The sequence below is a fragment of the Mytilus galloprovincialis genome, chromosome 1, assembly GCF_965363235.1.
Source record: "Mytilus galloprovincialis chromosome 1, xbMytGall1.hap1.1, whole genome shotgun sequence".
In the NCBI taxonomy this organism is placed as follows: Eukaryota; Metazoa; Mollusca; class Bivalvia; order Mytilida; family Mytilidae; genus Mytilus; species Mytilus galloprovincialis.
This window is the reverse complement of record NC_134838.1, coordinates 44,972,612-45,116,790: the sequence shown is the minus strand read 5'-3', so window position 1 is coordinate 45,116,790 and position 144,179 is coordinate 44,972,612. Positions and strand designations below refer to the sequence as shown.

At 31.7% G+C, this 144,179-nt stretch overlaps 4 protein-coding genes across 12 annotated transcripts; 2 read left to right on the top strand and 2 right to left on the bottom strand.

Annotated features, from left to right (window-relative positions):
- The first annotated feature begins 7,746 nt into the window (after nucleotides 1–7,746).
- LOC143075654 (succinate-semialdehyde dehydrogenase, mitochondrial-like) lies at nucleotides 7,747–35,635 on the top strand. Of its 2 annotated transcripts, none has more exons than XM_076251175.1 (12): nucleotides 7,747–7,895; nucleotides 17,118–17,289; nucleotides 18,024–18,145; nucleotides 19,031–19,114; nucleotides 21,188–21,358; nucleotides 22,246–22,362; nucleotides 23,168–23,311; nucleotides 29,418–29,561; nucleotides 30,101–30,259; nucleotides 30,822–30,985; nucleotides 31,866–31,924; nucleotides 34,931–35,635. In XM_076251175.1, exons 2-12 carry the CDS (start codon nucleotides 17,127–17,129, stop codon nucleotides 35,134–35,136), a joined length of 1,533 nt encoding a protein of 510 aa, XP_076107290.1. In that variant the 5' UTR covers nucleotides 7,747–7,895; nucleotides 17,118–17,126; the 3' UTR covers nucleotides 35,137–35,635. The 2 variants fall into 2 exon arrangements, with proteins under 2 accessions (XP_076107290.1, XP_076107282.1); XM_076251167.1 differs by lacking the exon at nucleotides 7,747–7,895 and adding an exon at nucleotides 10,154–10,303.
- Nucleotides 24,604–26,293, bottom strand: LOC143075667 (uncharacterized). The gene is made up of 2 exons (XM_076251188.1): nucleotides 25,375–26,293; nucleotides 24,604–25,135 (listed from the first exon to the last, which is right to left on the bottom strand). Exons 1-2 carry the CDS (start codon nucleotides 26,185–26,187, stop codon nucleotides 24,791–24,793), a joined length of 1,158 nt encoding a protein of 385 aa, XP_076107303.1. The 5' UTR covers nucleotides 26,188–26,293; the 3' UTR covers nucleotides 24,604–24,790.
- A 4,064-nt stretch (nucleotides 35,636–39,699) lies between the features above and the next one.
- On the bottom strand, nucleotides 39,700–41,915 carry LOC143075672 (uncharacterized). The gene is made up of 3 exons (XM_076251201.1): nucleotides 41,705–41,915; nucleotides 40,990–41,119; nucleotides 39,700–40,393 (listed from the first exon to the last, which is right to left on the bottom strand). Exons 1-3 carry the CDS (start codon nucleotides 41,732–41,734, stop codon nucleotides 39,780–39,782), a joined length of 774 nt encoding a protein of 257 aa, XP_076107316.1. The 5' UTR covers nucleotides 41,735–41,915; the 3' UTR covers nucleotides 39,700–39,779.
- A 10,683-nt stretch (nucleotides 41,916–52,598) lies between these two features.
- Nucleotides 52,599–127,657, top strand: LOC143075614 (uncharacterized). Of its 8 annotated transcripts, XM_076251099.1 has the most exons (12): nucleotides 52,600–52,816; nucleotides 58,460–58,631; nucleotides 60,793–60,807; nucleotides 94,782–94,946; nucleotides 107,914–107,986; nucleotides 111,525–111,920; nucleotides 112,813–112,833; nucleotides 117,737–117,831; nucleotides 121,501–121,584; nucleotides 121,983–122,189; nucleotides 124,042–124,396; nucleotides 124,808–127,657. In XM_076251099.1, exons 1-12 carry the CDS (start codon nucleotides 52,728–52,730, stop codon nucleotides 124,996–124,998), a joined length of 1,863 nt encoding a protein of 620 aa, XP_076107214.1. In that variant the 5' UTR covers nucleotides 52,600–52,727; the 3' UTR covers nucleotides 124,999–127,657. The 8 variants fall into 8 exon arrangements, with proteins under 8 accessions (XP_076107230.1, XP_076107214.1, XP_076107221.1 ...); XM_076251115.1 differs by lacking the exon at nucleotides 112,813–112,833 and having other exon boundaries at nucleotides 52,599–52,816; XM_076251106.1 differs by lacking the exon at nucleotides 60,793–60,807.
- Nucleotides 127,658–144,179: the final 16,522 nt, after the last annotated feature.

Here is a 144,179-nt window from a genome sequence, read left to right as displayed (position 1 = left end):
AAGGCATGAAGCAAGCTAAACAAACTTTTTCGCATAATCAAAGCATGTTAACTGAGTCCGGAGAGGTCCTTTTCGGGGACAACTTTTATAATGTCCTTGACAAGAAAAGCAAGAACAGGAAAAGAGCCAGGGAAATGGCAAAAGAAATGGGTCTTGAGACGAAGAGTAGGCGAGTAGACAAGACGCCCTTTCAGACCGGCCCTTCCGGTTACCAACAAAGTCAGACGGGTGGATCTGGTAGAGGCCGTACATTCAACTCGTCAAATGAACAGTCCAAATGGTTCCCAAAATCTGGATTTAAACCAGAGAAAAGAAAACCAGCTGGTCTCAAAAAGAGAAGTTACGTATCTTGTAAACAATTGTCAAACTTTTTCATTGGTAGACGATCAGGTGTCAAAAGTGAAAAACATAGCATTGAATGTCCACCAAATAGTAAAAGATCTGAATTTTGTAATGGTGAATCAATCAGATATACCCCTGGGGGTCGACTTCAATTTTTCGGGGAAAATTGGAGGAAAATAACCTCAGATCAGAAAATTCTAGAGAGCATAACACAGTACACAATAGAATTTCTAGAAATGCCCGTACAAGAAACGGTATATACCCCACTCTTTGCGAAAACAGAACGCACATGCATAGATGGGGAAATAATATACATGTTGAGAAAGGGGGCTATAGAAGAAGTGAAAACGTCCGATCCCGGTCAATTTCTCAGCCATATTTTCATCAGGCCGAAGAAAGACGGGAGTGTCAGGCCGATTCTCAACTTAAAGGCTTTAAACAAAAGTGTGAAATATCAACATTTCAAAATGGAAGGGTTCCAAACGGTAAAAAATCTCCTAAAAAGGGGGGACTGGGTGGTCAAGCTGGACTTAAAAGAAGCGTATACATGTCTACCGGTGTTAAAATCGCATCGAAAATATCTGCGCTTTCAACATGGTCAAAAGATGTACCAATATCGAACACTTCCGTTCGGCCTGGGGTCCGACCCAAGAATATTCACAAAAGTAATGAAACCCATTGTTGCACTAATGAGGCGCATAGGCATGCGAATAGTAATTTATTTGGACGACATTCTAATCCTAAACCAGTCAAAACATGGTTTAGTGAAGGACCAAAACACATTAGTGTGGACACTTCACTGTCTGGGTTGGATAATAAATTGGTCAAAATCTGTAACAGAACCGTCGCAAACTATAGAATTTTTAGGGATGATAATAGACTCCATGGAGATGAAAGTTTATCTCCCGGAGGCGAAATGCAAAGCAATAGTTCAAAAATGCAAACTTATGCTAGAATCCCTCCAAGTCTCTATTCACGATCTAGCAAGTCTGATAGGGACTCTGAACGCGACTGCAGAAGCAGTAATCCCGGCGTCCCTTTATGTCAGGGAACTACAAATGTTCAAAACAAAGAGTTTATTGAAAACGACACAATACCGGTCGCTTATAACACTAACGCCCGAATGCAAGAACGAGATGAAATGGTGGGCCTTGCACTTAGAAAAGTGGAACGGGAAATGCATAATATCCCCAAACCCAGATTTAATTATAGAAAGCGATGCTTCATCAAAACAGGGTTGGGGAGCAGTAGATGTGGCTCAAAACATCAGAATGGGAGGTCCTTGGGACGAAACAGAAAAGGCTTTGCATATAAATGCTCTAGAATTAAAAGCCGCAGAATTCGGTTTAAAGTCCTTAACAAAAGACAAAACCGACATTCATGTTCATTTAAAAATGGACAATGTGTCCGCTGTAGCGCATATTAACAGAATGGGAGGGACACGATCCCCAATTTTACTAAAAATAAGTCGCGAGATATTGGAATATTGCCTACAAAGGAGAATAACTCTAACAGCCGAATACATTCCGGGGGTTCTAAACGAAATTGCGGACTGGGAAAGTCGTCACACAGAAAGTTCAAACAATTGGACTCTGAACAGGGCAATATTTCAACAGATCAACAAAATAATGGGTCCGTTGAAATTAGATCTGTTCGCAGATCGCCTGAACGCACAATTGGACAATTATGTCAGCTGGAGACCAGATCCATTTGCGATCCAAACAGATGCGTTTCAAGTGAACTGGTCGAACAAGAACCCATATGCTTTTCCCCCGTTCTGCTTGATAGCTCGTTGCCTAGCGAAAGTGAACAAAGAACACTCGAATCTAGTTATCATAACTCCAGCTTGGCAGTCACAAGCGTTTTACCCAATGCTATTGGAAATGTCAATATCAGCACCAATACTGCTCCCTCCAATGAGGGATTTATTGACAAACCCACAGGGCGGGACGGTCCCACCCACTAATAGAAAACAAAACCTTAAAACTAGTGGCGTGGAAAGTTTCCGGACTGAGCGGAAAGCAATGAGACTTTCGGAAGACGCTTCCAAACTCTTACAACAGCTGCTGGCGACACTGGGATCGCTGGTGTTGTGAACGGGACCTGGATCCCTTTCAGGCCCCTGTGGAATCTATAGCAAACTTTATTGCATATTTGTTTAAGTCTGGCTACGAGTATAGCACGTTAAATCTTTACAAGTCAGCTATTTCGGCATTTCACAAAAATGTGTCTTCCGAAAAAATAGGCAAACATCAGTTGATTAAGCAGGCCATGGCGGGGGTTTTCATCGAACGCGCCCCTCTTCCAAGATACACAAAAACTTGGGACGTAGATATAGTCTTAAAATTTATAAGTTCTATGGGGTCGAATAAAAATTTGAGTTTGAAAGAATTGACATTGAAATTGACCATGCTTTTAGCTCTTACTTCAGCGAGTAGGTCGTCGGACATTCAGAAACTGGATATGGATTATATGAATGTTCGTACAAATGAAATTATTTTTACAATGGTAAAACTTACAAAGACTAGAAAGACTGGTTCACAACCATACCAAATAACATTTAGCTCCTTCCCGGAGAATGACAATCTTAATGTTGTTCAATGTATCTTAGACTACATTGATAAAACCGTGAGTCTTCGTCCTAATGAGTGTAATCAATTGATCATTAGTTTTATTAAACCTCACAAACCTGTCAAATCATGCACAATTGCGCATTGGTTAAAACGTATGCTAGAATCTGCAGGCATAGATACTGACATTTTCAAACCACATTCAACTCGGGGTGCGAGTACATCAAAAGCAAACAAGTTCGGAGTTTCAATAAAACAAATTATGAATATAGCAAACTGGCGATCTAGGGGAACGTTTGAAAAATTCTACCACAAACCACTAGAAACAGAAATTGAAGCAGGTAGCTTCCAATCAACTGTCCTTAAACTGTGATTATACAGAAACCCAAAAAGGAAAACTTAAAGCAGTGTAAAAAAAAAAAAAATCATAACAAATCAAAACAAACAAAAATCTATTTGTATATAGTGTAATATAGTGTATATACATAAATAATTAAACAACTTTGAACATACATTTTTAAACCTTACTTATGTTTGAGATATAAAAAATATTATAAGTGCACGAAGTGCACGCATTGCAATTAAGATTTTATGATCAAACTTAAGTAAGGTATGGGTCCCCACCCACCCGACCGCTTTGTTTGGGCGTGTGTATTTACGTATATTCATTAAGATTTATGTTTTGCAGTACATCTTTCAAAAAGGATTAACGGATGAAGACAAGAGAGATTGTTGTCAGTTAATATAAAAAAAAAAAAGAAGACGAAAAAGACGGTTTATAGAACTTTTATTTCGTGGGGACAGTTAGCATGCAGAGACAATTTTTGATTTCGTTATTATAATTTTGTGGAAAAGACCACATTTGTTATATACAACTGAAAGTAATAAAATGATTGATTAAGAAGTTCTTTTGAAATGGCATTTTAATTGATGGAAAAGGGTACTTTTGTCAATGAGATAACTCCATCGTTACTTTTGCATACTGAGGAAATTAGGCAATGTTTTAAAGCAACTCAAACACAAAAAAAAAAAAAAAAAAAAAAAAAAGAAAAAGAAAAAGAAAAATGATGAATTCAAATCTTTCCATATTCAGCCTCGTTAAGAAGGATGCATCATGGGAATTTTCCCATGAGGCATAGCTTTGAAGGGCTCTATATGGGGAATTCAGGAAGAATACATTTTTAAACCTTACTTAAGTTTGATCATAAAATCTTAATTTCATTGCGTGCACTTCGTGCACTTATAAAATTTTCAAATTATATGTCTCTGATGGAACGATTCAACCTTGTTTCTTTTGCAATTATTGGAAAAACATACATATTTCATTTAAGAATTGAATGCTCTTTTTTGTAAATTTATAGGGGTGTAAAAGCGTTGACCGAAGTACATTTTGTATGAAGCGCGGAAGCGCTTCATACTAAAAATGTGCGCACGGTCAACGCTTTTACAACCCTATAAAGTTACAAAAAAAGCATTCAATACTTATAATTACATTTCCCCTATAGGATCATGAAAACACACATTTTATCAAGTTTTTATTTCATTTACCTGTGCACTTTATTGTTGGACCTCGTGTCATCATGAATGAAAAGTTGTATTGTGTAATGCAATTGATTAAGGAATATCACGAGATTGCTAGTTAGCCAATCAGAATAACATATTATAATGAAACATACATCTAATGTAATTATGTGTTAATATTTTTTGTTTGCAACCTATAAATCATGCTTATGGTTGATATTTTAATTCATACTCATGCGATTTCGTTCACCATTTCAACAGGTAAATGCACATTTCATTGTGTTGTATATTTCTCCGCGAGCATTATATGAGGCCTTTTTAAAGGGGATTTGTCCCCAATATTTAAAACAAATTAATAACCTTAACTCATTAACTTGACAACAATTCAAAAAGTTTTTTTTTTTTAGATTGCAGTATAAAGACAATAATAGTGCATTGACTTTACATATCAACGATATAAGGATTCGGCCCGAAACGGGGAAATAGCTCGGCACAGCCTCGCATTTCCCCGTTTCTAAGCCTCGTACTTATATCGTTGATATGTCAAGTCAACATGGTCAATGCACTATTATTGTCTCTGCATCCATGCAATACTCATATATAGAGCACCTGCATTTACCTACGTTTACCACGAAATACATAGACTAGTATTACTCGCTCAACAGTCGAAACAAAGGTTTTTTTGCAAACGATGCATGGAATTGTTGCCAAAATTGATGCTGTTTTATAATTTGCAAAATACATTCAATTAAATTTAAAGAGCATATTTCAAGATTATTATTTATAAATCAAATAGATAAATATCTGTCGATCTTCTATAATTAAAGTTATTTTAGATTTGTATATTCCTAAATAGCATTTTATTTAGATATTGGGTGATGCTGGCATATTTATCGGTCATTCCTCAGCATTTTGATTGGTTTTAATTAATATGCATGTGACTCGTCTAAGTATATTTCAAAATATTTTAAAAAGAGACTGAAGTTTAATTGTGAATGATGGTCATTTGAAATGCTGAAGTCTCTGAGGCTAAAGTATTCTTGGCAAACATCTGTTCGTGATTATAAGATTCCAACATAACAAGGTTTTATAGCTTCTTGGTTGAGTTCTTTTGTTATCTTCTTGTACCAAAGAAAATAATAGTGTATAGTCATTCGTACAAACACTTTTTAGTGAGATTTATACAGTTTTATTATTCCATTTCCCTATAATAGTAAATGGAGTGGGAAGGATCAAGCTATTTTTAAAAAAAAGGTGTTGTCCACTCAGAAAAAAGGGAGAGGGGTCCAACCGCATTTCCCCATTCTTATGCATCAATTTTCAAAAATACGAGATGCCAACCCCCGGACTCTCTCACTGGATCTGCCATTGAGCGGGAAATGAGAACAGAAATATTCTTATCTATTCTTGAACGTGTTAAAATTATAAAACTATACATTATATAGACTTTGACTAGTACTTTATACATGTTATATATATTCTCTATATGATTTTGATTATTTTCAAAAATGTCCCAAGTTTATGGACGCCTGTTAAGGCCATACTGAGCATGTTGAGAGAACACAATTGTGTAATTATAATGCGAATGTTTATGAAGGCATATACGTAACTGTCGCTTTTTAGTTTACCTTATCAATTACCTTAGACATCGGACAAATCAAAATTATAAAAAATAAATAAAAACATCTTAAACTAATACACAAATTTCTAGCACGTGCGCGTTAGTAACTACATTGTCCGGAATTCCTTTATAAATTTGGAACATGTGCATGCACCTTATTCGTTTTTGTTCAAACAAGAAAATTTACACACAGCATGCATAAAACATACATATCGACATTTTGTTAATAAGTCATGATTATTTTCTTTTGTTTCTCTTTTCAAAATCAGATTATACGTAATAAACATATGCAAAGCAGCTTTACCTGTCTGTTGTTAAAGACTGTAAAATGACTAAGTTCATTCGGACCTCTAGGTGCCGTCTTCGGAATGCTGCGAGATTCTATTAAAATCCTTAGTTGCTATCCTCACAGTCAGTCTGTTTATTCATAATTATCTATTTTTTATGTAGCATTAATACCATTACAATGTGTATTCTTAAGCTTACACTTACATATCACAAATAGATAGTCTTAAAAAAATCTTTGTCCTATGTCTATTCATATGTATACATCTGTAGTCTATTTTTGATATAGAATTATCTATGTCATGTGGTGGCCGGTTAAGGCCATTTCGTGTTTTCGCGTTTTCGCCTTTCATATTCTATAGGGCGAAAACGCGAAATCGCGAAGTCGAAAACGAGAAAACGCGAAGTCCAAAAATGAAACGCGATTTCGCCTTTTCGACTTCGCGTTTTCGCGTTTTCGACCTATAGATTATGAAAGGCGAAAACGCGAAATGGCCTTAACTGGCCACCATAATGTCATGACCTTTGCTAAAGATCCTAAATTGATGCTGAAAACGGCGTTGAGGAAGATAGTGTACAAAGGACAATAACTCTACAACAAACATGTCATATGTATATTTCGCTTACCAAGACGAGTTCCATACTCAATTTGTTAGAATTAAGGCATTGGATACTTAGATTGAAACTAGCTAGGATTGAATATGCTTCTTTTCGGCATCGGTGTCTGCATGAGCAATAAATTAGTGAGCCAGGTTAAGTCAAAGAACGTCTCGGTCTTTTATCTAAAAAAACTCACCTGAAAGTGTTAAAAAATAATACAAGATTTAAGATGGCCTTGAGTTTTAGAATCTTTGAATCTCAGTTTAATTTACTTTACAGCATTTCTATACAATTGTATTTGTCTTTGTGCTATAATGGTTCTTTTTGTCGTAGGCCTTTTGGCGTGACTCGGTATTTATCGATCCTGCTGTCGAATATTTTACTTTGAGCGTTCTGTTGGTGCAGTTGGATCCTGAGGTACGATTCGGACACAAGAAGTATAACTTCGTTGTGCGCTAATCATGAATCGTGTATAGTGCACCATTAAAACGTGTGCTCATCCTAAATCGGTGTTATTTATTCAGTATTTAATTAATAATGTAACTTTTACTCTTATATCATAAACCACTACGTATATATGACTAATATTTGTCTGTGATAAGAAAAAAAATCTTATGTTAAGAGATATTCTAAGAATATTTATTTTCTTATCTAAATGCATATTGTTTTGTGTAAAAATAGGTTGAGTATCAAAATATTATAAGTATTCTGTTTATTACGTAACTTTATTTAGTTGCATTTTTAATTCTAACGACAAAACCAGATTTTTTTTTCTATTCCATAAAAATTATTCAGATGCTATCAAAGGGACCAGTTGATCTGTTACCTACAATACTACCTGTACGGAAAAATGTGTACTTGAATAAATCTAGTGTTTGAGGTAAAGATTGAAGGACATATAAATCTACACAGTCAAGTTTTTATCAGTTAACAGTACATGTATGTCCTAGTTTAAGGTAAGAAAGCATGTCTCCCATCGGTGTTTGCATTTAAACAAAATTAAGGTGTTTGTCAAATATGTATAACCATTGTCATATTTATGATCCAATTTTACAAAGTATTGTATGTAAAAGATGAGAAAAAAATTAGATGAATTAAGATGTGCATGATACTTTTATTTTATTTAGTACCATTGATGTTTCACGGATTTTTTTGTGGTAATAAGTGTGATATTTATTAATCGAGGTTTGATTATATATTACCTAAAGCGTCCTTTACTGGGTCTACAGTAACGGAATCAGGTCACATATTGTGGTCTGTACAGATAAATAATAAAATCTATTATATTTTTAAAAGCAATCACTTCAACCTATACTTTGCATATTTGTGTTACTATGTCGTACTAGTTTAAAGTGATCTTAACCTTGATAAAATGATTATGTCGTAACTTTCTCGTGTCTGATGTTAGTTGTCTTGAAATAGAAACTAACATAAAAACGGAGGAGTTTGTTGTTATTACCAATACAAGTGTATCCTAGCTTTTAATGAACAAAAACGGTTTGATGCACTTCGAAACATATATCATGTTTTATCCTCTTCTTGTTGTTATTACTAATACAAGTGTATTCTAGCTTTTAATGAACAAAAACGGTTTGATGCACTTCGAAACATATATCATGTTATCCTCTTCTTACACGTGTACATGGTGTATGTATTGTTCTTGCCATTGTTCTGGGCGATTGATGTTAAAAGAAGGGTTATACATGCTACATGTATTCTATAAGCATTACTCAAAGGGTCAGTAAGGAAATGTTGTAAAAGTTTGTAGAATTTATTTTTTGAATGCCTCACAGTAAAAAGTCGGTCTAGTTATTTGCCTAAATCTGCAAATTTGGAGACAGATTTGCAATTTAAAGGTTAGACTGTTTAATGATTTAAAGAAAACTTGGTATTTTTTTTGTATAATTAAAAATATTTAAACAAATATCATTTTTTTTGTTTTTAGAATCTTTTTTTTCAAATGGGCCATTTAAGGGAAGATAACTCTTTTAGTAAAAAAAAATTATACTGGACTGATAGGGAAATTTTTTCTTTTTACTTTTAGCAAGAAAACAAGTTCGGTGACACCATTTTTTCTTTTTATTTTCTTAAAATATATTACAAAAACTATCTATTCACAATTTATTTCAAAATTCTATCTCATAGAAATTTTTTTATGCACACAAATGTGTTTTTCCATGAACAATCTAACCAAATTTAGGCAATTTTCAACGACATATAGCTTGAAAAATAGCACGGTGACCCATACTTTTTATTATATTTTTGAAAAGAGCATAGTAAAATCTTCATTTTGGCCAAGTATAAGAAAATTCTGTCTCAAAAAATATTTACTTATGATCTACCTTAAAATTTTGCAAAAGCTTCAACAAAATAATTCCTTCCTAAACCAGCTTTGCTGTTGACGGCAATCTTAGTAGATATGAATGAAATATTGTATGTCAGTTCGTAAATTCTTACTGCGGGAAGGACATGCAAAACCCATTCGGTGATGCAACAACTGATAAATTCAGTCTAGGGAAAGTTTATTGTCAGCATCAGTTAAATTTTGATTTTGAAGTAGCTGCCGTAAATGTGATATGTGTCGAAACTTCTGTACTCTTGTTACTAGCAGTTCTAGGTTTGTCCTAGTGTTTGAAAATTAATATTGAATAGAAGTTGAGTCCATATCTAGTCTTATAGTTTTATACTGGCAAGTTGCACATTGCTTTAAAAAAAATTGTATAGCACATGTGATATTCAAGTCTTTGCTTTAGTTTTCCAAAAACGTTCCTCCAAGCTATGAGTTTTCTTTAAAACTAAGTTTATTTAAATGTGTCCTCATGATTATTATATTTTAAAAATGTTAATAAATAGACCCCTTTTATTAGTCCTTCCATGAGAAAACCGAATGAAATATTCAACACTAAGTAAAATAACTGAGACAAAGAGACATATGTAGTGTTATTTTCAGAGATATAATAATTCTTTAAATAGATTTATAGAACAATTTTGTTCTTAATATTCTTAATATACTCAAGAGTCATTAGAACTGAGGTAAGGAGACCAATAACCGATTTTAACATATCATTATTGTCGATTTTTTCTTTAATGTTTGTTTAGTCTCTGTACTTGCTATCTACAAAATTGTAAATTAATCAGCAAGCACAAATTAACCACACTTCGGAGACACGTCGTTTCCACAACCGAATTATTTTCTCTTATGTTTGAACAAGACAGATAACTCTGGACCAATTTTCGTTTTGATGAAAAAAGTTGCAACATTTTCAAGAGTAAACGATATATAAGATAATGCTTGACAGTTGAAGCATCATATGAAATCTAATCAGAAACACATTAGAGCTACTATTTTAATGACACTAATATGGTAATAATAACGCATTCCCTTCTTTTTGTACCGCTCCTGGTGAAACAGAAAATAGAAAATTATGCCCCCCAAGTTCCTATATATTGTAAGACTAAGGGAAAGCCTCATAAATTATACCTGTTAGTATATTAGATGATCGTATCCAACCTGATTGAGAAATTTTCAAATTAATTTAAAATGTTTTTAAAAAAAACTTTCGTTAAAATTATTCTTCAAATAATATGCATGAATAAAATAGACACAAATCACAAGTATTATTTCTTAATGTTGCAATCATTTAAAAGCATGCATCAAAGGGGTTTTCTTAGTGTAAACTTAGTGGTTCAGAAGAGATTTTACTGTATGCAATTAACTGACTCACTAAACTAGCCCCTGTGCATGCACCATGCATCCAGTCCTTTCATATGAGAAACATTTCTATTTAGCATGTTTAGCAATTATATCTTATCAAATATTATCATATACTTGTACTAAATAACATATGAATTTTACTATATGATAATGGCATTAAAATTTACGTAAATTCCATATTTTTCGAATTGGTGCTCAGCGGGCTGATATGAAAAGTTTATCACATGGTTCGATTGTTATCACATGCCTTTCCGTTATGTTATCGCATGGCATTCCGGTGATACTCGGCAAATTCCGGAAAATACACCTCAATGCTACGTTTTCAGTGAAAAACATTACAAAGTATTGTACAAAACAATTATTTGGATACTGGAAAGTATATTGTGTAAAATAATAAAAAAACAACAACAAAAAACACAAATTATTAGATAAAATTAATGACCTTTTTAAAAGTTTCAAACATAATTTAGAAAGTCATATACTTTAAAAAAAAAGTTGACTTTTCCAAAAAGTGTTCATTATGTATATTGCTGAATTATTTTTTTTGTCCATTTGTCAATATCAAAATGTTTTTCTTCTCTGTTGAGACAAATGCTACAAAGATTTCATATCGAATGTACTAAATTTGGGGTCCGACGTCCGTGAACTTTTCACTCTTTGAACTTCTTTTTGGGAACCACGTAAAAGGATCAATATATGAATCTGTTATTTTTCTCCATTGTTGAAGCATATGATAAAAAGTTCATAACATGTCAGTTTTCATATCGCATGTTTTATCAGCCCTAGGTCAATATCAGCCCTGAGCCATGCGGCTCTTGGGCTGATATTGAACCTAGGGCTGATTATACATGTTATATGAAAAATGCCATGTAATAATCTGATATTATCATGCTTGTAAAACAATATTTTTATTTTTGTGAAAATGTTGATAATGATGAATGGTTGCTTTTGAATTAGTGAGTAAAAAGTAAAATGTCTCAGTCTGCAGGATTGTCTAATGTGAAACAGGTTTTGTACTTTGAAACAATAGTAAAAGAGATACAGAAGATTCTCAAAGTAAACAAGAATGTGTCCCCAGTACACGGATGCCCAACTCGCACTATCATTTTCTATGTTCAGTGGACCTTGAAATTGGGGTCAAAACTTATTTGGCATTACAATTAGAAAGATCATATCATAAGGAACATGTGTACTCAATTTCAAGTTGATTGGACGTCAACTTCATCAAAAACTATAACCTGAAGCGGGACGAATGGACGAATGGATGTACGGATGACGAACGTACAGACAGACAGACGAACGGACATACAGACCAGAAAACATAATTCCCCTCTACTATCGTAGGTGGGGCATAAAAATAAATAAATCATACAATCATGACAATGGCTAAATACTACCAAAAGACAAACATAAAAACACGACATCAAAAACCAAATACTGAGCATAACAAACTGATTCAAAATCCAGGAATGATCACAGATGCTACAGAAGGCTAAGCAGATCCTGCCACACATATGGAACGCCATGACTGTCTTCTGATGTTGATTGTTTAATATGTTTGGTGCTTTATGCATTATGTTCAGTAGTATGTATATTATGTTCAGTAGATATCCTATTATGTTCAGTAGTTATTACATTATGTTCAGTAGTTATTACATTATGTTCAGTAGTTATTACATTATGTTTAGTAGTTTTTACATTATATTCGGTGCTTTAGTTATTATGTTCAGTAGTTTCATTATTATATGCAGTGGTATTTTAATTATGTTCGGTACTTCTGACGTTATATTCAGTACATTTTTCATTATGTTCAGTACTTTCAACATTATGTTCAGTAGATTCAATATTATTTGCAGTACATCATGTAATACCTTCAGCAGTCCCGCTTTCTTTATATTCAGTAGATTATTCATTATGTTCAGTAAAAGCATCTGTATTATATTCGGTTCGTTCAACTTTTTGTTCAGTGGTTGTATCATTATGATGATGTAGTAAAAGTGGTTGTATCATTATGATGATGTAGTAAAAGTGGTTGTATCATTATGATGATGTAGTAAAAGTCGGGAAGTCAATAACGGAAATTGTCGGAAAAAAACGAACACAGATATTTTTGACGGACGTTTAATTCATGAACACCTTTACATGATTAAATGAAAATGAAAGAAATGGAAGCAGTTTTAAATCGGTGTGGTTTACGTTTCCAAGTTGGCATTTTTCACCAAGAAAAATAACTCCTGACTTTATTTGTAAGTTGTCGTTACAAGATTTTCGCATATTTAGGTACATGTATGAACGACAGGAGAAAAATAATGGAATTAAGAATAGCTTGTGTTCATTTCAGCAGCAATATTTTGACTAAGATAGCTCGAACGAATGACTAACGGATAACTTTTTTCAATCCGTTCATGTCCGCTAGACGTCCGTTTTTATCTGTTAGACGTCCGTCCATATCCGTTGCATGTCAGTTTAGCGTACGTTTAATCCGTCGACGTCCGTTCTGTCTGGTGGAAAATTTTGAGCATGTTCAAAACTTTGAACTGACGTCCATTGGATGAAATGTCCGTTGAACGTCCGGTAGGCGTCTGTTTTGTACGGTACTCGTCCGTTTCACTTCCGTTTTGTATTTGTAACGTGTCCGTTATACATCTGTTTGAGGTTTGGCAGATAAATTCACCAACGGACTTCTAACGGACGTCTAACGGATAAAACGGATGTTGAACGAATGTGAAACTGACTTCTACGGGACGTATAACGGATTAAACGGATGATGAACCGATCTTAAACGGATAAATGCCAATTGAAAATTTCTCGTCTGAAATGCTAATTAGCCTTTCTTAAGATTCATGAATTCTTAATATTCATAATCGATCTTAGAGTAAGGGCACGTCTTCACAATCAAGCAGCTTTTATTCAGTCCAGACACTGCCCTTTGGTGGCATTTGCTTGTGGTTTAACGGATATAATTGAATTTGAACGAATGTGAAACGGACTTCTACCGGACGTATAACGGATAAAATGGATGATGAACGGATCTGAAACGGATAAATGTTACTTGATAATTTCGTGTCAGTATTGTCAATTATGGGTACGTCAGATTTCTTGAGGTTCATGAATTCTTACTATTCATAATCGATCTTAGAGTAAGGACACATCTTCACTAGCAAGCTTCTCTTATTCAGGCAAGACACTGGCCTTAAGTGGTATTTTGAAGAACAAACCAAAACCAAATACACAGAAACATTTTGATTATTTACAAGATTTACATGTATTTTTATTGTCGCCTTTAACTTTTTCGGATTACTGTAGAAGGGGATAATTTTTCTTAATTGGCTTAAATTTAGAGGGGAATACAAAAGATTTTAAGTTTTCATGGGTAAGAAATGAGGAGCCACAAAGCACCCATCACCTTTAACCTATTAAAAAATAGAAGTCTCTTGCGTAATTGTCTCTTTTTATTTTGTTATTCATTGGAACGCTTTGGAAAGGAGAAAAGGGGAGGGTAAACACACAATTGATCATGCCAAGAAATTACCTCCGTTGAAATTCTGCAAACATCACATAGAGCAAATTACATGGAAGATTAATATTGACCATTCGGTATATAGCTGTGTTCTAAATGACACGTACATGGAGGTCCTAAATTAATTTGTTGAATGAAATCAAATCTTTAAATACTAATGGGTGCCGTAGGAGGTCGATCGGAATTTTTTGCTCGGATTTCTTGACATGTAACAGATAGAAAACTCAGGATTAGAATTCATAGAACAAAAAAGGGGCAGTGTCAAATATTTCATGTATATTTTGAAAACAGAGATTTACCCCGGCACCCTTTGCCATAAAACTTTTTTTTTCTTATTTGTGCCTTCGGACTTAGGCTATTTCTTTCTTTGCGGGCGTATACTCCAAGCAAACAACATGCATGTGTATAACGGCACTTTAGATTTTCGTATTAAATAAAGAAAGTTGCCGGTCCGGTGCATGAACAGATTGGTTAGAAAGCAAGGTTTTAATTTTAATTAGATTGGAAAGCTTAATTCGAGTGTTGAAAATAGAGAGCACCTAAAAAGGGGGGGGGGCAGTCCACAGGGAATATTTTTAAAACAGTTAAATCGATTTCAAGCAGGGATTCCAGTGCTCCTTTGGGAATGAAAAGCTTGTTATTACTCATTCAAAATATTGCTGCTGAAATGAACACAAGCTATTCTTAATTCCATTATTTTTCTCCTGTCGTTCATACATGTACCTAAATATGCGAAATCTTGTAACGACAACTTACAAATAAAGTCAGGAGTTATTTTGCCAACTTGGAAACGTAAACCACACCGATTTAAAACTGCTTCCATTTCTTTCATTTTCATTTAATCATGTAAAGGTGTTCATGAATTAAACGTCCGTCAAAAATATCCGCGTTCGTTTTTTTCCGACAATTTCCGTTATTGACTTCCCGACTTTTACTACATCATCATAATGATACAACCACTTTGACTACATCATCATAATGATACAACCACTTTTACTACATCATCATAATGATACAACCACTGAACATAAAGTTGAACGAACCGAATATAATACAGATGCTTTTACTGAACATAATGAATAATCTACTGAATATTAAGAAAGCGGGACTGCTGAAGGTATTACATGATGTACTGCAAATAATATTGAATCTACTGAACATAATGTCGAAAGTACTGAACATAATGAAAAATGTACTGAATATAACGTCAGAAGTACCGAACATAATTAAAATACCACTGCATATAATAATGAAACTACTGAACATAATAACTAAAGCACCTAATATAATGTAAAAACTACTAAACATAGTGTAATAACTACTGAACATAATGTAATAACTACTGAACATAATGTAATAACTACTGAACATAATAGGATATCTACTGAACATAATATACATACTACTGAACATAATGCATAAAGCACCAAACATATTAAACAATCAACATCAGAAGACAGTCATGGCGTTACATACACACACCTGACACCTGTTGTGTAATGACGTAGTAATGTCAATAAAACATACATGTGATTCTTCCGGAGTGAGTCAAAATATCCTGCTTTTCAGACCCTCTTCCTTCCTTCTAGTTAAAATTTGAAATCTTCCGCTTTTTGAAAATTTTGCAATTTACCTGGTGATCAACAAGCTGGTTTAAGACACAAGCCTGGTTGATTAAAAGACTTTGAAGTGAAATACTGACAAAGGATTAAATTGTACAAATTGTATAAAAAAAACATTTTAATTTGATGCTGTTAAAAACATGGAACATTTACTGAACCTCAAAGACAAATGAAATCAACTCAAATATGAATTATATGTCTTGTTTTCTATCCAAGCCAATGGAATACCTATATAAGTATAGTTGTCTTGGACAATTCTAAAATTTTAGAATTTGACAAAATGCAATCTGTATTTTACCACCAAATACCCCAGCAGACCAAGTATCTAGCCAAATGCAACTCTGCCTACCACACTTCGTGCAAACTGACTATGGTGGCCCTAATGACTTGACAGCTACCCATCAGCAAGCCTACAACTCTATTAATTTAACACCTTTTGTTACAAGCATGCTCAGTAGTGGAACCAAAGTTGACAATGTAGCTTAATCAGAGGTACTTTTTGCTAACTATGTATGATCATGATGATGGCTGATCACTTTATCTTGAATTATACATAATGAATAAATATTTGAAAAAACCCTTATCTTCTATTTTTATCAAGTAAAAATGGATATGCAGATGTTTAAAGGTATGGAATTGTTGTTCTATTAACAAAAAAAGGAAGATATGCAGTTTAAACACACAACAAATTAATTGTGTACGTCAATAAAAAGACTGATAAAAAATCTCCAGTTATGAGGCCCAAACTCTGTCACATGTCTGATAAAATGTTCGAGCCGACGTGGTGTAGTGGTTAGTGCATCGGACTACTAACACAAAGGTTCCTGGTTCGATTCCCGTCTGGGATGAAAATTTCAGGGACTGAATTTTCGGCGCTCCCTTGACACCATTTGCGAGTATGGTCTTGAGGAAATGATGATAGTACGTCGGAAGGGGAAGATAAATGGCTGATCCGTGTTAAGAGAGAGCCATATCTCTTGCACGTTAAAGACACCCTTGTAGATTTCGAAAAAGAGCAGGCTAATGCCGCTACAAGGCAGCACTCGCACCTGCAAAGTGGAAAGGGATTAATATAAGTTGCAAAACTTGTTTCCCAATCCACTATAATTAAATATGTTTAAACTAAAATGTGGTGATAATTCTAAATCAGTGGGTCACATTTGAGGAAAAGCTCAGTTCCTATTAAGTAATTATTATGTTAGATGAACAGATATCAATTGCATTCATCTAAGTATCAAAAATTTGAAAACCTGTTTATTTTTCTAGGCTATTTGAATGACTTTTATTGTTACAGGCTATTTATAACACTTTTATTTTCCAGGCTATTTGTATGACTCTTAGAGCAGCTGGATCCAAAGTTCATTTGTTGATTAAAAAGAGTAGCATTCCTTGGCATATAAAGATGGCAGCTCCAACCAGTGTACGATTTCTCCATGAAAAGGCATATGTAAATGGAAAATGGACAGAGGCTGCAAGTGGCAAAACATTTGATGGTTGGTAAAATTCAAGTTAGGGCAACGCAAATAATAATCCTTTTTGTCTTTTTGTGTGGGAAACCTAGGATTGTTCAACAAACAGCATTTTGATATTATTAATAGGTACTCATGATTACTTTTCATTCCAACACTTAAAATATTTGGTTTTACTTGACTGCATGTCTCTGCCCATTATTGTTGTAGGAAATATAAAAAAAAAACTTCATAATCATCTGGTTAAAAGACAATTGTAAAGTTCTACAACCTATTTTCATGAGTGAATTATATTTTTCAACTTTTGCAAACATGTAAAACTTGGACTTCCTTATTAAACTACATGAAATAAATTTGAAAATCAAAAAAATAAATCGCCTCGAAATGGGCAAGTAAGGACTTAACACCAAAAACTATCAATGAAATAATATGGTATCTACATTTTGACTGCTTAAGTTTTTAGTAGATCTTGACTTGCTAAAATGCAACTTTGTCCTATCAGATTTCCATTAATATAAACTTCAGTTTTCATGATTTGTGACAATTGCTTGCATTTTTACATTATATGTTCAGTTTTTAATCCAGTTAAATCTTTGTAAATAGATAAAACAGAATATTTTTTCATAAACTGAAATTTAGATACACAGTTCAGAATCAATTATGTCAATTTGGGTTTAAAGAAGTTACAAAAGCTTGTTTTGCTCCTTGAAATTCAGAAATCAAAATGTTATCTAGGGCTTCTGTTTTACAATTTACAGTGGTCAATCCTTCCAATGGTAAAAAGATTGGTATTGTACCAGACATGAATGCTACAGACACACAGAATGCTATACAATTTGCTCAGACTGCTTTTGAATCATGGAAGGAAACAACAGCCAAGGTATAGATATTTGTAAAAATAGTCTAGTAATTTTGGCTGGAAATCAAAGTTTATAGTAATACAAAATTATTTTTTTTTTTGTATTTTAAAACTGCTTTTAAGCACCTCATTTAGGCTATTTTGTGGCGGCCAGTTTTTATTGGTGGAGGAAGCCAGAGATCCCGTAGAAAACCACTGACCTTCAATAGGAAAATTGACAATCCTAGTCGATAAAGATTGAAGTCAAGAGCACCCGCATGAGCGGGGTTTCAAACTCACAACCTTATTGTTGACTGGCTAATGATTACAGTAGTTTTAACTTAGACCACTCAACCACCATGGCCCCTTTACTATACTTTTATTACTATAAAAAGAAACATTTTGAATTAATATTACATGTTTATAAAATGATAAACCATGAACATATTTGACACAAATATTTTTATACTGCAAGTTTTAATACTTACTGTGGATGCATAACTAATCATCATGGATACCAATTACATGGATTTTGTAAAAATAGGTGAACCACAAATGTTCAACAAATTAAAAAAAATCTGATTTTTTTTTTCAGGGATCATCAAAACCACAAATTAAAAATCCGGTTTTCCACAATCCAAATAAATGAATCCACATTAAAGATAGTAAACTTCTATTCATAGTGATCTTTGACCGTGCAAATAACAGTACATTTTGTTCTCATTTTTCCATTCAAGTTAACACTAAAAGTTAAAATTTAAGTAATTGAAGAATAGTATGGATACATGGTAAAGCCTAAAGACAGAATCTTAATGGTCAGTAATGCAAATACAAATTATCACCAAAGTATACTTATTTTGCCGCTATAAGTTTGCAAATTACTGCTGCACTATTCTTGTCAGATAATTTTTTTTATCACAATTTCAGGAAAGAAGTGTCATATTGAGAAAATGGAGCGAGCTCTGTATGCAGAATAAAGATGAACTGGCAAAGTTGCTAACGCTTGAAAATGTAAGATTTTAAATAAAATGTGATTTAGATCATAATTCATATTCTCTCTCCAATAAGTTATAAGAGAATGGCAGCCTTTTTTGAACTCACTGTACTAAAATGGTAATTCTGATTGGGTGTTATTTCTTGGGATCAATGCTTTATACATCTGCATGCACTGAACCAAAATCATTAATTTTATATACATTATAAGGAATTTTTCTGATATCCCTACACATCTGCAATCTTGTTGTAAAGAATTATATTTAAAACAAAGTGGTAAAATCAACATTTTCCATATGGCATACATACTTTGAATATTAAAAAAGTATTAAATGTAAGGAAAACTTGATAGAATTATAATGTCAATGTTCAGATTTTTTAATTGATATAATACTTTCAATCTAGAAAGGAGGCTATATTGTAATCAACCATAAAAAATCTCAATATTGAAAAGTTTTTAAGAGTCTATTGTTCTATTCAAAATCAGATTAAATTTTAATTTTTATGCCCCCACCATTGCAGAGGGTGGTAATATGTGTTACCCATGTCTGTCTGTCTTGTCTGTCCTATCTGTCCATCTATCTGTCCAGAACATTCCCAAAATTAGTTTCCTTTCTGTAACTTTATTTTAAAACTAACTGATTAAAATTGAACTTTATTTCAGGAGATTGTAATGATCTGGAGGAACATTTGAACAATTGAAAATACAAGTTTGCCTTACCAAATATCATAAAGCTTAACCACAATGCATGTTCTCACAAAACACAGATCAAATTCAAAATTGGGTGTCTTCATTTTAATTGTTCATGAGTCATTACCCTTTAAAAACATAAAATTTACTAAATTTTTCGTTTCTGTTCTATTACTTTAGTTTGCCTCAACCAAATTGTATAAAAGTTATACACAATAAAATTGAGAATGGAAATGGGGAATGTGGCAAAGAGACAACAACCCGACCATAGAGCAGACAACAGCAGAAGGTCACCAACAGGTCTTCAATGCAACAAGAAATTCTCGCACCCAGAGGCGTCCTTCTGCTGGCCCCTAAACAAATATATACTGGTTCAGTGATAATGAACATCATACTAAACTCCAAATTGTACAAAAGAAACTAAAAGTTAAAATAATACAAGACTAACAAAGGCCAGAGGCTCCTGACTTGGGACAGGTGCAAAAATGCGGCGGGGTTAAACATGTTTGTGAGATCTCAACCCTCCCCCTATACCTCTAGCCAATGTATATAACCATGAAACACAGATCAAGTTCAAAATTGGATGGTGTAAATTTACTGTTCATGAGTTCTGCCACTTTATAAACATTAAAGATTGGAAAGTTTTTGTTTTGGTATTATGGCTTTAATTTTCCTCAAACAAATGTTATTAAACTTATACGCAATGCTCATTACCACACAACACAGATCAAGTCTGAAATTGGGTGACTTCACTTTAACAGGTCTTAAGTTATGTCCCTTTAAAATGAAAAAATGCTAAATCTGGTGTTTCTGTTCTTTAACTTAAGTTTGTATCAACCTAAAGGTGTCAGACCACCAATTAAAAATCCCTATCTGTTCAACCAAATTTTGCAATTTTCACAGCTTTCTAAATATTTTACCTTAAGTTTAACTTTATAGAAACCAAGTATATCCTTAATTGTACATGTATCAGCTTTCCACATGCCAATTTTCACCAAACCTTTAAAGCCTTCTAACAAAATAACTAACCTTCAAACAGAGGTACTCCAAAAAAAAAAAAATGTATAAATCTAAAATTAGTATACTATTGAGCGCATTAATCTTCAATTTTTAATGCAAACTCATAGACGAGTAAATTTTGGCTCAAAATGATCTAGATATATTTCTCTTTCACCAAAAGTTTCATTTCTGCAAATTTGTTAGTTAGTTTAAGTAAACAAGGACATCAAAAGCACTATTTTGTGTCAGAGTAGGGCTACTTTTACATACGTTCTAAATTGGAGGGAGTAATTGGTGGTCTGACACCTAAAGTCATGAAATTCATACACAATAACGATGCTAATAATCAGGCATTTTTAACAGGCACCAACCTCTGAAAACATTATATATCTGTGTTACAGGGAAAACCTTTAGCTGAGGCTACAGGTGAAGTAATGTATGGTACATCCTTTATGGAATGGTTTGCTGAGGAAGCCAGGAGAGTTTATGGGGATATTATTCCATCACCTGCTAAATCAAAGAAGATCCTTGTTTTCAAACAACCAATTGGTGTAGCTGGTATGATTACACCTGTGAGTCAATATTCTTAGAAAGATGAAATCTTACTGTGTAATCATTAATATTCGGTGATCCATAACAAATCTTGTTGATTTTGTTGGTATAGGGGAACCACAGATTTAAGCATTCAACAAATTAGGAATATTGTAAAGGAATTTATATAGGCTTTGCTAAAACAACTAAATTAGATGGCCACTAAAATGCAAGTTTTTCAAATCGTCAAAAATTGGTACTCACGAATATAGATGAATCCACAGTATTCTGTGATAGGTGGATATTATATTGAAATATTCTAAAATAAAGCAGCAAAGAAGAACTTGCCAGCAAACCTTGAGGAACTGTGGATTCCTTATTATTCTTTGGATACAAATTTTCGTTGATTTTTTGGGTACAGGTATATCACGAAATTAAATCTTCAACAAATGACAATTTTTCTATTGGCTTGTATGCAGAACTCGGCAAAACCACGAAATTGAATATCAACGAACATGCTAGTGTTCCTTTAATTCTTAGCTGTATCAAACTTTGAATGTTGTGTCCATACTTGCCCCAACTGTTCAGGGTTCGACCTCTGTGGTCGTATAAAGCTGCATCCTGCGAAGCATCTGGTTTCTGGATATAATGTTGTCATCATACCGGACAAACTATGAAAACTTCATTATTTTACTTAAATTACTCATTTAAGAAATATGAAAATCAAGATTTGCAACAGGAAATTTTTAATGAAACCAAGTTATCAGCAGTTACTGGTAAAAAATTGAACAAAATCTGTAAATTGTAAATTTTCAAAATTAAAAAAAAATGTGGTCAATGATTCAAGAGAGCGGACTGGAATAAAATCTGTTGATTTATTTTAAGTGGTGTATAAAAGTTATTATTTTAAACATTATTATTTTTACAGTGGAATTTCCCTAATGCCATGATAACCAGGAAAGCCTGTGCTGCTATAGCTGCAGGATGTACTGTGGTTCTCAAACCAGCCGAAGATACACCATATTCTGCTTTGGCATTGTGTGAGGTATTGTATAGAATGTTATTAAAATGTGATACTGGAAATGGTTAAATAAGGAAACATAAATTATAAAGAGCTGAAGATACCTTAGACACAATCGAAACTCATTGGTTAATGAGAAACCTAAAACTGACGATACCTTAGACACAATCGAAACTCATTGGTTAAAGAGAAACCTAAAACTGAAGATACCTTAGACACAATCGAAACTCATTGGTTAAAGAGAAACCTAAAACTGAAGATACCTTAGACACAATTGAAACTCATTGGTTAAAGAGAAACCTAAAACTGAAGATACCTTAGACACAATCGAAACTCATTGGTTAAAGAGAAACCTAAAAAAAAGCTTAAGTTAAAAAGAGGAAGAAACCCTAAAGACATCACATAAGTACTGTAAACCAGTTTTCGTGACTTTCATGAGTAGAAAAATATCGTGAATATAAATAGTCACTTGGATCTTTACTTATCTTACTACATGTACATGTAAAATTTGAATATCGCTAAATAAACTAGTAAGGACTAAACTCAAAAGAAAGTATCAGTGAAATTAGGTTGGAAGTTTAAATATTGAGATTTATAATCTACCAAGAAGGGTTATTTTTTCTTCCATTTTAGAGAAGAACTAGTTTTAAGGACAGCACTCTTGAAGGATTTTTTACCTATAAAGACCTATAGTTTTTAATTTCTGTGTCATTTTGGTCTCTTGTGGAGAGTTGTCTCATTGGCAATCAAACCACATCTTCTTTTTTTAAAATTTCATATCTCACATCATTTGCATTTAATAAATGTATTCCTATCCTGTTCATTTTAGCTAGCTGAGAAGGCTGGTCTGCCTCCAGGAGTGTTGAATATAGTCACATGCTCAAGATCCAATGCACCAGAAGTGGGCAAGATGTTATGTGAAAATCCAATGGTCAAAAAGATCTCCTTTACTGGTTCTACTGTTGTAGGCAAGGTAGTATCTATATTTATACCATAGTCAATTGAAGTGATCTCACTGTATAATTTATATTACCCAATCCATGTTATATATGTTTCTGTCAAAAGAGATATTGGAACACTTAATATTTTATCCTTAAGAGGGCTTGCGGGTCTAAATCAAATTTTTAATTTAATATAGGATTTCGCTATTTTTTTCTATAAATGAACTTTATCTTATACTTAATAGAAAAATGAAATAAAAAAAATGGGGTCACCATTCATTTATGCTCACAATCTACCATTGAAAGAAGCATACATTTTTGTTAATGTCCTTTTTTTCTGTTGAACTAATAGGAGAAATAGAGGTAATATCGAAATAAAAGAAGAACTAAACTACAGAAATTGTTTAAATTTTACAATTATTTAGTTGATGTACAGCTTATTTGAAAACAACAATAAAAAATATAGGTCACAGATGAGTTAAAAAAGATATTCCAATTTTCATGCCAAAAAATGGCATTTTTGCACCAAAGGGAGATAATTTTGAGCTTTTTCAATGATATCTACATTTTAAAAGTCACCTGGGGCCAACACGAATTGATTTTTTGGAAAGATTTTTGTACCATATGATAAAGTTACATCTACTAAAGGTAATAAATAAAACTTGTAATGAAAAATAAATGTTTTTTACTGAAAATTTAATACCTGCGAGCCTCCTTAAATGCAAATTGTTGATTTCTTGAATATGTCTGTCTAAACATAAAATCATAAATTTGGTTTCCTTTGATTACTTCTGATTGATTTTCTTCAAACAATTTAAATTTAGAAATGTTGTTCACTCTAACTCATATTAGATTTTTTAAAATTTACAACTTCATTCAAAATTTGTGCACAAATGGAAGAGCTACAAAACAAGACCAAGTTTGAAGAGGAACATTGTAGAATTTGATAATATCACAAATTCTCTGGGAAATGCTTAAACAAATCAGCTATTTCAACTATTTAACATGAGTTTTGTTTATCTATTATATGTATAATGATATTTGAAGTGTACTTTGAAGAATTTAAGGACATCGCTCTAATAATTTAATTTGGAATATGAATGGGATAAAATATTTTCAAGAATTTTCATACTTTTTACATTAGGTAAATAATTTTTTTTGTTGATTGTTACCACTTCTGAATCAATAGCTGTTTATAAGATATTTACTTGTTTGTATTTTTTATCTTGTTGTTTGTGACCACTTTTTTGTTTGTTTGTTTTTTATATTCTTTAAGTTAAAAATAAGTAAGAAGTAATAGAATTATAAGTTTTTATTAGGGTATGACATATTAAAACATTTATAACAATATAAATACATAATAAAACAGTTTTAGCAATAAATATTGAAGCACTTTCATTTAACAACTATAAGTTCATAGCACACACATAACACAGACAAATAAGTAGCACTTAGTAAATAAACAAAGTTCATAGCACTTAGAAGAAACAAATTCACATCAATGCAGATATTCAGTAAGGTTGGTAGTGAGAGTTCCTGTTGTAGCGAGATGACATCTTACGAGAGGTAATGGCTGTACGGGAGTGAGTGTTGTGAGTACGGCTACGTTTGTTGGCAAACCACTTCTTGACCTGTTCTTCTCTGATGTTCCCCTGTTGTGCAAAGGACTGGATGATGGTTGAGTCTGGGTATGGGTGGTCTATGTTGCAGTGGTACCATTCTTCCATCAGCTGTATGGATCTACGTGAGAGTTGTGGACGAGTGCGGACGTTGTATGGTCTGGTAGATGGCATCTTGGTAGTAGTGTGGGTACTGGTCTGGTCAGTGACTGATTGCTGGAGATTCAAAACACTGAGCTGTAAAATAAAAAAGAAATTTAATAAATATGTAAATATATATACAAATATAAATTAATTGCAACAAAGCATATGAAATACACAGACATCATCTTTATGTTTTATTTGAATAAAAAATCTGAAGTCAATTATTTTTAAGCCAGAATAACTTTATTTCTTTTTTTTCCTTTTAATTGTATATTACTCTTCAATTAAAAATTAAGGAACCATTATTTTTTTTTATTTATTTAATGTATTACCTCAACCCTATCAATAGCCTTGTGTAGTTGCTCATCAAAGTGGTCGTTGATGGATACTCGTAGATGTGGTTTGGTAGCATTCTGGTGAAGTGACTGGTAACGCTCAGTCTCGATGACAGCAGACTGGTACTTGAAGAAACTGGATAGCTGAGACACCTGAGTTGGATTGCTGACTTCGAGTTTGGTGAACTGGCGTTGAAGTTGTTGCTCTCTGGTGAATACACTGGTCTTGGGTTTGTGTAGTAGGTTCATCAGAGTTTCTGGAATAGTTTGCTGTTTGAGTTCTCTTTTGAGTAGTGACTGAAGTTCTAGGACTGCTGAGTTGTTGGTGAGTAGTTGCTCTGGTGGTGGTGATCCAAGAAGATCAAAGAGTGAGTCAGCAAGACGAGTTTCTGTCTCAGGCTCAAGAGCTGTTGCTTCCTCAAGGATAGCAGCAGCCAGAGTCTCATCATCATCTTCGCTGGTGGTGGTAGGATCAGCAGTAGTTGGTTCTGGTTCAGTAGTGACAACTGAGTTAGTAGTCTCTGGTTGAATAGTAGCAGCTATGATGTCCTCTAGTGTGGTAGTAGATGTGATCTCTATGGGTAGTGGTGACTTAGTAGGTGATGCCAACAGGAAGTCAAGGAAATCAGCCATGATTATAATGATTGATAAGTAATAGTACAATGATTGATCAGGATTGGAAGTTGATAAGTGAATAATGATTTGTCTCCAAAGTGAATTTCTTAAATATGGTGTCACATGTGCCATGTTCAGCTTGTGGTGAAAACACTGGATGGCCATTGGTTGAAAATAATGGTGAACTTTTTTCATGCATTTTCATTGGCTGTGAGGTAGGCTTCTGTTGATCACTGTGATTAGCACAAGCTACCATGGTTTAATCAAATAATCACAGTGATAAAGATTTTAACAATAAATCATATACAATAATTAATTAAAAAAAAATGTTATCAATTATAAGATTGTTCCATTTTATTTGTGAAATTGAAAGGAAGAATATTTATCAAATATATTCTTATTTTTATTATATAACAATGTGAATGTAACTGCAGTCTGAGGGCTTAAAAAGAAACAAAATCTAAATAAAAGAGATAAGAACCGTTATTAGCAAATTATTTAAGGCAAAATGTTTTTTATAAGAAAAAAGTATGTAAAATGTTTAAAACATACTTTAATAATAATTTTGTAGTAAAGTATGGACTGTACATGCATAAGTTTTTGAATCAATAAAGTTGGCTATGACTGCAGATTTTTCATTGATGAGAAATGAAAAGCTTTTTTAAAACACATAATGAAGTCTTATTTTTGTAATATTATATACAATTCTTTGAACAACCATAGACTATGAAATATGCATAAACATATAAATAGAAACATAATTATAGTAAGAAAATTAGTTTACTGTAAGGAACAACAGACAGGTTTGGGTGTGTAATTCTACATTATAGATATCAATATAATCAGGTACATATAAGTTTGCATGGTTTTCAGACATATTCCAGGCCTTTGGGAAACTGATTTAAGGGTAAATTCAAAAAGTATTTTGCCAAAAAACAAGTCTCATCTTTTTTGAATTTTAATAGAAAATATGCATGTACTAATTTCAGACTATCATTTCAGGTAGGCATTTGAGGAATCTCATTTATTAATAGACAATTCCTCATAAGTTTATTTAAATTTATTACCATTAATTTTCTAACAATATTAAAAAAAAAAAAGAAGAGAAAATCCTTTGATATAACCAAGGGTTTTGAATTTTAGTTAATTGTTTAAATTATCCAGGAATAAAATTTGTGTTTGCATTAAAATTCATAAAATCATTAAAGTGGTTTAAATACATAGTTTATTATTATAAGATATGATGATAAAATACACTTTATTTATTAAACTTATTTTAGATACAAGAATGATTTTATTTTTATTATTATTTTAATTCAGAAATAAATTAATTTTGTAATTTATTCTATTATTAAAATACAATGTGATTATTTGTTAATCATTATTCTTTTGATTTTGGTGATTAAACATATTAACAATGATTATTGAATCATTAGATGAACTGTTTTCAAATCATTATTACCAATGTTAGCAATAATCACTTAGTATTGTTTATCTTTTGATCTTTGTGATTAAACAGTTATTGGCAGTGATTATTGGATCATTGGATGAATTGTTTTCAAACAATGATTAATCAGTAAGTATTGATTAATCTTTTGATCTTGATGATTAAACATATTAGCAATGATTATTGGATCATTAGATGAACTGTTTTCATAGATGATTACCAATGTAAGAAGTCATTACTTAATTTAGATCAATCTTTTGATCTTTGTGATTAAACATTTTACTGATCATAATTGGATCATAGAAGAAATGTTGTCTAAAATGATTACTAAATTATGATATTAAGTAATTTTGAATAATGAAATACAAGAAAGTGGAATTATAATTTCATGAAATACTTGTCAACTAACTTTAGGATGATTCCAACTTGGTATGAAAAATAGGAAAACTTAAAATTAAGTATCCTTCATTATTTTCCTGCAATTCAAATCTTTTTTCAAATATATGAACAATTCATTTATTTTCATATAAGAATTGTTTTTGGCAAAGGAGTGTATTAATTAAAGGTTTTTCCCTGCAAAATTTGTTTAAGTTAAGCAATATTTAAGATGGGTGTGATTAAAATAGAGCTGTATCATACACAATTCACAAGAAGATAAATAAAACTAACTAGAGGCTCTAAAGAGCCTGTGTCGCTCACCTTGGTCTATGTGAATATTAAACAATGGACACAGATGGATTCATGACAAAATTGTGTTTTGGTGATGGTGATGTGTTTGTAGATCTTACTTTACTAAACATTCTTGCTGCTTACAATTATCTCTATCTATAACAGTACTTTCTGTGGAAAATGTTATTGAAAATCTTCAAATTTTAAGAAAATTGTTAAAAATTGACTATGAAGGGCAATAACTCCTAAGGGGGTCAATTGACTATTTTGGTCATAGTGACTTATTTTTAGTTCTTACTTTGCTGTACATTATTGCTGTTTACAGTTTATCTCTATCTATAATAATATTCAAGATAATAACAAAAAAACAGCAAAATTTCCTCAAAATTACCAATTCAGGGGCAGCAACCTAACAACCGATTATCCGATTCATCTGAAAATTCCAGGGCAGATAGATCGTGACCTGATCAACAATTTTACCCCATGTCAGATTTGCTCTTAATGCTTTGGTTTTTGAGTTATAAGCCAAAAACTGCATTTTACCCCCATGTTCTATTTTAGCCATGGCAGCCATCTTGGTTGGTTGGCCGGGTCACCGGACACATTTTTAAACTAGATACCCCAATGATGATTATGGCCAAGTTTGGTTAAATTTGGCCCAGTAGTTTCAGAGGAGAAGATTTTTCTAAAAGATTACTAAGATTTACGAAAAATAGTTAAAAATTGACTATAAAGGGCAATAACTCCTAAAGTGGTCAACTGACCATTTTGGTCATGTTGACTTATTTGTAGATCTTACTTTGCTGAACATTATTGCTGTTTACAGTTTATCTCTATCTATAATAATATTCAAGATAATAACCAAAAACAGCAAAATTTCCTTAAAATTACCATTTCAGGGGCAGCAACCCAACAACGGAATGTCCGATTCATCTGAAAATTTCAGGGCAGATAGATCTTGACCTGATGAACAATATTACCCCATGTCAGATTTGCTCTAAATGCTTTGGTTTGAGTTATAAGCCAAAAACTGCATTTTACCCCTATGTTCTATTTTTAGCCATGGCAGTCATCTTGGTTGGTTTGCCAGGTCACTGGACACATTTTTTAAACTAGATACCCCAATGATGATTGTGGCCAAGTTTGGTTAAATTTGGCCCAGTAGTTTCAGAGGAGAAGATTTTTGTAAAAGTTAACGCAGGACGACGACGGACGACGACGACGGACGACGGACGCCGGACGCCAAGTGATGAGAAAAGCTCACTTAGCCTTTCGGCCAGGTGAGCTAAAAATCATTATTTTGTTTTAGATTTTACTCCAGCAGTCAGCCTCTACAGTAAAGAAAGTTTCCATGGAATTAGGAGGAAACGCCCCATTCATTGTCTTTGACAGTGCTGATCTTGACCAGGCAGTCAATGGAACTATGGTCTCTAAATTCAGATGCTCAGGACAGGTAGTACAATTATTTGATCACTTTATAAAAAAAAAAATGTTTTAATTTTTTTACCTTTTTCATGCTTAAAAGTATAAAGAGAAACATTTCTTCATGGGATTTATTTTCCTTTATTGGCTTCTAGCATTTCACAAACTAATACATTGTTAAAGTCAAACAGCTAGCAAAATTCTGGCTTTTAGACTTCGTTGAGGTGAGACTAAAATCTGACTTCTTTTTCATTTTTAAAGAAGGAATTGATGGTCAATGAAAACTTATAAAATGTTTAGGTCTTTGGCAAGCTGTTTGGCATCAACAATGCATTAGTATGTGAAATGTTATTAGTATGGCAACAAAAAATATTTCTAACTTTTGAACCACATCCATTTTACCTTTGTACTGTAAATCCAACTTAATTTTTACTTCACTTTTTGTAATATAAAAATTATGATTTTAAATTAAATGTGAGTCTAATGCTTTACTTGTCGCTGAATATTTTCAATAGTCTTAATGTTCTTAATGTATCTTTAATTAAAAGAAAGACATTTTAATTTTTTCAGACCTGTGTATGTGCCAATAGAATTCTAGTTCAAGAAGGTATTTATCCAAAATATATTCAAAAGCTTGCAGAGGTGATGTCCAGAGATCTCAAAATTGGAGATGGATTTGAATCTGGCACAACTCAAGGGCCATTGATTAATTCCAATGCAGTGGAAAAGGTTTGTTTTATAAAAGCATGTTATACGGACCTGCTATTTATTTTTGTCGAGTCTGAGACATTTTTTTTGAAGAAGTTAGACGTAGCAATCCTACATTTTGTCCGAGTGTCATCAACAATATATCTTCAGTCTGCAGTTTAAAAGTTTTTTGAACATTGATTTTATGAAAATTGGACAGAAGCTCTTTTAAATATGTTCAAAAGATAGTATGTATCCAGAGTAACTGAGTCTTGAATATACACTCCATATATCTTGATAAATTGTACAACACAAGGAACTCATGACTAAGGATGAATCTTACTAGTTATGTCAAGTTTCTAAAACTTTCGACTTATGGAAGTTCAACTGAAAATCAAAAAGGAGATAACTTCTTGTGAAAACCAAATTGAATGAGTTTTTCATGAAAATTTTAACACAAATTTTCAAGGCTTTATATTCTGTTCAGGAGAAATAACTGTGTCAAAAACTCAATAATCATGTTACAGCTTTTGATATGGAAATCATTATAAAAACTAATACATTATTCAGTTTCGTAAAAAATTCATATAATATTTAATTACAGGTTGATGGACATGTCCAAGATGCAATCCAAAAGGGGGCTAAATTGGTGCTTGGAGGCCAAAAAAAGGGAGGGAACTTCTATGCACCAACACTTCTACAAGATGTTACCTTAGATATGAAATGTGCAAAGGAGGAAATATTTGGTCCCATTGCTGCAATACACAAGTAGATTTTTAGATATGTTATAAGTTACTTTACAATAGTTCCAATATGATTTATATAAATTATAAAATGTGCTCTGTATGGGAATTTAAAACCTTAATAAAAAAGGAGTCTTAGAAAGTTAAAATGAAAAATTCACAGTAAATGATTCAAAAATATAGCTATTATAAGTTTTTTTTTGGTTTATTTTATGTCTTTGAAACCTAACGGTTGCAATTTTTGCAATTATCAAATTCAAAACATAGCAATACTTATTTATTAATTCAAAGTGTTACATCGTTATAATTTTCAAGGAGGAGGAATTGCCTCCCTTTATTCACTTTAATTTTAATAATGAATAAAACAGAAGTATATAAAATGACTTAAAATATTTAATCCATCTTGAAGGGAAAAAGATTTTTATAATTACTTTGAATTGAATCTTGCATCTTAAAAATCAATGCTGGTATTACTTTGTTCTTGCCATATGTTTTGAGCAATTACTTTCATTTTGATATGATATAAAATGGAGAACAGTAAAAGTACACTACCATTTACATAATTCAAAATAATAGTGTAGTATTACATGTAACACCTACTTTGTCTTTCCAAATAAGAAACAGAAAATTTTGAAATTAGGTATTAGTTGATTCTATGCTTAGGATTGGGCCTTCAGAAGTAAGAGCACAGAATATGTGTCGGGTTAAGGTGATATATCTTCCAGCAGACTGTTCCCTTGTGATCTAGTATTGGAAAAGAACTGGCTCAGAGTGTCTGTCTAGTACAAAGCAGGGTCCATAATTATTATTCATTGAAATGTTCACATCCTGATATGCATGAAATAATTTATTTTTTTCAATTGTAAAAGTTTTCATATTTTTAAAATCTTCTGCATTTTTTTCAGGTTTAAAACAGAGGAAGAAGTTATCAAAATAGCAAATGCAACAACTGCTGGTTTAGCAGGTATATTTACTTACAATAGCTAAAGATTGTCTTTAAAACAAAGATTCTGAATAGAAATTATATACAATGTAAGACATTTGGGACAACAGTATAACTACCTAATTTGATAAATAGAAATTTAAATAAATAGAAAATAGGATTTCAACAGAAAATAAGCCATGAGAAATCCCTAACCTCATAGAAAATATTGTAAAATTTTATCATACAGATTCAATATCAGTTAAATAATGAAAGGAAGTCATCATTAACAACAATTTATCCCCTGTCCTTTCTTTTTTTATGTAAATCATGAAGGTCAAGGTGAACTTATTTTAGTCTTCTTCTGTGGGTTTTTTAAGGACAGCTTTCATAATGGAAATTGCGCCCTATATGTTCCTAATGTTCTTTTTTAATTAAAAAAAAAAAGAATCTACTTAATGTTTGTTTTTTTTTTAGTTTGACCTTGGTTGTGAGTTTTACAAGAACCTAGTGTGTTGCTTATTTGTTGTTTATTTTATCAGATGTTACTTATTTGCTTTATAAATATATGAAGTTTTGATCAGTTGCCCCAGCCAGTGGTCCCATGAGAATCGTGTATGCCCACAATCCCACCGAGGTACTTACCATGGTAGTGTAGGTTAATTGCAAACTGGAACCAGTCTCTGCCTAGTGATCAGTCAGGCAGAGAACATGCCTCTGTCTAGATACCGAAATGCAAAGAACTGTTTCATGATATTCCCCCCCCCCCAAAAATCCAAATTGTATATAAATTGTACAGAAAATATAATTTAAAAGTAAAAAACACAAAAAATCACATCATAAATCGAACATTGTTTCTGTTAGCGCTTTCACCGCATCTCCAGCGGTTCATCAGACAGAATTGTTATCGTTAATAGTAACGACTTGTGACGTTACGTTATAGTAACGACTTGTGACGTTACGTTATAGTAACGTCATGCGGTAGTTGTATATATCTTACGGAATTTTATTAACGGACCGAATTTCACTTCCTATTTAGTGTGGGCTTATAAAGTTCAATAAAATATTGTTCCTTGGCTTCACGCGGAATTTTATCTTCGGTCCACATCTTAAAAAAGGGATATATTTTAAATTTTCCCTTTCCACATCGGTCAAAGTGTTCAGAACAGGGAGAATTTCGAATTGACGGGTCTTTTATCTGCTGTTTATGAACTCTCACTCTATCAATTAGTCTATTTGTTTGACCTATGTAGTTTTTATTACAAGTGGGACAGGTTATAAGCCCACACTAAATAGGAAGTGAAATTCGGTCCGTTAATAAAATTCCGTAAGATATATACAACTACCGCATGACGTTACTATAACGTAACGTCACAAGTCGTTACTATAACGTAACGTCACAAGTCGTTACTATTAACGATAACAATTCTGTCTGATGAACCGCTGGAGATGCGGTGAAAGCGCTAACAGAAACAATGTTCGATTTATGACGTGATTTTTTGTGTTTTTTACTTTTAAATTATATATATATATATATATATATATATATAGAAAGATAAATATATTAACTTATTTCTATTATAAAATACGGGACTTTATACTTCTATATTAATTTACTAGCATGTACTAGGATTCCAGTTTGAATTGTACTTGCTTGTACACTCGATGTACTTGTGCTGACGCCATTGTTGAACAAGCTACGTACACAACAATCTGGTTAATTATTTTAGTGTTGACCATTCTCACTTAAATACCTCAACTGATTTGTAGATGCTTAGATCTGGACCATTGTGCTAAACTTAACCAAAGCTTTATCAAAAATTTAATCGAGGTCACTTAGGCCACGTTTTTTTTATTTGTTGGTTTACGGATCCGCCGACCCGATTTTGCCGATTTTCAGAATAAAAATAAAATTGACTTTTCATGCTTTTTATTCCCGCCGACCCTTATCAATGCAGTATTCCTGAAAAATAATTAAAATTTTCTTTTTTTATAAAATAAAATGCATTAATCATTAACAAAGTTGATAACACTTTCTGTTGTGAAAAAATAAAACTTCCAATTTACGTTTCTAAAAATAGACAAATCAATTATAACTGACCTTGAAATGTCTTTTGCGCAAATAATTTTGCGGAACAAAACCTGTGTTGAAAACCTATTACAGAAATAAGTTCGATTCCCTTATTTGTCATCAGTCCGTAAGATGCATCATCTCAGAGAAATAGACTTGTCCAAATGTTGACAGGTGGAATAACATCAATTAAAGTACTGAATATAAACAAATCATTTGAAATTTTCTTGTTTCATATTATCAATCATTGGGATAAAAACCGGATTGCATGACAACTGATTAACCCGATATTGTCGTTTTTCCAGTGGACGAGTCTATTACGTTTTTCGACACGTGTGTTGAAACTTATTTTTGTACGACGTTTTTACATTTTTTTTTCTTTATCAGTTTTTGTAACTGAAGATTACCAAGTTTTCTGGAATTGATTGAGAGCTACGGGAATTTGTTTTTCTTGTTTGTGAAATGACGATTTAATTTCGTCTTTGTCCGTGCAACCCCTCTTTTTTACAGGAAGTTATTAAACGATGTCATGCGATGTTCATGATCACTGATCAATAATATTTCATCGAACGAAATGTTAAGAAATGATTACAAAACAGCAAATAAGACAAACATTTTGTTAAGTAAGGTGAAATATATATTTATTTTGCATCTTTTTCTGTTTTGAAAGATTTTTTTTTTTCTTTTTTTTTCCGACCGACCGACCCGACTTTTTTATGAGAAAAATCCGTAAACCAACAAATTAAAAAACCGTGGCCTTATAATTAATGTGGACTTTCATCATGGAGCATGATAAATCAAAAGCCCAAAGATCATTCCTGTATTTGAAAGTTGCTTAGATTGGAACCTTACTGCAAAATTTAACTTAATTCAATAAATGCTAGAGTTCTCAGGTTTATAATGGTTTCACAGTTTTTTTTCTTATAACATCACAAGCAGTTGGAAGTTCATCGTCACTTCATTATTTTCTGTTTCAGGGTACTTTTTCTCACAGAATATCAGTCAGGTCTGGAGGATGGCTGAGAAACTAGAGTATGGACTTATTGGTGTCAATGAAGGGTTGTTTTCAATGACAGAGGCTCCATTTGGGGGCTGGAAGGAATCAGGGCTTGGGTCTGAAGGCAGTAAATATGGACTGAATGAATATTTAGAAATCAAATATGTCTGTTTAGGAGGAATGTAGATTTTGTCAATGATTTCAATGAATAAGTTATTGTTTTTGTATGTATCCTAAGGAAGGCAGACACTGCTAATTATTTGCTTCCAAAAATAAAAATAAAAAACAAGAGTTAAATGACAGATTTATTAGAAAGTTGTTCTGTTTTTATTTGAAATCTTTGAAAATTACTTTGGCACATTATTTTATATGGACTATTTTAAAAAATCTTTCTTGGATGAATAAATTATAAAGTATTGGATTTTGAGAAGAGTGTTAGAGATAGTGATAAAACTTTTATAATCTAACTTTGTATATTTAGATTTTCTAAAACAGCCAGCATTAGGTTACCCTTTAGAAACCTACAGACTTAGTTAATCATGGTCAAATCATTTAGGAGCAATTATGTCATGGACATATCATTGAATTTCTATCCCTTTTATAAAAGTTGTTACAAAAAATTTTTAATGTATATTATCTATGTTATGGATATTGATTGTTAAAGATAATAAATATAATAAGCAGATTTCTTTGTTTTTCTTCAGCTTTTTGATGCATGATGATAGAATCCAAATGGCTTTTATTACAATAAAGTTTGATGGCATTTCTGTTAGTCGATGTCTCTATTTGTCTATCAACAAATTTCTTTCTTCCCTCAATTATCCCTCAAACATGGCAAAAAACTGATCATCATGTTCAAATATGACGCCAGGAAGAAGTTTTTGATGTTTTAGGGTCGATGAGTTTTTGTGAGTTATGCCCCTTTGAACATAGATGATGATAATGAAGATAATGAGTCGGTGTTGAAAATCAATTGACAAATATTACATGCATTTAAAAACAAAAGCATGTTAATGGATTTGAATATGAACCCTGATTTCTACAAGACCATCACACTGACTCAGATTTTTAACAAGCTTGTTCACAAGGTAACTGAATTATGCAAGACATGTGAACCTATCAGGAAATTAACATTATTCTGAATCTGAATCAACCAGTCTGCTCTTACTCCTAGATGCCAAATGTCAAGTGCTTAGGCACTCCAAATATAGGTGTGTAGTTATGTATATTAGCCACAGTGAATTTTTCAATTATGAAAGCTAGTGTGCAATTAAATTCATTTTTGGGTACTACTACTGACTATTAAAATAGCCTTCAGTGGATTATTATGAAGATCAAGATTGTGTAATGTAGGTTGTTTTATGTTTTTTTTCTGTATGATATTCCATATTTTGATATCCATTCCAGATATTGGTCCAGAAATTATCACACCAATTTGTTGCATGCACTTTGTCATTTAATTTTACCAAAAAATTGAGGCAAAAGAAACACAATTTTATTTTGACCATTTGAAAGATAAATGTCAACAGTTTCAGAAAAGGTATTACTCAAAGGGAGTAGAATTCTAATTTGAACCAAATTTTTTAGGGATATGTGAATTTTCATGCCCTTTTTGCAATATTTTAAGGTAAATTAATGCAGTGTTGCCATGGATATACAAAAAAAATGATTTGATTTTAACAATTTTAACTTGAAAATCAAATATATGGGAGATACTAATTACAAAGATATGCATATGTATGACAGAAACTTGCAATTGGCTTTTAAGTATAAGAAATTCAGGATTAGAAGATTGTGGGACAATTTTAAATTTATTTTCTAACTGTTGAGTACTACCTTAAAAGAGAAGCAGCCCCCATTAATTATCAAGTCTGGTTTGACCTGGTTAGGGATCAACTCTTGGACCTCACACACAACAGACAAGCAAGTTTTCTGAATCGCACCTAATCTGTTTTGAACTTAGAGAAAATGCCAAGGACAGGGTTGTCCTCGTTAGTTAATTTTTTTTTCAAGTGTGGTGTACATACAATACAGTTTTACTTCTTTAATATGCAGATATGGATTTTTGCAGGAAATTCTCATTTAAAGCTGATCGCAATACTCAACATGTTAACAAAATTATCTGGTATGGTTCATTGAATTCATGCAATTAAAACCCCTAGAGAAACAATCAAAACCCCTAGAGGAACAATCAACACCCCTAGAGGAACAATCAAAACCCCTAGAGGAATGGTTGGATGGTTCAATTTTACAGGCTTTATCTCCACTATCAGATAAAAAAAAAACCATTATGCATTGAGCACAACAGTCTGTACATCCTTTTGTTGATGATCATTTCAAGAAATTTATCAATGGAATATATACTTAGTTACAAAATGAAGGGTATGTGTACAAACAAACTTGTGTACAATCATACTTGTCAAGAAAATTATGCAGATTGTGCTTGCTGCTTGAAAAATACCAATGACATCTTAAGCAAAGTAAATGAAATATTCAAATTTAGAGTTATCTTCCTTGGTCAATAATTGTAAATTATGTGAATGATATCTCTAGATCATAGTATATGCAAATGGTATGCCTACCAATGTTTGATCCAATCCTATACTTAATTTTTAGTTCCCAATGCAAAATAAATACATTATTTACCCTTCAATTCTCACAAGCACTTTAATTGTTCTATATGATCATTGGCTATGTAAATCTGTAAGATATAGCTAACACCCCTAACAGAATCTCAATTATGACTTTATTTGACATTCAACAATTTAACCTTGCCAGCAGATACCTTCTGATTTAGTGTATTATATTTTCATAGGAAAGTTGATAATTTGCTATGTCCTAATATGCAAATATGTAGGTGGATAGGAGGCTTTGTTGTACTTATAAGATCTTTTGAGTTATGCTCTTTGCACTCTGTATATATATATATCTGTATTTTTGTTATTTTACTTTTTATTTTATTTTCATGAAATTGGGCATATTGTTTAGATCCTAATTGTAAATTTCCATGTGGATAGGATTATTTTTGTCTGTAAAATCTTTTCCAGAATTGTTCTCGTTTAAAATTTTGTCCATGTTCAGAGACCAACTTGTATGATAATATTAGATGTTTATGAGTAGTCTGAAGTATTTGGTATTATCCCAGTTTAGCAGAAAAAGTACTAAGCATGAATGTAAACCAAGATATATCATCTTAAAGGTTTTTGTATAGAAGCTGCATTAGGGACTTGTGTCTTTTTCGTTGATATTTGATATATTCTACGAAAAACTCATGTGCAGTCAAGTAGACCGATAATATATATATACATGGGACTCCCAGGGGCGGATCCAGCCATTTTAAAAAGGGGAGTTCCAACTATATGTCCCTATTCAAATGCATTGATCGGCCCAATAAAAAGGGGGTTCAAACCCCCCTCGGATCCGCCAATGGACTCCTGTACTTAATTTTTTTTTTCAAGACTTGATGTAAAATAAATACAACCACCATACCACTGACTTTACATGGAAGATGAAACTACTGAAATGTCATTCAGTATTTCTTCTAGTATTAAGTCATTGACCCGACTTGATACTCCGGAATCAACAAACTATGATCATTCACAAGGTAAGCACTATCCATAAATTGTACAAGTATATCAATCAAATCACATATAAAATATCAAATTAAAAATAAGGAAATGTGGTAAGATTGCCAATGGGATAACTGTTTAGACACCAGTGTTCAAATGAGCAGGATATCGATGTTTTGTTTGTAACTATATGTAATTATGTCACTATTCTGCCTCCAACAATTATCAAAACATATACTGTATCGTTAGCTTCATATATAAAAGGTTCCAAATTTATATTTCAAATATGATTATAAACTGGGTCATGCAAATGAAAGTCAGTGCCGTCAATTACATTAGTCTATCTAGAGACATATAAACACATGTCTCTGGTGTATCAAAACATAAATACCATCCGTGATATTTTAATGTAACTTATACAGGTCACCATGATGTGTCACGTCACATTCTACAGAGACATATATAATGACCTATGATATTTCTCAGCTTTCTCTTACTGAAATAAGTTGAAGCCGGGATTACTAAAAAATAGTGATAAGTCAGTAGCTGGCGGTTTTTTTACTATGCCATTGAAAAACAAATAAGGACTTCACAATTACAAAATAATGGAAGCTTCTAGCAAATGAAGTGTTTCAGACAGTTTATTTCTTTGATGGTTGCTAATTTAATACTAAAAAAGAGAACAGATTAGGTTCAGCGAGGTTTGAGATGCCGTCTTATATATAGAACGGTAAAATACTTAAATGAAGTGGGTACTCTATAGACGGTTTCAAACTTCAACCAATACATAATGATAATCGATGTATGCGTCCTTGATAATTGTTAAGGGGAGAGTCCCTCTGTATTGAAATAAAAAAAAAAACGGATATTAAGTATGGATCATAGTCGTTTAAAAAACTCAAGCCATGATATTAGTTTGCTATGAAAAACAGGTTTTTGTCGCCACTTAGACCTTTACATAGTATTACATAGTATTCGGGTACTGCACCATCCATATAATTAATGAACCCTTCAGTAATGACCAAATTAAATTCAAGAATACCTAGGAATCATTCCGAATCAGCCATTTTAGTCATTTTTGTTGATTAAAATTTGATAAGAATGGAACCATCGGTGTAGCAAAGCCATTTAGTGTACGCCCGAACATGAACACCAAGATAATGTGAAAGTCTTCTCACACTACAATGTATATCACAGTTTAATTAGATAAATGCTAAAAATAATATATCACAAGAAAAATCGTCCTCATATTAAAAGTTGTTACTTGCACCATTCAGGACAAATTCCCGTGCATAAAATGTTTGACAACTTATTAGCAAAACGATGGCAGTTATTTTTAATCAAATGGTACTTTCCAAACTTGGTGACGAAACTTCTTGCACATTTATATAAACATCCCAATGGAACGGAACTATATCCAGCTATTTCACTCTCCATTTTGGCGGAACATAAATCCCCATTTTTTGGGTACACTGTTTGCATATTAGCATTGGACAAGCTATTTTCATTAAATGTCGAGTTAGTTTCCCCGCTATTTCCATTAAGAGCAGAATATAATGTCTTGTTGCCGACATCTTGAAAATTCCCAATATTTCCACTTCCAGCACCGAACTCAATAAAGTATCCTTCGTAGAATATCCATCTATGTACAGGTCGTAACGTGCTTCTGGTTGGAGAATGATTCTGAGGCTCAGGTGATTTCGTGTTATTTTTCTCCCTGACAGATCTTTTACCAATGAGATTTGGATATTTCTCTCTGAGATCCTCAATATCTTGCATATCATAACCTAGCGTTCGCATTTTTGCTTCTATCTGTAGACATTTGAGGTCAGTGACGCCAAAAAAGTAAGGATTTGTTTGGTTAGCCGTTTGTTCTGCAATTTAAAAAAATGAATTCATTTATACTTGTATTTACTTTTTAATCAGTATAGCAGTAGTTGCGTTTATAAAGTTTTTGCCTGATATTTGATTTGCCTTGATGAGTTTTATAACTTGCAGAGAATTATCTCATATATTTTCTAATTGCATTTTGTTTTATATATATTACTAGTATTTGTATGTATAGAAGAGACATAATTGCTTTAGATTTTCAGTTTATTTTTCAATTTACACGAGGACCTATAGATGGGGTTTGCAGTATAGAGAATGATGAATGCATAAATGAGGACCTATAAATGGGGTTTGCAGTATAGAGAATGATGAATGCATAAATGAGGACCCTCATGGGGGTGTTAAAGTAATCACATAATCACAAATGTTTTGCCAATATAATCACATAATCAAGAATTATTGTTTTAAACAAGATAATCAAATAATCAAAAATTATGTCCTAGATTATCAAGCCAGTAATCATGAAATATTTTGTCTGGCAATAAAATTATCACTATAAAAACTACCAAGTTATCACATAATCAAAAACTCCACAAAGAGGCTCATAAACCCATGTAATAATTTCAAACAAATTCCTTACTGTCACATCCGGTCTCTCCAGTCTTTGTCATCGCCTTTGCTATAGTATCTAAAAATGTACCAGTAAATACTCCATCAAGGGTATTAAGACTTTGAACAAGACATAATACTTGGCACGTGGCGAAAACCACCTGAAATACAAAATTTGTCATGAGCTGCAACTGTGTTGAAAACCAATTTTATATAAAAGTCTCACAGAAATTTATATGTCTATAATGATATTCGACAGGGTTGTCCTATACACAGTTGTATTTTCACAATGTATATCATCTATAACAAAAAAAGTATATACTTTGCCCGTTGTAATGTTGAATTGTATGTTTATAATTATACCAGAGACATGATAATACATGCATGTATTATATGTCTCTGATTATACTTAACTTAACAATAGCCGAATGTCATACCGTGACAAAACGAATGACCGGTGCGACAGAAACATTAATTATTACATTTGATCTAAAATTACTTTGGATCAATAAATAAACTGTTGTATATATATTTAACTTTATTTTAATGTTTTGTGTACTTTTTTCCTAGCTATTTTTATTGTTTCATTTCTTTTTTTATCATTATTATTGATTGTGTGAGTCCGCAAGTTAAAAAATTACATATTAATAAAACTTTGATAAATTAGATGACTGTAAATGGACAATCGTTTCACTGAGTTTTGATATCAGACTAATTGAAAATAAAACAAGGTATACAGGACTTACCAAACGAATTCTCGACATATTCCAAATCATTTGATAAGTTCCCAGATATTTTCTAACCTGAATTGAATATTCCCACCTGATAAATGACAGAACAGGGGTCAACCTTCGTCAAATATTGTTGCATCAATTCCTTCAGGCTATTTATCACTTCCGACTATGTAAAAATACCAATATGTTGTCGTCATTTTTGGTTTTTTAAACAAATACATACTATTTACATGTTTATTATATACTAAGAAGTAAATACAGGTAACTTTCAAAGGCAATATAATCAAGTGAAATTAGAGCAATCAATCGTAATGATTTCGATATATGTCATGGTAGCAAAGGATTTATTAAACCAAAAAAGATCTGTATAACGTCATATCGTTGGACGAGCTTATTTGCAATTGACTGAATGTAATTATAAAATGTGTGTTTTTTATACATTGACTAGAGGTATAGGGGAAGGGTTGAGATTTCAAAAAATGTTTAACCCCGCCGCATTTCCCCCCTATCCCAAACCAGGAGCCTCTGGCCTTTGATAGTCTTGTTTCAGAAAAAGGGAGAAGGTTTGGATCCATTAAAACGTTTAATCCCGCTGCAAATGTTTCCACCTGTCCTAAGTCAGGAATCTGATGTACAGTAGTTGTCGTTCGACACATTCCCCATTTCCATTCTCAATTTTATTGTGGTATGTTTTTGCTTTAATATCACAAACGCTTTCAACTCTTAACCAATATAGGCCCTCGAGCATAGTTCTCAGATTATATCGGTGCTCAGGCTAACACGGACGTGATATAGAAAAAGCCGTATAATATAAGTTTCTATATAAATGACATGTAACGGCCAAATTAAGTCGTCAAATCTGAACATACATGTATTTTAAGGATTAAGAGCCTCCATGAAGCCGCTGTGTCGATATTATTCTTTTTTGTGTATTTTATGTTCAAATCGTTTAGGTCTGCTCCGATTTCTTTCCCGGGTTTGACTAAATTGACAAACATCATTCCCAACAGGAAATTAAACCACTTATCTTGGTGCAAATTAAAGACCACCATCAGACAAAAGGTAATCACTTGAACATCGAACATCTTAGTACCGCACTATTATAGTGTGTGATAACATTGTGTGAGGGAATTCGACGTTTGATGTACCACTGTTCACTCCAGTGCAATTTATGACAATACCACTGCATCAATCAGAATTATTTTTTTGCAGTGTTTTAAGAAATGATTTTGCTTTGCTGTCGCGTATTATTTGTGAAACATTCAATGTTTTAAAAAGGCGAATTTTCTTTATAAAGTCAATGATTATGTTGACTTTTGAAGGCCAAACTTTCTACAGCCTTAAATACGCTAATGAAAGATCCAAAAACTATACCAATACATAACGACATGTTTATGAAATTATAACAAATCTATTGGTTAACAAATTTTTACTCGTTATTGCAAAATAATGAACTTAATATATCTGACATTTTCTCCCTACCCAGTTTACCCCTATACATTTTTATGATGTGGACTGGTCATTGTTATTGAATCGTAGGCAATTTGATTGGATTAAGTTGTTATTAGTTTACCTTCAAACTTGTTTATGCTTTTCATATATGACTATTGAACAATTAGAACGTGCATGAATGTGTACGGTAACTAAAATGACCTTCAAACTGGACACTGGACGAGTCAATATTATGTTTTATCAATGAAAGTTAAGGTATGAAAGGTAAGAATTGCCACTTATTCGATTTTCACAAAATTTTCGGAATATACAGTTGAAAGGTTATTTTTTAAAAGCCTATTGTGAAGAGTAAAGAGAAAGTTTACAAATAATACGTTTTGTTCCATTAAACAAGTCATTTTCGAAAGAGAAATACCGAAATATATTTTACGCACGACTACGGCAGGTAATATTATTTATCATAATAAAAAAAAGCATTTTTCAGTCTCATTGGAATATGTTGATTACAATTAATCCCAAACTTAAGAAGTAAGTAACTAAAGTCAAAATATGCCCGATCTGCCTATTTCTGCACATCAAAAGTCAATACGATCGTTTTAAAGTCAATTTCGTCTACCTCACAAAATCTTGTTAGGCACTATAGGATATATCCGTGTTGAATACCGTACTTTGACCTATAATTGTTTTCTGTGACAGATTTTGACTTAGGTGGAGAGTTGTCTCCTTGGCACTCGTACCACATTTTCTTAAATATCTAAATATGCAATATATCTAGTGCAAACATCATGCTCAGTGGCGATATTGGCGGGTCAAATATATAGGTAATACCTAGCAACCAGATTCTTCTCTTCATCAAAACCCTTTGTTAGACATACTAAAATCTCACAATCTCACACAGGTAGTAGACATACCAACAAGAAAGCGCTGACTTGATTTACTGTGCATGTTAAGTCCATCCATAGTAAACAGAGTAGAAACATTACCACCACTAGGAGACCATGACATAATTTTCAGTGAAATTAAATTTTCCCTTTCAAAAGCCAAACAGTTACCACACAAGGTATTAATTTACATACAAACATATTGAAGGAAGACCAGTTAGAACTAAATGTAGACATATGTGGAATTAATTCAAAACAAATACACTGACTCAAAGTATCCAAAAGCATATACCAACTAAGCTAATAAAACTCACCTAACATGGATGAGGGTCATGAATAGATTCAATTTTGAAAAAAAAACCTTATAAATAAGAAAATAAAGAATAAACATGATGGCAGACACATTAAAAAATGTAAACAAATTAAAACACAATTTCAAATAGAAATGAGAAATGTATTACTGGAAATACATTGAAAATTAATATTTGACATCAAAATACAAAAACCTGGAAATCAGAGATTCAACAAAAACTCTTTTTTAAAAACATAAAAGGCCGAAACAATGAAAACATTGGTACATGTATTTGCACCTCTCAGAAAAGAAGGTTTACTATACATATAGATTCTCTGAAAAAAAGCAAATATCCTAAATGGACACTTTAAATTAAAAAAAAAACTAACAATACTTTTAGATATTTGGATGATATATTGGCTCTCAATAATGACGACTTCAGTTTGTATACTAAAGAAATTTATCCTGTTGAACTTACTTTAAATAAAGCTATAATACTATAACAATGACCACAGCCCTTTCCTCGATCTTGATATCTATATCATTAACGGGACGCTTCATACAAAAATTTATGATAAAAGAGACGAGTTTTCATTTCCTATCGTTATAATTATCCATTTTTAGATGGTGACGTTCCCTTGTTATAATTTTATATGTGTTTATATATCTCAACTTGTACGATTTGCTCGTGTATTTAACAACGTATTAGATTTTGGCGAAATTACTGAAAAAATTATTACACCAGGGTTTTCAATATCAAAAACTAGTCAATACATTTACTAAATTTTATCATCGGTATAGGGAAATAATTCGTAAATATAAGTCAACATGCAGACATCTTATACGCTCAGGTATTTCACATCCAATCTTTCATGGTAATATTCTTTATAAAGCACAAAAATGTCAGTATTCACCTCAAAAGCTAACAAAACCTTTAAACAAACTTATTAAAAAGGGATATAGTTACGATACTGTTGTCACGTCATTAAAGATTGCATATTTTGGCTTTAATATAAATATTGATTCACTTATAGGGTCTTTGCATCGGAATGAAACACATTTATTCTAAAACATGTGTTGTCATGACACGGGTTATGTTCTTCTCATATATTTCATGATGGTATAATACTAAAACCCTAACAGGAGGGATTGTATCAGATATTCATATGATGAATACATAATCTTTCAATCAGTTTAATTGATGTCTGGAGCTGACATGTCAGTAACTGCTAGTAGTCTGTTGTTATTTATGTATTATTGTCATTTTGTTTATTTTCTGTTGTTTCATATTCTGACATCGGACTCGGACTTCTCTTAAATTGAGTTTTACTGTGCGTATTGTTGAGCGTTTTTTTTTTTCTATATTGGCTAGATGTATAGGGGGAGGGTTGAGATCTTAAAAACACGTTTAACCCCGCTGTAATTTTGCGCCTGTCCCAAGTCAGGAGCCTCTGGCCTTTGTTAGTCTTTAATGATTTTTACATTCGGATTCGTGTGTATAATTCGGAGTTTAGTATGACGTCCATTATCACTGAACTAGTATACAAATTTGTTTAGGGGTCAGCTGAAGCGGACGCCTCCGGGTGCGGAACTTTCTCGCTACATTGAAGACCCATAATCCGTTGGTGGCCTTCGGCTGTTGTCTGCTCTATGGTCGGGTTGTTGTCGCTTTGACACATTCCCCATTTCCATTCTGAATTTTAATTTAAATCACCATTTACATCTGAGTCTGATACAGTAGTCCCTGACAAAAGTCCATTAACAATTCTAATAATCGACAACATAGGCATCTAAAACTTAATTAAAATCAATACAAACAGGAAAAGTACCTCAAGATTGGAATCATGCAAACGTAACACTATTTTTAAAAAAATAAGAAATTATCATCCTGAGAACTATAACCAATCTCATTGTCGTGTTTTTCCTGCAAATTATTAGGACACATACTTGCAAGCAACATCATGAAACACCTCGAATCAAACAACATACTTTGTGACTTGCAACACGGTGTCAGGGCAAATATATCTTGCCAATGCCAGATAATTACCCTTATTCACCAACTGTCATCAAATAACGACAAAAATATACAAATCGATTTAGTCATCGTGGATTTCACAAAAGCCTTTGATTATAAGTTCCTCTTAACCAACTACTATACAAACTTCGGCTGTTTTCTGCTCTTTGGTTGGGTTGTTGTATCTTTGAAACATTCCCCATTTTCATTTTGAATTTTACATCTAGATACAATCTTTCCTATCGAATCGTGCATAAACAATTATACTAGAAAACTATTCCTCTGACAATATATCAGTTACACCAGGTGTTCAATAGAGCTCTGTATTAGGTCCTATACTATTTTAGATACATGTTAATGACTTACCTGACTATTTAAAGCACAGTCAATCCATGCTCTTTGCTGACGACAGCATCATTTACAGACATATAAAATCAACATCAGATTGTCACTAAAATTTCAAGAAGACATAGAAGGGACAATCAAATTGAAACAAATCGGACTAATGCAGTTCCATGCCGACAAAGGCAACATACTCCGAATGACCACAAAGAAAAAACCTATTCATTTTTATCATAGCATGAATCATGGTCACATTCTTGATGCAGTTGAAAATACAAAATACCTCGGAGTAACAATATCAACAAATCTAAAGTGGAACAAACACATTCAGAACATGACACCTAAAGCAAACAAAATCGACCATTGCATTCATTAGAAGAAATCTACAGAGCATACAAAGCACTTACCAGGCCAAATTTTTAATACTGCTGCACCGTCTGGAACACCTAATTTAACAACCTGACAACAAAGAACATTAACGCCAAAGTCCAAAGACGTGCAGCAAGATACGCATGTTCTAATTACCAATACACTGAAAGTGTTATAAACATGCTTCCCGTTTGAATGTTATTACACAAGTAATTTTAGGGCCCTTTATAGCTTGCTGTTCGGTGTGAGCCTAGGTTCCGTGTTGAAGACCGTACCTTGACCTATAATGGTTTACTTTTATAAATTGTGACTTGAATGGAGAGTTGTCTCATTGGCACTCATACCATATCTACCTATATCTATTAACACTCTTCATTGGCCATTATTACATGAAAGATGACGTAAAGCCGAATGAACATGTTCCTTGGAATTCTGCATAACAATAATAAAAAAAAAAAAAAAACTGGAATAAATTACATAAACAAATAGCCTACAGCACCACTACCTTCGTGCATATTATATGATGCAATCTTGTTTTTATCTCATGATTACCCCCCAAAAAATAAAACTTGATAAAAGTTGAAAAATATTACTTACAAATATAAAAATATAATTTTATTTCTGGTAACTGGTTATTAAGGAAGCTCGCGTGTCATGTTTTGGAATTTTGGTCAGCTTTTCGGAATCCTCTGGTTTTATCCATTTTGAATGCCTTAACAAATTTTGCCTGGTGACCCCCATTTTTCTTTTAAAAATTCATTTACATGTGTAATGATAAGCTGTCTGTTAAAGTCTAATAAAATTTTAATTATTTTTTAATAGTTTTTGAGGACTTAAACTTGTCAATGATAAAGCTATGAAAAGTCAAGAGAGAACATTTTCCCGCCAAAATTTCAATGGCTAATACTTGAAAACAAGCACGGTGACCTATATATATATATATTTTGCTCTTTTCTTTATTAATCACCTTTTAATATTTGCTAGTGTTTTGAAAAGTTAATTATTTTGAAACTGAGAAGCCAACTCCCTTAAGTATACAAAGAAGAAGAAACATAAAGACAGCACATAAACTGTACATGACTTAATGTAATTCTCAAATATATTTGCCGGTTAGGTCCGAAGCACTATTCTGATCTATTCTGGATTTTAATACTTTCACCGCCGGAACACTCAGACTAGGACTATTACTAGTATACTATGTTTCACAATTATTCAGATCTGAGATGTCAAATAAAAAAAGAACTTGACCACTTAGTTACAGTGGCGGATCTAGAAATTTTCATAAGAGGGGCCACTGACTGCCTAAGGGGATACCCGATTTCGTCACGCTTCAGTGATTCCCTATATAGCCAACAATTTTTTTTCTGAAAAAAGGGGGGGGGGCCGGGCCATAGTTATAAATTGTGACTTGAATGGAGAGTTGTCTCATTGGCACTCATACCATATCTTCCTATATCTATTAACACTCTTCATTGGCCATTATTACATGAAAGATGACGTAAAGCCGAATGAACATGTTCCTTGGAATTCTGCATAACTATAAAAAAAAAAAAAAAAAAAAACTGGAATAAATTACATAAACAAATAGCCTACAGCACCACTACCTTCGTGCATGTTATAAGATGCAATCTTGTTTTTATCTCATGATTACCCCCCAAAAAATAAAACTTGATAAAAGTTGAAAAATATTACTTACAAATATAAAAATATATTATAATTTTTGGATGGGGATGTTCCTTTGGCACTTTATGGTGTTTACATTTCACAACTCGTTCGCTATGCCCACGTCTGTTGTGGCCGACGTTTTAGATTTTAACGAACGTAATCTTTTTATTTCTGGTAACTGGTTATTAAGGAAGCTCGCGTGTCATGTTTTGGAATTTTGGTCAGCTTTTCGGAATCCTCTGGTTTTATCCATTTTGAATGCCTTAACAAATTTTGCCTGGTGACCCCCATTTTTCTTTTTATAATTCTTTTACATGTGTAATGATAAGCTGTCTGTTAAAGTCTAATAAAATTTTAATTATTTTTTAATAGTTTTTGAGGACTTAAACTTGTCAATGATAAAGCTATGAAAAGTCAAGAGAGAACATTTTCCCGCCAAAATTTCAATGGCTAATACTTGAAAACAAGCACGGTGACCTATATATATTTTGCTCTTTTCTTTATTAATCACCTTTTAATATTTGCTAGTGTTTTGAAAAGTTAATTATTTTGAAACTGAGAAGCCAACTCCCTTAAGTATACAAAGAAGAAGAAACATAAAGACAGCACATAAACTGTACATGACTTAGTGTAATTCTCAAATATATTTGCCGGTTAGGTCCGAAGCACTATTCTGATCTATTCTGGATTTTAATACTTTCACCGCCGGAACCCTCAGACTAGGACTATTACTAGTATACTATGTTTCACAGTTATTCAGATCTGAGATGTCAAATAAAAAAAGAACTTGACCACTAATAGTTACAGTGGCGGATCTAGAAATTTTCGTAAGAGGGGCCACTGACTGCCTAAGGGGATACCCGATTTCGTCACGCTTCAGTGATTCCCTATATAGCCAACAAATTTTTTTTCTGAAAAAAGGGGGGGCGGGCCCCCTGCCCTCTACTCCCCCCCCCCCCCCGAATAGTCCTTTCAGGCTCAGACAGATACGAACATTTGAAGTCAAGGGCTAGTTTAAAAAGTATTTATTTATATTACCAAGGATTTGTATAGTAAGACATACTATACAAATCCTTGATATTACTACAATGTTACATAAAGTTCAAATATGGGATTCGGCAACAAGTTTGGAAAACTTTTATATAAAATTCGTCGGGTACTTATAAAGTGAGAAACGGAATCGAAACGAAACGAAACGAAATATAACGAAACGAAACGAAATATAACGAAACGCAACGAAATATAACGAAACGAAACGAAATGAAAAAAATGAAGAAACGAAATACAACGAAATGAATCTGACCCTCATGTTATGCATTTGTGTGGTGCTGTTGATGTAGTTAATGTAGTTATCATTGTTACAACCACGTTAAAACAGTATCTTCTATACTATTAAACGAGAAGACCTCATTTTGGGTGTCGCTTCTCTTCTTTCCACAATAAATTAATCATCATGCCTCTGTGTCCTATGGGTTCAGTGCATAATCGCATTTGTCATCCATTCATATGATTATTCAGATTGAGTTATTTTGGGTGAAAAACGAGAAAAAAGGCGTCCGGATTTCCGTCATTGGGCGAAATTTTAAGTCAGATTAGACTTCCGGTTTGCGTTTTTTCTCACATACATTAATACTACGAATACAGTGTATTTTCTGTCTTATATCCGTCATTGGACGAAATTTAAGTCAGATTAGACTTCCGGTTTGCGTTTTTCTTTTTACTTTGAAACAAATACATATACTACGAATAAAGTGTATTTTCTGTCTGATATCATTTTCAAGTTTACTATCCACGGCAGTCACAGGGTTTATTTAATAGGGAGGGTCTGAATAATATATCAATGACCGCTGTGGATCAATTATTAAACTGAGAATTGACTGTAAAAAGAAAATACACTTTCAGGACGTCTGGAGCGGGTGTTTTTATGATCGAAATTTCAGGATTGACCATTTCGGGATCCGGGATTTCTTTTCAGTTTCGAATTTCGGGATGTCGAGATATTTAATTTGTATAATAAATTCAGAACCTCGGGATTTCATGTTTTTAAGCCCGGGATATTGGGATCAGGGCCCCTCCGAAGTGGCGGATCCAGAAATGTTCATACGCAGGGTCCCGTTGACTGCCTAAGAAGGGGTCCGCTCCGGTCATGCTTCAGTGATTCCCTATATAAGCAACCAATTATTTTTCAGAAAAGGGGGGGGGCTCCCTAAATCCGCCTCTGCCCCGATCCCCCCTTTAATGAATGTTCATAATATACAGATAAGCGCTAAATTTATTCATGTGTCATTAAAATTAATAGAGAACAAAAAAAAACATTTGTGGAAGAAGGAGGAGCCGGGCTAGAAAAACAATTATCCTGTCCCAAATTACCTATGACTTTTGATACCTTTTCTGAAATTCTCAAGTCGCTAAATGTTTTACAAAAAAAAGAAAATGTGGTATTATGAATGCCAATGAGACAGCTCTCCACAAGAGACCAAAATGACACAAATTAACATTTAAAGGTCACCTTACGGCCTTCAACAATGAGCAAAGACCATACCGCATAGTCAGCTATAAAAAGCCCGAAATGATAAATGTAAAACAATTCAAACGAATCCACCCGCCCTTTAGAGTAGTCTAGTCTGATGAACAGAACGTTGTCTATATGTCGGACTAAACTACTTTCAAAAGTAACTACACTCAAAAGTAATGATTTCATGGTTCAGTTTGAAAGCAACTTAACCAAAGATATTGGTTTAACCTACACACAAGTCCGAATTGCTGTCAGTAAGATGTTTCAATATATCTATATTGAGATAATCAGCTTGCAACACGATGTAGATATTTGTTAATCACTTAAAACATGGTGGACTCTTTCTGACCATCTAGGTATGTTGATTTTCTTTCTCATCGACGTCAGCAGCGGATCCAGTCATTTTCAAAAGATTGAAGGGGTCTCCAACCCAGGAGAAAAACATTCCAAATTTATATCTTCATTCAAATTCATGTTTGGTAAAAAGGGAGGTTCAAACACAGGACGTTCACCTCAGATCTCTTTTTCAGTTCAATTTAGTTTTCGTTATGGCTACTCGTCAGCCGTTAGCATTTCACATTTTTAATTTCTTGTCAAATACAACTTGGCAAATTCAAACTTAGGGAGATACCATTTGATTTTTATGGGCTAGGATGAAATTTTTTGTCCTGCATTTTATTTAGTTGTAATCTCTGTCCTGCCTTTTTATATTTCACTATATTTGGTCCTGCCTTTTTTATATAAATTTATCCCGTTTTTTTGCCCAGTTGCTCATCCTGCCTTATTTTTTACTAAACAATCCTGTCTTGCCTTTTTTATACTCAAATCCCTGTCCTGCAGGATTTTTTTTTAATTTCATCATAGCCCTCTCCCCCTCCCCCTCCCAAAAAAAATCAAATGGTAGCCCCCTTAACTTGGACTCGGAACTTGGAATAAAAAAAACAATTAATTACCTTTTTAAAATCAAAATCCTAACCTCCTATAACAATGTAAAAGATTTATTATATATAGGCCTATTTCGTCCATTTCGTTTCGTTTCGTTTCTTCATTTTTTCATTTCGTTTCGTTTCGTTATATTTCGTTTCGTTTCGTTGTATTTCGTTGCGTTTCGTTGTATTTCGTTTCGTTTCGTTTCGATTCCGTTTCTCACTTTATAAGTACCCAAATTCGTCTCCCGAAAAAGTCCAGGGTTTTTATTCATACTTAAAAGTATGTACTTGTTATCATAAAGTGACCTGAAAAGGCCGGATTCTAAAAAGAATGAATAGGCCAAGATTATAACTCAAAAGTGTGCTGAAATAGTGTACGTTGCACGTGCATGTAGACATTGGTGTTTATAAGTTTGGCGGGAAAATGTTATGTAAATCACGTGATAGGAAGTTTCCATGGCCGTTCAGAAGAGAGAATCACATGACAAACAAAATATTGACAAACGTGGGGACCTTGGCAAGGTGCCCTATACTACAGGTATGAAAAGAGAAAGTAGCGATGGCTGAGACAAATTAATGAAGATGAAGAAATCAGAAACTCGGTCGACAACTCTACCAGCAGTTCTGAAAGAATATGTCCCGGAATATGACCCAAAATCTTCGGTGTAAGTTGTTTACATTGGCAATGAAGGTCGTGGCATGCATCGATAATCAAAATCGATGAAAAATATTATAATGCACGCGCCAATAAGTTGTTTACCATCTAAAGGTTACAACTGATATTAGTTCGAATTTATTCAAATTGTAGCACATATAAAAAAATCTGTTCCAAACAAACAAGACGCGTTTCAGTCGTTTAACACCAACAGTTTTTGCATGCACATCTCCGATAGGGAATGTACACGGATTCCACTGTACCCTCGCAGCTCTTGAGGGATTCTTTGGATAACGGAGGAATCTAGGAATACATACATACTATCATTCCAGAAACCACTGGTTGTATTAGTCCAAATATAAATTATAACGTCTTGAAAGGCTATTATAATTTTTTCTTTGACGCCTTACTTCGACGTCAAAGAAAAAGATTATAATAGCCTTTCAAGACGTTATATTTGACGCCTTACTCGACAAAAAAAAATTATAATAGCCTTTCAAGACGTCATAATTATTTGGACAATGGTTGTATATATGTCTTCTCCATCCAGGTCATAGTGACTCTGGTCCCTGTGTTCACATTGGCAGACTCTGCATCCTAATTAGAAGCTGCTTCACTTTTAAAGTCGGCCCCTTTAATTTGCATACAAAAGGATTTAAATACAATATGTTATAACTAATATATGTTAAGACATTCCGCAGATAATGGGAATGAAAAGATTTACAAGAGTTGACAGACATGACCAAGCAACCTTTTATTAAACTTATTGCTATTTGTCTGCCCTTACAGGTGTTACAATGACCCAGTACATAGATGTATGCTACTGGCAGGTATCTTTAAATTTGTTGTCAATTAAGCCTGGTATCCTGACCAAACCCTGTCTTTGCGTCAGTTTGGGTGTAGTACAATTCACTTGACCACTAATAAATCAATGCTGAACAGGATTGAATAACTGAGCATATATATGCCAGGGCTCACGCTACAAATGTAGCATGCATGCGCCTGGGGCACCAAAGTCTCTTTCCTGTCTGTCAATTAACTTTGCCTGACCATTAAAAGCGAAATATAGTCGCCCTGTAGTTCACGATACTCGCTTTTAGTCACTTTCGTCATCGGCAATAATTCAGTTTTTACTTTTAAAATAAAATTCAAAGATATAAATGATTTATTTTCTTAACAAGTTCTTGTCCAGAATGATCATCCTTATGGAAGAAATATAGTGAATTATTTCAACTCGAAAAAAAATATAACACTAACTGTAATTTGGGCATGGTCATAACAAAATAAAGCCTTTAAAGGGATTGGATTCAGTAAATTAAATATGTATGTTCAAACAGGAACAGTTATATACTGTAAACGGGGAAATTTCCAAGGTAAGAAATGAAACGCGAATTAAAAGAATGCAAAAATTTCAAGGAAACTTTAATCATAATAAAGACTCAAGTTTATCATCTCAAGCAAGCAGACATTACGAAATTCAGGTAATTGTTATTTAAACAACACGTCTAGATCGTTACTTATACAGTACAGCCTGTGACATTCTCTTAATTATGTCCACCCTCTTGCATGGTCAACATCCAATGGTGGCCATTTATTGGGGTATTCAATTTTGAGATGTTGGCCATTTATTGGGGTCATCTAATAATGTTACCTGTTGTAATCAATCAGGGTTGAAGTTTTCAACTTGTATGTTTCTTTAAAATTTACCTGTACAGATAACTTAGGTTTCTTTCAAAATTGACATTTCACCTTTTTTTGAAAATGTAGAATAAGACATTGTTTTAGTCTTTGTTAATTAATATTGTTTTTGATTTTTCTGTCTTTTGAATTTATTCAAACTCATTTTTTTTATTTTTTTATTTGTTCTTATTAATTTTTGTATGATTTTGTTTCTTATTCTTTTAATGTCTCCTTAGTAAGAATTTTGAGAAGCAAAAAGACAATAAAATATCAAAGATAAAGTTATTGACTAGCATTTGAAAGACAATTTAAAAGCAAAAAAAAAATTAATGTACATTGTATTTAATCGTTTATTTGCATTATTTAATGAATTATCATTAATAATAACTAATAATCAAGCAAATGATATTTTTAAAGAAACCATGAAGGAAGTAATTTTTAGCAAGCCTGTTTCTTAACATTATAAAATGATCAGACAATATCAATCCTCTTATGATAAATTTTTATAACATCTATTATTCAGGAAAACTACAAATATCATTATATGATTTTAATAGGAAAAAACTAGTTTTGTCTATCTTTTTTTTTTAAATCTGAAATCAGGAGTTAATGTAATGGACATGTTGAAGAGACTTATTTTCCAAAAAAATATTTAAAGAAAAAAACTGTCTTCTTTTGCCTTTTTTAAACAAATGTGAACTTATTAAATATGGCATCTTCAGTTTAGCTAATATCTGTCAGTTAAAAGCCAAAATTTGACAAAATACACTTATATAGATGGTTACACTTTTATGGTCTATTAATTAAATCATTTTTTTCTGTGTACATTTTTATTGTTGGAAGTGCTGGACTGGTATGATACATATTCTTGGTATACATTTGCAAAGATTTCCCTAAACCCAGGTCTTTTAGATAAAGTTAACAATTTCAGAGACTTGAATGAATTAAGACATTAAAACCCTTGATGAAAAATCAATTTAAAGAAAAACATTTTTGAAAATAGATTTAAGAATAAAAACTTTGGTAAAAACTGTATACTCAAATGTGTCACATAGAGAGTTAGTGGTCATAACTTAGAAATAGAAAATAGTGGACAATATAAAATTCCTAGAAAAGATAGAATATGTAAACTTCGCCACTTGCTGGACAATGAAGACCACTCCTTCCTTAATTGTAAAATTAACAAAATAACTTGAGATAATCTATTTGAAAATTGTTTACCTTCTCATAATAATGTCTCTTACCTAAGAACAAAAAGTGAAAGAAATGCTAAACCTTTATTACATGAATATGTTGAAAATATTGGCTCCCTTATAAAATAGTCATTATTAGAACTGAGGGCAGAAACCTAAAAAAAATCCATGTGTTTTAATTTCTTATAGAATTGTTAATTCTTTGCATTGCCATTATAATTGTGTTTTTGTTTGTTTGTTTTTTTTTGTCACAAACTAAATACCATATTAAAATATGTTTATATGACAAAACAAATATTATCAAATTTTGTTGAATTAATGAATATTTTGAATATATTTCTTCAATAGAGAAATAAGGAATTGCTTAAATTTTATTTAGAATAAGTTCTAAAGACAATCTTTAACATTTGTAAAACAGTACTGAATGCAGATAAGTCTATCTACCATGTCTACTATGATTTAAATATAAATCATTTTGATTTAAGAAAATTAATTTGAGAAACATCTTTTCAATAGAAAAAGGCAGGCATTTGGAAGATGATATTCATTTATTCTTCACCTATCATAAAGTACATGTAAAAAATAGCTTAAATTGATTAGAAAGGTATAATGTCAAAACAAATAGTCATGAGTCAAATTAAAAAAAAAAATCAGCTATTTATTCAACTATTTATATTATTTTATTTTTGAATTTTCTTGTCATAATTACAGTAATTAAATTTCACAAACACACATACATGTATATTTTACCTGAGACACATGACCTGTAAGTTATGTAATTTTAACACTTCAATGCAGTCAAGATTTCCCTTTACCCTTGACTAGTTTTTGATTAATACCTTGTGTATTAATTAAGCAACAGGGGGTATAATGATGAACATATATGGCCACCATGGTGAACATAATTTTTATGGCCACCATGAATAAGATAATGTCACAGGTAGTACTGTATATAGATAACACCTGTCAATCGGTTTTCAAAAAACTACCTGGTTGAATCTGCAACAAAGATTAATAAGCATTAATAAGGTCTTTTTTTTGTTATAGTGTATACGTCATGCACGTATGTGTTTTTACAAGCAATGACACAACTTTTAATCTCCTTTAACATTAATGAACCGAAAACAAAAGATTTCTGATTGATTTTATCACTTGATTTATGATACATATAAAGCTGCTCATTTTCTAAATCATTTACGAAAATATGTATATATAGTTCACAGGGAAATTGTGAATTCGAAACGGTGCGAATTTAGGTTGTGTTAATAACTCATGAAATAAAGAAAGCGCAAAAAATTTCCCCGTTTACAGTATTATATAGCATTATTTACAGGAATTTTTGTAAGAGGAACAAAATATATATGTTGTCAACCTCATTTCAAGCTACCAAAACAAAAGAATGACCGTCACGATTTTAATAACTGTGTAGCAATAATGTAATTCATGTAAGTACAGTAAATTTACTGTGTCTATAAGCATGATATGTACAGTCCAGTTTACAGCAATATCCAATGTTAATGGATACTCTGTGTCTGTCTGTGATAAACACCTTTATATATAATGTAAGCAGATACATGTATGGTATAGTATATAATACAATATCAGCAAATTAAACAATCCATAAGCCTAGAACCTAGAAAAAAAATTGGTTCAGCTAGCTGAAATTGTCTAAATTTGTTTAGACATAAACAAAGATTTTCTTGTTATGAGCTTTACAGCTAGTACATAAAGGTATAAACGTTTTTGCACTGACTGAGCGCTGGGAAGATTTGGCACGAATATCCATCAAGAGAAAAATGGGCCAGTTGGAGATTCTCAATTGGTTTGCAAAGACTATGTAATAATGTATGTAGTTGCATGGTTTATAAATATTTTTATGAAGAGAGAACTATTTTTTACAATATCAGGTGATTGAAGAATTAGATATGATAATTGTGTATGTTTCTCAAAAGAATTTGTGACTTGCAGTATTGAATGAAACACTATAAAACAAGAAGATGATATACTACACTATGAATCAGACCCCTAGCTACTTATCAGGCCAAAACTATAGCCTTAACACATTTACATGCAAAATTAAAATGGATCGCCAAATTTGTTATCCAGCCAGTGGTGTGGTTTGATTTTTAAAATAACAAAATCCCCACCAAATACAGTGTACATATTGGCCATACATGTAAGATACATGTATGCTGAATGATTTGCCCTCAATGTCATGGATGTCTACTATACATGTATCATATACAGTCAATATAACCAGACCAATTGAGTAATTAAGAGAATAATTTTATTCATTTATTTTGAGGATAGAATCTATTTATTCTATTTATTTGCCAGACCGGCATACTGCAAACTTGCTCAAATTTAAACAGTGATAAAAATTCAGGTACAACAAGACTCCAACAGAAAGTTCTGAACTTCATAAATCTATGACAAAACAAGATAATTATGATAAACTGTGACATACATGTAATTATGCATTTTATTTCAATAACATGTAGATAAAAATAACTTTTCATAGGAATTAAAATTAAAAAAATAAGTAGGTGTGCTTTATTTATGGCATTCATTTCTTCTGCAGTTTATGAATTATTAATTTCAATAAACAGAAAATTTGATTGTTTAGATTTATTACAATAAAACCAATAAAACAATACTTTTTGGAATGAAGATTTTTTCCTGATAAATTAATTGTTCATTTTACACTTAGAAATTAATAATTTAAGATTATTAACTTTTATATCCAGGTAACACTGTATTTACTGTTTATTTTCCTACAGAAAACGAACACAAATTAAAGATGAAAAAACTGTAAAAATATCTACGCAAGAGGAAATTCAGAAGCCAAAATCGTCAGGTTATGGATGTCGCCATACCAGTCCAGAGCATGCAAGAAGCACTTCAGCTGGGGCAGCCAGCACCACGAAACGCAAAAGAGCACATCCAGCCCAGGTATTTATTTTTAAAGTATTTTGAGTTTTGATCCTAAAGCAATAATTGATACTATATATATAAGTATGCAGGATATTTCCTGGTTAAATTTTCTTAAGATTTATGGTTTAGGAGGGGCAGGGTAGTATTCTAATGATGAAAATTTGCAAAGATGGGGGTAAATGACAGAGACAGCAATCAAACAACACTGGTTAACCAAAATAGACACCTGGTAACTACTAGCATATATGCATAATATTATTTTAACAATTGAAAAGTAACTGCAGCATACATTTTGTACTTGTAAAATGCAACACTAGCTGGCGTCTAGACAAGTAAATACGATAATAGGCAACATGTACAAAAAAAAGTTATAAGCACACAATAAAAGTTAAACAAAAAATAATAACCAAATACAAGAATACTGTGTTATAATTACATACACATCAAAGACAGATTGTTGTCACTGAAAGCAATTAAAAATTCAAAGCTTTTTATACGACTGCAAAAAAAATTTGCATCGTATATTGCCATGTTGTCGTCGTCTCTGTTGTTGTCTGAAGACACATTTAGTTTCCTGACAATAAATTTAGTTTAAGTGTATGGATCTCTATAAATTTCTACCTGAAGGTTCAATACCACTTAAGGAATTTGGGATTGATTACGGGGGTTATGGTCCCAATAGTATCAGAATTAGGGGCCAAAAAGGGGGCCCAAAATAAGCATTTTTGTAGTTTTCAAACAATTACTTGTGTTTAAGGGTATGATTCTCTCTGAAATTATACAACAAGTTTCCATATCATGAAGGGATGGTAAGTATTAAATTTGGGGGGTTATGGCTGAAAATGTTTTGGAATTAGGGGCAAAAAAAGGGAAAAAATTAGGTTTTTGGTCAATGGACAATTTATAAGACAATTTAAAAGCAATGTAAGGGAGGTAGCTCAAAAACATTTAACATACAATGTTGGGTATGTTGGTATTTAACTCCCTTACACTACTTGTAAATTATGTATAAAGAAATGTCAGGTGTTGGACTTATTGCAAAAAAGGGGGGTGGAAGTAGTTTTCAATTTTTTTCCTCCAAATTTCTCAAATTCCAAATTTTTGAAAAGTTTGAAGAAGAAATCTTTAATTGCACAATATTGCACAATAGATTTGTAAGATCTTGACATTTGTTTTGTGTCAGAAACTCATATTATGTCAAAAATTGATCACAATCTAAATTCAGAGCTGTATCAAGCTTGAATGTTGTGTCCTTACTTGCCCCAACTGTTCAGGGTTCGACCTCTGCAGTTGTACAAAGCTGCGCCCTGCAGAACACCTGGTTTTACTTTATAATTAGTTGATTACCGGTATGTAGTTTTGTCAAGTCATAAAATGTTCCTTTAAACAGTATTAAAGAATAAACCAGAAGATGTGCGATTTTAATTCAATATCTACAATGCTGACAAATAAAACTTGACAAATGATAAACACAATATATTTTTAACTGTTTTTCCTTTGAGTGTTCATGAGATAATTTATCTATCTGAAATTCACATGCAATCCAAATTTAAGAGCTTTATTATTGGTAAATAATATTAACTCCTTCCTTGTTCTTAATTTTGATGTAAACAACAGTTACTATGGTAACCAATGCAGTTGTATATTTTTTGAGGATACATCCTCCTGAGATGTCACAGTTTTAGGGTCTTTGTAGAAATGTTGTTTCTATGTTTAGAAGCAAGGAAATTTCATGGTTTTATAACTAGAGTCTGACTTAGCTTCTCGAAAATTTTTGCTTTTGAAAATGAGCAGGAATTAAGGACAAAAATTAAACCAGATTTTGCATGGTGATATATGAAGGAGTTTTATTAAAAAAGACAAGGAGCTAAGTTTTAAAATTTTCTTATGTAATTCAATTGAAAAATGCCTGAAACTGGAACTTTATAGGAAAATTATGATTCATCATATTAACTGTGGGATTTATAAAAATATTGCAATTTCAGCAGTCTCATAAATGTGGTATAATGAAAAAGGAAATTTAGTAAGTTCAGGTGTCTAATTATCAATTCAAGATTCACATATAAAATGATCAGTGCATGTAAATACCATAATGTCACTTGTATGTGTAACATAAGATGATGGAAACATTATATCTTTTCATAACAAGAGTAATCTTTATGTTAAAATCATATTTCAGGAAGGAAATAAAGGGGTAAGCTTCAGTGTGTCTTAGCTTGTTGATTATGCTGTCTTTGCTACTGAAGTCAAGGGGGTTAACCTTGGTAAAGCGAGATAATGCTTGGAATCAGTGAAGTGTTTGTTAAAGTCAGTTTCAACACTGCTTTTTAAGCTTTATGTGAAACAGAATTTCAAAAAAGACCGTGTCACTTAGAAGCTTAAAATATATTTATGAAAATGGTTGACACAAACATTATAATGATTAAAAGAGTTATGTCCCTTAACCTAGGTTAAATGATTAGCATTTGAAAAAATACCTGGTAGTTATTAAAACATTGTTTAGTTCCTGTCTAATTTTATCAACAATTTCTTGTATTCATGTTTTAACACAAATAACTAAGTTTCTTAATACAAAATTTCTTTTTAGTCATTGAATTTTGTTAGAAAAATACTTTTGGATATTGATAACAGTCTGTTTTATCTGTTGATACTTTTGAAAATTTAGACAATTTAACATCTACAGTAACAATTTCAACTTTTTAGTCATAATTTACATACTTAAATATAGATTTAAAAAGTGGCAACTTTTATCTCACTAATATTTAGATTCTAAAGAACTTTTATAATTAAAAATAAAATTTAGCCTATAAATTCATCTATTAACTTGTAACAATGTGTGGCTAGTCATTTTATGGTGTTTGTGTGTTTGAAGAATATATATATATGCTTGGGCTATGTTGGCTGTCCATATAAAACTTGCAAAATATTTTCATGAATCGGGGGAAAGCAATTCATTTGTGCAATAAATTACAGGAAAACATTTTAAGCAAATTATATCTTACTTCAAGTTTGTATTTTTACATTACACTCTACATGTAATATATATGTATTTCTGTTGGCTAATATGCATGCCATGTGTTATGGTCACAGACTTCATGTTGAGTGAAATTCATTTGAGTGTTTTAAAGTCTGTGATTCAATCAATTCATAGTAAACAATTTGTAAAAAAGTATTGATTCATTGTCTTAATTATTCATAATCCAACTGTAAATACAAGATCTGAATGTAGATACATGTATTAGTTTTTTTAAAAGTGATGAGAAAAACAAGTTTTAAAAGGCATGCCTAATTAGGGTTTTATATGTCAGTTTTTACAGCTTTTAAAAATGGAAATGTGAATGTGAGAGGGCACAGTGTAATTATTCACATTTTCCATCCTAACAAGTGAATTACCACAAAGCTTTTAGACTGAATTCTTGGTTGTCACCAATGTCAGTCACAGAGGCTTGTCGCCTTGTTCAAATGTGATCTAAAGATGAAGATATGTAACCGTCACATTTTACAAGTTTTTGAAGCAAACATGCAAGCAATACTGAAACAAGAATGTTTCAGACATGAATACTATTTGTGTGTGTAATATTTTAATGTACTGATATTATATTTTACAAACGAAACGGATATTATATTTGTTAAAAAAAAAATTTAATCTTCAAGTTAGTAAATAGATATGGGGGTTCTTATAAATACATGTAAGAAAACAAAAACTACTGTTAGGGCACTGATCAATGTGAAAGTACAAAAAAAAGTCTTGCCAAAATTTGTGCAAATTAAAGATCTCAGGTTTGTTTGTTGTACCATTTTTACCATGTCAAAGTTTTTATACGACCGCAAAAATTTTAATTTTTCGTCGTATATTGCTATCACGTTGGCGTCGTCGTCTTGCGTCGTCGTCGTCCGAATACTTTTAGTTTTCGCACTCTAACTTTAGTAAAAGTGAATAGAAATCGATGAAATTTTGACACAAGGTTTATGACCACAAAAGGAAGGTTGGGATTGATTTTGGGAGTTTTGATCCCAACATTTTAGGAATTAGGGGCCAAAAAGGGCCCAAATAAGCATTTTGTTGGTTTTCGTACTATAACTTTAGTTTAAGTGAATAGAAATCTATGAAATTTTGACACAAGGTTTATGACCACAAAAGGAAGGTTGGGATTGATTTTGGGAGTTTTGGTTCCAACAGTTTAGGAATTAGGGGCCAAAAAAGGGCCCAAATAAGCATTATTCTTGGTTTTCGCACAATAACTTTAGTATAAGTAAATAGAAATCAGAGAAATTTAAACACAAGGTTTATGACCACAAAAGGAAGGTTGGGATTGATTTTGGGAGTTGAGGTCCCAACAGTTTAGGAATTAGGGGCCAAAAAGGGGCCCAAATAAGCATTATTCTTGGTTTTCGCACCATAACTTAAGTATAAGTAAATAGAAATCTATGAAATTTAAACACAAGGTTTATGACCATAAAAGGAAGGTTGGGTTTGATTTTGGGAGTTTTGGTCCCAACAGTTTAGGAATAAGGGGCCCAAAGGGTCCAAAATTGAACTTTGTTTGATTTCATCAAAAATTGAATAATTGGGGTTCTTTGATATGCTAAATCTAACTGTGTATGTAGATTCTTAATTTTTGGTCCCGTTTTAAAATTGGTCTACATTAAGGTCCAAAGGGTCCAAAATTAAACTTAGTTTGATTTTAACAAAAATTGAATCCTTGGGGTTCTTTAATATGTTGAATCTAAAAATGTACTTAGATTTTTGATTATTGGCCCAGTTTTCATGTTGGTCCAAATCGGGGTCCAAAATTAAACTTCGTTTGATTTCATCAAAAATTGAATAATTGGGGTTCTTGGATATGCCAAATCTAACTGTGTATGTAGATTCTTAATTTTTGGTCCCGTTTTCAAATTGGTCTACATTAAAGTCCAAAGGGTCCAAAATTAAACTAAATTTGATTTTAACAAAAATTGAATTCTTGGGCTTTTTTGATATGCTGAATCTAAACATGTACTTAAATTTTTGTTTATGGGCCCAGTTTTCAAGTTGGTTCAAATGAGGATCCAAAATTATTATATTAAGTATTGTGCAATAGCAAGAAATTTTCAATTGCACAGTATTCAGCAATAGCAAGAAATCTTCAATTGCACAGTATTGTGCAATAGCAAGAAATTTTCAATTGCTCAGTATTGCGCAATAGCAAGAAATCTTCAATTGCACAGTATTGTGCAATAGCAAGTATTTTCAATTGCACAGTATTTCGCAATAGCCAGAAATATCTAATTGCACAATATTGTGCAATAGCAAGAAATTTTCAATTGATTGGAGTTATCTTTCTTTGTCCAGAATAGTAGTTGAGTCAACTTAAATCATTGTTTTATACAATATACAATGTATATTCACTTTTACTACCAACTGATAAATTAAAACAATCTTTACCATTCAGTGATAACAATTTAAGCACCTTTTGTTACATTTTAATATTTTATGATGTATTTAAATGAGTAGTTATTGTTGCAAACTCCATTAGAAATTTGAATTGAGATCAGTTTTGGAAAAAGGGAAAGGGGGATGTGAAAAAAAATGGGGGGGGGGGGGGGTTAAATTTTTCTCATTTCAGATTTCATAAATAAAAAGAAAATTTCTTCAAACATTTTTTTGAGAGGATTAATATTCAACAGCATAGTGAATTGCTCAAAGGCAAAAAAAAAATTTTAAGTTCATTAGACCACATTCATTCTGTGTCAGAAACCTATGTTGTGTCAACTATTTAATCACAATCCAAATTTAGAGCTGTATCCAGCTTGAATGTTGTGTCCATACTTGCCCCAACCGTTCAGGGTTCAACCTCTGCGGTCGTATAAAGCTGCGCCCTGAGGAGCATCTGGTTAAGTCTCCTGAAGCTCGTTTATTGGTGCAGGCTTTTCTCGCTGTGTTGGAGACCCGTTGTCTGCTCTTTGGCCTGGTTGTTGTCTCTTTCACACATTTACCATTTCCATTCTTAGTTTATTGGTTCTCATAGGCAAACATAGACCTTTCCATTTCTACATTTTTGATAGGCGATATAATAATTTCTGCAAACAGAAAAAGTTGTCAAAGAAAATTTCCTTGAGATAAATAAGACAAAATTACTTCATGTCATGTGCTATACTTATTTTTTTTAAGCAGTATGATTCTATATTAAGATTTCACACAAGTAAACAAGTTTGTTCATAAAAATTCTGTAGTTTTAAATTGATGAGAAAAAATCTCAGTGAATATTGACAGTTTGCCTTTTCCCATGTGGCTTTTTACAGATAATTTTTATACAGTTGCTGTCCTATGTTTGACTGTAGAAAACAGTGAAGACATGTGTCTGAGTCAAAGAAAAACTACAATTTGATTATCCCTTTTGCAAAGAATCCAGGAAAGAATATATAGTTTTTCATTGGTTTGTCTCGTTACACACGGTAAGCATAATTTGGGCAGGCCGATAGGAAAGATGTATCAACACATAATGACCTTTTCTGTTATCTTGCATCATGGTCCATGTTTTTGCTTGTATTGCAGTATGTGGTATTGTTTTATCAGCAATTCATTGTAAATTTAAAACAGTATGACAAATTCAACCAACTTGTACAGATTCTGCTTAAGGGCATGATTTTGTGCTGAAATGAACAAACAGAATTATACAACTTGTAGAATACACATCAATTCACAGTCAGGATTCTACTTTGTCAAAATTATCTCCCCATTACGCCAGTTCATTTTCACAGTCATAGAAATGGAAGCCATCGTAGGGATGACGTGCTGCCAATTTTGCTCTTGAAAACCGATGAATTTATCCACATAGCACCATCAAGATCCTTATATGTCAGTTGTATTTTGAAAGACAAATGTATCTACTAGCTTATGAGCATCAGTTAATGATCTTGTCTGCATTGATTCAACTTAAAACTATTGTCTGATCGGTTGTCAGGTGGAATTTTCGAAAATTCTTAAACATTTAAAAAAAATCAATTGAATATTTTGTGGAAGGGCAGACTAAAAATTGTCCGTGGTTGAAGATTATAAACCCTAGCTATCACACACAAAAAATTATATTTTTTCAAAGATATGCATTTTCATCATCAAACTTAAAAGACTGTCGTCAAGTACTTTTAGTAAAGAAAATAGCCATTCAAACACACCTACTTTGTTTTTGTGATTCATTAGATAGGTATTTCACTTGATCCATATATTTCATCTTTTTGTACTGTGATTTTTTTATGTTATAAAGTCAACCTGTAGCTTTGATATATAAAAATGATAGAATCTGAAGCGAGATGATATATCAAATACTCTTGCTTTGTACGTTTTAAGGACAAAATATAAACTTCAAACACGCCCTAACATAAAAAGGTGCACTCGATTTTCTCTTGTGATACAATTTTTACCATTTTTGGGAATTTTTTCTTGAGTCACATAATGGAACATGTGGAAGGGCAGACATGAAAATTACTGAACTAATAGATTGATATGTTCTCCGTACGTGGTAATTTTTTTTAAATCGGATGTTATGCATTTTCTTCATACAACTTGATAGATACCCATGTCATCGACTTGATATCTAATTGTTCTGCATTACTATGTAATAGATAAATTGAAAACTTATGCAAATGGTGTTTTTAAAATAAAACACATCGTAATTGAGAAGAAAATTGTCGTTTTATTTGTTTCTATTAACTTTTAAATTTATTGTTACTATAGTAAGCATTACGGTAGGCATTTATCGCCTTCTCTAACAAAGAGCTTCGATTCTTTTGTTCTATTTCAACTGGGTTTCCACATGTTCAGCCCTGTTGTCACTATTGGAGTTTTCTTGGTTTAAAGAAAACTTGTTTGAAGTCATCTGTAGTCATACTCTCTATCAGAAAAATTGATCAAAGAAAATAAGGGAGGGACTTCAATGTTATTCAAAGAGAGATCTACTCAAATACTGTAAGCTGATCACAGAATGGCTACATAGCCTTTTCACTGTGTATTACTATATAGCTTTTTAAGAACTGGATGAGGGTGTATTGATAGAAAATATCACTTTAATAAATTGCTACTTTGAAAAAACAATTTCACATGACCTCATATCAAATTTTAAACAGAACATTAGATTTTAAGAAATTATTTATGATGCTATCTAGGGAAATTATATCTTCTGAACCTGAAATAGATCAAAATACAACTAATTTAAGTCCAACAGAGCAATCAATTATCCTTTATAGAGCATGCTGTAGAATATAAAACATATATCTAAATTATAGATAAAGTTTTGAAAGTGCTTATTGATTAGTGATAAAATATCATTGAAATAGATTTGTAAACAAATACACATGGTAACATGTTTTCTTTTACAAACAAGATACCTACATACTATTCAGGCTGTTACTGCATCTCAATCAATTGAAAAAGATTAATATTTATATGTTATACATAGTTGTACATCTTTGGGTCTTGTATGTATACATAGATTATTAAAAAAATCCTTGTAATTTGAATGGAAATCTTTCCCTTTGGTGCCTACTGTACATGGATGTATGCATGGGGAACCCATCTTTTATTTAATATGGTTGTAGGAATATACATATACTCAATGCAATATTTGAGCTCCTTATCTTGTAAAAAATATGATTATTGTTTTAATTAAGCATATAGGCAATGGCTGAATTATTTTAAATGACAAAGAAGTAATTTGGTGAATAGCTCATAATGAAAATCCATACAATTGCACTGTATAAAACCTAAGCAAAGGACCAATTTGCGTTATATCGTTGTTTTATTTTATCTTTAAGACCTTAAACACAGAGGTTAAGACTATCACTGTTTTTAAGTAATTCTTAGTCAGATGGTCACAAGGCTGTATATACACATTGAAAACGACCTTTTATGTAACAGTTTTGAATTTCTTTATGTATTTTAGGGGGCCTTGGTGAAATAAGTAGTTCATTTTCTGTAACACTAGCCTGTCAAGACCAAGTTGTGAGATCCAACCGTGCACTTGTCTGTTGCATTCAACTCCATTCGTAATTGGCTTAGGATTGGCATTTTTTCCTGCGAAGGGTTGGAGGTTCTCTGTGTGCACTCCTGCTTCGTCCGTAAATAAAAACTGGCTGCCTCAAAATGGCCAATAGCTACTAAAAAATCAATCAAGTACTGTATTTATATTTTATCTTTGATGTTGAAAAAAACATAAATAGTTTGTCAATTTAAGAATTGAAAAATTATTGCAAAAGATGCAAGAAGATGAACATTGCAAAACAAGGAAATATAACTGGCATTTTAATTTATGCAAGAAAATACTGATACTGATTTTTAAAATAGTTGATAAGATTTTTCAATGGTTGTCAAATAACTGCAATAATAATGCATTAAACATTTAAAATTTAAAACCATGAGCTAACATCAGGTGGTATTGTTTGCTCCTGTTTTAGTTAGTGTTGCATTTATTGACATAAAACATTGTAAACTTACAGATAAATACATTAGAAAGATACAAAAGTCAATATGCAAATAAAATATCAAACATCCCATCTATATATTGAACCAAAATACACTTTTGAATGGTTAGTTTTGGAATACGTTATATAAAAAGCCTAAAAGATCGACTTCAATTAGTAGGCAGAAATTATCCAGAAGTTTTTGTTCCCCTTGATGTACCATTGTTCCATTATTTACCGATCTAAAACAAGCTAAAATCAATTTGTTTGATTGACCATTAGTCAAATATACATACAAACACAGGATGAAATGTTCATTGTCAATATGAAATAGTGTTGCGTATTGATCAGTTACGCTCCAACAGTCTTCTCTATGCACTCTCCATATATAGGAAAAACTAGCACTCTGGTGCCAGGGGAATAAAAACAAGAGTTCTTTACTCAATAATAGATCAAAGGGCTGACGGAATCGTTTCCATCAATTTTGTTACAACAAGGTAGGCTCAATTGAATAGTTATTGCTTCTTTATCAAATCAATGAATCTTTTAATTATTTAAAATTGAGAATTTTTACCACTACTTGCTGTTACATTTGTTTCTTTAATTTTATTTATAGATTTCTTTGAAATGGAATTGATATTTATTGTTAGAGGTCAAACTGCAATATTTAAGGTTGAGTTTTAATATTTTGAGAAACATCTTTAAATTTTTCATCAACATGTCAGTAAATATTCACTTAATTATTAGTTATGAGTTATTCTACAAGCATTAACTATTGGTCTGTTAATAATGTGTTTGGTTTGTCAAATGTGTTGGTAGTGAACAGAAGTCATGTGTTAGGTCCAAGGTTAGGTCAGACCAGTCACTTGAGGCCATAATTAATAAAAAAAAACTTATTTGTTTGGTCCTTGCCTATAATCCTTCCTCATAGTTGAAAGCAGAGTAAACAAGAATACATTGACCTCTGCATGCATTTTTTAGGGTTTCTGTTGTTTGGTAACTGTCTTGGTTTTCTAAATTTTTGTATACTTGCTTTTGCCTTTTTTAAATTTAGGCAAACATTTAATGCTTAGAGTTCAGGGATCAGTTTTGTAAAGGTTGAAACAGTGCATCTGGTGAACTGGTTCTATTATACTGGTACTACTGTACTTATAGAGAGAATTGGTATTATATAAAACATTTATCCATAGTATTTTATGTCCACCCTAGATCTTTATCATATAGCTCTGTTTTGTATAACATATAAAAGAGTAGTTTATTAAATTGTTTTATTGCAAGTTCTTTCATGCATGTATTTATCTTTTTGAAATACTGATTCAAGATTACACATATTAGTATGTGCATTTAAAATCATTCATTTAGTAATACGTTTTTGGTGTCTAGGTTAAAGTACAGTTGTAAAAGATATGTGCTTTATAGTCAGACAACTGAAAAAGTTTCTTGACATTTTTTTTTTTTAGCTTCGATACTTAAAATCAATGAATGGTAAATTATTAATGGATGTTGATTTCATGTGAAACTAATTACTGAATGCATGATAAATGTTTTGTTATTATAGAATGATGAATTTTAAAACTTGTAAGTAATATAGAAATTTATTGTCAAGGTGAGGGGATAGGGTTGAAGGTAAAGTGGTTTTTTTTTTCACTTGTTCATCTGCACTTAGATCTTACCACTGGTTACAGGTGGCAGTTGATAAATATTATGAAATCCTTTTTAGAAAGTAAATTTTTTGAAGCCTTATTTTGAATCTAAAATGTTTGGCAAGTATAGTACTTGTTTGTCGTAAAAATGATGACACATAAAAAAAAAATAACGCACAGCTCAGGCAAATTGAAATATGGTCCAAGTGAACTTTAGGAAAATAGTCAAATGCCAGATAATTTTCACTGTTGTTAAGTCCATATAGCAGCTCATTGCACAGCCAGTAAATTAATGGTTGGAATAAAAGAAAAACCAACAATTTGATCTTTGCAAGTCACATTTAAAAAAATGTCAGTGAGTCAACCTCACTAAAATAGGTTTACTGCACACTTTGTGTTGTATATATCAATTTGAAATTAACTGCAGATGTTTTGTTTTTAAACTTATTGCACTGAATGTAATTGTTCTTTCATTGACTGATCTTTTATGTCTGAACAGTGGAAAGCTTGGAGTAGGGGAGTACATTTTGTAAAATGAGTTGTACTGCACTGTGTTTTGTATATCAATTAGAAATTAACAACAGAAACAACTCAGTTTCTGAAATGCTTAATTGGTTTTAAACTTATTGCACTCCATTTAATTGTTCTTTCATTGAGTGATATTTTTAGTCAGAACAGTAGCCTGCTTGGCATAGGGGAGTACTTTATTAAGTGATTGAAATGTCAGAATGTCTGAACAGATTTCCTATTCATGACTTTTTTCATTATGCATATATTCTTTATGTCTAAGGTTGGTGCAAATAGATAAGTTAGCAATAGAAAAGTAGCATGGCACCATGGAGAAGTGTATTGTTGACGTATTAATGGGGTGGTTGGCTTTCAAAACACTGCAGAATAATGTTGCAGTCTGATGATGCCCCAGACTAGTTAAATATTGACTAGTGAAAATTTTCAAAATTTAAGATATAGTCCGTTTGACTTCTATAAATCTTCAAAAAATAATTCTTAAAAATTCGTTTTTAAAGATAAATATTTTTTTTCTTCATGTATGTTAATGTATGATATATACAAACTCTGACTATGAATATCATAATTTTAAACCTATAATCAAGAAAGTTACTCATTAGGTCTCTATGTTACTTCAATTTATTTTAAAATAAAATACTCAATGGAGTACGTATGAGTAGTGTAACAGCCTTCCATTCAAAACAAAAACATTAGACATGTGCTCTTAACCTGTTTCATTGTACCATGTGACTTTACTCATTTAAATAACTCTGGTCATGTGTGCATGCTTTTGTATTTCTCATTGAATACAGAAAGCTCAGTAATCACATGACCAGAGTTATTTAAATGAGTAAAGTCACATGGTACAATAAAACAGCTTTAGAGCACATGTCTAATGTTTTTGTTTTGAATGGAAGGCTGTTACACTACTCATACGTACTCCATTGAGTATTTTATATTAAAATAAATTGAAGTAACATAGAGACCTAATGAGTAACTTTTTTGATTATAGGTTTAAAATTATGATATGCATAGTCAGAGTTCGTATATATCATACATTAACATACATGAAGAAAAAAAATATTTATCTTTAAAAATGAAATTTTAAGAATTATTTTTTGAAGATTTATAGAAGTCAAACGGACTTTTATAGCTGGGATGATATAGGGACAAGTTAATACATTCAGTTTCTGGACTCGTAGATGGAAAAGTTTTGGCGCAGACTGAATTGTTGAAATAATTAGTGCCTATTTTGGAAATTGCAATTTATAAACATGTGATTATGATATGTGAAAGCAATGTTTACCCAAACTGTTTGCTTACAATTGTGTGCGAAGCTGTTAGAACCGTCTATTATACAATAAAAGAACTGTTTAACTCTTTGCAAATATGGACGTTGTCAAATGAAAAATTAAGCTGAAAATTTATTAAAACTTATTTAGCCTTTAAGATTAGAACTTTTATGTATGGTTAATTATATCTGTGTTCTTAAAGATCTTATTTTATTTTATTCGACACTGGACCTCAGAAACACTTGGAACAAGTTTACGTCATAAAGCCATCACTAATATGCATTGTTGCATCAGTATTTTCTTCTTGTAAATGATGTAAAAAAAAGTTAGGGGAAAGTCTTTGATGTCATTAAGTAATGGCAAATAAGTAGCAGAAACAGTGTATTTTAATCTCTGCTGAGGTAATCAGACTTGTGGAATCTGCTCATATCCTTATCAGGCAAATTACATTTTAATGAGACTCATATAAGTTTGAGTCTCAGTGAGCTATATATGAATGGCAAAATTTTCCAGAAATGATGATAAACATTATGAAATAAAATAAAATATCCTCATAAATAGGATTTAAACTAATTATTTGAAAACCACTCAATAACATAAATATAATCAGACTGACCAAATAAGGCATGACCTTTGACCTTATAAATATAATGGAATCAACTGCCCTCATCAACTCTTTTGAAGTAAAACCTACAAGTTTTTTCACTAATTATTTTAATACTTAAAATGGCCAGGTAACTCAAACTAGGTGTTTCTCATAGAAAAACATGGACTTTGCCATATCTTTACTGGTGGGAATTGTAAGGTTTCTGGTCTAAATTTATGAGCTATGCTAGAGATATTTTAGTTTTATTCTGCATCAGTCTCAGTTGGCACACATTATCAGATGGACTTCTTGGAACTTTTATTTTCCATTTAATCATATATGTCTTCTTGTTTTTCTTCCCAATCAATAAAAACATAACTTGTAGATTGGTAGTTCAAAGACTTGATGATGGTTAATGTTGATTCTCATTTCCGACCAAATTCTGCCATACAGAGCTGGTTAAATCAGATAACAGCATTATGAAATCTTAATCGTTGTTTGTAAGGTTTGATAAAGGTTAATAATTGTCAGTGTTTTATCCTGAAGTGTCCACTTCATACAAGTGATTATTGCACCCTCAAGGTCTTGCAGACTTAAGTTTGTCTAGAAGTTGACATTTACTCATCAAGTGGTATGTTTCATGGATTTAGTGGACACTGGTATCTGAAATAGCATGTTTAATAAGTCCTTTTTGCTGGAAAATGAAAGTTTGACAGACCTACCTTCTTGTCTTTGGGTACATATTTTAAGCCCCTTACCGACAAAGTCAAAGGTCACTTTAGGTTTGCAATCTATCTGTTTTTCTGTCTGTCCATCTGTCAGTCAGGCAAATCTGTTTTCCACACTTTTTTTTCTTGTGCTTGTAGATATTAATTTGATTTATGGTGTATTGATTTTTTAATGACAAGTTATAGTTCAAGTTCAAATTTGATTTAGGTCTGATAGTTTTGTGCAGAGTTATGGTCCTTGGAATAAGAAAATTCACTCAAATAATTTTTACACACTTTCTTTTGTCATGCTTGAAGATGTTGATTTGATAACTGGTATATAATTTTATGATAAGCTTCAGATCAAGTTCAAATTTTAGTATTTGATGATTTTCATTTGTTTGTTTTTTTATTTAAAAGATGTTTGAGTGAATATTTTTTCTCTTTAAATTACAAATTGGTTCGTTAATATTGTAATTTTTTAAACACATTCTGTCATGCAAAATTTGCAATGTTGGACATAATATCCTGTACAGTTAAATAACTATTGTTGTCCCTTGTTGTAGACCTAGATTTTATTGACCGACATAATGGTGTTGAATATCGTGTCAGCAATTTTTTAATTCATTCCGGGTATTGATATGTTTTTTTTTTTCAATGTGTAGGCTGGTTTAAAAAATTCTTGGGCATTTCCACTTTGTTCGATAATCTATTTAGCAAATCAGACAAAGGGAAAGATGACAGTAAGGTGAAATTCATATAAAACGTAATTTTACGGTGTGAGCACAGAGTTCTCCACTGTTGACATTCGTTGTAACCTGCAATCCATATATACTTTTTCTTTTTAGCCTATCTGATTACATGTTCACCTTGTCCCTAAGGTATTGACATGAACAACTAATTATTCTAAAGGTTTTAAACAATACAGTGATTGTTAATTTACTTATAAATATTCATAACTAGTGGCTTCTTTTTGTAACAGTAGGCTAAATAATAGTAAATGGGAATTAGCAAAGCTATTTTCTGTCTTTGAGTTTTATAGTTTTTTTTGTTTTTTAATTTTAATGATTTTACCTTTAAAATATGTTTGTTACCTTTGAAAATTTCTTGTAATAGTCACTAGACCAATTAAATTATTTTCAAATTAACAAGCCCTACTTTTTTTTTTACATGTACATGATTGTCTAAAGAAATAGATTTTGCAAACACTCCAAACCATAAATGGGAGAACAAGGGGAGACCATCTCATCTAAAATGTTGAATATTGACCACTTATAATAGATTAGGGTCCCAGGGTCTAACCGGCCACCTGTAAGGACAAAATTTGCTTTATGAATAAATGGGACAAAAACAATACATGATGACAGAGCATTTGGTCCTTATATGCTTATTTCCATTGACCTGTTTAACTTTTAGGAATATTATTAATTATTGACTGATTGTGGCTTGAGTCAAGTCTCAGAGTGCCTAGGTCATTCAAAAACTTTTTAATTTTATTTTCCTAACATGATGCAACTATTGACAGAAAACAAAAAAAAACATGGAAAGTTATTTACTGGCGGAGTTAAACATTGATGGTAGTTTAAGCATTGGTCAATTACAAACAGTAAAAGTTATTACTTTTAAAGTTCGTTTAAAATAGTTATTTTATTAACTTAAAGATATGGAAAATTGAAATCCATTTTTATTGCATTTCTAATAATTTCCTTAGAATTTACAAAGAAGAAAGAAAAGGGAATTTATTGAATGTAACACATGATAACACTTTTCTCTGATTTTATACTGTACTTTTGACTGCTTCAATGATGAGAAAGCTGAAGTTCCATTTTATGTAAATTAATAGTTAAGCATAATGTTGGAACAAAAGTTTATTTTATAGTTGTTATTCACAACATTGTCCTGATGTAAATGTGCTCTGGGTAAACCTGGAAAGTAAAAAAAAAATCGTTAGAATTTCTCAATTTTATCTCATTGATTACCATATTATGATAGGTGAAATATAATAAAAACTAGAGTTGAACAAACTATATGGGGCTTTTACTGGAAATTCCAAGTTATATGCATAGATTACTCTTGTTTTAATGTGTCAGTAAAGTTTGTCTTTTCAGTACATTGTATTAGTAGAAACGACCCACAGAGAGCCTTCCTGTTTATCAACGATTCCTCTCTGTTAGGCTTGGTTCTTTGCAATTCATTTTAAATACAGTTGAAAGCAATACAGGACCATTTGTCAATAACAGCACTCAATATTCCCTACCTGTGCTGGGATGGCAAATTATATTACAATAATTGGATATTTAGTAGTCGTGGAAACCTTTCCATCAATAAATTCAAAAGGCATGCATGAACAAGTTTTTTTAAAACACTGTAGTCGATAGATTTTCATGTTCAATGTTGTGGCTCGACCCTTGAGGTTAAATAATATTAAAATACTTGTTTATAATAGTTATTAATGAACATTTATTAAAAGTCCTCACTTTTTTTCATGAGTTGAATTCCATAAGTCAATAATGGATTTACAATTTCGTGTTGATATTTGTTTAACACTAGAAGTTGTTTTTATTGAGCCTTTTGTCCAATTTTAAGGTAAGGTTTAAAATGTTCCAAGTTACATAACTAGTTTTTAAAAGATCAATACAGTTTTGGGGAAATAGACTTATTTCATTTTAGTCGTTGTTGAGCTATTGTTTGTTCTCTTCAATAGAAATCTATCATGTTCGACCAGAAAAACAATAGAGTTAGGTTTGAGCGGGTATTTTACACCTGACAAAGTTCTTAATTGGAATCGTAACACATGCTAATCAATGATTGGTTGAGTATAGATCTGATCGTTCTGCCTGGGATTTGACCAATGTATTTAGAGTATACAGCCAAGAGCCATAAAACTAATTATCGGCCAAATACGTGAGAAGAGGCTCAGAAGCATGTACAAGATAGGGGGCTTTAGTGGTTTAATCAATGACCATGGTTGAGTGATTCTCTCTCGCATAGTATTATAGATGGAAGAAAAACTTGTCATTCATGTATTGTTGATAAAAAAAAAAGACATAAAACGATATTAGCAGGTTAATACCTATATAAGAAGAGGACACATTTCTACCACGAGGTTAGTGTTACAAATCACTTCTACATGTTTATTTCAAGGGCCAACTTTTAATGTGGTTTATTATTTAAAGTGTTAAATAATTTATGCAACCTAATTTATTAGATATAAAAATTTTAAAATGACAAGATATTTTAAGACTTGACCTTTGAATAATTTACCTGCAATACTATTTCATTTCACCTGTTGGAAAAGCACATGGTAGTGTTGTAGGTTTCATTTCCTGTTTAAATGGTGGAAATTATACACAGGCATTTTAATTTTTATGTACATTATTATATTGCAATAGTTATAAATTTTACAATTATTTGGTAAAGCTTAGATTAGGAATGGAGGTTTGGGAGATTTTAATTGTATGCATGTAATTGATAATCTTTATTTCAAATTTTAAACGGACCTTTACAGAATATTCCAATTGATATCCACATTCAAAATATATAAATGAGGTCCCTTGGGTCAATACAAATTTTGTACAAATTTGCTCATATCAAAAATGATTATGTCAATTCACTTTAAAGTCAATCATTAGGGTATACATGTATAATTTAAGACAGCCCCTCAAAGGAATTAGATAATTCACTGATATATAAAGTATAAAATTTAATCCTTTTAAAGTTTTGAAACAATTACTTTATAATGCCGGCATCTCCATTGTTGATTAGTTAAACAGGTTAGTTTGAACATTTTAGAATTTCTTTTTACACAGTCAAAATGTAATACACTTTCAGTGTACGTTTAGATGGATACATTGTTTAGTGAACCTGCATCTTAACCTTTCTGTTCTTATATTGACCAATATCCCATACCCTTTTTTCTCAACTTATTCAGTCATCTAGCTAGAAAAGTTTCCTGTAAAATATATCAATTTGGATGTAACTGCAGGTTGCTAAATTTTATTTTATACATTTAAAAAAAAATCGTATTGTATGTTAAGCTAAAACTTAGTAAAATTGGCATATTAAATGCATATATGAATTCATAAGACATGCATCTTTAAACAAAAAAGCAGAGATCTTATATTTTTGAAACAGAGTCAGAACATTAAATATCTATATCTTCACCTCCCATGGGTCAAAGTGTTCTACATATAGGCTGGTTTACCGTTTAATGCCTGTACAGATTAATGCAGTCTATAAACCTTCTAACCATTATTGAAGTTCTGGCATTGCATTGATCTTTTACAAATAAGCTAAAAATGCACTCAGTCAAACTTTTATGGTATGTCAGATAATTTTTCACCATTCACTTGTCGAATTCTGATTGGTTCATATACTTGCTTTCAGCTTCTCTATGCCAATAAAACTGATAGCCATATTGTATAATTGCAATGAAAATGGAGTTTAACACTCGGCATCTTCAGATAGTTTTTAGCTCAGTTTTTAGATTGTTCCTTTATTGTTCGAGACATCAAAGCTTCATTGTAATTTCATGTTTCCTCAGTTTCTACTCAATTTCATTAGCCTTTTATAAAAAAGTTATGTTTGTTGTTCGGATGAATTTTCTAGTGTAATTAACTTTAATAATGAGACGGAAGCCGATAAGGGCCATTCAAAAAAAAAATATTATGTCGTAATTACGACATAGCATGTCGTTATTTCGACATAACATGTCGTTATTACGACATCGCTATGTCGTAATTTCGACATAACATGTCGTTATAACGACATCGCTATGTCGTAATTTCGACATAACATGTCGTTATTACGACATCGCTATGTCGTAATTTCGACATAACATGTCGTTATAACGACATCGCTATGTCGTAATTTCGACATATCATGTCGTAATAACGGCATCACTATGTCGTAATAACGACATCGCTATATATATAAAAGAATATGTATTATGATTGCCAATAGACTAAATGACACAGAAATTAACAACTATAGGTCATCATAATGCCCCCAATAATTAGAAAAGCACCACATAGTCAGCTATAAAAGAGGGAGGAAAGATACCAGAGGGAGAGCCCCGAAATGCTGTGTGGCAGACAGTGTTATTAATTAATTATTTGCTCCCTTGGTAAAACTCCAAATTTCATATTTAATGTATTTCATTGTTAAATAATTTGCATGAAGCTTAATAAGTACATATTTGTTAATTGCATAGACTTTGCTATTTGAATTCATTGGTTAAAGATATTTATTTATATTGTAAAGTTTAATATTTGCATCGTCGCAAAATCTTTGGTTACCTTCTTTGAATAGATTCAGTGAGAAATTTATATATTTTATAGATCCCATGTAATTAGACCGACCTTGTATGTTAAGTCTAACATTCATTCCTAGCAAGGCAAGCTATCCATCTCCCTACAAATAAGTGCTAACTTCAAGGCTTTTTGTAATAAGGCTGTATTGAAGTATTGATTGCTCTATTTCTACTTTCAAACGTTGGGCACGATGTTCCTACAACGCCTAGGATTTAAAACAGAATCTTCGAAATTTCATCCGCAAAACAAAATAAAAATAAAAATGTTAGAAAACACGAAACAATATTGTAACAAATTCAGTATATGTTTTAAATTATGTTTTTACAGCTCTTGATCATATACTAAGTAATATCTAGTTTATTTGAGGATTAAAATAAGAAAGCTTTGTGAAAAAAAACGGATGTCCAACGTTACATTTATAAAAAACTGTTTTAACCCTTATGTATAGTGATCCTATTTCTTATTCTCTGATCTTCTTGATTCTTGGCAGGAACAACGACATGTGTTGGTTCTCTGTGCCGTTAAAGCCGTTATTTTGCCAAATTTCATTTGACTCGGTGACTGCATATTAAGCTGGAATAAGAAAAATGTCCAACGACGTTTTTCATTAACTCAACGACTGAAAGTGAATGTTATCAGAAAATGAATAAAAAGAGTAAGACAATAATAATATCTAACAAAAGTACAAATATTTGCCTCATGTGAGTTCAAATATTGCTGATTCAATAAAAATCTTCTCTACACAGTCGTTTTTCAAACGGTAGCCATTTTGTCCAAGTTGATATTTCATTTTTCAAAGCAGTTAACGCGTATTTTTTTATAATTAATAAAAACAAAAGTTAGATACACGAAGAGTAAAAAATGCCAATATTCTTTTCTTATTACCTACATATTTGGGTCTTAAAGGAATAAAATGCTTCCACACATTACAAAACGGTAGCCAATTTGTCCAAACGTCTGAAAACGTCTAAAATCCTAAAGACGCTAATTTCCGACGTTACATGTGGTAAAGTTTCAATTAAATGTTCATGATAATTAAAACAAATCGTGTTATAAAATTTGGAAAAAGAGGTTGATGATTGCTGCCGAAAAAAAAAGAATAGTGCATGTTGCTATAGACTCCGCCCGAGGACATAGGTTCGACACAGGTTAAATTTTGCAATTTTTATTAATCGTTTATAGCTTTTAACGATTTATTTAAAAGAATTGGGAAATGGGGAAAACATCCCATTACATGAACTTCGTCCAACTTTTGCAAAGACACCAAGACAGTCCTCTAAATGTAAAATGCGAATTGAAAGTTATGTTACGGAAGTACTCCGAAATAGATCATTTAAAGTCGTCACTTCAGTAAGGTGCAATCACCAATATTTAAAGACTTAATACCAGTTCACGGAATGTTTTACTTCGCGATTTGTCCTGCTATTCATGTTAACTTATAACGGTCGTGATGAAAATAATTCCTGTACTAGCGAAGCCGGAACTTTTCGTCAATATAAACTTGTGCATGAAATGGAGGTAATTGAAAGACGAATCCCAAACAGCAACGAAAACCGTTTCATCGAATTAATAAAAACCCGGGATTATATTTGCCGTTTTCGCGGACGATCCAGGAGTAGATTACTATTATACTTTAGAATGTATATCAGTAGTTAAACGCTATAGATAACTTGGGAAATAATTTTCAAGCCAAGGTTCAAGTAATTGAAGGGGTGTATTTCGACAACTTATGTGCCAGGGAAAATACAATTCTATTCAAATTTTACCAAGGGTAAAAATGTTCGATTTACTTGCAGAGTGTCAGATATATTTGTATTGGTTGAATTAAGATATAGAAATTTTACAATGACAGCTGATATGCACCTTGAAAGTTAAACATCCTATGATAAAACAAAAATATGGAAAACCGTATGCATGTACTTCCGTCCCATCTTTCCTTCCTACATTACTTGCGACAGTACTGCATTTTTAGTTGAAATAACTTAAAGAGTAAACATTATTAAATCGATTTCCACAACTCGAGGTAATTTTTGACATCACAAAACGAACAGAACCAGAATCAACCAACAATATGAAAAACCGAATAAAACTTGCAAAAATTAAACGAAGTCAAAAACCCTCTTCGACGCCGCATGTTAAAGTGTAACGTCGTGTTGTAGGAATGTCGTGCCCAACGTTTGAAAGTAGAAATAGAGCTATCAATACTTCAATTCACCCTTATTACAAGAAGTCATGTAGTTTGCGCTTATATAAAGGGAGATGGAATGCTTGCCATGCAATGTCAGTCTTCATATATTTACACGTCTTATTTGTTTATTTCAAACTTGTCTGGCTGTACAGCCCTTCCATGGCAGGTAACTTATAACACTTCGACGGGATTTTAAAAATATATAAGTTTCTCACTGAAGGTATCCAAAGAAGGTAACCAAAGATTTTGCGACGATGCAAATATTAAACTTTACAATGTAAATAAAAAATCTTCAACCAATGAATTCAAGTAGCAAAACCTATGCAATTAACAAATATATACTTATTAAGCTTCATGTAAATTATTTAACAATGAAATACATTAAATATGAAATTTGAATTTTTACCAAGGGAGCTAATAATTAATTAATAACACTGTCTGCCACACAGCATTTCGGGGACTCTCCCTTTTGGTATCTTTTCTCCCTCTTTTATAGCTGACTAATCGGGGGCTTTTCTCATTATTGGGGGCATGATGATGACCCATAGTTGTTAATTTCTGTGTCATTTAGTCTCTTGGCAATCATAATACATATTCTTTTATATATAGCGATGTCGTTATTACGACATAGCTATGTCGTTTTAACGACATAGTGATGTCGTTATTACGACATGATATGTCGAAATTACGACATAGTGATGTCGTTATAACGACATGTTATGTCGAAATTACGACATAGCGATGTCGTAATAACGACATGTTATGTCAAAATTACGACATGCTATGTCGTAATTACGACATAAAATATTTTTTTTGAATGGCCCTTATCGGCTTCCGTAATATTGCAATAGTTATAAATTTTACAATTATTTGGTAAAGCTTAGATTAGGAATGGAGGTTTGGGAGATTTTAATTGTATGCATGTAATTGATAATCTTTATTTCAAATTTTAAACGGACCTTTACAGAATATTCCAATTGATATCCACATTCAAAATATATAAATGAGGTCCCTTGGGTCAATACAAATTTTGTACAAATTTGCTCATATCAAAAATGATTATGTCAATTCACTTTAAAGTCAATCATTAGGGTATACATGTATAATTTAAGACAGCCCCTCAAAGGAATTAGATAATTCACTGATATATAAAGTATAAAATTTAATCCTTTTAAAGTTTTGAAACAATTACTTTATAATGCCGGCATCTCCATTGTTGATTAGTTAAACAGGTTAGTTTGAACATTTTAGAATTTCTTTTTACACAGTCAAAATGTAATACACTTTCAGTGTACGTTTAGATGGATACATTGTTTAGTGAACCTGCATCTTAACCTTTCTGTTCTTATATTGACCAATATCCCATACCCTTTTTTCTCAACTTATTCAGTCATCTAGCTAGAAAAGTTTCCTGTAAAATATATCAATTTGGATGTAACTGCAGGTTGCTAAATTTTATTTTATACATTTAAAAAAAAATCGTATTGTATGTTAAGCTAAAACTTAGTAAAATTGGCATATTAAATGCATATATGAATTCATAAGACATGCATCTTTAAACAAAAAAGCAGAGATCTTATATTTTTGAAACAGAGTCAGAACATTAAATATCTATATCTTCACCTCCCATGGGTCAAAGTGTTCTACATATAGGCTGGTTTACCGTTTAATGCCTGTACAGATTAATGCAGTCTATAAACCTTCTAACCATTATTGAAGTTCTGGCATTGCATTGATCTTTTACAAATAAGCTAAAAATGCACTCAGTCAAACTTTTATGGTATGTCAGATAATTTTTCACCATTCACTTGTCGAATTCTGATTGGTTCATATACTTGCTTTCAGCTTCTCTATGCCAATAAAACTGATAGCCATATTGTATAATTGCAATGAAAATGGAGTTTAACACTCGGCATCTTCAGATAGTTTTTAGCTCAGTTTTTAGATTGTTCCTTTATTGTTCGAGACATCAAAGCTTCATTGTAATTTCATGTTTCCTCAGTTTCTACTCAATTTCATTAGCCTTTTATAAAAAAGTTATGTTTGTTGTTCGGATGAATTTTCTAGTGTAATTAACTTTAATAATGAGACTTCTTTCAAACGTAAAAAGAAAAAAAATATCAGGCTCATTATTTATGACCTTATTATATTTTTGCATGACAAAAACTTATTTTCCTTGATTCACATAACAGTGTTTATATTGATTCATAAGAAAACTCCATTAAAAACAAGTTACCTGGAGATTCCAATTGGTTAAACATTGAATTGTGGGTAGTCCAGTTTCAGATCGGTGTGATTTTCTATTGTAATGCCACGAGTGGTCAATAAACATAAAGGTGTTTCCGACTTTGTTTGACATCAGGTAACATGTCATTTAATATTCACCCAAATCGTTGAACAATAAAATTGATGTAGTGTGGTCATTGTATGATGATCTTGACATATGGTATTATTCTCCAATGTATTAATATTTAAAATGGTCATTTAACAAGGGGATTCTGTGGAGTAAAATACTTGATTAGCCTTATGGGAATTATTTATAAGTTGTATCAAGTGTTTGGGTATTGAATAATTCTGCTAATTTAGTAAATATGCTAATTCTTACTATATATGAAAACATGAAAAGACGAGCTGTTTTAGTAGAATGTAACTGTAATAGAAATGTATAAAATGAATAAATTTGTTTTGTCACTCACAGTTTTGATGCATCTGATGAAAAAACATGACAAATTTATTTTATTATCTGGCTATTAAAGTTTGAAACAAGTTACAGCAATTCCTTGACTCTTTAGTCTTTACATCTTTGTCTTTTGACATTTTAGAAATGCTATTTCAACTAATGAGAATGAAAATTGATCATATCATCTCATTTCTAAAGATTTTTCTCTCTTCAATTTTCAAGCAAGTTTGTGGAAGGTTAAATTTTATAGAATTTTTATGCATCTGCCGTTGTGAAGGGGGCATTAAGTTTACTCTTGTTGGTTTGTATGTCCGTTCCAATTTTTTACCGTCCAGTAATTGGTTTCTGTTCTCTAACTTTAGTTTGCCTTAACCACTTGTTATGAAACCTAACCGCAATAAATATTAACCCCCAAAACAAGTTCAAAAATACAATAATAGGGCACTAGCATTGCTGAAACTGAATTGAATTTATTTTTTTTCTCAATTTAAAAAAAAAAAAAAATGTGCATTGTAGCTCTGATAATTGAAACCCCACTTGTATTCAATGAATTTTTCGAATGCCTTATGTTAAATAAATTTAGTGAGATCTGCTTCCCAGATTTAGGAAATGCATACTTCCATATCTCATATGCTTTAGATGAAATATCAAACCAGAAACTGTACACTGTGTACCCATTTCAAGGTAGTATTTCCTGACCTTTTACTCGTATAGGTTCTTTATGCATTCATTATCATAAAGAACAAAAATGATTTTAATAAAGCCTGATTATAAATAAATAATTTTCCCTTTACATTCATTATTATAAAGAACAAATATATTTAAAAAAAAGCCTGATTATAAATAAATAATTTTCTGTGAATATGATTGATTGTAGAAATTGAGAACATCTGTCAACAGACACATGTATTATATGGTCTCTTGTCAATAAGATTAGACATATCATTGATTAGAATTACATTATTGTCAACTTCATAAATGCATTTGGTGATTTTGATGCTGGGCGTGGATCATAAATGCATCTCAGGATTTTAATGCTGGGCGTGGATAGCCATGTTTTTTGCAATGTTAAAAACAAATCGCAATGAAGGTAACTATTCTTGAGTTACTTGTTGATAGCTCTACTATGTCTTTAAATTGTAGAAAAATTATCTTGCACTATTTGACCATATATGCTAAGCTGCTTATAGGACACTTAATCCTTTATATTTTAGTCACAAAATAAAGAGCATTATGTAATTTTCATGAATGAAACATAGTACATGTATTTCTATATGATAGAGTTGTTTGATTTGATAGAAGGGGGAATCTTAAAATGTCGCTGTTATGTTCAGAGAAATTTTATATTTGTGTTTCATTTTAAAGGCATTGATATGTTTTGAAAGACAACATTCTGGAGTTGATAAATGTATGAGGTTTGGAAATCTTATTATATGTTTTCGCTCTCCATCTAAAGATTTTTTAAGTTGTAAGATAAATTCCAATCGACATGTTGACTTGTGACCTCAATGTTATTTTTTCTGTCGTTTTTGCCTTGCTGTATACCTGAAGGAAGTCAATAGTTTTCTCTGGTGTCTTGGCCTTTTTTTTTGGACTTGCCTGGGACCCAATAATTCCTTGAAAAAGCAGTAAGAAATAGAACAATCTCAAACTTTAAACTTTAAAAGTATGTATTATTTCATACTGTTTGTAAGTTGAGAATTTTTCAAAGGGAGATAATTAGTTATTTGCAGTCGTTCAATAATTTTAAAATATTTAACTGATCAAATAACAGATTGTTTTTGAGACATGGTTTGACATTTATTATTCCTGCACATCTTTTTTGAAGACCAAAATAACTTTGCAGAATAATATACCAAATGATTTAAAAGTTTTATAACTGTAAAATGTCAGTTACAATCGAATTTTGTCATGTTATGAATAGCTAAAGATTTTATTGTCAATCTTGAATAATAAAAAAAAATGCAAGGTTGTTATTGCATAATATTTCTTGGAATCCATGAGTTTTAGTATAAACGTGTTTTATTCAGTTTTACGTAGTGAGTAATAAAAAATTATATTCGAAGATTTGGTTACATTTATTTGCATGAATTTAAGCAGCAAGTTGAACAAACGGTTGATTTTTTAAAACAGGTATATTAAGTTTTAATAGATATGCGTATTAAATCATACTTCTAAAAATATCTTTAATTTCAGATTATTTCAAAATACTTATTATTAAGACGTGTAATAGATTTAAATAGATATAATGAAAGATGATCCTGTACGGAGTATGTTTTGAACATAAACAAGCTACTAAAATGACAGTAATTTGAGGTATAAAGACGGTTTTATACCTTAGCAAAATACTAGAATTCAATTCAACTCTAAATAGTAAAAACCTGAGTTTTATGGTATTATCTTGTGAAAACACACCCCAAGGTCAATTTTAGCTTTAAAGAGCAGTTTTTGTGTATAAATATATTTAAAAGTTTAATCTGTAATAGTTCTGTGTGAATAGGAATTAGAAAGAATATTTTTAATTTGTATTATTTTGGAATGATTAAATATGGCAGTAAAGGGGTAAAGTAGGGGGTGTATAGTGTTGAAATGTATTTGATCATGTTGTACTACTGCAAGCCCATGCATTTTCATGGAGTTTTTTCTTTTGTTTCCTTTTTTAGTGGAAAAAAGGGGGTGGGTGTATTTATATATACTTGTTCATTAAATATCTATCATATTGGATTTTTCTTTTTAGTCTTTTAGAGATGTTTCTAACACGCTTTATTTTGCACTTGAGAATTAAAGCTTGTGTATCATTCAGAATTTCTTAAATGGGGATTAACTTATTTGAACAAGACCAGATTAAGTGAAGGCTTGACCTAAAAATAGATTGAAGGAAATAAGATTATACACAAGCATGAATCAATCTCTGATGGCCTTGCAAAATTAGCAGTTTTTTTTTTATCATTATGCAAATGTTTGTACAATAATATATATGTGTCAAGTTGTATAAATGAGGCAAGTTATTGTCCCACGTTATGTAACTAAACCCATGACAAACTACACAAACTATGTTTCGTGAGTGGCTTGTTCAAATATCTCAGTGTTAAGTTACCCTTATTAAACCCTACACAGAACAAATAAGAGGATTTATCCACCCGAGTGACTTTCCCTCCAAAACCATAATCCTAAAATGTACTGACCAAATAAGAAACTTTTACGTTGGACTTGAAAAGTTTTAATTTGTCAGCTTAGTTTGAAATTCTTTTTTTACTTGTTTAAAGTCAGAAATTTTAATTCCACCTTGACAGTGACTTGTTAATACAGGACGATTTCCTCCACGCTTTTGTGTAAGTATGAACGATTACTCATCATAATATCTAGCTGTAATTTAAAAAATTGAAGGTAAGGTTATTATCTTTACTGTCTTTTTCTTTACAAATTCTATTTGATTTTTCAAATACCTTCTTGGTTAAGTTACAATTGTATTGTTCGAATGCATGCAGTAGACAAAAGGTCTTGACGATAATGAAAGCTTTTGTTTATAACGACAATATTTTGTTTTGTGAGGAGTTGAGTTTCCAAAGAGAAGAAAAGGAAATTAATTTATTTACAAGAAAAAAATAACTTTGGCAAAGACAAAAAGTTGTCATGTATTTAAAAACTGTTTTCGTTAATCCGAACCCAAGTAGTTTCGTGGCATTACCTAAAGGGAGGAAAATCTATGAGGAAGATGAAGAAAAACCACGAATTCAATGTATACAGAGAAATAAAACTCTGGAAAGAAATTTGAAAGTAAGTGATACAGAATTTTGTTTTGGTTAAATTTTCTTTCATGAAGTTGAATTAATTTTGTAAATTTTTTGTTGTAAACGAAATGTTTTCATATTAGGGGCAAAAAGTTTTTCATTGCTGGAAATTATGGCCAGTTATTTTTCAGTTCAGTATCACATGAGACAACAAAATTTGAATTTGTTCAGGTCACCTTGTAAAGAAAAAAAGATGAACCCACTCACTGCAGGTAGGCTTCTTGCTATTCCTTATATTATAAGTTTTGATTGTAGAAATGATCAGGTACTGATTTCCTTTCAACTGCACATGATTACCTTGATTTCAGATGCTTTTTATGTAGGTCATGACATCTGTGTCAGTGCTTTCCATGGTTAGTTGTTTGTATTTTCATATTTTGTTTCTTTTGTACATGCAGTCATCTGAAATTCTTTTTCTTCTAAGATTTTTTTTGTAAAGATACAAAGTGTTAGCATACCCAATTAAAAAATCTGAAATTTCAGAGTTTGATACAACTATGGAAATTCTGAAAACATGAATATTTGAACTGCTTCTTTTAGGATGTCATTGCTGTAAATTCTCTTCCCCTACAAGTTTTTTGGGTGCATTAGACAATCAATTGTGATTTTTTAAGTAAAAAAGGAGGGGGATTTGGAGTATAAACGCATTTTTGTGTTTCATTATTTTATGAAGAAAATTGGTCAGCTCATCATTTAACAATAGTAATTTAATACACAAAGAAGTGTTAGCCCCCTCTTTCTTCTTTTTATATTAAATTGCATGTGACTAAATCTTGGAGCAGCTTTGAGATATTGCATCGAGCTACGATAAATTATTTTGGTATTTTGGTCAAATAAAATGCAGCATAGAAACAACAAAAGATTTAGTAAAATGTGTGAATAGATAGATGTGTGCAAATCTCAAAAAAGATTGAAGCCTTGAATTTCAACTGTATAATAAATTTGGTTAAAAAAAAAAAGAAGAAAAGGTTAACCCTTGTGACAAGTGATGTTTTATTTCCTCTTGACCTTAGTAGACCCTGTGTGTACCAAATTGCCTTATGGACACCAGTAGTTCACTCAGAATTTGTCTAGGGTGATCAGTGTGTATAATATTGTCAGTTCAGGACAAAAGCTTAAAACCTAGCCGATTGAACTGTGGGGAAATTTGAGACTGGTTTCTTTTCAACCAGAACAAACTGATTAAATCAACAAAGTTTGTTAAAAAGATCTCTGTATTTGTAGTCACAAGGACACAGTGATTTGATAGTATTCTTTGTAGATAATGTAGTTATACAGTCCTTAGTGAAGTCTTTTCTTTCTTAAGTTGTTTTCACTGAGGCATTGAAAGGTTCTTACTTTTAGAAATATTTCTCTATGTTGAAATAATATTAAACTTTATTCAATATCTATAGTTGACTTTTTACCTTTCAAAATGTACAGGCCTTTGTGATTAGGATTTTAAAAGTTGTTTCTTGGAACAATAGAAAGAATACAAACCGAACTAATTTGGGACAATGGATTTGTCAATATTGTATAGGGACGCCCTGTATCATGCAAACTTATGTATTTGTACAATGAGTCTATCGATTTGTTATGTACCTACATTGTTTGTGAAATTGTATACTTGTATGGGATGCATTTCTACACATGTAAACTACACATGTAAACTACACGCACCCTGACGAAGATTTCCGTAGTTAGGATTTGTGTTTTTTTAATGTTTATTAATATTTGGATGGTACAGCTCAAAGCCATAATTGGTGGTAGGTTTTTTAATATGATATTTGTATCGCTTGAAAGATAATTTTTTGCTCTAATAAATTTGGGAGATATGATTATGTCTAGACCAGCATGGAAAATTTCAGAGGAGCTCAGATTTATCTAAATATTTTGACAAATTTTCTTCAATTTTGGTTTCTGGATTAGTGATGTGACTTGAAACCCACCTGGGTTTCAGCATTTTCATATTTTTCATTAAATTTTTCTTGTACCAATTTGATTAACCAGCAAAATTATTAAATGTATGCTTAAAAAAAGGGGGGATACTAATATAAGCCAATCAAAGACCAAAAGTTGATGAAAAAAAAAGACAAACTTCAAGGGCCAAAAAAGATAAATGATGAAAACTGATCATTAATAAAACACTTTGCTGAAAACTTAAGATTGTACATCATGAATTTTTCAAAAATATGGTGTAAACTCTGGTGCTCATGAACTGTTTTCTTAACATCTGCTGGACAGTGGCAAATGTAAGGCCTGCATGGCTGATCAGTTAAAAAAAGTCATTTTATTTGACAAATTGTGTTGTATAATAATCAAAAAACCTTATGATGTGAATCAATGAATTTCCAGTTAAGGTTGAATGATTTTTGTAAAGTAATTCAATTTTTTCAAAAGTATTAAATAACCATTGCAAGCATCTATTAATCAAAAAATTAAACGAAATACAAAAAAAAATCGAAATTATTGACTGTATATATTGACAAACTATATATCATCCGACCCAATAATGGAGTATCCTCCGTATTGAAGAAAAAATTGGAAAAACCATGATTCTAAATTGAGATTAATTAAACACTTGAGGTAAAGTATCCAATATTCATTGGCAAATTATGCTTACTCAGTAAGACATTATGAATTGCAAATCAAACAGGTTTCGAATGTTTTTTGCAATTGTTTATTCAGCCATCTCAATAAACCAATTCATTGGAAGATTAAATAGAAGTATTCTTTGCTTTAATTTATTGTCGGCAAATAAAAACAATTAAGTCATTAAGTGGAATAGCTGTAATATGAACTTTTTGATCAACCATCTAGAATTTAAACGTGTGCTTTCCATTGATTTTTCTATTCTTCCTTTATGTGGAATCTTTCTTCCGTAGTTTGAACAACTTTTAGTTTTATACCTTAAAAGAGAATTAAAGCTTCCTGGTAGCGTCAATTGCATATATGTTTCTAAGGCTTTTAAGCTAGTGTTTTAAGACTAAAAGGTTATTGGTTGAACAGAACTAACGGAAAGCTTATTGACCTGTTGGCGATGATAACATCGGAGAACTTAGTAGGTTATTGATTTAGCATAATCAAGGAGACTTAAACAATTTTCCACTAAAGTAGCTTAATACTGTCTATTTAGCTTTTGAACTTGTAAGATTTCACACTTCAAAGATTTCTTGTTACTTTTTAATGATAACTTCTTAACTTTTAAAGTCTTATCAACTACCTCAGGCATAGATTACCTTAGCTGTATTTGGCAAAACTTTTAGGAATTTTGGTCCTCAATGCTCTTTAACTTCGTACTTTATTTGGCCTTTTTAACTTTTTTGGACAAGAGCATCACTGATGAGTCTTTTGTTGACGAAACACGCGTCTGGCGTATATATTAAATTTAGTCCTGGTATCTATGATGAGTTTATTTACAGCATAAATCATATATTTTTTTACCATTTTTTTTTCAAATTTGATCTGTCTTCCAGCTTTTGGCAAATATAATTATTCTTTATTGAAATAAAAAGGCCAGAGCAAACTGTATGCGTTTAAAGTAACTTAATTGACTTCCACATACCAGCCAAATTTTTTTTTATCATCATCTATCTTCTCAGTTCAATTCAAACTTCATCCAGAGCATTTAAAATTAGTGTAATAATGAAATCAAGGGAACTAGCTTAATTTAGATGACTAACTATGACCTACCTGACATTTCTTTAAATAGATTTTGATATGATTAAAATAGAATTGATTGCCTTCACGAAAAAAAGAATATGTTAGCACATGTCCAGTTTTTGCTGTGAAGAAGTTGAGGATTAATGGCTTTGTAAAGGGTTACAATGACATGTTAGCCACAATCTTTAATACAACACAATCACTGTTACTAGGCTGTTAAGCACAAGTAATTAGTCTGTCTTTAAATTCTGTATTTGGTTTTAAGCACAAGTAATCAGTCAGTCTTTAAATTCTGTATTTGGCCTTGGCAAAAGGTACTTTTTATTAGAATAAAAAAGCCAGAGCAAAATAATTATACTTGCTTAAGGTGACTTTAATTAATGAACACGAATACACTGACCAATTTTATATATATTTTTTTCCGATTTAATATATATGCATGTCAAGTTTTCATTTGAACCCTATTTACATAGAATGGTACCTTTTTGTGTGTGTATTTCTGATGAAAAATTCTCTTTCATAGCTTCAATGAAGCTGCAATGAATGTTTTAAAGCATTGATAATTATCTAAACAGCTGTAAGGAGATATATGAGTTTTCAAATGATATTGCCTCCATTGGTCAACAAACACCTACACCATAATTGGAAATTATCACTAGCATAGAGACAGATTGTTTTCTTCTCATATGGCGAGATTAATTGAATGTCAATATCATCATTGTTGTGTTTCACTTGCATGAAATATGTAAAAGATAGAATTGCAGGCCAGGGAAATTTCATTGACTTATAACTGATTCAAGGGAAATAAATAATCCTTTTGATGTTGACTTTTTAGAGTAGATAATTATGGTAGGAGGTGTGAATGATTAATACACTCTGTAAGCCTTGAGGAATAAACCTTTTTATCATAACTTGTTTTATTAGGTGGTTAGATAATTAGCAGATGACTTACTTAACCAAAAGTCGATTGAAATTGTATAATAGTTGAGGGGGTTCTTCATTGAACTTGAGGCAATAAAACATTAACCCTGCTTCTAATCGTAAGGGTTGTTAATTTGTGTAGGAAAACTTAGCAATGTTTTCTGTTAACAACTTCTGTTGAATGGACTTGATAATGCATTTAGTTTTATTGTTGCAAGAACGTATTTCCATATCGATATATATCATTTGAAAAATACTGTTTAAATGATTGGGAAAAAAGGGGGGAGGTGTGATTCCAGACATATTATTTCAATGGGAATGACCTTTAAATGCCTTAAGGCCCCATTTCAAACAAGTAAATGAGCATGATAATGAAAATCATTTTACATATTTTAAACCCCTGCACAGACCTTCTCTATCAAAGGAAACATTAAAAAGCATAATTTTGCTGCACCATTTAATTTTCCCTGTCTTTAAACAGTTTGTAAGTTGAACAATTAGCCTTCAACATGACATTCATGGATCGTGACATGATTGAAAGAGTACAAATTTAACAACTATAGAATATTGAATTAAACTATGCATACCATTTGTTAACACTATACTGTAAACCATATAATTATGGCAGATATGGTGATCCATATGTTATAAACCCCAAGGCCAGGTATAACAGTATAGTGATAATGACATAATTATATAGTTGTTCAGGTGTTAATATTACCTGAGATTTTCTTGTACATATGTCATCAAGCCTTAAGTGCTGTCCATCTGTTGTTCAGTTATGTAATCAAAGAGAAAGTAAGATTTCCTTAACATGCAATGATCCTGAACTTTAAAAAAAGGGGGAGGGGAGGTCTTTTAAAGTAAAACTGTTCTCAAATATTTCTTTTTAATATTTCCTCAAGCAGTCAGTACTGGTCATCTGCTGTTCAGTGATATTATTCTAAGAGAATTACTGATTTTAATTACTTGCAAAAATTAAGGAATGCTCTTTTAAAAAGGGGGTAAAGAGAAGTCCTTAACAAATAGTGAAACTTTTCTTAATAATTAAGTGATTGTACTTCAATAGATAGATTCTTTTAAAATTAATCAAGGCTTCACTTTAAACCCCCTTCCCCTCCTCTTTTTACAAAATAAATATTTGCTTGAATGATGATTCAAAAGGGAAGTATTGCCAATCATTGCATCTTTTTTGACATGCAGAACATGGCAGAAATTGGAAAGTTCATTTTTAATTCCTTGTGATTTCCTGAAATGTTTTACATTGTGAAAAGCATTTAGATTTTTTCACTTTGTCATCCTAGAGCATATACATTATACTTTGATGACTTTTCCAATAATCATTTATTGAAATCAAAGGGCATTCAACATCAGAAAGTATAACTTAGGCCTAAATTAATATATTGTTGGTTTCCCCAATCCCGACCCTGCCAAGCTAGGTGTGGCTAGGTAGGTAGGGAAATGATTTTATTTTTTCAAAAAGCTTGAACATTAATGGACGATCCGGCAATCCTGAAAATCCAAAATGAATAAAATAATACTTGACCTGGTTTTGACAATAAAATTTTATGAGTAGCACCATTTTTGCGGGGTCGGTCGGGATTGGGGAAACAAACAATATTTTATTTTAGGCCTTAGGTCTTGTGAGAATACAGACCAGAACCATGGTATTTGATGTTTTCCCATAGTAGATCTTACATCATATCTGATTACTCTCTATATGTTTTTAGCACAAATATAATGGAAATACTTTTTATTGACCTTAAGTGACAGTTTTGAATGCATTAATGTTGTACCATAGTTCAAACTGATATGAAATTTCATTCTTTTCGCATCTGAAATAGATGTTATTGATGTTTCTATATCATTGATGTACTATTTCACTTCTTCTTTTTATATACTGACATATTGATGTTGCCATTTTTGGAATCGTAAGTGCTGTAAAATCAGAAATTATTGCTTGCATTAATTATTGCGATGGTTGGAAATCAAACCCCCACCCTTTTCCCTGTTTTCTGGATTAAATCTTTCTTTTCCTTGTACCTAAAAATGTTTTATTGTGTCTAATATCAACTGAGTATTCCTGAAGTAGTAAATCCAGTATAATGATCATTAGCTTTGATCCCAATTGTATCAGAAATATCTAAGATTGACTGATTCTGATTCAATATTCCTCATAACTGTGACCTGCCATCCAACTGTACATGTTGTTCTGTCCTACACAAGAATTCATTAACACAGAAAATTCTCTTGATAGTTTTGTATGTATATATGTACATTTATCGATAATCTTTAGCAAAGGCCGCAGTAAATTCAATATTTGTTTCGTGAATTAACTGTATAAAGCAGAGGTTATGAATAACTTTGTTGTGTTAAGATATTACTACCAGTTACTGGGAATAAAAGTACAGGATTGCTAGATGTGGTGGTTTGGAATTCCCAAACCAAATTATGGACTTTGTTTGCCCTTTTCTGCTTAAATTATTTCAAGAAGGCAGGCAACAAATGTCTTTTTTTGGATGATTGACCGATTCTGAATCTGTGATACCATTTAACTTCGAACAATAATTTTTTCTAGATCTGCATGATGGGTTTCATCAATTTTATTATTAGATTGTAAACAATTGTAGTTTTATTACTCTTGCAATTTATAATTGATTTTTGAAAATCTATATTGCCAGTTCAATCGTAAGAAACACATTTTTAATGCATTCTGCATGTCCTTTGGTTAAGATTTTATATTCTAAAAGGAAATGGTCACTTTTTTATAAGTCGAATGAGTTGTAACAAGCAATGGAATCTTGTAGGTGAGTGTATTGATCTGGACTATATTTCTGTATTAAAAATGGTAATTTACACATGTATGAATAATTTATCAATTTTCCCAATACATCCAAGGTTTCAGTACTACTATGTGTGTTTATATAGTAACTACCTCATTGTTATATAAACTATCCAATTCTTATGATCAACAGTGTCGTACAGATCAAGTACAGGAGTAAAGATTAATCATTTGTAAAAGTCTTGTTTTGTATGATATTATGATCGGTACAGTGTATGGTGGATTTGGATTTTATGTTTGATTTTATTTGAGGTCACTACTTTCATTTTTGAAATTTCAAAAAGAGTTTTTACAAAACTAAACATTATTATTTGTTATTTTATGTAAACATTTGCAGCTTCTTATGTTTGAGTTTTATTCAGTTCTTTATCACTGCATCGAATGAAGAAATCATATTTATCTACTATTAGTATTTTTTATTGTCATGTTTAGGTAGTGATACATAGATCCATGTTTCAAATTGTTGACTAAATACTTCGATATTTTTGTTTACACTTATATGAAGGATTAGTGTAAAAAAAACCTGCTATTTGTTTTCTCACTGTCAGATCTTGCTTCATTAATCACATTTCAAGCTTGATTCTCAAATGTTAACCTTCAATTTTTTCTCTTTTTTTTATAGAAATATGAAGACTTGTCACAAAAATGGGACCAAGCCAAGACAGAAGTGAGACAAGATGATTATGAGCAGTTGAAACGCAAAATTGGACTACAGCAAGAATTAATACGCAGACAAGACACATTAATCGAGCAAAAACGAGCTCAGCAACAGCAAGAAATACAACAGGTACTTAATTTAACCATTCTTTATTTGTGTAAGGGTTTTCTTGGTAAATATTTATAATAAGAAAGGGAGGTAACTCAGATTATCTCCCTTTGCAATCATTGTCAGGATTTGTCTTCCTATGTGTATTGCTTCTGTGAAATGAATGAAAACTTGTATGTTTATTTTGTAATATCTATAATTGACTGATTTTGTGAACCATACATTTTTCTTTATTGGAACACCTTGTTTTTGCACAATAATACATTCTAGTTGTCATGCAAGCTGAGATAGGATCACTGTATAAGGGATATAAAAGTATCTGATATAAAATATTTCCATAAAAGAAAATTTTCCTCTTGTGGATTAATTTTGACTTTTAAGTATTTTATAGGAATGAACTCCTAACAATGGCATAAAATTGTTTTGTGTGTTAGCTTTTATCATAAATTAAAGATTTCACTTAAGATTGTGCAGTGGAAATAGATTTCAACTTCATATTTATTAGTAAATTTGATTTCGCCGTAATCATTTGTAGAAAACTATTTGCCAAGTCTTGAATGTGTTGCTGTTGTCTCCTTCAAATCAATTGGGAGAAATGCTTTAAATCACATTTAGCATTTTATTTCACGAAAGAATTAAAAAACGGGAAGAAAATTAAATTTCAGATGAAAATGATGTCATCTATTTAAGAGATTGACAATTTTTTTTTCTCCAGTTCTTTAAAGTGGTGTAATAAATTCTCAGATTGTTTTACATGTATGAAGATTGTGTGAATTGTAAAGCGACTAACTGATGCGCTGATTGGTATTGATATTTTTCAACAATTTACGACTACATCTGCTATAGATACAAGGTTAATCTTCGATAGTGTAAACGTAATTATGTATTATAGAGCTAGGACTCCAAGCAAAACTGGCGGTTCTGTGGTTAACCTATTCAAAGCAATATATAGTTATGATTGAGAAAACCTCCCTTGATGATCTATTGCCTGACACTTTATTTGATTTCTTTTCTGTAGTTCTCAAATTCTTGTATGGATGTCTGATTAGAACAGTTAGAAATTTAATTATGTAATTGTCTTATATCAAAACCAGTTATGTAAACGACCAATTATTAAGTAAAATAAGTACAGCTATTTTTACCATAAATACTTATGACTTATGTTGTGAGAGAGATATTTCTTATATAATGACATGAAGTTTTGATTGTGCATTGATCTAAAGGATGCAGTGTTGTCAGATTCAAATTTTCAAAATTAGCCCTTGGTTATTTCCTAACCTTTTGAGAGTTGACTTTATCTCTGAGTTGGAACCTACCGCAATAGATTGATATGCAGCATTTAACATTCCAAGAAGTATTTGCTGTATCCTTGAGTTTAAATATTTACTCTTCTTTAATATCATGTCTTTGATGAAGCATTTATTACCAATCTTCTATTGTTTCTGTGTTGTTTAAACTAGTGTCCTTTAGGATTCTGGTCTCAAGTGGTGAATAGATTGTAAGGAGAAAATTTGTCTAGCACCATTTGAAATCAGTGCTCCTGGAGTTTGACAGATCTTCTGCAGTGCTTTCTTTTTTGCTGTTTCATCTGTTATGAGCATTTTTATGTCAACATTATCATTGTTGTAATACATCATTAAGTCTGTTTTTTGCATGTCTTCAACTTCATCCATCATTGTTGATATCTGGTGGTTAGCCTCACTTTCAAAATATCTGTAGTGCAAATTTAATTTCTTCTTTAGGACTTAAGTATATTTGATAGCTAGTTTAAAACCGTAGACATTTGTAAAAAAAAAAAAAAACAGTAGACGCAGCTCTAATTTTTCATGTATATATATATACAAATCATATTAATCCTTCACAAAAATATGTATTATAGATAATATTGGTTCAGACTTTTTGGGCTAGATTTCATTTTGAATAAAGATTTGTAGAATTGCATTATTAACAGTTTCCTATTGTATTTCATTTGTTGCAAGTTGCATAAAGATAAACTACATAAAACTGGTCATTAATTTTCTTTATTATTAGGAATACTGCATTTCTATTTATGGATATCATTACATATGGTAACATTCCAAAATCAATACAATATTGTATATGGAATGTATTAATCTCTCTCATGTATTTCTTCATTGTATAAAATATCTCTGACCTTCCATCTTCTTCTATGTAAACAGATCACCGTGATTGGGTTAATGCAGTTGTCAATTTTTAGATTCATCACTTTTTAGTAATGGTATTTTTGGGGAGGAAAATTAGATTTGATTGTTCCAATAAACTATCTTTTTCTTTACATTACATTTTATCAGGGAAAACAGATCTGTTATGTGGCATACTTCTAGGTCATTTGAACGAATCAATACAAATATTGATGTTTGGTTTTTCTCTATCTATAAAAACCAGTCTTCTGCTATCGTTCTTCACTTAATTGTAGCATCTCCAATAATCTGGCAGTACCAGAGTGGACATGTAAATAACATAAGTTGACCCCAGTAAATAAATCACCAACGATCATTAGGCAGTCTGCAAAATCTCTAACTTGAATGGACGGGCAAATTTAAGATTATTTCCTTGTCTGGGTATCTTTTATTTAATTGCTTTGCATTCATGCTCTTCCACCTACTGAATTTTGTTTAACGTGTTATTTAATTTCTCATTGAAGTCTCGGTAGCAAGGTAAATTGTTGTAATCGGTACATCAAACTGCCTTTTGTCCAAATATTTGTTTAAGAATCATTCACGTTACACAATGGAAACAATTGAATATCATGTCACGGTACAAAAGATTAAACAAGCTACACTTTACTTGAGTTGAATAAATTTAATCTAGGATGTATATTATTATGTATCTTGATATGAAAATTAAGCCAAAAAATAGCGTAAGAATTAGTTTTTCTGAGAAAATGGGTTACAATTTTACATTAGCATAACTATGCATGAAAATTTAACTGATCATCAAATTTATGTGAAAGAATAAAAATAAGCATGAATACAAAAGAGAAGCTTTGCATTAAGCCTTTAAAAATTTATAAGATAAGCAGTACTTGGAATTTGTAAATTATGTGTAGGCACTTCCGGAAATTTCAAAATGTTGAGATATAAAGTAGTGGAAATAAAGCGAAAGCAGGGAATTGATGATTTCCAATTTTCTATGATTATCGCCAGTAGGGATAACTGTTGAATGGTGAGAATGATCTAAAACATTCAATTGATCTCGTATTGTGCCATTGATCCATTATCCACGTTGAATACACCAGGACTCAGAATAAAAACCATGAGAGTCAGAACACTTCAAATTCACATTTCTTTTCATTTTGACTCCAGTCAATTGAAATACCACCATGCATCTGGGGAATTCGTCCTGAATATTTTATTGCTGTCTTTTTCAATAAACTCGTCAAACCCAACATTGTTATGCTGTGTCATTTAGCACATTGGTTGATGGTTTCCAATGTATCGCATTATTTAGCTTGATATGAGAGTACGATATTGTTGATTCTCTAAGGACGTAGAGTATTGGAGAAGTTTAACTATTGATTACTGGGTTATTAAACAGATCTCAGAATGACAAGGAATCGAGGAGAACCACAGGTAGGTGATCGTTTGTATTTTCATGTTTCTTGAAAGCTTTTCGTCATTAAATCGGCATGATATTACAGTTTTGTGGTTTCCTTAAACGCATGCGGCTTTGCCATTTGATCTTTTTGTCGTAGAAATATAATTGCAGGAATTAACATCAATTTTAATCATTTCTAATCATTGCATGACAAGAATATTAACTTGAGAAGATTTTTATTTATAACTTTAATTGTAAGAAAGAAATTTTAGAGTTTAGATTTGTTAGGCTATAGTTCTTGTTTAAAAAAGTCAAGACAATTTTGCTTGACATGTAAAAAGGTTTAAAAATTATGCTGCAGCTAGATCTGATAGTTTTTAGAGATAATGCAGAAGGTTAAGAAAGACTGATCTTAAAAATATGATCTATCATTAAAACAGTACTTATTTATAGTGCCCATTGATATTATATATTTTTTAAACAGATGCTTTGTTTTTGTAATTGGATCACATGATTTTTAAATGGTCTTATTTGGTCTTTTATGTTGTGTTGGTTTTCTGTCACGATGAAATTTACACTATAGTGTTTATTTTTCAAATCCCTCAATTTTAATTTATTTGAAGAAAACGAGTGATGATCTTTATTTTGTTGTAAGATAATGCAAAAGGATGAGTCTGCTAATGTAGATTAATAATGTTTACATACAGCATGTGGATTTTTATCCTTTTTACCTTTGACCTGTCTCAAGGAAAGCTAAAACAGTCTGCCATATTTAGCATCAATCTTTATTTTCTGTCAAGATAGAGATATATACCATTGATTAGAATAACAGCGGCAAACAGATTGCGGATGGACTTTGTACCAGCTGCTGCAGTTATTTAATACATCGGCAAGTTTACTGAGTCTTATTACTGTGGTTAATGCAATATGATTACTGGATAAAGCCATAATTAAATGATGCAATTGTAAGGTTTGTTTCATGGTCATGGCCATTTTTACTGGATTTGGATATTATCACTTGTTTGATTTAACAGCAGCCTGAAATGAAAAGTTTTTATGACAAGGAAATTAATTTTGTTGCCTAGAGTATTATTTTTTTTCTGGCATTTGTAGGTCTTAGACTTCATTTTCAGTGAATACAGTCTGCAGTTTGATGATTTTGTTTAGAGGTTTATACTGGTATTTGGATTTGTTTTTTGGAGGTCATTCTATTTGGATTTGTTTTTTGGAGGTCATTCAATTTGGATGACTTTATGGATTTGAAAAAAAGTTAGTTAACAGTATTCTTCAAGTAAACAACTTTGTTACTTGTTCATAAATGTTTTATTGTATTTGCCAGTTGGGCTTCTTTAGAGTTACATGTAGTAGCCAAGATTTTCAGACAAAAGCAAAAATATACTCAGTGACAGATTAAGTAAGCTGATTTACAATTATAATAAAAATTTCATGTAGACCAGTTCAGATTTGAAACATTGCTGTGTTCTATTAGCTTTAAAGGAAATCAGAACTCCCAATATTTTTATATGTCCTTGTAAGAGGAATATCTGCCCCTTTGAAGAAGAGTTCACTGGATACTCTGTTGGAATTTGTCTTGATTGTTGTTCCTGTTTCTCTAGGGTTTTGGCTTTACTGGGAGTTGGGTTTAGGCAATGGTTGCTGCATCAATAAATGTTAAAGATACTGGAGAGACTTATCTCTCTGTATACCTACTGTTTATAATTTGCAGATTGTAAAATTTGGTATATGAACATAATAAATATAAAAAGGTTTCAGGTTGGCTCTGTTTGCAAATTTTCAATTTTGTCTTTACTATGAGGATATTTAGCTTACCATAAACTATGAGCATGTCTCCATTGTACCCCTGTAAATGTTTCTTTTGGTCAAGATTTTTTAATGATGATAGGTTTTTTGTATGCATAATGGAAGGCCCATTGGAGGGAATGGGCTGATGATTTAAACCATCATGTCAAATTTTATAGATTTGATGTTGTTTCTTTTATACCATATATGGTAAATATTATACATCATATATACAAGCTTTTATAGCTTGCTATGCGGTTTACGGTTTGCTCATTGTTTAAGGCCGTATGGTGACCTCTATTTGCTAACTACATCAATTGGTGTCTGGTGGAGAGTTGTCTCATTGGCAATCATACCACATCTTCTTTTTTATATCATCCTTGGCTTCAAGAATGGTAACTGCAGTATTGGAAAGCAACTGCCAGGAAATAGTTTTGCTACAAGCAGTACAGATTTAGGACCCTGACTTCATTTGGTGGATAGATTCATTTACTTCTAGCACCATTTGAAATCAGTTTTCTAGAAATGACGCAACAACATAGAGCAGCAAGAAGATTCTGTATCAAATTTTTGTTCTAGGAAAGGTCCAATTAAACATTTGTTTGCAATGATAGTAGTTTGAAGTTGTTCCCCAGTATTTGGGGCTCAGCTTTGCCGCTTAATATTATAGTTTTTTTGCATTGCCTATCTCTCCAAATTTAATGACAATTGTACCTTTAGTTGTTCTGTACATTTATATTGCACAATTTCTATTTGAAAAACAATTCATTAATGAAAATTGTTACAATCAAATCTGTAAATAAAGATCACTCTTTGTACAGTTTATAAAAGAAAACTGACCTTGTAAGAGAATTGACCTTTGAATTGAGGTTCAAAATGCAAAGGTATTAACTTATTACTACAAGGGGCATGAGTGACCTAAAAAGATAGGCTATGTTTTTAGCTCATTAATGACCTTTATGGCAGCTTTAACTTTGTTGTCTTTTATGGGCTAAACATCTGAAAAGATAGGTTTCTTGAATAATTAATAGAGTTGACCTTTATAGCAGATTTGTATTTTATTAGAGACTATCCTGAAATCCTATTTTTTACAAACAAATAAAGTGAGTACATGATAAAAAATGTCTGGTCATTCCCTGCCATTGAAATGTGATATTTTGTGCCATAAAGTTTCCTATTTGTGTCACACATGATCATTAAATTACCATTTAATACTTTTGTCAATCTTTCTTTAATTATCCATTGCAAATTTAATCCATTTTCTATCGATTATAGACAATGGGGAACAGCTATTGAATGCTCAGACTATTATTATACAGTAATTTGTCCGTTATGTAGAAGATGACAGCTTCGGATGAATTCTATGAATATCGTGACGAACTGGGTTTAGATTGCTAATATTCATTTATGCAGAATTTTGTTTCGAGAAATTGTCTCTAGATTTCCACTTTGATGATTTGATTTTTGATTGAAGAATTGTTTACAGTAGTAGTTTGTGCACATGTAAAACTGGTTTAACCACATTTCATTTTTTGCTTGTTCCAAATCGGACTATATATGTAGACATGGTGTTTGTCTTTTTTGGTTTTGTCTTGTTTTTTTGCCGAATTATAGGCATTATGTTTTCTGATCTGTGCCCTGTTCATCCATGATGAAGTTGAAGTCCAATCAACTTGAAGCTTAGTACACATGTTACCTTTGATATGATCTTACTAATTTTAATGCAAAATAAGAGTTTTACCCCATTTCCATGGTCCACTGAACATAGAAAATGATAGTGCGGATGGGGCATCCATGTACTTCGGTCATTCTAATGTTTTGGAGGAGTTGAATGTTGTGGTTGTTTTATTTCTTTGATATATTTATGTGTATTATCTGATTTTTTTTGTAATTCAATTTCAAGTTATCGATCTTAATCGCAGGTATCTTGATATTTCAAAATATGAAAAACGACTGTTGGCTGTCAGTATGTAACACAGGGCAAGGAAATTCTCATGGGAGCCCCTTGTTAATTTGTAAGCTTTTAATTCCTATTTAAAAACACAGTCCAAAAGGATTATAACTTTGATTGTGTAGACCTCTATGGCAACAACTCCTTGAACATTTTAGATATCAAGTTTAAACAAAATAGTTAAAATCAAATAAAAAAAATATTATCAAGGTAATTTTCTTCCCTGTTAATGTTATAATTTAACAGAAATATTGATCAAACAAGTATAAATTTCCTATTTGTTGTTTTCAAAAGCAGTTCATATTACATTTACTGCAATTATTGGTCCTGTAAATTGCCTTGGTTCTTTCAATTTAATTAGATATATGTGTATTTACAAATTTCGTCAGATAATTATATAATTGGGTTTTTATTGACAGACAAATTTGGAACTGTTCAATTCATTCTACCTTAATATGTTATAGGGCCCTGAGAAAACATTACCGGTATATTACAATCAAATGTTGGAAGAAATCAATTGCTAATTTGAAGCTTGAAAGGAATTGGAATTTATACATAATTTAATGAATTGATGGCTGTTTGCAAATGTGTTTTAAACTATTTTCAATGAAAAGCAGAATACTAATATTTTACATTTGTCTAGGTAATCTGTTTTTCCTTGCTGAAAAAAAATCTAAATTTGTTTTTTTTCTGTCTTCATTTGTTGTACATCAAGTTGTAATAATTCTAGTTATAAAAAAGTAGAAATCTAATAAAAGCAATTTGATTTTGCTTGTTTGTAAAAGTTATGACAACAGAATGAATCATATATAACTTTGTCTTGCTGCAATGCAAGATATAGAAGTAAGACTTCAGGGCATGATGTTTCCATTGTTGGCAGTACAAACTCGTTTAACCTAATGTGACCAGCATTGTATATAATGCACAAAAAAGAAGTAGAGCAGATTTCCCCCATATTTTTTTTTACAAACCTGTGCTATTTTCAAGGTTTAATTTTAAATGAAGTTTAATTGTCTAGTGAGCAACACATAAAAACATCATGTGAATAACTTTGAGGTTCTAACAATTTAAGCTTTGATAAGTACCTTCACCGGTACTGATGTGCAGAACATTATAAGGCATTGCATTGGGTGTCCTTTGTGAAATATGTCTTCAATGCAACAATTTCCAATGAGCAATGTAACAATTTCCAAAAGGCAATGCAACAATTTCCTAATGGGCAATTGAACAATTTCCAACTGGCAATGCAACAATTTGCCAATAGACAGCAAAGCAACAATTTTCAACAGGCAGTACAGCATAATTTATTTTGATGATCAACTGACTTTCATGCACCTTGTCTGTAGTACAATTATATTTATATTTCCAATTTCCAATACTTGTCTTTTTCTATAATGTGATTTTCTGATTTAATATGTATTGCATGAGGAAAGCAATTTGGTTATTTCTGTCAGATTCCTTGTGATTTTAAAGAATCCTTAATGCTTTTGATGTCTCTATCCAAGATACAAAATAAATCAACCGCATACTCAAAAGGTTCTTCGTTGATATTGTTTTTTGCTCTTAAAAGTTAATTACAAATTAAAAATGTACTAGTTAACATAAATTTTATTACGGGGCCCATTATTGCAACGTGTCTTACAGTGATGGGATAAAGTTGAAACATTATATCATTCCAATGCTGTGCTCTCTATTAAATCTTGTGAATTAACACTTAAAAGAACAAATACAGTGACAGTAAAGAAATCAATTTAAAGTAGAAACTGATGTGAGGGAAGGCAGTCGGAAAATCAAATTTTTGTGATCATACGAAAACAGAGAAGATTTTTAATCATTGAAAAACAAGCTAAAGATGGAATATTTTTTTCTTTTCAGCATGATTGAAAAATGCTGTTTTCCCATTTTGAATTTAATATTTGCATGCTGCTTTTAGATTGGAAGTTTTTGCAATTAAAAGACATTTTCTAATCTTTAACCAATAAAAGTGATCTAACATTTACGGTTGACTACTGAAGATCAATTACAGGTAGGAGAGAATTGAATCTGTGGACAGGAAAAAAATCAATGATTCCATTGGCTTGCATGCATTTAACTTCCTAAAGATATTTATTTACTGACAAGATTTCAACAGACTCGACCTTTGAAAGTCATTTATTATCAATATGGAAAATCTATTTTTTTTTTATCGTTTTTTTTATTTTTAGTGAGGTTAGTTTTTTTTCTGAACTGATCAATCAAGGTGATAATGTTAGATTCGGTGAAAGGTTACTAAACTTTATTCAATATAATGTCCTTAATTTTTTGGCCTAGTTTTAAAGGTTTCAGGATTCATGGTCATATGTATACAGCTTTGATATTTATCACTTATAACTCACTATTTAAAAAGGTGTTCTCCACTTCTAAATTGTGAGGGTGAACTTGATTTGTCAGTATTCATGTACTTGTCAAATATCAGACATGTTGACCCCCCCTTTTTCCCTTTTCATATAAAAAGTAGAACTTTCATATATAAGATAAGAAAAAACACCATTTGGATTACTTAACAGGAATTTATTGTCTACATGCAATAAAAGATACTGGATGATTAATTGTCTACATGCTATCCATAAAAATCCACAAGATTTCCATATGATGAAGCAGAATTCAAAGAATTCTTAATATGTAAATATTGATGAAAGTTATACAGATTTAAGCTTCTACAACCTTTGACCTGTACAGATGTATCGTTAAAATCTACATTGAATGTAATTTACTTATTCTGAAGGTCATCCTCGATGCTCCTGTTAAATTACCTATATGAATTATGCATCAAAGCCCTGAGAGATAGAATATTTTTCTTAAACTGTTGAGTGCACAGTGAATAATTAATGTTGAAGTCCCTATGCAAGCCATATTCTAATTAAGGAAAGACCTTAGAGATTTGTTGCCAAACAATCAGTACTAATCTAATTCCGCCAGTGTATCAAACCAGCTATCGTGATCTATATACATAATAGGTACGAGCTTTAGAATTTATCGCTGTCGCTCATGGTATGATGAAATCTCACTGATTGGTTTAAGCTTGATGCAACAAATTCAATACTTATTTACCAATCAATGATGAATTTAGCGTAAGCAAGCGTAGAATTAAATTGTAACAAAAATCGTTCATTATTTATTTTTTTTTGACACAGGAAGAAACAGCAATGTTATTTACTCTTGCCTATTTGGTGTCTGAATAGTTTTTGTTCGTTGATTATATTAGAAATTATATCAATTGTAATTCTACACAAAACAGACTGTTGAATACGTTTTAGCATGGGGAAGATAAATCCATTAGATAAACAAAGAAAGCTTGACAATTGAATTCAATTTACTGCTAAAATGCCATTGTATTGTTGTTTTTGGTCATACTAAATAACAGTTTATATAAGTTGTACTTTCCTTTTAAGTCTCTACAACAATAGCCCAAAGTAGAAAAGGGAGGCAAAAAACCCAACTACAAAAATGAATTTTGACAGGAAGGACTTTTCCAAACAAAAAGCACAAATTGAAAAGAAAAAAATAAGAAGAAAGGAAAATGACTGTTTTAAGTTGTAAGAGCTTTTTCAGGGTGGATTATCTTTCTTTGAAAGATCAATAGATGTTTTCAGGGTGGATTATCTTTCTTTGAAAGATCAATAGATGTTTGATCAAATATTAAACAAATGAAATTAATGAAACATTTGATATATTGATGCAACACTATAATAATACAGTAAAGTTTGGTAACCTGAATTTAAACTTGATTTTGGTCATAAGTACTGTTTTTTTTTTTTTTAATTTGATTTTTTTTACCGTCAATCTTATATACCAGGGTATAACAATAACAAAAAGAGAAACTTCAATTAAAAACAAATAGTGGATATAAAGATGCATGATGCATATACAAATGTATTAGAATTTAAGTATAATTATACATATTCAATAAATTCTGATAATCGGTTGAAAAAAATCTTTTTATTGGCAAGAACTAGTAAGTGCTTTAGACAATCCTAACAGAATTGTTGAGTTAAGATTACTAAAGAAAGAAAGAAGGTCTTTAAATGGTTAAAGGATGAGCTGATGCCACAGTTAAAATCATGTGACTAACTGCAAAATTCTGAATGCAAATATGAGAATTTAGAGAAGAAATTAGTTTCATGAACTGTCTCTCAGGAAAGGTTTAAGAGGTTAAATTTTAAGAGCTTGAACATAGTGAATTCTAGTTGGTCAATCCTTAGGCATATTCATTGTCATTTTCGCCATAGAAAACAGAAAAATAGAACATGACATTTTGTCTGAAATTTAATGGTTTTAAATACTTTTAGACAAAAAATGCTCTGATATTTGACTATCAGTAGACTGTAAGACATACTGTTAATGTATATCATGTATATCATGAACAAAAATGACAATACATTCCATGCAGGTGAATGCATTCCCGTTACAATTTATTACCGGCCGATGGTAGAACAATGAGAATTGGTATTCATATAACTTATCTTTTGATCTGTTTGAGTGGAGTTATTATCGAAACAAAACCTCCAATGCTATAAATTCTGGTGTATTTTAATAGGATTATATGTTTTTGTAATCCCTACTTTTGTCTATGTTTGGACAAGCTCGATCAGGCAGAAACATATTATTTTGTACAAAAGACCCAAAACCTGTTCGTTCCCATTACAGCGCAAACATTCAAGGTATTAATATTGATTGGGGGTTCAATGAAGGGACTTAAAAAAAATCTATGTTAATTTTTTTTTAATTGAATTTTGTTTTAGCTAACCAAAACCAAATAAAATTAAAATTTTTATTAAATAGAATTTTTCAGTTTTAAATATGATATTTTACTTTGTTTAGTTTTTTACTATTAATTTGTATCATAAATAAGATTATTCATTTGTCTGTATATTTCTGTCACTGAGGAATACTCCACATGTCCTTTCATTTGTATGAAGTCGGACTGACTCGGGAGACAAAAGTTTTTTGTTTAATTGATATTCCATTGTTATATTATATATACCTAGTTTTTTTGCAGGTAAAATTATATGTATGCAAACTGGATATTACATTTTAAGCTTAGTCTGCGAAAAATCGAAATATCACAATGCAGTATTTAAGTAATGGATGAAACAAATATGACAGACAAAAACTTGATTAGATTTTTTTTTTTTAAAGTTTGCATATAAAGAACACATTGCCATGGGAATACAATATTATAACTCCTTGATTGGCAGAACATGCTGAATCTTCGTAACTGGAATGTCAGTCGGCCAAAAGAAAATTATTAGATTTTGCATTCAAGGATGATTTTTTTTATGACACTTAATTAACTGACATGTCAAGGATAAAACTTCTACAGGACCCAAGAGATGAACAAACAATATTGATTTTTGCCACCCACTCTTGCTTGCATTGATCAATTTAAGAAACATTTTGTCTTGCTTAGTCAAGTTGTACTCTTCTTTTTACCAAAAATGCAATGCCTTCTTATGTAATTAGTGAGAAGACGAATTAAACTCGACTCCAAATGAAAATAGCGTATCATTTGTACGAAATTACATCTTGGTAGTGACATTTTCTTTTCTCCAGAGACACCATTTAAGAAATTCATTTATAAAGTTAGTGGAAAAATAGCTCTTGTATTATTTATGTTTGGTATTTTTCTAATCTTTACAGAAAAAGGAAGAAGAAAAGAAAAAAAGACGTGAATTACAAGCCTCCTTGGAAGAAAAATGTAAAAAGTCGTTAGGTTTGTACTTTAATGGCATTTCATTGATTCATATGTCCCACAATAAATAGAATCCATGGCAAAATCTGCCGTAAGATTATTACATAATTGTTGATATATGGACCTATTTTTTAAAGAAATGTCTTCATAAATATCATTGATCACAACAACAAAATGACGGGAGAAAACAAAACACAGATGCTGCACACACAATTTTTATATTTATCATGCAGGGTTTTTAATTCAAATTCAATATTTATAGTGTTGAGTAAAGGTTTTGAACTTGAATACCTACGACTCTAAGGTTTACAGCCCCAGTATACGTAGAAGCTACTATTAAACAACTCTTAATTAAAACATGGTTTGGATTTAACAGTTTTTATTCTCAATATAGGCCTAATTCATCATGTTATGGCAGACTTATAATTACACTACTGAATCTAATCAATGATAAAATAAGTGTCATTATAGCTGTGTAAATGATGTGCAAGTATTTAATTGAGCTTGTTTAGATGGTATATACCATTGACTACTTTTTGTTATTTAGGTGTCTAAAACCTGAGATAATGATTGTGTTTCTTTGGGGTGTAATGATAAATGGTTAAATACATGTATACACACAGTTTTTTGCAGAATTTAGTGGGTATTTTGGGATATTTCTTGGGCTTCCATTTATGAGGAAAGCTTTGAGCTTAGAACAGCTCAAAACCACTTTTAGCTCAAAGTGCCAAAACAAACTTTTTATGTAATCAAAGAAAACACACTGTTAACCCACAATTCTGTGGATATTTCTGTATTTCCTGTATCAGAAAAGCTCTGAGTCTGAGCTGCAAAAAGCCAAAAATTGACTCAAAGTGTCATGATAGGGGTGGAATCAAAGTAAAGACACCGTTTTTTGCAGTGTATGATGCATGATTCTGGGTTAACATTTATCCGAAAGTCAAGAACTGAAACAGTCAAAAAATATAAATACACACAAGCTCTACAATTGAAAAGGGGCATAACTTTCATTAGGTATGCTGTGACCTTCAGTTTTGAAAGCCAAAACTGTAAAACTTACGAGAACATAAAATGCCAAAAGACTTATGCATAGTAGCTAAAACCACTGTAAAGTAAGCTTTTCATAGAGAAGTTTTAGACTACAAATTATCAAAAAAGTGGATTAAGACTCATTATGCAAAATCTATTGTAAGGAAATTTATATCAAATCTTATGATTAGATCAGACTTTTTTTTGTGATACATGATAAAATTGATGTATGATAAGGGATTTAACAGTATTTCATTTGTATTCAGAAAATAGTTATCAAGTTGAAAATACATAATTTTACACATAAAAAAGTTTATAAAGGGTATAGATTCGGACAGAGTTTGTGATAAAATATATAAGGGGAATAAAGTGAAATAAGCTTGTTCATATGTAGAAAATATGAAAATTAAATATTTAAGATTCATTTCATAAGAGTACATGTTTAGTGTAAATTGTGTCATTCTTCAAATAAATTATAGATTTTAACATTAGACTAAATTTTGCATACTTTAAATCCATTAAAAAAAACTCATTAAAGTCATAAGAAACGAGTGACCGGTGAAAAATAATGTTCTTCTAATTCTTAAACCAATGCATACAAACATCATAAACTTAGTCTTCTGTGCACGAATTTATCATTTTTTTCATGTAAATTTCGTATAATTGTCAATTTTTTTTTTCATTCGGTCAGTGTTGTTGTCAAAATATGGCAGGTAATTAAAATTCGTGTTTTGAAGCCGAAGTTTAACGATTGTCACCTGTTTGTCAACAATCGACAAAAATTCAACAAAAAAGCATGGAAATTGAGCACATGTTTAACATGTAAATTCAGATAATAGTCTATTTTAAGGACATCCACGCGTATTGTGATCACCGGATTTTTACGAGATGGGTCACACTGAGGTCACTTTGCATACGGAAAATATGTCGGGGGAATTGCTTCCTGGAAGGAAGGAAGCAATTCAAATAAAGTGAACTTCTTCTAAATATGAATAAATTAAAGAATTTTCTTCAGAAAAAAGTATGTGTACATAAGTTTTATAATGAAAACTATCCATTCAGTTATAAAAAAAACATATGCATTATTTTTTTTTGATTTGAGGTTTCTTATGACTTTAAAGAAAGAAAAAACATTTGATACTATTATATATATGTACTATAAAAATAATCATCTTAAAAAGCAGTCTTGTGTTTTCCTTTTGATAAAAAAATAAAAGATTAGCTACACATATTAAGGTTATTAAGAATTTTATACTTAGTTTTTGGCAGTTTAATTCCACTTAAGACTTTGATTTAATCCATCATTACCAATTTGAAAAATCTAAGTTACTAACATGTTTGATATATGAGATGAAATGTTACCAAGACGGTCTATAATAGGACTAGGGAGTCTTGAATCCATAGCTGGTATGTCAGTTATAGTTTTTCAACTTGTACATAAATTTGAAATGCCTGTTAACATAAATGAAGATTTTTTTCTGGGGAAAGAAATAAAATTCAAAGTTTGATTTTAAAACTGAAGCAGCTAATTTTATGCAGGTTTGTTTTTTTCATCCAGATAATTATGGGGTCTCTAAATATTGTACTTATTTATAACATGAACCCTGCTGAGGTTTAATCACATATTTCCCTTTCCTTAAAAAACAACTTTTGCCATCACTCCGATTAGTTGTAAACAGCTTGCAAAACATGAGTCTTTTTTCTCAGTGATTATATATGAAGCTATTCCAATGCAATTTTTTTCCTTCATACAAAAGCATACACTCATATTTGTAATAAAGTATACAATTTTTTATCCACCTTTTCCTGATGAAAAGATCTGACATGAAATATGAGTTATACGATTGCCCTTCGTCTGGGATTGTTGATTACATTTTATTTTTAATCATCTCTGTGGAATTGTCAGTATTGGTTTGGTATCTCCAATGTTTATGGACTGACACCTTTACTTATGCTTGATTATAATAATTGTTAGTATCAGAAGTGAATGACCGATGGGGAATGACTTTTGAGAGTTATATAAATTGTCTCTCTTGTGTCCACTTGAAACTGATCATTTCTATTTCTGTTTTCTAAATTTGTTAGTCATTTTATTTTTTTGTGAACAAAATGTCTGCTTTCTTTTGGGGGTACAAAGCATTATTCAGTTGTAAAGGTGATAATATAAAAAAGAAGATGTGGTATGATTGCCAATGAGACAGCTGATCACAAGAGACCAAAATGACACAGACATCAACAACTATAGGTCACTGTACGGCCTTCAACAATGAGCAAAGCCCATACCACATAGTCAGCTATAAAAGTCAGAAAGTAACATATGAATAGTTTATGCTGTAAATAGTATCAGAATAAAGGACTTTTTAAAAGCTTTCTAGTCAAATCAAACTAAATTTTACCACTTTCGACCAGATAACTAAACAATGAAATTGTATCAATGAAAAAGTGAAGTACTGTAAGCATCAAACATGTTACCATTATTTTTTAGAGTCCTGATATTGTTTTTGCCTTATAAAATTTATTTATATTTTAGAGGAAGATAAGAAATCAGCCAAAGGAGAAAGGAAGAAGAAAATAAAGGGGAATGTAGCTCAACCCCTAATAGTTACTGAACGCACACCATCAGCAGGAAATGTCACACAAAAGTCAGGTAGTGCTGGGTCTGGAAGGGCTTCTGTGTCCCCAGGGACCAGACAAGGTAGAGGATTTCAGGCCTCCCTACCTCCGATGTCCAGAACACCATCCAATCCTGATTTGGGTGGACCAGAATCAAAACCAGGCACCCCAATGTCTGAAAAGGAGATGTTAGAATGGTACCAGGTCCAATTGTATCAGAAATTTGGACCAGAAAAAGCTGATTATTTCTTACATCCAAAGATTGAACAGAAGACAACTAAACCAATACACCCAAAACTACACAAACATGGAGGTGTGTTTGATTATTGTGGATTTATTTATAGAATCCTGGTTAAATAGGCTTTAACTTTGATTGAGTGTAAACCAACTAATTTTTGCTATTTTTGCCAACAGAAAAATAACATGAATATAAACTATGTGAATATATTTCAAGCTTCCATCGTTTAGTATATATAATTTTCGATCAAGAAAGTATTACAAATTACAAAAATAAATTGCCATGAATGGGTCTAGAAAATTGAGTAAAATTGTCCACGAAAAATAAGTTGGTTTACAGTGTCCTACATTTAACATCTTTACAACTTTTATGATCTAATTAAATAAGTTCATGTGAGTAAGGTATAATTGCATCATTTCTGAAAAAGACATAATTTAAAAAAAAAAAATAGTCAGCAGGAAACCATTACTCAATGTAAACTGCAATTACATTTCTTTTGGTAAAGTGTGGAATATTTGGTTGAAGTTATCTTTCATATTGACAAATGGGGAAACATAAATCAAGAGGTACTCATTGCATTTGTTAAAAATGTCATATTGGGAATGGGGAATAATATACATCTTTTTACTTGTTAATAATTGCAAACCAAATTTTTTGGTCAAACTAACCTGTTTTAATATTTATGAGTTATGTAAATATTATAGAAATACAGATGCTGTGTCCACACTTTGCTTACAAGGAACCTAAAACACTTCTTTTACTACTTTTTTAAAGACCTTTCGGGATCCTTTGGTTTTATCATAAGAATGATTAATTCAGTATCCTTGTTATGGGAGCGGAGCGGAGTGGACACAGGATCTGTTGTCCAATCATATTGGAGTAATGATAGAGAGGAAATTAGCACAATAAGTTCACTAAATAAGTTTCACTACATTTATTAATTTGTGTTCATACCTATTAATTTCAGATGTTGTGAATCCATTAACAGGTTGGTTAAAGTTTACTCCCTCCAAATATTTATATCTACACTCCTACGTATTGTCTCCCCTTTTCTGCACTGTCTTCAAATTCACTCTTGATTTTATATCTTATATTATTGAGTGCTTCTTTATCATTTATCTGTCCTTTCACTTTGTGCAAGAGAGCAGTTTTATCACTTGGCATGTGTCGTCAGTCTAAATTTAATTTTTAAAACCTCTAAAATTAAAATCTCCTCTATAACAACAGGACCTTAATGAAATCAGACTTTAAGGGATTTCAAATCTAATACCCTTCCATGATCCAAGATATCAATCAGCCACAAATTGAATAACACAAAATGACTTTCCTAAATGGGACCAACTTTGGGTGGAACAGTTCTTGGAAGATGTTAGTAAGATATCACCATTTATTTTATGTGGACATTTCTAAGTGAATCTTTTTTATGAAGTAATGTTTATACAAAATCAGCAAAAAGTTGATTAAAAAAATAAAATCCTCACACAAAACATTTTCGCTGCTTACCGAAAAGATGTTCCATTTCTGGATCTTATTCAGCAATCTCCCAATTGACCATAAATGACAATCAAAGCATTGAAATGTGTAACATTCTCTGATACCACTAAACTTTAGAAACCAGTCCTCTTTCAAAATCTTAAATTCAAGCCCCTTAAACTATGAAACCAAAATAACTGATAAGTCCAGACAGGGCCATCTACATCTTTTAAAAAAACAAGTACCATAAATGGAAATTGGGGTAAAAAGGGGGAGGATGGTTCTGATTTGATTAGAAGCTTAATATTACTTTGGAAATTTCGAATTCAATATTTCTGCCCAAAATATATGACAAAATTTAGCCCAATAAAACTTTAAAAAAACTAGAAAAATAATAGATGTTTTAATTCCGTTTTGATTCAGTAGAATTTGTTGGTGCCAGTTGAGCTATACAGACTCCTTGGAGATTCTATTTATAATTGATTGTCAACTGATACTTCTAGAACTTGCTACTCTCTTTCTTTTACACTGTATGCACATGTTATATGTTTGTCTCTATTCATATATAGATTTTTATTATTCAAGACCTTTTATATCATCATATTATTTATTCATTATTTTTCTCAGTTTTGATTACTCTCATGGCATATGTGTAGCATGCACTGTATAACACTATTGACAAGATTATAATGGCTTAAGGCCGTGTTATAATATTTTTTAGTTTCTCATCCCTCCATCTCAGGGGATTTAATCTTTTATTTGACATTTTTAGATATTTCTTTGAAATATGAAATGTTTTAGCTTGTAAGCAATTGAGATAAAAACTGATAAAAAAAATTAAAAATTGGAAACCTTCCTCCCTCAACAAACTATGTTGTGGAAGTTGAGATTTTACAAGTTTAATTGAAATATAGTGCTGATTATTTTCACATGTTGGGGCAATGGTAAATGTTGGGCTGAACAATTCCATGGCCTTTATGGCTATATAAATTTACAATGATTTGACCTACTTAATAAAAGATTGAAAAATTGTGGATGGTGCAGGTTTTAATGGCAGATATATCTTTTTTTCTTTCAAATATATTTAGAAGACACTAGGTCTAAATAGAACTAAGAATGAGTTTTAAAATTTTGAAAATAAATACTTAAAAAGACCATTTATTATTTATTCTATATTACCTTTTTCCCATCTGCAAAAAAAAAATGTAAATGGATTTAAGCTGCTATATGTTATGGATTTCAAATATCATTATCATTAAAATATAATTTCCTTGTTATAACAGAACTTAATATGTGCAGTAGTTATTTTTCCTTGTTACCCACAAGTAATTGATTTTTGAAATTATGATTATGAAATATTGATAACTGACAGTGACATTTATTTTCTCAGCATCAATAGATATAAGCAGCTTTTTGAAATGTTTGTTATAAATTCAAAAGCATTAAATGCCATTTCTTCTGTTTGTGGAGGAATTTTCTCTAAAATTAAAAAGCTTGTAGTAGTTGGTGATGCGATGATATCCAAGTCCCCAGGTACTGGGAGATGATTTTTTTTAATTCTTGATCATTATACAATTATCATGTCAGAAATGGATGGAAATAAATTTTATTGGTTTCATTGATTTTTAGACGAATATTGTTCATGTCTGAAAAGGAATTATGGTGATTTAATTACAAATTCCATACTCTTTTATGTTACTCGGTATCAAAAATTGATATCTTTTGTTGTTGGAAATTTATAACCTCTTTTAATAGTATTTTAATACTTTTAAGGTTCATAAGCTCCAGTACATTTTATTTTGCTTAATGAAAAATTTAATTGTCTCTGCCTCATACATAAATGCTTTCAAGCATCCAAGGACTATTCAATCTATACAATTTGAAAAATCAATCACCAACCTTGCAAAAAATGTGGATATCATGAAAGTTCTTATCAATCCAATTTTAGCTGAATGGAAACGAATGAAAGAATTGAGGAAAAATAATCCAGAAATCGAGGGTAAAATCTAGATTTCCTTAGGGAATCAAATTTTTCAGACAAAATAGAAACTATATTTATATAAATGGGTTATAAAGCTTAGATTTGGAACTTAAATATGGGAGACAACTCTATTTTGTTTCATTTATTTCTGTAGCTTTTATATTGTAGATAGGACAATGTACATCAATTGTAATCAATTTTACTAATAACTAGTGCAACATTAATCTGGTTAACAATAAAACAAGATAGGGTACACACTTTTTTGTAAATTTTGAAGTGTTCTAATAAAAAAACAGATAATTTTTTGTTATTTCACACAGACTATTAAGAAGTTAAAAAAATTAATGGATGGAAATTGAAATAACTTACACAAGGAAAAAGTCAACTTATACTGAAAAGACATTTATAAAGTTAACCTTAGTATTGATACATAACATGATGAGACTATTATTTTTTAATCATTTGATCAATTTGGTACTTTCAAACTTGATTTGAAATTCAAAAAATCAATAATTATGTAATGACTGCTATAGGAATCACATTATTGGCTTAGAATAAGAATTTTAATGTTCATCTAAGTCAATTGTGGTATTTTATTTGATCCTATATCATTTACCTCAGGGGAATTCTTATATTTAATTTTAACTTTCTTCCTGGTTCAGAATATATCTGAGTAATAGTCGCTGAAACTCTGTAATTTATTGGCAATCAAACATGCATTTGAAAATACTGTGTTTCTTCGTTGAAATTACAGATTTATTATTTGGAGTTATTCATACTTTTATGAGGATCAAAATTTCTTATTATGATTTGTCAAAAGTGTAAATTTTACTGCTTGCTTTTATTTCAAGGGTTAGAAGTATTAAAGTCTTGAGGTTGTGAGTTCAAATCCTGCATGTGACAGGTGCATTCAAGTCCAATCTGAATTGACAATGATTGTTAGTTTCCTATAGAAAGTTGGTGCTTCTCTCAAGGGCTCTCTGGCTCTCCACTATTACAAACTGGCCACCACAAAATATCCCAGTAGTGTTGAAACAGGGCTCTCTGGCTCTCCACTATTACAAATTGGCCACCACAAAATATCCCAGTAGTGTTGAAACAGGGCACTCTGGCTCTCCACTATTACAAACTGGCCATCACAAAATATGCCAGTTGTGTTGAAACAGGGCTCTCTGGCTCTCCACTATTACAAACTGGCCACCACCAAATATCCCAGTTGTGTGGAAACAGGGCTCTCTGGCTCTCCACAATTACAAACTGGCCACCACAAAATATCCCAGTAGTGTTGAAAGTGGCATTTAACACCAATCAATCTATTAATCAATATTATAGAATCGCAGCCCAGCCATTTTTCCTACCCTTTTATGAGATTACTTATGCTATTAAAATGGGTGTCTGCAGGTGTCTGATTATTTTTTATTTTCATATTTACAATTAATTAAAAGTTGTCAATTAGCTATAGATTGATTATTTTGTTTTACTGAACTGGAAGTTGTGCATTAGGTTTTGGTTTTTTGTTCTTGAGGAGTATAGTTATTTTTTTAATAATTATTTTTATCTCATTTTATATTTCATTGGCTTTTAATATCTATATTTGTATGTATAATCCATTAAGAAAAAAAGAAAGTGCACAAATATGCAGATGCTGCGCTTAAATGTACATCTAGACAAATCATGGGGATTTTGAAAAAAAAAGACATCATTAGATTAAAAATAGAAATTGTTGTTGACTATTTTTAGTTTATTCATACAGAGTGATCTTGTCATTATAGAATTCTGTCTTTGTTAGAAATTTTTAATGATGCAAATTTATTTTTTTAAACAATCAAATGCTCTCTTTTTGTTGTTTGGTTTGGATGTAACCTAAACACTTTGACTGTAGCATATACCAGATTAAATCAATGTGGAAAATATATGAATTGATGTGCGTGAAACCTGGATTAATTTTCAATGGAGCTAACCATGTATTTAAGACCTTTATAAAATAGTCAAAACTGTTTATGATAATCTTTGCAAGGGGTTTGAATTGAAACCTGAATTCTGGAGAAAGAAAATCTGGGAGCTTAGAATTGATAAAAATGTACAAAAGAAATGGGACTAATAGACAATCAAGACTTTATAAGATGCTTTACACAAAAAAACACCAGTTTGCCTGATCCATGCTTTAACAACTGTATGAAACCAGTGAAAGAAGTATTCTTACAGTTCTTATATAATTGAATTCATCTTGAAAAAAGAATTAAAAAAAATTGAATCTTGTATAATTTATTGGTAAGACAAAAAGAACTCAACAGTTTTGTAGTTACAATGTTGTTCTTATAAATGCAGTGGTTCTGACATTGGTTACAAAGAATGTTTTTTTTCAGACGCATGTTTATCTATGGTTCATTTAGGTTGCTGCGATTCAATGAATATAATGATTTTATTTTTTCTATAGGTCGAGCTGGAGCAGAAAAATTGTTGGATATCTTGAGAAAAGAGTCAATGATTAGACTGTATAAAGAAGATGCAAAGATTCCAAGAGAATACAAGGTTTGACTTTGTTTTTATATACTCTTTTCTGGGAAAAAAATCATTTAGGGCTGAGAAGGTTTTGAACATTGTTCTCTAATCCTGAATTAGAACACTAAACAAATTAAACCAAACCTAGAACACACATTATTAAACAGTGATATAATATATATATATATATTGAGTTTTTCTGCATTGTTCAGTGGGAAGTGTACATCTTGAAACTTCCCTTCAAACTTTCAAAGATGTACATAATCTTGTATGGGAAGTAAAATTATGTTGTCCTTTTGTAATTATTGTATGGATTAAAGAAAAAAAGGGTTTTCCCCATAGCTAAACAAAAAAGGCAGGTGAAAAGTGTTTTCCACTGAAGGCTGACACCAAAGCTTTTAAATTGAGACATCTTAAACTACCTACCACCTGTAAAAGTGTTTTATTGTCAATCATAAAAAGTACGGTTTGAAGTCTAGGACTTGCAAGTAACTACAAAAAATGGTAAATCCAAAGCAGACAATTTAAAAAAAATACCACATTTTAAGAAAAGATATGTAACATTTTACTGAAACAGATCACAGACACATTATAAATGATGAAAGTGAATATAAAAAAAGAGAATTCCTTATCTGATATCGAGTCTTTCAAGTATTGCATTTAAAAAAGCCGTAACTTAGACTAATGTAATTAAGTCTACCTTATTTTTTGGGCGAAAATAAATTATTCATCATTTGATTCTGAAGTTATTGTATATCTGACATGAAAGTTTTGTGGTGTAAGCTATTGAATTTTTTCGAAGATGTTGCATGTTATCATGAGCAAATTCTATTATCTGCTTTGAGGCCCAATACACTCAGTGACATCGAATTATCTCTTATTTATATATATAGTTGTTTCACTGCCATCTCATTAATGGGGAAATAGCAGAGAAAAAAATCTTTATTTTGAGAGATGACTTATTATCTGCTTATTGCTGATTTCCTAGACAATGTGATTGCTGTAGGCTTATGACATCATACATTTTAATGCCTCTGCAGTAGCGGTAAGGGGATTAAGTTTATCCCTTGTATGTCTTTATCACGAAATTGTTTCCAACCTGCAACTTTAGTTTGCCTCAACCAAATGTTATGAAGAATTATATGCAATGCTTATTACCACAAAACACAGATCGAGTTTGGATTTTGGTGGCATCAATTTTACTATCCTAGAGTTATTCCCCTTTACAAATGGAAAAATTGCAGATTTTTTTCATTTCTGTTCCCTTACTTAAGTTTGACTAAACCAAATGTTATGAATCTTATATGCAATGCTTATAACTATGAAACTCAGATCAAACTAGTACATCTAAACTTTATTTAGTATAAGTAAAGCGCAATCATATCTCATCAACAAGTTTTCCTTCTTAAAATGCATGTTAAAATAAATATGCTTCTGAAGCTGACTTCATTTAATCAATAATTGATGAAGAAAAATAAATATCAGATGACAATGAAATCTAAATTCATAGGTCAAACCAAAATTGCTACTTTAGAATCTCTAGTTTATTGGAATGCATACTTGAATGACATTAGTATTGATTTTTAAATGCAAAGTTGCCGTTTAATGAGTTTTGTTTTGCTTTGAAAGTACATATTACATAATTTTATGACAGAATAAAAATAATGTGGTATTTTTGTCATGTAACTTTCACTTTGTATAATTTAACTTGTCAGAGTTTTATTACAACAAAAACAAGTCTTTTGAAAGAAAGAATCTGTAAATCTTTGAATATTTTATCGGCTGTGAATATATCTTAGATTGACTAAGAAGTCATGTTTTGAGAGAAATTTAACTTCAGTGTTATCTTAATGTAGGCAATTAAGGGAATTTTATTATTTGTGAAGTAACAATTTCAATTCCATTTTTCGAAAAGATTCTGTAATCAACAATTGCTTTGATAATCTGTGTTACATAAAAGAAGCTTTTAGATGAAGATGTGTTTTATTCACTGGGTATCTGTCACTTTGAATGATTTTAATTGTCAGTCAGTTTCACAAAACCAAATTTTAAGATAACAGATCAGTAGAATCTCAGTTTTGTTACAATTTTATAACTGTATCCCAAAGGTCTATGAAAGAAAAAAAAATAAAGATTTTATAAATTTTATGCTGCGTAAATGCTTTTTAACTCACCTGGCCCAAAGGGCCAAGTGAGCTTTTCCCATTACTTTGCATCTGTCATCTGTTGTCTGTCGTCGTCCGTCATCGTTAACTTTTACAAAAATCTTCTCCTCTGAAACTACTGGGCCAAATTAAACAAAACTTGGCCACAATCATCATTGGGGTATCTAGTTTAAAAAATGTGTCCAACCAACCAAGATGGCCGCCATGGCTAAAAATAGAACATAGAGGTAAAATGCAGTTTTTGGCTTATAACTCAAAAACCAAAGCATTTAGAGCAAATCTGACATGGGGTAAAATTGTTTATCAGGTGAAGATCTATCTGCCCTGAAATTTTCAGATAAATCGGACAACCCGTTGTTGCCCCTGAATTGATAATTTTAAGGAAATTTTACTGTTTTTGATTATTATCTTGAATATTATTATAGACAGAAATAAACTTTAAACAGCAATAATGTTCAGCAAAGTAAGATTTACAAATAAGTCAACATGACCTAAATGGTTAATTGACCCCCTAAGGAGTTATTGTCCTTGATAGTCAATTTTTAATAATTTTCATAAAATTTGTAAATTTTTATTAGCCTTTTCCACTGAAACTACTGGGCCAAGTTCATTATAGATAGAGATAATTGTAAGCAGCAAGACTGTTTAGTAAAGTAAGATGTACAAACACATCACAATCACCAAAACACAATTTTGTTATGAATCCATCTGCTTCCTTTGTTTAATATTCACATAGACCAAGGTGAGCGACACAGGCTCTTTAGAGCCTCTAGTTTACACTTATTTTTACAAAGAAAGCTCAATCGTAAACTTTTGGAAGCCAAGTATGAATACCTGAGTAGGGAAGGAGCTATATAACCAAAAGTGATCTATAAGACTAGCTTAATTCATCTTTTATAACAAAAAGTCAACTTTGCTTTAGAAAGTTGGAAAATTAGTTTCTCAATAATCTATTAATTTATAAACAGAAAATTGAACTAATTATATAGGAATCATTTCAGTACCAAAGCGCTAACTAGCTTATGATACCCTTATGTTATTGCAGGGAACTCCTATTTTTCAGAGCATTCTGTTACTTTTATAGACAGTTATAGCATTTCTTTTCTTGGTGGTTTCTGTTGTATGAAGGAGCTTTTAACATTTATACTGCCTTGCTATGGAACTCTCTGATCTAAATTTTTACCTTTTTTAAAGGCATTATAATGACAATAATGAACTGTTAAATAAAAGAACAATCTATGTATATCTCTATGAAATGCTAAAGTTTATGTTCACACAGTCACATTGGACAATAAAACTTACCAAGTCTTGTTGAAATATGATGAAACTGTGCACAGTTTTTTGTTCTTCAGGATATATATTGCTTAGATAGGCAAATTATTCTTACATTGACTTTTTTGTAAAGATTATGTAACCATTTTTTTAGTACATATAAGGTAGCAAGATATCATTGCTTTATTGATATTTTCAGTTCCAGACAACTCAGTTTTTGTATTTGACTGATTTTAAAAGGAAATTTTCTTTTTCTTTTCAGGATGCTTATAATGCCTTGGTGAGGTTCCATTTAGGAAAATATAATGTAAATCTAAGAAGAATATTTGCTGCTGACAACGAGGATGTAAGTAATGATTGTGTTTATAATGAGCAAAAATATTCTCAGTTATGAAATGAATTGACTAGGTAGTAGAAATTAGTTCTATAGTCAATGTATTCTGACCTTTCTCTCAAAAGAAAAATAAATAATGTAGATATTTATCTCATTTACAATCATTCCAAAAGCTTCCAAAATGGTCATAATTATTCCAGACGTTTATAAATTTACCAGACATGATCCAGCTGGGAAAAGCCTGAAACGGACATCTACTTTTAGTTTTTAAGGACTTCTTAAGAGAAGGTCATTTTATCATCATTGATAAAAATTTAAAAGTATATGCAACCTTTTTTGCCAAACTTTGATTTTAAGTGAATTGATATGAGTATATTCCAATATCATATACCTGTAATTTTGATTCTTAGGTGTCAGAAATAGCTCGTCTGTCTGACCAATCAGTGATGAGGAGAGTTCGTAACCAGAGACACAAGACAGAACTGATGTACAGAGCCTCGGTGAATAACCAAGACAGGACAAATATTCTCAACATAGAAAATCCAGTTAATCAATTAGACGCTGAGATCGGTGAAGGCGTGGCCAAATATCTGCCTTCATGGCTTGATGATTCATCTGTAAGTAAAAAGATGTTTATTATTTAAATTTAGAATTAAAAAACCTTGAAGCTTATCATTATAACCTGGAACACACTACTATTTCTACATTTAAAATAAAATATACACTTGCAATCCGGATATAAAACTGATATATACTGAGCGACAAAAGAAACGATACACTTATTTATTATCAAATTTTCAAGAAATAAGTTTTAACAATAAAATTAACAATAACAAATGTATGAATGACTAACAATGAATTATGCATACTAAAAAAAATAAAGTACAGCAGAGTAACAGTTTTGGCACAACTTAAAAACAACAGATGAGATAAAAAATCTCGAATAACAGTACGTTTCATCAGATGTTTACAGTTTGCAAAGTCAATATCTTGTGTGTCCACCATTGGCATTAATTACTGCATGGAGCCTACGTCGCATAAACAAGACAATTTTGGAAATTTTAGCCTGAGGCATGTTGTTCCATTCCTGTTGTAATGCTTGGGACAATTCTTGCAGTGTAACAGGTTGGCCTTGCTTTGAGCGAACTTCAGTTCATCCCATATGTGCTCGATGGGATTCATGTCTGGAGATTTTGATGGCCATGGCAACACATCGATGTTTTGTTGCTGCAAGTAGGCATTTGAAACACGAGCAGTGTGGGGACGGGCATTGTCATGCTGAAATGTTATTTCAGGTCCATATCTGTTAATGAAATTAACCACTTCCGTTGACAGAATTTCATCAAATGCCACCCCAAACCATGACACTACCACCACCAAATCTGTCATGCTGTTGGACGCAACAATCTGCAAATCATTCAACTTATCGTCTATAAACTCTTGCTCGACCATCTGTATGCTGGAGAGTGAATCTGGACTCATCAGAAAACAAAATATTGCTCCATTCATTATTGAGTCTCCATCGTAAACGAGCTTGACACCATCTTAACCGCTCTTGTCTGTGTCGTTGTGTCAGTGTCAGTCCCCCATAAGCACGTCTAGGACGAAGACCAGAGTCTTCTATGGACTGTTTGAGCACTGATACATCTGCCTTGAACAACACCAGTCGATGCCCTAGGAGGCATAAACCTATCCCTCAAATGCCGTATAGGAATGAATCTGTCGTCAGCAATTGTTGTTACTGGTGGCAGCCCAGACCGAGGTCGATCCGCCGTAGATCCAGTCCTTTGGAATCTCTGCTGTATTCGATATAATGTCAAACGTTTACAGCCAATTGCTCTTGACACGGCAGTCATACCCATGCCTGCTTGAATCATGCCAATTGCACGTTCCCATAGTGCGGGCGGAAGACGGGTCATTTTGAAATGTTTTCTTGAAATTTTGTGAACTTATGACTGGATACAGTAACAGGTGTTGAACAACATCAAATTAAGTCGAATTTTACAAACAAATTTCTCTGCATGTGCAAATTTCCCAAATTTAGATTTTAAGAAATGTGAAGAACTCACCTGTTGTACAGGTAAAAAATCAATATGTATGGGACGTAGTTTTACCTAATTAACGTGTGTATCAAGTTTCATTTTTATATCTTTACTTTTTAAAAAATTATTAAAAAAACAAAAGTGTATCCTTTCTTTTGTCACTCAGTATATATTGTTTGTCAGTGTTCAAAACATTGTAATGTATTAGGGTTTATGGAAAAATGGTTGATCTGATTTATTTTGAAGCTGATGGTATCAGATCTTAATTGTCCAATGATATGAGTCAATTTGAACTGTTGCAGATCTAAGAAGATATCTGAGAATTTAAAAAGTTGTAGATGTTCTAGACAGTTATTAAAACAATATTCTATTTTATGTCATTTATTTTTTTAAACCAGTTTTTAAAATGTTACTGAATTTGTTTCAGGATTTCTCTGAAGAAGAATATAAAAGATGGGTAAGGGGACAAGAAAATGAGCGCACCTTTACATCAGAACCTATTGCAGAAGAAGATACAGAAGACTTAAAAGATAATTTCAAAGAAAACATTAAACCAGAGGAACAGTACAGTGGACTGGATGATGAGCTTGTTATGCTCATGTCTAGAAAACGTCATAGGAAACCAAGAGAAAACTTAAAGTTCCTTACAGAAAAAGACACAAGATACAAAGGAGGATTTTCTGAGAAATTTAAAGAGGATAGGGACATACCTAGGGCATTTAATGAGGCCAAAGCTCCAGAAAATAAGTCACATTCTGTTATGGGAATGAGAGCAGCATCAGGTAATTCAAGAGTTATCTTTCTTTTTATATATTTTGTCTTAAGAAAAGGTAGACAATGTTGTTGCTTTGCAGAAAGTTACAACAGCTATTTTGTGGTGAAAAATTTGAAGGACATGGGGAAAAAAGAGACAATATCGTTATTCATATAGATACAAAGTCATCTGTTGAAAATATTATTTTGCATGTCAAAGATTTTTATTGGAGACATGCAAGGGGGAATAATTAACAAATACACAATAGAGAGAAAAGGATTTAAGGATGTTGCTTTATAAAAAAAATAAATAGTATTTTCTGTCAAAACTTTTTATAAAATACATGAGGTAATATACACACAGAGACAACATAAACTATTTTGTCAGATGAAAGATAAAAAAAACAAGATCATTTGAACATAATTTTCTTATTTTTCAGATGAGCATCCGTCGTGTAAATCTGCACCAATTCCCGACAAACATAGAAAGTATTACACAAACTATGTCAGTGATTGGCAACCATTGAGTATGCATGCTCTAGTAGAGTATAAAAAGAAAATGGACTCTGAAGGTGACGGAGAGTTCAATCAAGGGAGAGCAAAAGTGTGGAAAACTCAACTTTTAACATAATTTTTTTGAATGATTTAACATTTTTTATAGCTTAATGTGTGTGATTTTAGTTGTTGGACTATTATAATTAATTTGTTTTTGTTGAAACAGCTGATTGCATTTATGATTATTTTGCATTTAGATTTAATAAGTTGGACTCTCTTGCCATCAATCTGCAAAAAACATTTGGCGCTTACTTTGGTTGATAATGCAGGTTTTTTTCAAAAGTATTTTTTTTTTCTAGTAATTTTTTTTACACCTGAATATTTTACATATTTCAGGCCTGAATTTGCTTGTGATGAAAATCTTTTAAGAATTATTTGATTTGATTTGTTTCCTTTTTCTTCTTTAAAGTGTATGCTTCATTTTGTTGTTTATTTCCATTAGGAGCAAGGATTACAGAGGTTAAATAATTTAGAGTGAAGATAATGTAGTGACATTTTATTTTGTTAGCCCCTTTACAGCTAATATGAACCAATAAATATTTTAGAATTTGAATTCTGTGATAACTGTATTTAAACCAATATATATATATATAATTTATAGTTTATAGTCATTTCTATTTTATTATAATGAATGTACTATAAGAAAGTAGCAGTTATGAGACATAATAAATTGTATTTTTTAATCACAAGACAGATTTAATTTTTATATAAATTCAAAAAAATTGTGGTTCTATTTTGATATAGGAGTTTATTTCAACTTCAACTTAGTACACTTGTGCATTATTATGTAAACTTTTAGAATGTATGCCAAATTAGAGGATTTTCTTTTGACCTAGTTTTCATGGTTCACTGAAATGTGATGTATGTAGTTAAAATTGGATATGTGTACTTGGTTAAATTTGTTGTCCTTAACTTACTCAAAAAAGTAAACTTTTATAAGAATATACTGCACGTTTTTTAGTATGAGATAGCTTACTTTTAATCATTGATGACAGTATTCAAATTATACAAAAATTTAGAAATGGCAGTCATTACGACTTATATTTTATGAATACTCATTGACGATGATAAAGAAAATATTTAATTAATAATTTATTTCCAAGATTTCATGATTATTTTTATTTCTTACCTGACTTACATGACCATTTTTTATATACATAGATTCTGAAATTGACATAAACTTTCTTTCTTTTATTTCATTTAATTATCCGAAAATTGTGAACAAACTTTGTTTATCGTTTGCTTTATTATCAATATATTTGGCTACTTCTCAAGCTTTTTGAATTTTCCAACTCATGTATTTTAAATATAAAAGATGTGATTATTAAAAATGATTATTGTAAATATTCCTAATCTATTTGAAATTGTGATTCCGTCCAAAACCATACCATTTGTAAGTCTTGAGATGTTTTTAGCATCCAGACAAAACTGATACTTGGTGCTATGGGAAATAACCATAGTAATTAGATACACTGCATAAAACTTGTACGAGGGTCTGGATGGGCTTTACAGAATAAAGAATATTGGTCCAAAAAATTTCGAATAGAGAAAAATAGGCCAGAAAATTTGAATATAGAAAAATTGACCGAAAAAATTAAGATTATAGAAAAATGGTAAAATAGAAAAGAATATAGATGAATAGATACCATAAAAAAGGTCGTTAAATTTTTTTAAACATGCAGAAAATGCAGATCCAGACCCTTTGTATTGTATTGGATATCTATGAAGGATGAGAAATGATCGAAGAATAATTTTGACATTTTTTTTTATGAACCAATGAAACCATAATTATCTGTTGTCTCTTCAGTTGGTTGAAAAAAGATGCTTAAGGTGGTACCTAACACTACAGGGAGATAACTATGTAAAATCAGCTAAACGTTTTAATTAGGTTGTGTTGTTAAGGGAATATTAAGCTTCTCAACGATCAAAATAAGTGTTTGTCAAACGGCTATATAACCAGTGTAATTTTTCTGATAAAACGGTTGGTTCAAATTTTTTAAAATTTTTATATTTTTGTCAAAGGGTCAAAGTAAATACTTTGTCAAAATATCAAGAAAATTAAACGAACCAAATTAATTTTAGTTAAAGTGTTGGGCCACAATTAAAAATATTTTGGTTTGCCCAAACCCTACCCAAGGTTGAGACGGTTGGTAGGTAGGTAGGCATTTTCTTTTTCTTTTTTTTTTTAAAGAAATTTACATATCAGATGTTTATTAGTCTTTATGCCTATCTGATTAAAAAAAAACTTCTTCAAATCAGGACAATAAAAGAATTTGAGTAGGCAGCTTTTTTCTGGGTAGGTAGGGTTTGGGCAAACAAGCCTATTCTTTTTTATGGCCTTGGGTACCACCTTAACTGACAAGTGTCAGTGACTCAACAAACTTTATTTGTAAAATGATAGAAAAAGAAAACAGCAAGCTGGATTTTTTTATTTTTCGATTTTGTAACTGAAGAGAAGGAATCAATTATGTATGTAAGGTTTTTCTATTACAATCATGATATATAAAAATAGCAAAGATTAAAAATTTAAGAAGTTAAATTATAATTATGAAACTGATTTTTTTAATTCAACATATAGCAGAACATTATGTATGATAAGTAACTGTACAATAAAGACTTGTTTTGGTTTGGGCATATTTTTTCATGATAATTTGTTAATTTGATACCTTCATAGATATTCTTATTTTAGAAATTTCACATGGCTTGTAATAATAAAGCATTCCAGAAATTTTTAACTTAGTTTATTGTATATTTGTTCCTTTTTACGTTCTGTAGATAATTAGGTAAATGATCAATACGTTCACAACTGATTAAAGTATGGAACACCACGGGCAACAATATTTCTTGTGTTCTGCGTAATGCACCTGATTTAATATGGTTATATTTACTTACAACTAAACACTCGATCGATGACAGCTTCAGAAGTGTACATATATTTATTAACTGTGTGAATTGCAAATGTACCAAATTTAAGGAGTCCACGGTAAATACTTGTACATTATGCAGAACACAAGTTATTACTATAAAAAAACACACAAAATTACATCTATATTAGTGATTTTTCTGGATTCACATTCATCAGGAACAGTCAAACCCACAAAAAGGACCTTCAAATATTAGCTTAATTCATCTAAAAAGAGAAAACTTTCCTCCTCATATTCCAAGCTTTCAGTTTGAATTCAGAAATTATTGTGTGCGTTTATTATTGCAATTTTTGAAGAATTGACAAACGCCCATATCCAGCCATTTTGAAAAGGGGTGGTAATCCCCAGAACACAATGAAAAGTTCACATAAATGAATTAAGGACAGGTTCATGAGCAATATTTATTTAGATATTATGTCCTATGAAAAAAGGGAGAAATAATCATTCTCTCCTCCAATTGGGATGAAATTAAAACCATAAGTTAAAAAAACAAACAACACTACGAAGAAACCTTAATATTGTTCTCGGAACAAACCACACCGAATACTAGTGGTCAACTTAGGTGCCAAAAGGTAAGCAGTGAAGATGATGGATAATATTGCCTAAATAAGAATTCTTGAAGAAGCTTTGTTCTTGTTTGTGTTGTAGTAAGCACTCTGCCAAAACTTTTTAATTTCAAATATTGATGGTTGATTAGTAGTTTTTAAGTCATGCATGTATAAACAGCATTGGTATTAATTTCTTTCAGTGCGGCAAAAGCATCTGTGGATCTTGTTTTTTCATGCTTGCCTGAAGTTGAGATGTTTTAAAATACTATTATAATTCATATTTCAATGTTCTGTGCTAATCCCTCAATTGTGCAACATTTAGAAGCAAACACAGAATCTTCCCTCCCTCTTATAAGCCTGGTACTTTTGATTTAATTTTATCTTACACGTATAGTGTACACATCGACACTAGAGTACTGCAAGGCTAATCACCAGTCCAACTATTGTTCTTGTACTATATAAATTTCCTGACCTACCAGAATGTTTTAAATCCTAAATACATCATTGATTAAAGAAAGCTGACTACTCTACAAGTAGATACTATTAGTATAAGACATAACATATTGCAGGAAGACCCTACAATATAAAAAAGAAGACGTGGTATGATTACCAATTAGACGACTCTCCACAAGAGACCAAATTACACAGAAATTAACAACTATAGGTCACCGTACGGCCTTCAACAATGAGCAAAGCCCATACTGCATAATCAGCTATAAAATGACAAATGTCAAATAATTCAAAGGAGAAAACTAATGGCCAATATTATGTTAAAAACTAGAGGCTCTTAAGAGCCTGTGTCGCTCACCTTGGTCTATGTGCATATTAAACAAAAGACACAGATGGATTAATGACAAATTTGTCTTTTGGTGATGGTGATGGTGATGTGTTTGAAGATCTTACTTTACTGAACATTCTTGCTACTTACAATTATCTCTAACTATAATGAACTTGGCCCATTAGTTACAGAGGAAAATATTTTGTTAAAATTTAAAAAATTTATGAAAATTGTTAAAAATTGACTGTTAAGGGCAATAACTCCTTAAGGGGTTAACTGACTATTTTGGTCACGTTGGCTTATTTGTAGATCTTACTTTGCACAACATTATTGCTGTTTACAGTTTATCTCTATCTATAATAATATTCAATATAATAACCAAAAATGGCAAAATTTCCTTAAAAAGTACCAATTCAGGGACAGCAACCCAACAACCAGTTGTCCGATTCATCTGAAGATTTAGGGGCAGATAGATCTTGACTTGATAAACAATTTAACCCCTTGTCAGATTTGCTCTAAATGCTTCGGTTTCAGAGATGTAAGCCAAAATCTACATTTTACCCTATGTTCTATTTTTAGCCATGGCGGCCATCTTGGTTGGTTGGCCGGGTCACGGCAGACATTTTTTAAACTAAATACCTCAATGATGATTGTGGCCAAGTATGGTTATATTTGGCCCAGTAGTTTCAGAGGAGAAGATTTTTGTAAAAGATTATAAAAATTAAGAAAAATTGGTAAAAAATGACTATAAAGGGCAATAACTCCTTAAGGGTCAACTGACCATTTTAGTCATGTTGACTTATTTGTATCTTTCTTTGTTAAACATTATTGTTGTAGACAGTTTATCTCTATCTATAATAATATTCAAGATAATAACCAAAAACGGCAAAATTTCCTTAAAATTGCCAATTCAGGGACAGCAACCCCACAACCGGTTGTCCGAATCGTCTGAAAATTTCAGGGCAGATAGATCTTGACTTGGTAAACAATTTAACCCCATGTCAGATTTGCTCTAAATGCTTCGGTTTCAGAGTTATAAGCCAAAATCTACATTTTACCCCTATGTTCTATTTATAGCCATGGCGGCCATCTTGGTTGGTTGGCCGGGTCACCGGACACATTTTTTAAACTAGATACCCTAAAGTTTGGTTAAATTTGGCCCAGTAGTTTCAGAGGAGAAGATTTTTGTAAAAGTTAACGACGACGGACGACGGACGCCAAGTGATGAGAAAAGCTCACTTGGCCTTTTAGGACAAATGTGTAACACATCAACAAATGACAACCAATGAATTGCAGACTCCTGACTTGGGACAGGCACATACATACAGAATGTGGCGGGTTCAAACATGTTAGTGGGATCCCCCACTCCCCCACCTAACTTTGGACAGTAGTGTAACTAAACAGTACAACATAAGAACATACTATAACAATCAGTTGAAAAATGCTTAATTCATCAGATGGATACAAATAGAAATATATATAAAACAAGAACACAGAGTGGATCAACGTGGCCTAGATTAGTTGCATGGCTAGAAGATGGGAAGAAATCTAATTCAAAGAAGTGTTAAATTGTGAACATCTAGGGCAAATCCAGTAATATTTATCAACTCCTCAATCACATTGGTATATTTAAAACGTTGACTTATAGGGGGATAAATCCGACTTTGTAAAAAATCAATGATTAAAACCAAAAGTTCTCTAAAACTGACATTATCAAGATGCATGATTTCTTGATTAACAACATATTTGTTACATTTAGAGGACTTTTCAATGGGAACCAAATATGCCCCTTTTCTTGTCGACTTGTTCCTTTATTCTAATATAATGAGGATGACTTCGTACAGAATTTTTAAGTAGAAGGAAAAGGAGTTTGCAGTATCCTTTAACTTCCTTTCCGCTATATAGGTGATGTCCTCTCAATAAATAATTCAAAATTTGCTGACAATGTTGAACGCATCTATCGCTAAGTCTGTCTCTTATCTTTACTTCCATCTATAGAAATTGACAATGAGAATTGATTGAGAACAAAACTTTACGACAAAAGAGATTATTTCAGCCTCCCAATTGTGAACTGTCCATTTCTATGTATCAACATTCCAGCAACGTGTATATATCTCCAAATTGATACAATATTCCTGGGCTTGTATTTCCTATTAATTATGATGATTTCCTTGATAGAGAATTGGTGCGAACAAGGAAACTATTAAACCAAGAGTTTCAAATGGTGGAGTTGAAATCATCCCTTCGTATATTTTACGGATATCATCATGAGTTGCTTGACTGTAAATGAATTAATGTGACCTACCGAATTAGACTTGTTACCGGGTTTGTACTAACATTAACATTAGCAACACGACGGGTACCACATGAGGAGCAGGATATGTTTATCCTTCCGGAGCACCTGAGATCTCCCCCAAGTTTTTTTGGTGGGGTTCGTGTTGTCTAGTCTTTAGTTTTCTATGTTGTGTTTTGTGTACTATTGTTTGTCTGTTTGTCTTTTTCATTTTTTTATAGCTATGGCGTGGTCAGCTTGTCTCGACTGATTACTTTGAATGTCCCTCTGGTATCTTTCGGCTCTGTTTTAGTAACAATTTGACCTCGAACTTTTTGATAGACCACCCACCCTTTTTTTTCAAAATGGCTGGAGAGATATAGAAAACATGACCAAATTGTAACTTATATAGTATTTTCTTTATAAAAGTACATATTTCATCTTTATTTCTTGATCGAGTCGTATATAAGAACTTAACCTATAATGGTTTACTTTTTAAATTGTTATTTGTATGGAGAGTTGTCTCATTGGCACTCACACCACATCTTCCTATATCTATTGTTACCTAACTACATAATGTTTGGTAAGGGATGAACCGCTATGACTATGTCGAAATCAAACTGGATAATTTATGATAAGGTTGAGAAAATTAAGATGAAGTATAATTTATTAGCATGAGAACTAGTATCTGAAACAAGAGACATATTTATTATATTTCGCTTCTGAAACTAATATTTGTTTAGATTCTGTTACCCCACCCTTTTCATAAAAATCTTCAAAATGTATACCTTTTCATATATTGCGTAGATCAAAATGTAACCTTTCCCCACTTTCCTTTCCCATATTGGTTGGGTTTCGCTCGTGTGGTGCGTTGGAAAAGTTGGATGAAGTTTGGGGTAAGAATGAATTCTTTATGCATGAAATATCAACTTTTAAACGTCGAGACTTTCGGTTTTGAAAAAATGACAGGACTTTTCATATACAAGTAATTAGAACTTTATTGACCTTATCCAGGACAGTCTATACCAGAGACATATAATGTCTCTGTCTATTCTAAGTTATTATAGAATCATATATTTCTGATAGTTTTTCCCACATATTGGAAAATGTGACATATTATGTATGTCCTATTGCCTTGTATATAGGAAGTCTTTTTTACAAGAAGGCTTTTCTTTGCTTTTTGCCTCAGTTTCGGTGAAAGACTAGTCTCGATTATCCAGACGCTCCATATGCATATGTTATTGTTTGCTGTAAGAACGATGACTCTGGTGCATCGAGACTAGTGAACATAAGAAATGCGTGAAACACTCATTATATCTCTGGTAATGGGAAGTAACTCTAATTTTCAAAACACGATTTTTCAAAAATACTTCATTTTACGTATATTTTATGAGCAGTTTGATTAATAAGAATATTTGAATATCATATTTTATTATCAAATATATAATGGCGGAAATTTAGAAATGTACTTAAATTATATTTTAGTAGTTTAAAACAATATTAAATAGTTTTTCAAAAATATAACAAACATTCAATACTGTCATCGATTCCTACCTTTAATGGTTACAACAATTGAAAGATTTACTTTTTAAATATCTCGAGAACTAATGTGTGCATACACACAAAAATCAACACCAAATAGGAAATAAAGTCCCAAAGAGTCCACTGCTACAGGATGTAATAATTTAAGATTACAATTAACATTACTTCAAAAAAGAGCCCATGATAAGCAAAGTAATTTGTTTGATACAATGAATTTTTATATTAAAGAGCAGCACATTATTTTGACAATCGTAACTATGAACATAACCAACTTAATTATATGATCTCAGGTCATAGCAATATCAGAGCCATAAGCATACGTGTAGAAAAGTAGACGAGTGTGATATCGAAAGAAAGTTTTTAAATTGATTGATCGAATGAATGATTGGTGTTTAATTCCACTTTCAACACTTTCGTGCTATTTGGTGGTGGTCAGTTTTTATTGACGGATGAAGCCGGAATGCCAGGAGAGAACTACCGATCTTAAGAAGGAAAACTGACAACATTTCGAATATTAAATCGAAATTGCCCCAACTTATAAAAGTGTCGAAATGTGCAATTTTGCAGTAAAAGGAGTGATTTTGGTTATTGGCAGTTTTTTGCCCGTAATATCAAGTCCATTATTTCAATTTGAAAATGGTATCAAGTTGATGTATAAATATACGTTAAAAAGGGAAACGGGACAGTTTTATCTTGTTTATCAAACAAAATTTTTATAGTCGTTCTTATGTTGTACTGTTATACCACTGTCCCAGGTTAGGGGGAGGGTTGGGATCCCGCTTACATGTTTAACCCCGCCACATTATTTATGTATGTGCCTGTCCCAAGTCAGTAATTCAGTGGTTGTCGTTTGTTTATGTGTTACATATTTGTTTTTGGTTCATTTTTTTTTTATAAATAAAGCCGTTAGTTTTCTCGTTTGAACTGTTTTACATTGTCATATCGGGGCCTTTTATAGCTAACTATGCGGTATGGGCTTTGCTATTGTTGAAGACCGTACGGTGACCTATAGTTGTTAATGTCTATGTCATTTTGGTCTCTTGTGGACAGTTGTCTCATTGGCAATCATACCACATCTTCTTTTTTACATGCCAAGAAATTGCCAGTTTTATCTTGTTTATCAAACAAAATTTTTATAGTCGTTCTTATGTTGTACTGTTATACCACTGTCCCAGGTTAGGGGGAGGGTTGGGATCCCGCTTACATGTTTAACCCCGCCACATTATTTATGTATGTGCCTGTCCCAAGTCAGTAATTCAGTGGTTGTCGTTTGTTTATGTGTTGCATATTTGTTTTTGGTTCATTTTTTTTTTATAAATAAGGCCGTTAGTTTTCTCGTTTGAACTGTTTTACATTGTCATATCGGGGCCTTCTATAGCTGACTATGCGGTATGGGCTTTGCTATTGTTGAAGACCGTACGGTGACCTATAGTTGTTAATGTCTATGTCATTTTGGTCTCTTGTGGACAGTTGTCACATTGGCAATCATACCACATCTTCTTTTTTACATGCCAAGAAATTGCCTCCGTTAAAATTCTGCAAACAGCCCATAGAGCAAATTACATCGATGATTAATATTGACCATTTGGTATATGGCCGTGTTCTAAGCGACACGTACATGAAGGTCATAAATTAATTTCTTGAATGAAATCAAATCTTTAGCTACTAATGACTGCCGTAGGGGTTCGACCGGAATTTTTAGCGAGGATTTCTTGGCATGTAAAGCTTTGCAAGAACAACAGGTCAAAAATAGAAATATGAAGGCATAAATTTGACCTATAGCTGTTAACTTTTTATACATTATTACTTGGATGGAGAATTTTCTCATTGGCACTCATCTCACATCTTCTTATTTATAGTATTATTACAATTATTCATCTGCCCAAAAACCTGATGCAAACACTTAAACCCTGATATATAAACTGAAAACGCCACAAAAAATAAGAAGAAAAAAAGCCTTATCTTCACTAGGACCAAGAGCTTTGAATGTGGGAGATATACATTACAGGACAGTCTATACCAGAGACATATAATGTCTCTGTCTATTCTAAGTTATTATAGAATCATATATTTCTGATAGTTTTCCCCACATATTGGAAAATGTGACATATTATGTATGTCCTATTGCCTTGTATATAGGAAGTCTTTTTTACAAGAAGGCTTTTCTTTGCTTTTTGCCTCAGTTTCGGTGAAAGACTAGTCTCGATTATCCAGACGCTCCATATGCATATGTTATTGTTTGCTGTAAGAACGATGACTCTGGTGCATCGAGACTAGTGAACATAAGAAATGCGTGAAACACTCATTATATCTCTGGTAATGGGAAGTAACTCTAATTTTCAAAACACGATTTTTCAAAAATACTTCATTTTACGTATATTTTATGAGCAGTTTGATTAATAAGAATATTTGAATATCATATCTTATTATCAAATATATAATGGCGGAAATTTAGAAATGTACTTAAGTTATATTTTAGTAGTTTAAAACAATATTAAATAGTTTTTCAAAAATATAACAAACATTCAATACTGTCATCGATTCCTACCTTTAATGGTTACAACAATTGAAGATTTACTTTTTAAATATCTCGAGAACTAATGTGTGCATACACACAAAAATCAACACCAAATAGGAAATAAAGTCCCAAAGAGTCCACTGCTACAGGATGTAATAAGTTAAGATTACAATTAACATTACTTCAAAAAAGAGCCCATGATAAGCAAAGTAATTTGTTTGATACAATGAATTTTTATATTAAAGAGCAGCACATTATTTTGACAATCGTAACTATGAACATAACCAACTTAATTATATGATCTCAGGTCATAGCAATATCAGAGCCATAAGCATACGTGTAGAAAAGTAGACGAGTGTGATATCGAAAGAAAGTTTTTAAATTGATTGATCGAATGAATGATTGGTGTTTAATTCCACTTTCAACACTTTCGTGCTATTTGGTGGTGGTCAGTTTTTATTGACGGATGAAGCCGGAATACCAGGAGAGAACTACCGATCTTAAGAAGGAAAACTGACAACATTTCGAAGATTTCAATTCAACGGATTGCCCCAACTTATAAAAGTGTCGAAATGTGCAATTTTGCAGTAAAATGAGTGATTTTGGTTATTGGCACTTTTTTGCCCGTAATATCAAGTCTATTATTTCAATTTGAAAATGGTATCAAGTTGATGTATAAATATACGTTAAAAAGGGAAACGGGACAGTTTTATCTTGTTTATCAAACAAAATTTTTATAGTCGTTCTTATGTTGTACTGTTATACCACTGTCCCAGGTTAGAGGGAGGGTTGGGATCCCGCTTACATGTTTAACCCCGCCACATTATTTATGTATGTGCCTGTCCCAAGTCAGTAATTCAGTGGTTGTCGTTTGTTTATGTGTTACATATTTGTTTTTGGTTCATTTTTTTTTTTATAAATAAGGCCGTTAGTTTTCTCGTTTGAACTGTTTTACATTGTCATATCGGGGCCTTTTATAGCTGACTATGCGGTATGGGCTTTGCTATTGTTGAAGACCGTACGGTGACCTATAGTTGTTAATGTCTATGTCATTTTGGTCTCTTGTGGACAGTTGTCTCATTGGCAATCATACCACATCTTCTTTTTTACATGCCAAGAAATTGCCTCCGTTAAAATTCTGCAAACAGCCCATAGAGCAAATTACATCGATGATTAATATTGACCATTTGGTATATGGCCGTGTTCTAAGCGACACGTACATGAAGGTCATAAATTAATTTCTTGAATGAAATCAAATCTTTAGCTACTAATGACTGCCGTAAGGGTTCGACCGGAATTTTTAGCGAGGATTTCTTGGCATGTAAAGCTTTGCAAGAACAACAGGTCAAAAATAGAAATATGAAGGCCTAAATTTGACCTATAGCTGTTAACTTTTTATACATTGTTACTTGGATGGAGAATTTTCTCATTGGCACTCATCTCACATCTTCTTATTTATAGTATTATTACAATTATTCATCTGCCCAAAAACCTGATGCAAACACTTAAACCCTGATATATAAACTGAAAACGCCACAAAAAATAAGAAGAAAAAAGCCTTATCTTCACTAGGACCAAGAGCTTTGAATGTGGGAGATATACATTACAGGACAGTCTATACCAGAGACATATAATGTCTCTGTCATTCTAAGTTATTATAGAATCATATATTTCTGATAGTTTTCCCCACATATTGGAAAATGTGACATATTATGTATGTCCTATTGCCTTGTATATAGGAAGTCTTTTTTACAAGAAGGCTTTTCTTTGCTTTTTGCCTCAGTTTCGGTGAAAGACTAGTCTCGATTATCCAGACGCTCCATATGCATATGTTATTGTTTGCTGTAAGAACGATGACTCTGGTGCATCGAGACTAGTAGTGGAGCGGCGAAAGTTTAAAAAGTCGCTTAGTTAACGAGTTTAAATTACCTAAGTACCTCATGGGATTTTAATGGCTTAAAATGTCTATCGATTATTCAACTTCTGAAAAATGTTTGTCGTCAAAATAAAATGTGGTACAAATGACGTTAAAAATAGCCTTAACTGACGTTACCCAACTTGCATCGTATACCCCACTGCTGATTCGGTACTCATATTTCATATCAAACACGTTCTAAAAAATAATTTGTGAACGAAATTGGTAAATATAGTTATTCTTGAACTTCATATATTTAAGAGCATTTTTAAAAAGTCCTATATGGAGAGCACAATGCATCTGAAAATGGTTGAAAATAACAGTGAAAAATCATCGTTTTTCACCTAGCATTATTTGCACGTGCAGTATAGTTGTATTTTAAAGGCACAACAATAAAGCCGTCGTATAATACTTCAATCGACTCGATTTACTTTTTGCAGTAAATTCTTTATAAGATAAATATTTGGCTAAATATCGGCTTTTTATTGAGATTTGAAGTCCGAATATTTGTCACAAATTTACCGACATTGTTGTGGTTTCTATTTATAGTCCAACATTCAGCAATTTTTCGAAGGTTGATTGTAGTCGTTTTCAAGCATATTTCTTGTTCATTTTGTAATTTCCGAAGCTTTGTGATTAATTCATATTGTTTGGTATTGTTGTGTATTAGATTTTGTTGATTTCAACGGGAAAAGTGAATATCATTGTAGGGTTTGTTTGGTTTTCAGGTGTGTTTGATTTGTTTCTTATTTCATCAAATGGACAATTTATCAGTCTCATTAAAACTAGTCCCCCCGAATGCCAAAAAAAGGAGAGTGGAAGTTGGTGTTGACAATTGCATTATTTGCAATTCTGTTGATGATGAAAATTTGATAACATCAACGGAATCTGGAAGAAAAAGCCTGATAAATGCTGCAGCAAAGAGACGTGATGATTTGTTCAGTTTTTTTGATGAGTTCTGCAATGAAATATCTAGTAAATTACCCGTATTTAGGTACCATAGATCATGTTTTAAAAGCTACACAAGTAAACATAATTTAAAAGCAGTAGCATGTTCTTCAGCTGAAAAGGAAACACCAGATATAAATTACGATTTCTCTAATTCTTTGGTGCCTGGAAATTATGATCACCTTCTCGATACATCAAAGTGTATTATTTGCCGCAAAATGTCACATAAAAGGGTGAAAACATTACATACCATTTCATCCGCTGAACGGTTAGCCAATCTTAAAGATGCTGCTATTAGAGCATGCGACGCTGAAATGATTGATCGAATAGAGAAAGAGAATTTGCTCAATAAAGCAGTGTATCATGCAGCATGTCTGACTACATACTTGGCATATAGACCAAAATCAAATGATAAATCAGCGTATGATTTGGCATTTGAAAGAGTGGTTGAAATAATAGACAGAGACCTCATTTGTGACAAAAAGTCTCTTCTATTGTCATCACTCTTGACAATGTACCAGTCTTTTTTACCTGATAAAATAAGTAAGACCTACTGTAATTCCTCCAAGCTTAAGGCTAAACTTGAGAAACACTACAAGGATGCAATTGTATTTTTTGCTCAACAAGGACAAGGTAAATCTAGTATTGTATTTGCTAGCGACATTTCCATTGACGCTGTTAAGGCAGCTAATAGCATCAAAGCAGAATTAGAATTGCTTGAGATAAAAGCCGACTTGAGTACATGTAGCTCCACCAAAACCAATGAACAAACCGATATGCATGTACTCTATGCAGCCGCCTCAATATTAAGACAAAAAATGGGAAATGTATACATTTCTGGAGATTATTATCCTGCAAATGACGAATCATCATTGGAAATGTCAGAAGCAATGTTGCCAACTAGTTTGATAAGTTTTATCACTTGGCTTCTTGACAAAAAGTCTTTTGAAACATTTTCTTCAGTATTCAACCTCCTGAGATTAAAACCAAGCCGTTTCAGTAATCTTGTAGCCTTAACACAAGATGATGTTGATAGTGCAGTAGTTGCTGCTTTATACGACTCAAAGTACAAATTTAAGAAATGTCACAACGATTTAAATTTGCCGAGACATCAGTTGGCTATCAATAAAGATAAAAGTCTTATAAAGCTTCCGCCATGTGAATCCGTATTTAAACAACACGTACTGCGTGCAATCTGGCAAAGCAAAGTTTGGGTGTCGGCAAATTTGGCCAACCCAAATAATGGCTCCCCATGTGCTTTTGGTTGGAAAACTGCACAAAATGACAAGTTAGAGCCAGTTTTCTTTGAAGGACAAATGGCATCAGACTTTCTACAAGATCTTATTTGTTCGTGTAAGGGGAAAAAAGCATGCCAGGAAGCATGTGTTTGCAAGGAGCAGGGTCTTCCCTGCACTGATTTATGTTTTTGCCAAAATGTAGGAAATTGTAATAATGTCCAGTCAGTATCCGCTGACATAGCTGATGACACAGATGAAATATCATGAAAATAGTTTTTGTTACAATATTTGATAGTTTTATTTTGGTTTATTATGGGTTTTTTGTCCCACGTTTCAATTTTATGAAATTAAACTCATCATAGATACTAGTACCAAAATTAACGTTCACGTCTTAATGTTTGAATAATTTCTACAAAATGCTTCCTCTCATTGTGTAGTTTACCACTCCAATATCTATATTATATCAAAAGGTATCTTGTATTGAGAAAGTTCATTTAAGGAAAACTCAGTGACATGTCTTATCCTTCAAAACTGAAAGGAAATTTAGCACGGCTGCACATTTTTATTGTTTTATTTATAAACTATGCATTTCGGATACTCTTTTAAACACTTTTTTCCTGAAGTATTTAAGAAATGCTATTTGTCGAGGTGAAATATCAAGGTTATTTTGCTACTGGTTTTTATTAGGCTTTAAAATTTGTATACCACGGACTACCTTCAAAAAAGTTAAATATAACGTTCTTTTGACGTCAAGTCCAAATAAAAAAACAAAGTTGTATGAACTAACACATTGATACATAGTAATACTCATTTAATTTATTGAATAGATTATTAATTTTGAAAAAATATCAATGGTATTGTTTCTCAGTTGAAAGATCGACTTCACCATCTCATAAAACAGAGCTTTTTCTATAAAAATAGGAATCGTAGATACAAATTTCTTGTTTTGGGATACAATAATTCATATTTTGTTAAGAATCACACTGAATCTTCCAGAAAATATACTGAAGATGATATTATTAAAATGCTGGACTTTTTGATCGACAATATATTTGTTGAGTTTGGAGGATTTATATTTCAACAGACAGTCGGTATTCCAATGGGTACTAATTGTGCACCCCTGCTGGCTGATTTGTTTTTTGTATTCGTATGAAGCAGAATTTATTCAGAACCTTCTAAAAGACAAAAAGAAAAAGCACCTTGCGAAATTCTTTAATTTTACTTTCCGATATATTGATGATGTTTTATCATTGAACAACCCATACTTCAGCCAATACTTACATCTCATATATCCCAGTGAACTTGAAATTAAGGATACTACTGATACTAGAAGGACTGCTTCATACCTTGATCTTTTCCTCAATATTGACGTAGATGGACGACTTCACACGAAAATCTATGATAAACGGGACGATTTCAACTTCCCAATTATCAATTTCCCATTTCTCAGCAGTAACATACCCTCTGCCCCTTCGTATGGTGTTTACATATCACAATTGATACGTTATTCACGTGCTTGTTCACACTATACGGACTTCATATACAGGAGTGTGCTCCTTACGCAGAAACTGCTCCAACAAAGTTATGAGGAGGACAGATTAAAATTGACACTCCGTAAATTTTATGGACACCATCACGAATTGGTGGATCCATATGATGTCTCTTTAACCAAACTAGCTAAGGACATTTTTATCACATGGTAGATTGTGGTTTGTCATTATGTCGTCTAATCTTTTAATTACCAAACGTGACTTATTCCCGATTGTGACTGTTTTGCTGAATGTGAATTCGCATTACTATAAGACGTGTTTCTGTACTTGTTGATCCCAAATTCATGTATTTAGTTTACATGTTTAATGTTATATTTGTAATTCTCATCGGATTTTGTCAAATGTGTTGACGTCTTTTTATTATATTTAGGTGTTACGGATAGAAAAATTAATCACCGCCTTTATTAATTATATTAAATTTTGTACGATTATTTACGTTTGAAGTTGGATTCATAACAAACTAGACATATATATATTACAGTTAATTGTTATTAATAAGTATTGCAATATGCATTTTGTTTAAATGAATTATCAGTATTTAGTTCTAATATAATCTTAAATCAATCCTAATTCTATCTCACTTTGATAGTTTTTCATATGTGACGTCATGCTGTTTCTAAATTTCATAAATTCAAATGTGGCATAACGTTTGTGCCTTTTCGCCATCGTATGTGACGTCACATTTTTTTAATTACGTTGACGCCTGGACTGATTCGGGTGTGTCTATTCTGTGTTAAACTTTAATAGCATTATGTATTCGGGTTTAGTTTTCTGTAATTAGTTAATACTTCAGTTTCATTATGTATATCTCTTTCATAATCATTTGTTAAAATTTACTGTTTGCAATAGCATGAATTGTTCTATATAATAAGGATGTTCTTATCCCGGGCATAATAACAATGCCGTATTTGGCAAAACCTTTTCAACTTTTTATCTTCAGTGCTGTACAATTTTGTACCTTTTTCACTTTCGATCTTTTATATCTGGGCGTTATGTATTCGGGTTTAGTTTTCTGTAATTAGTTAATACTTCAGTTTCTTTATGTATATCTCTTTCATATTCATTTGATAAAATTTACTGTTTGCAATAGCATGAATTGTTCTATATAATAAGAATGTTCTTATCCCGGGCATAAAAACAATGCCGTATTTGGCGAAACCTTTTCAACTTTTGATCTTCAGTGTTGTACAACTTTGTACTTTTTTCACTTTCGATCTTTTATATCTGGGCGTCACTTGTAAGTCTTGTGTGGACAAGGCGCGTTTTTGACGTATTGAATTTTAAACCTGATGCTTTTTGTTATCTATTAATCATGTTTTTCTTTGTCTAATATGTTCTATTAATTTGTATTGTAGTCCTGTAATATTATGTTGTCATTTCAATGTTATATTTAACTTTGCCATTAAAGTGCGAGGTTTGGCATGCCACAAAACCAGGTTCAACCCACCACTTTTATTCCCCTTTAAAAGTGTCCTGTACCAAGTCAGGAAGATGGCCATTGTTATATTATTGTTCGTTTCTGTGTGTGTTGCATTTTAACGTTGAGTCGTTTGTGTTTTCTCTTATTTTTGAGAAATTGAGATAAGACGTGGCACGGTACTTGTCTATCCCAAATTCATGTATTTGGTTTTCATGTTATATTTGTTATTCTCGTGGTGTTTTGTCTGATGCTTGGTCCGTTTCTGTGTGTGTTACGTTTCGGTGTTATGTCGTTGTTCTCCTCTTATATTTAATGCGTTTCCCTCGGTTTTAGTTTGTTACCCCGATTTTGTTTTTTGTCCATGGATTTATGAGTTTTGAACAGCGGTATACTACTGTTGCCTTTATTTCTCGAGATGAAAATAGGATTTTTTAAGTGATGACCTTTGACCTTGATTTTCGGCATAATGGTACCAGCTTTCATATTGACGACACATATTTTCAAAAAGTACACGATTTCAGCTTTCCAACGAGCTATTAAAAGTCCATGAGGTATTTAGGTAATTTAAATTTCTGAAATTGTCTGCTCCGCCGCTCCACTATAGTGAACATAAGAAATGCGTGAAACACTCATTATATCTCTGGTAATGGGAAGTAACTCTAATTTTCAAAACACGATTTTTCAAAAATACTTCATTTTACGTATATTTTATGAGCAGTTTGATTAATAAGAATATTTGAATATCATATTTTATTATCAAATATATAATGGCGGAAATTTAGAAATGTACTTAAATTATATTTTAGTAGTTTTAAACAATATTAAATAGTTTTTCAAAAATATAACAAACATTCAATACTGTCATCGATTCCTACCTTTAATGGTTACAACAATTGAAAGATTTACTTTTTAAATATCTCGAGAACTAATGTGTGCATACACACTAAAATCAACACCAAATAGGAAATAAAGTCCCAAAGAGTCCACTGCTACAGGATGTAATAAGTTAAGATTACAATTAACATTACTTCAAAAAAGAGCCCATGATAAGCAAAGTAATTTGTTCGATACAATGAATTTTTATATTAAAGAGCAGCACATTATTTTGACAATCGTAACTATGAACATAACCAACTTAATTATATGATCTCAGGTCATAGCAATATCAGAGCCATAAGCATACGTGTAGAAAAGTAGACGAGTGTGATATCGAAAGAAAGTTTTTAAATTGTTTGATCGAATGAATGATTGGTGTTTAATTCCACTTTCAACACTTTCGTGCTATTTGGTGGTGGTCAGTTTTTATTGACGGATGAAGCCGGAATGCCAGGAGAGAACTACCGATCTTAAGAAGGAAAACTGACAACATTTCGAAGATTTCAATTCAACGGATTGCCCCAACTTATAAAAGTGTCGAAATGTGCAATTTTGCAGTAAAAGGAGTGATTTTGGTTATTGGCAGTTTTTTGCCCGTAATATCAAGTCCATTATTTCAATTTGAAAATGGTATCAAGTTGATGTATAAATATACGTTAAAAAGGGAAACGGGACAGTTTTATCTTGTTTATCAAACAAAATTTTTATAGTCGTTCTTATGTTGTACT

Coding starts and splice junctions, on each gene's coding strand:
- LOC143075654 (XM_076251167.1), top strand. Junction 17,290..18,023: donor AAGTGGCAAAACATTTGATG/GTTGGTAAAATT, acceptor TACAATTTACAG/TGGTCAATCCTTCCAATGGT. Junction 19,115..21,187: donor AGTTGCTAACGCTTGAAAAT/GTAAGATTTTAA, acceptor TCTGTGTTACAG/GGAAAACCTTTAGCTGAGGC.
- LOC143075667 (XM_076251188.1), bottom strand. CDS start 26,187: ATGAAAAAAGTTCACCATTATTTTCAACCAATGGCCATCCAGTGTTTT. Junction 25,136..25,374: donor AGGCTATTGATAGGGTTGAG/GTAATACATTAA, acceptor TTTATTTTACAG/CTCAGTGTTTTGAATCTCCA.
- LOC143075672 (XM_076251201.1), bottom strand. CDS start 41,734: ATGATTTGGAATATGTCGAGAATTCGTTTG. Junction 41,120..41,704: donor ATATGTCGAGAATTCGTTTG/GTAAGTCCTGTA, acceptor TTTGTATTTCAG/GTGGTTTTCGCCACGTGCCA. Junction 40,394..40,989: donor TGGAGAGACCGGATGTGACA/GTAAGGAATTTG, acceptor TTTAAATTGCAG/AACAAACGGCTAACCAAACA.
- LOC143075614 (XM_076251099.1), top strand. CDS start 52,728: ATGAAGATGAAGAAATCAGAAACTCGGTCGACAACTCTACCAGCAGTT. Junction 52,817..58,459: donor TATGACCCAAAATCTTCGGT/GTAAGTTGTTTA, acceptor ATTTTCCTACAG/AAAACGAACACAAATTAAAG. Junction 112,834..117,736: donor TGTTGTGAATCCATTAACAG/GTTGGTTAAAGT, acceptor TTTTTTCTATAG/GTCGAGCTGGAGCAGAAAAA.